The 144,179-nt window shown below is 41.8% G+C and overlaps 1 protein-coding gene and 1 long non-coding RNA gene across 7 annotated transcripts; one reads left to right on the forward strand and one right to left on the reverse strand.

Moving 5' to 3' along the window:
- Positions 1 to 2,326: 2,326 nt before the first annotated feature.
- CENPF (centromere protein F) lies at positions 2,327 to 103,663 on the reverse strand. Of its 4 annotated transcripts, none has more exons than XM_078441331.2 (20): positions 103,545 to 103,663; positions 61,745 to 61,947; positions 60,512 to 60,708; positions 55,458 to 55,579; positions 54,926 to 55,017; positions 52,799 to 53,090; positions 51,467 to 51,669; positions 42,662 to 42,787; positions 41,569 to 41,697; positions 37,897 to 38,019; positions 32,210 to 32,345; positions 25,293 to 28,681; positions 20,940 to 23,792; positions 19,288 to 19,440; positions 16,582 to 16,758; positions 16,077 to 16,238; positions 13,303 to 13,465; positions 11,592 to 12,065; positions 9,893 to 10,071; positions 2,327 to 4,541 (listed from the first exon to the last, which is right to left on the reverse strand). In XM_078441331.2, the coding sequence occupies exons 2-20, from the start codon at positions 61,904 to 61,906 to the stop codon at positions 4,338 to 4,340; spliced, it is 9,336 nt and encodes a 3,111-aa protein (XP_078297457.2). In that variant the 5' UTR covers positions 61,907 to 61,947; positions 103,545 to 103,663; the 3' UTR covers positions 2,327 to 4,337. The 4 variants fall into 4 exon arrangements, with proteins under 4 accessions (XP_078297457.2, XP_060499811.3, XP_060499809.3 ...); XM_060643828.3 differs by lacking the exon at positions 103,545 to 103,663 and adding an exon at positions 64,427 to 64,548 and having other exon boundaries at positions 52,799 to 53,087; XM_060643826.3 differs by lacking the exon at positions 103,545 to 103,663 and adding an exon at positions 64,427 to 64,548.
- LOC132686200 (uncharacterized) lies at positions 64,699 to 99,539 on the forward strand. Of its 3 annotated transcripts, XR_009613504.3 has the most exons (6): positions 64,699 to 64,890; positions 80,042 to 80,106; positions 80,264 to 80,575; positions 95,825 to 95,998; positions 96,532 to 96,637; positions 99,460 to 99,539. It is a non-coding gene; the product is annotated as an uncharacterized LOC132686200 (long non-coding RNA). The 3 variants fall into 3 exon arrangements; XR_013553268.2 differs by lacking the exon at positions 99,460 to 99,539 and having other exon boundaries at positions 96,532 to 96,669; XR_009613505.3 differs by lacking the exon at positions 99,460 to 99,539 and having other exon boundaries at positions 80,264 to 80,562; positions 96,532 to 96,669.
- Positions 103,664 to 144,179: the final 40,516 nt, after the last annotated feature.

Below are 144,179 nucleotides of genomic sequence, written 5' to 3' on the forward strand. Positions count from 1 at the left end.
GAGGTTACATAGTTGAAACAAATGTAATTGCCATTTTAACATACTATGAGCTAAATGGACTCTCTGAGCTTGAACTCAGGCACATTTTGCAATGCTGTTTTTGTAAGGAAATGTATTTCGAGTTCTAAACAATGAATTTGTATATAAACTTCAACACGACTCATTTTTTATTAAAATTGCAGTAAATTGTTTTCTTTGGGTATTTTTCATGAGCCAAAGAAAAATCAAAACCAGTGGATGATTAATTTGAAAGATCAGTAACTGAATGATATGTACAAATCTATAGTGGTTACACTCACTTGCAAAATAAGCATTAGTGATATTGAGAATGGAGAGAATTTTGTATGGGAAAACTTTAACTGACATTAATGTGTAGTGTTGGACAGAGATTTATCTAACAAATTTAAGCTGCAATATTTAAAAAAAATTATCTGTGTAATTATATGTACACAGAATAACCAACATTTTATTATTTGCAAAATCATGCATATAAAAAGTGACTGACTTAATCATCATGGCAATTTCAAGAGGTATTATTGTTATTCCCAATTTTACCAGAGGAAACTGAGGCACAGTGAGTTATTTGCCCAAGGTCACATGAGGTGTCCAGGCATTCTGATACTTTTCACTGTTAATGTTTGCATTATACTAAACTTTTGTATTTAAAGCCTTAAAAATGTCTAGATTTTTCAAGGTTTTCCAAAACAGACTCTCTAAAAGCATTTAATTTTAAATAATGCTCATGCATTATTAATGCATGGTTACAATTTTCTGAAGTTGAAATGGATCTCTAGTCTCATTTTAGTTTGGAAAATGCAGTATGAGGTCACACAAATCAGACATCATCATCCTAGACTTAAGGACATTCTCCACTGCACAGAAAAGATAGAAAAATTACATCTATCTCTTGAATATTTGTGCTATCAGAATTATTCTGGACCAGTCAGCCTCTATAGAAGAGGGCAAGAGATACACAACATACACAACATACACAAGAGATTGGGCTCTGTGGTGACGACACTGGGGCTGAAATACTTCAACTCCCGAAGCCTATTTCGTCTTTTATCCAATGAGGATAATCCCCACTCTTGCAAGATTGTTGTAAGACTCATCATTATTATTATAAACAAGGTCTCCTCGGACTTGGATGTGAGTTCTACCTGTGTCTCTTAATCTCAGCCTATAAAGTGGGGATCCTGATGTCTACCTCACAAAGGTGTTAAGGTTTGAGCCAACATGTAAAAATACTGTAAAATGCATCTAATTTTCCACATGGTGTTTTCAGCAGGTGAGGCATAGCTCAGGTGAGTAGGCATTAGATACACGGTGCCGTCTGAAGGTGGGATACTAGTTTTGGTCCTCAGGCTTTTCCGAGAAGCAGTCCAAATTCTCTTTTTTAATTTGAGAGAGAGAAAGAGAGCACAAAAGCGGGGGAGAGGGGCAGAGGGAGAGGGAGAGACCATCTTTTTTTGTTTGTTTGTTTGTTTATTCATTTTTGAGAGCAAGAACGTGGGAGGGGGAGGAGCAGAGACGGGGACAGAGGATCCCAAGCAGGCTCTGTACTGACAGCAGCAAGCCCGATGAGGGTCTCAAACTCATGAACTGTGAGATCATGACCTGAGCTGAAGTTGGACACACCCGACTGAGCCACCCAGGTGCACCAAGGTAAACAGAATCTTAAGCAGGCTCCACGCTCTGCGTGGAGCCCAATGCAGGGCTTGATCTCATGACCCTGATGTTCAACTGACTGAACCACCCAGGTGCCCCATCAAATTCTCTTCTTCTGTGTGTTCTCTCTACTCAGTGAACCAGCATAAAGCCCTTCCTCTAAAGGGAATTCAACTCAACTACCAGTTGGCAACTACCAATTCCAGGTACTTGGAATCCTCCTAAAGAGGTAATTCCTTTGTCAACCACAAAAGAGAAATATGAAATACATGCCAGTGATTAGTTCAACTTCTGGCTGTGAGGTATTAAACCGATGAATCCGAAGAGTTGATCATAGCTTATTTCCCATTTAAGCTACTTTCATGATGCACTGCCATAACCCAAATGACTTTGGAAGCATTAACTTGGAAATCCCAAGATCAATGTGCTCAGCCACCCTAAGACTAGTTAGAAATTTTTTCCCTGACTCAAATCAGTTGGGCAGTGGAATAAAGTTAGGGGCTGCTGGGAAGAAGTGTCTTGACTTCTTTCCAGGTTCAAAGAAACCTGTGAAAAGTTCGTAGTCCCAACAAAATAGACTGGGGACAAATGAGAAAAACCATGGATAAACCTCAAAGTTAATATGCATGCAGGGGTGCAGGGGTGACTCTTAGGAAATCAGGCTACAATTTAATGTTGGCTTTTAGTCCCTTTTTATTAAAGATGCAGTCCCTTTGGAGTCTTGATTACTCCCAATAAAACAAAGGGCCAACTGAGTTCCTACAGAATATTCAAGATGGAAGCATCATCTCTACCAAGCCCCTCATTGTGCAGATTGAGAATCTGACTCCTGGATCTCTGGAGTTGGTCTGTTTCTCCAGATGATTTGTCAGCTGGGATCTTACTTGTGACTCAACTGGCTTATCAAGTTGGGGCTATGGTGTATTTACTTTTCATCCTATATGCAGCTCAACTCATGGTATAAAGAGTATTGCTAGCCCAAGGAAAAGGATATTTTATGTCTCAGCTGCCCATTTATAGTGACTGAACAGTTCTCTACAATTATGAAAACGGAAGGCATGCCAAGTATCCCCTGTAACAAGGCAGCCATGGTCCACCTAGGAAAAGTTGGAAGATGATCTCAAGGACCCATGGAACCGCCCAGCCAGACCTACTGAGTGGAATCTTCCAACAACTGGAGACAGCCAACAAAGCTGACGGCCTGATCCCAGCGATGTCTACTCCGGGCCATGCCCTTGAACACATGACAGCCCTTGGGTGATTTATGATAAGGATATTGCACCAGACCATAACCCCAAGCAACAGCTGAAGAAACAGGAGGAAAGCCAGGATATCACTTTCGGTAGATGAATACTAAGTGGCTTAATATTACCAAAGCATTATCCAATAACAGAGGCCACCTTCCAAAGGCCAGTTTTAATATATAAATGATAGTGTTCGTCAAGGTTTACACATCAGTTTGAACTGAAAGTCAAGAGCAAATTATCTTTTACTAGTTCATGTCCTTGAAAACTTTTTTACCCTGATTCAAAGACAAAGGGGCTTGTTCCAAAGTTTTTGGATTTGCTATGGCTCATAATGCCTGCATATTTTCAAATGCTATCATCAATAAAGGAGCTGGAAAATACCACATATTTGTACATCCTTGCTGATGCAGTTTGATGGGTGCGCAATGTACCAGGCACTGGCTGGACACATTATTCCTAGAGAAATCCTGTATAATCTTCATGACCCACATTCCAAATCATGTCTTTTAACATAACTGAATGTGTTCGCTAAATGTACTAGTTATCATTTGTTAAGACTCTTTTACTTTTTATAAGAGGCTGCAGAAGTCAGCAAGATACAGCACCAATGTTCATAATGCATTTCTATTTAGAAATCATTTTTACAGAAACCAGGAGTGATTTTTTTTTATTAGGACAAAAAATGCTCTATTTTAATACAAGATCACTATTGATGAGAACATATACTAAAGAAGTGCAACAAATTGGTCTGAAAAAGAAACAGTACAATGACAGAAAACTTTGACATACCGCATCTCGGAGGAGCCCGCGACCAGGCCAACTGGAAATGAACACACGACCCCCGTCACCCCACACACAAGTATGTACAGGTTCTATTGGCAAACATTTAGAAAACACACTGGAAGCTAAGCATGAACACACCCACCTTATGTACATCCACATATGTATATGTGTGCGTGATTTTCCTTCATTTTACTCGGCTAAAAGAAATTCTTGATCTAAAATTATCTCCTGCCTAACTCTATACATAGGACATATCACAAAGCAAAAGTTTACATTTCCCTGGGAGCTGTTCGTTGGAAGTATAAGCTGTATTTTGAATTCCCTTAGGGTAAAATCCACATGCAAACAAAAGTTGTTACAAAGTGCTTGCCGTCTAAGCGTAACAGCACCAAAGAGCTTTATCCAGCACCCTTTACACTACTGAAGAAGAGTATCAATGATGAATTGGTGATCAGTGCTTCCAAACATTTCCAACACTTCTACACGGGAGAGCTAAAGAGTACAATATATTTCGATTCATAAGGAAATGTTTTCTTCCCACAGATAATGTGCTCCCTAACTAAAGAAAAGCCCCTGCAGGGTCACTGCCTTCTACTCAAATACTGCCACCATCCAAGGTCCTGACACACAAGGTCTCTTCTACTGGACCCTGCAGTTCTCGCTGCTCTTGGACTCGGGGATAGCTTCCGGGCTGGGGGCAAGCCGGCCTCGCTTGGCCCTCAGGCCCTCCCTGGGGCTGTCAGCTGAACTCCTCTCAGGAAGGTTACTGACCGAGAGAGATCTCGTGGTGGGTTCTCGGAAGGCGGCGCCTGAATCCACTGGGCTTTGCTGAGCAGCCTTGACCTGTAACAAACAAAGCATCTTTGTTAGAGATTTAAATCATATTCACAATCCTACAACATGAAAATTAAAGTGCTTATGTCACCAAATTTTAAATTCAATCCTTCTTCTTTAGGTGTTATACACGGCTTTAGTATTTCTTCCTCACTGGAAGAAACAAGGAGGATATAGGACATGAACTTGGTTAAGTCACCTTGCGAGCTTTCCTTGACACCTCTGATGGCCAAAGGATCACTCCCAAAGCTAGCATGACCTTCTCAGATCAGAAGGCAAGCTTTTTGAAGGCCAAGCCTGTCCTCCTTGCCATTGTAACCCTAGTGCCCAGAATATGCTTGACTACCTGTCAAACATTCAATATATGCCTGAGTGATGACACAAATCAGCTTGCATTTACCCTGAGCCCCTGCTATCATTCAAGTGACTGTGATTCCAATGAGTAAGACTACCTTCATAGGGAGTAAGCTTTATTTACAACGTGTGTGTGTGTGTGTGTGTGTGTGTGTGTGTGTGTGTGTGTTTGTGAGAGAGAGTGTGTGTGCACGCACACACACACGCGTATGCACATGAACCGGGAAGGGGCAGAAGGAGAGAGAGAATCTTAAGCAGGCTCCACACTCAGCGCCCGGTGCAGGGCTCGATCCCACGACCGTGAGATTATGACCTGAGCCGAAATCAAGACTCAGACACTCAACCGATTGAGCCACCCAGGCACCTCTATTTACAACATTTAAAGGACCTAAAACATGTTTCTCCTATATCATCATTTTAAAATTCTCCTTACGTTTTTGTTTTGTGTCCATATTGAATTTGGATTATAGTAGAATAAATAATAAAGTCCAGAAAGAGTAACTCCCCTTTCTGGTGTCCTGCCTTTTAAGAGAAAGAGCGATGTCAGGAAATGTGAGACTTTTAAGAAACAGATAAGAGGGCAGGGTAGCTGATAGAGTTCAGATTTTTTGAGGTTTATGCAGTTGTGACTAAAGATATGGGGTCAGAAAAGAGAAAGGGGAGCAGGACGGATAGAGCATAGGAAAGCTTCATTTAACCAAAGTTAAAGGCAGGAGTGGAGGACCCAAGTGGAAAGATCTTCACAAGGAAAAGAGGAAGGGCGCTCTTGACAAGGGCGACTCATGTTTGCTCTCCACAGGGAGAAGCTATTGATAGACGGCAATGGACTCCAGTGAGCTCCTTCTGAGGCAGAAAGAAGGAAGAGTGGAAATTATTTCCCCATTTATATTCTTTCCATAGGAAGTATGTGGTTTTAAAAGGCAGCTAAATACTTTTCATTACAGAAAACATAGTAAATCTGGCCAACAGATCAAATCCCTGGAAAGCTTGCCTCTAACTCAGATTAAATGCAGGACACTTAAAAAAGAGCAGCCTCTAAGGAGCAGGACTTAGTGGAAAATTACCATCCATGGAAAGTTGAAGGAAAAAAACAGAGTTTTACTGGTACTTTTTTTTTAATAGAAAGTGATACAAAAGACAGGCATTTCCCTTGAACCCATCTGACGCAGGAAAGTCAGCTCTTCAGATTCACTGTTTAAAACAAAAAGAGACAGAGAGGGATCACTCACATTGGGAAAAGAATATTTGAGTTAATAAAACTTTTTTTTAATATTTATTTATTTTTGAGAGAGAGAGACAGAGACAGACAGAGAGAGAGAGAGAGAGAGAGAGAAAGAGATGAACGGGGGAGGGGCAGAGAGAGAGGGAGACACAGAATCCGAAGCAGGCTCCAGGCGCTGAGCTGTCAGCACAGAGCCCGAAGCAGGGCTCGAACCCACAAACCATGAGATCATGACCTGAGCCGGACACTTAACCAACTGAGCCACCCAGGGGCCCAATAAAACCCTTTCTTAATCCCAATTAAATAGCCCAAGTCTACCCCTTGGGTTCCCCCTCTAGACTCAATTTCTCTGATACTGAGCTGAGGAAATTATAGTCTATGATCAGTTTAAACTGTAAAGTTGATCCTCATGTTGGCGGGTTGGTCTCAGACTTGTCTATGTAAGTAGATGAGGTCTAATTCACCAAGTGTCTAAACTATTAAGTGCACCCCAACCTGGACTGTCTTACAAACTATGTCTGCAGCCACAGCGGCCAGAGGGCGACTATGCAGATGGTGCAGTGAAAGTGAACCTCATTCATAGGAAGGAACGCAGGGCCCCACTATACTCATCACCATCACCCTCTACGATTTAGGGGCAGGTCCTCTGGAACTGACCACCAACCCCGGGTTCAGACCAAGTCCACAATCGTGACTCGCTTATCCCCAGCAAGCGAGGAGCTCCTGGGCTCGTTCAACCCACAGACATAACAGAAAATGATCCTCACCTACTCTGCACTAAACCTGACAGATTTCCCTAAAGGTCCTGACAGATGTCACTAAAGGTCCTGCTGAATGACCTAGGGAACTGTCTGTCTCAGACCTTCAGCCAGTCACTTCAGGCAAGGGCTCATAATCCTGAGTTTCTAAGCAACAGCTTTAGGAAAGGATACCTTGGCTCTATTCATTCAAACTGAATGATGAAATACCCTTAACAGATGAGGCAAGCATTTTTACAAGGCGACTGAGAAAATGCTGAATTAAATTAAAAATCAATAGGCTGCGTTTTGAAGAGTTTGCACCTAACCACGAAGTCTCCTATAACCTCCTCTCAAGAGGAACCACCCCCATTCATTTGCACAAGTGCGCAACATTGCTTAGCGATTCATAACTGCTGGAGCCAACTGCAGCCTGTAGCCGATGCATCGAACACAAATCTGCAGGAAACCATGGTTACTACTCTGTACTCTGCAGACTCAACAGTGGTGTGGAAAGCAGGCCCCCTAGTGTGCAGAGCTCTTGTTCCTAGATAATAAGTCTGAACCCCCATGTAAACTGCTTTTCCATCAATTCCTCATAAAAGAAGGAAAAAAATGACCCATGTGGTGATTTCATGAGATGGTTTCCTAACATACGTCTAAACATCTATTATCATAATCGCTTCAGGACAAGACTAACAGCCCCAGTCATTCAACAAATAATCTGTTCAATGTCAGACATTGTATTAGACATGAGGACACAGGTAAGCTATAATCATAATCAGGGACCTCGCAGTACTGCTCCTGCAACTCAGAAGGCAGATATTTAACAAGTAATTATGATAAAGTGAGCCACCTTAAACCAGTGTAAGTACAGGGTTCTACGTATGTGTCAAGATTTTCTGTTTTAAGGGGGGCGCCTGGGTGGCTCAGTCAGTTAAGCGTCTGACTTCCGCTCAGGTCATGATCTCACGGTTCATGGATTTGAGCCCCGTGTTGGGCTCTGTGCTGACAGCTCAGAGCCCCGGAACCTGCTTCGGATTCTGTGTCTCCCTCCCTCTCTGCCCCTCCCCTGGTCACATTCTGTCTCTCTCTCAAAACTAAATAAACATTAAAAAAAAAAAAAAGATTTTCTGGTTTGAGAGAGCCAGACAGCTAAGTACCTCACTTGATCACCAAAGGTGTGAGACAAGCAGGAATGGACATTAGCATGTACGAGGAGTGAGGACGGGCTCCCACTCAGCCACCCAGTGAGGGAAGTAGCACAGCCTGCCCCAGAGCCTAAACCTGTACTGCAGGTCAGGACTTGTCTTGTGGTTGAAAGCTTTGGTCAAGCTTGGAAGCTTCCCTTTCCATGGGTACTGGTTACTTTATGGAAAAGAAGCTGTTCTTATGGTCACTGGAAAGTCAAGACCTACTCCAGTACCCTCTTCAGTGTTTTGTTGTTCCCAGCATTCAAAAGCTAGATCCCGGGGCACCTGGGTGGCTCAGTCGGTTAAGCGGCCGACTTCGGCTCAGGTCATGATCTTGCGGTCCGTGAGTTCGAGCCCTGCGTCGGGCTCTGTGCTGACAGCTCGGAGCCTGGAGCCTGCTTCAGATTCTGTGTCTCCCTCTCTCTGACCCTCCCCCGTTCATGCTCTGTCTCTCCCTGTGTCAAAAATAAATAAAAACGTTAAAAAAAATTTTTGAAAAAAAAAAAAAAAAAAAAAAAAGCTAGATCCCAAAGTGAATGTGTGAGAAAAAGAAAGAGAGAAGGGCCAGGGGCCGGGGGCCGGGGGTGGGGAGGTACGGATTTGCACAAAATGGTCAATATTTCTAATACAGGTAACAGATGGGCTCATTTTGATGAGTGAAAGAAAATGCTAGACCTTTCTTCCTTACCTCTGAATTAATAAAATTTTATTTAGTATGTAAGTCATGAAAAAACTTAACACCAGGTATACATTCCTTAAGGCTTACAGCTCTTATACATCAACATAACATTTACAAATATGTTCTTGTTTTGATGCACCTAATCACCAATGTCTTTGTATTTTGGTATCTAAAATCCTAATGAGGAGCAGGCCTAGTCACTTAAAGAATTATTACACAGATAGGGGTTCCTACACTTTCAAAGCTTTGTTTGCTGGGTCAAGGTAATCACACTGCATAGTTACTCAAACTCTAACAAGCAAGCAAGTAAAATCACAAAATTTTAGAATTCTTAGAACTATTCCAGCAACGTTCCTGTGACCTCTTGTTTGAGTAACACTGGGGAAAAGAGCAAGACTGTGGAGGTGAGAGACAGTAAGCATTAATTCTGGGCAGGTTAGATCTTTGTGAACCTTACTTTCTTCTTTCTTCTATCATACCACTTACTATGAGTGCAATAAAATGCATATACTTTGCGTACATAAGTGCTAGTATTCCTTATAGAATAATGGAACAAAGATCTGCAAAGTGAATATTCTCGATGCTTTAAATGACATTTACTGGGCCGTTTGCCAAGTGCACAGAGGTCACTAAAATCGTCGTCCCACCCTCAACAATCAAAATAGACAGATGTGTCAACAGAGACCCTTTCTTTAGATGTCTACTGAAATATTTGCTTTTTGTAAAGTAAAGGAGTAAAAAAGAAAGAAGAAAAATAAAAAAGAATTGGCAGCCGGGGCATGGGGCGATGGATTAGAGGGAAAAGTGTGAAATAAGCAATGACCAATGCCTGTGGTCAAAAGAAAGACTACCTTTCAATTCCTTTAACGTACAGCTCGAACCTGGCTTACAAATCCTGTGAGTTCTGATCGACAATTTCTCATTATTTAACATTTTCCGTCAAACTGTAAGGGGCCTGTTGGATCAAGGATGAGACTGCAGCCACAGGATAATGTGATGTTTATCCCCTGGTCCGCTCCCGACCGTCCTCAGGCCTGGCTTACTTCTAGCACGTGGAGAAGAAGGCCAGGCTTTAAAGAGCTCCTGGGTCAGGGGGCGCTGTGTCAGACCCTTGCCCAGAAAACACTGTAACTTCCTGGATTTGGAAGGGTGGAGACGTGTTCGCAGGAGTTTACCTTTTGTGATCTGCTGCCACCAGCTGTTGGTTTGGAGGTCTCGGTATGATTTTCTTTGTTGAGGCTTAGTGGGGATGGTGTTAACTTCTGGGCAGCGAGGCGGGGGCTGGTCCGAGTCGGCATGGTTGTTCTCCGAAGGACGTACGGGCTTGTCTTTCCTGTTGGGATATCAGCGAACCCTACGGGCAAAAAATGCTGACTGTCAACACTGCTAGGTCCAATTCTATCTACAAGGGAAACGATATGTATCAAGCAAAGTTTCAACAAACGTAAGAGTAACTCCAAAAACACTTTCTGCTAGCCACAATGGACAACGGATTAACTTCACGGCTGCCCTGGGAACCCCCAAATCAAATAAGTAGTGGGCAGGTGTTCTCTTCCCAGACACACAGGAAAACACAACGGGAAAAGAAGGGGAAATAACATTAAACAAAAAATGTATTTCCTGCTTCCTCTTCTTCTAATGTGGATGTCTTAACTCATATTCCTCTAAGATCTGAAGAACACACCAGCAAGCCTTCCCATAACATTTGGATTGGAGACAAAAAGGGCGGTAAAATGGAAAGAAAAGGAAAGGAAAAAAAAAGGCCGACTCTTGCTTAAAACAAGAGAAGGTCAAATGGTAAGAGCCACTGCTCCACAGGTGCCCACTCCCATGTAGAGACTGGGTGGGAGGAGACAGCCGACTCGGTAGAAGAGTGATTTCACAGTCTGCTCACATTGTCTCCCTCCATAGTGGCAATGGACGTGACCTGAGGTGAGGAAGAGAAACTCAGTCCCAATGGGCATGGTGCACACCCTCCAGAGCGGCATTAATGGCTGACTAAAGCAACTATTTGCTTTTGTTTTTAACCCTTTCACTACAAATAAAAAACAGGAATGAGGAAGATACAAAGAATTATTTGGGGGCCAGATTTCCTGAGAGCCAGAGTTACTCAGAACGGTGTCCCTCAAATCATCTAGGGCAAAGAATTAGTGTTGATAATTTTTTGAGGGAAAGGCATGGGGGTAATTTCCAACTTGCTGTGGAATGATACTCCTGTATAACCAAGTAAGAATGAGCCAAGGGAGAACTCACATTCACGACATGCCTGCATGTGGCAACAATGTCAAATTGTTATGAACATTTTTAAACTCTTACTATTGATTTCTGAACATTACTTTTTTTTGTCATGGACCAGTAACACACGGTTCCTAGACTGGCCCCAGTCCCTGGCCCACACTCTGAAGATCACTGAGTTTAAACAAAAAAAAAAAACAAAAAACAAAAACAAGTGCTGAGCAGCTCCAGCCAAGAGGCACATCCCCCCAGTTCACCTCCTACCTGGATGAGATGAGGACTAACAGGGAAAAGAAAAAAAGCTTGAAGAGTGCCCTTGATTTGGGGAATTTTCAGCCCAGGAATATCAGATCCCGAACAAGCTTTGAATAGTCATTCTTCAAATTTATTAGCACATTTTGTACTGTAACATGAGTAATTAGATCTTAGTCCTTTCCTCATGCAGGAAAACGAACAAACAAAACAAAACAAAACAAAACACACCTTAGCAATTTAAAGGTGGACTATTGCTTCTGAAGGTCAATTAGTATTGTCATGCAACAAACTAAAACATAAATGCTTCTTCTGTCTTTTCGTATGTGAATTTTTATTTGGAATTTCAAAAGAACACAAATAATTTTGCTTTTAAATGACGCATACCTTTCTTTACAACTTCTGGAAGTCCCTCTGGCTCAAACTCAGTGTGTTTGGCATCCTCGGAGGGGTGAATACCACTTTTGCTGGCTTTCCTACTCTTTTTAGAAAACGTCTCTGGGGTAGAAGGCGCTGCGCCCCCTCCATCTTCTGGAATCCCAATGGACCTTTGCCTTTTGCCCGGGGCTTTATTTTGGCTGGATGATAACTTCTTTTCAGTAGCAGAAGGGGCTGGAGAGGATTCTGGAACAACTGCATTTAGCAAAGGAGAACTCTGGAGATTAAGTTTAGACCGTGAACACAGACAAGCAACTTGTGTCTCCAACATCTCTTTGGCTTTCTCTAACTTCTCATGGCTTATGAGCAGGGAACAATACTTGTCCAAGTATTCATCGGCCTCCTGGCTTTTCTCTTCAAGAGTTTCTTTCAATTCTTTTATCTCAGCCATTAATTCCTCTACATTAGAATCGACAACAGCACCTGTCCAAAGTAAAGGGACACACTGTACATCATGTGACGCTTCTCTAGTTAACACTGGGCATCATAAAGCCGACAACCTCAGAGTTGTTATTTGGTTTTCTTTTAGAGAAGGTGGGGGAAGACATATCTATATGTTCTCGTAGGTCTAACAACTCTTGTTGGGAGGGATCATACCAAGGTACAAGTCTAGTAGATTATAGGACATTCCTTAGGATAGCTTAAATAAAATCTATCAAAATCTCAAATGCGTATTCCAGCCAACCCATCTTGTAGTTCATATGAGATCAGATGAGTTAATCTAGCACATCCCCAATTTTCACCTGCCCATTCTTTCCATCATAAGTGAACAAACAATAAAAATTGGTAAAGAATATGAAGTCTGTTGTAATGGCTTTGGGAACCAGAAGCGGGTCAGTGACAAGACAAGTCCAAAACAGCTTTTTTTTTTTTTTTAAAGCAGTGGAGGTTCTGATGGACCAGTGCTTGGTTCTGATGGGCAAGTGGAGGTTCTGATGGACAAGTGCTTCAGAGGTGGGAATCTTGGTCAATTTGTAGCTGCCATGGTTAGCACTGAATCCACTGGAAAAACTCCCTGGATCTACAATATACTCCAAGTACTCTTCTCAGCAGGGAAGGTCACCCACCCACCCTGTGCAGCTATAGTCCAGAAGGGCCCCTCACCTTATACTATGCTTGCCATCATCTTTCCACACAGTAAGAGCATTCTGCTCTGAAGACAGGAATGCAGAAAAGTCACAAGGACAGTTGCCATTTCTTTTTTATTTTACCTCCACACCCAAACATACAGCCCCTAAGCCTTCCATTTAGTTGACCCACGAGGATGGGCCAAGGACAACCAGAATCAGCTGTTGCTAAATCACCAATGCCAGCTCAGAATGTCAATCTGCCTCTGACGTAGCAACCACATAAATGGACATGCACATGACAAACTCTTTTTGCAATAGCTCATTAGCAAAAAGTGCTGCCAGTTTTTTGTGTTTTATAGAACAGAATATGCAATGATTCTATTTCAATATGCAGACTTCGTTCGGAATCCTATTAACCCTATGACCCCAAGCCAAGCACAAAATTCAGAAACTGGAAAGTGGCAACTGCTGAGAATCAGCACGCGGTGCAGGACAGAGCACTAAAAACGCTTGTATGCCGACACACCACATGTGTGTGACTTCACGAGTGGAAGAGTTTTGGCTGATGGATGTGCCTAGTTAACACCTACCTGTTTTCTGTTTCTCTTGTGTGCCTTCAAGGTGAGACAGCTCTTTCTGTAACATCTCCTTTTCCTCTTCCAGCTGTTTGCAGGATTTGATCAACAACTTTATTTTCCCCTGCGAACGTTCATTTTCCTTCTTCAACTGATTTGTATATTTTACACTGTCCGCCTACAAAACAACACCTTGAATTTAAAACTTTGAATTTCTTCGTGTGAGCATATGGGAAAATAATCATGAGATATCATTAAGAACCATGTATTATAAATTTAAGTATTACGATGTTCAAAATAAAACATCTAAAGATGCATAAAACAATTCATCTTCCCTACTCGGTTTCCTAGGCCTCCCCAGTAGACACTGTGGTTTTGTCACTTTCTGAGTATCAGCAAGCATAAATCTTGGTTCCTAAGATAGTGCCCGAGGAAGGAGCCCATGACAGGGTTTGTCCAATGGGAATCACACCTGGGGGGTTAGGGTGGGAAATAATGGACATATGTTTGGTGGGTCAAAAATTCTTGAGGATAGACTTGTGTTTCCATCTGTAGCCCGTGCTGTTGACAATTTCAATACCCAAGATGGCATTTGTTTTGGTGACGCCAAGTGAAAGCCAAAGAATATTATGGCTCATAATACAAATTTAAATTCTACGGTTGCTCGAACAGAAAGCGAATAGGATGGTAAGAGACTGATGGCATCACACACTTCTCAGGAGTGTAGTTCACACTGTTCCTTAACCACATCTTCAAATTCCAAAAAAAAAAAAAAAGCTCTGACAATGATTTAGAGGAAAATTTTAAGGTACAGAGGTACTTATATATAGTCTTTATTTATCCCACCTTGTGAGAATAGTCATGCATCTTGTTGCAGAAATATGAATCTGATTATGATATATTACCCCAGACCCTGCTGGGATACTCCATAACATGCACTGTATTATGTAATATCTAAAAAATGCAAGACTTCTAAAACAAACTAGCTCCAAGAATTTCCAATAAGAGATCATGATCATACAAAGGCAGACCAAACTATTAAAAAAAAAAAAAACCTGAGCATCAATTTCATGTTGCATGTAGATTTCATTCTTGGTATATTATTTCATCTTGAAATAATGTATTAGCAGTGTTGCAGTAAATCCGCACTTCCAGAATTTTCTATTTCTGATTCCAACCATCAGTGGATTACAGATCCATTTAATTCCAATTCAACAGTGCTCATTAACTGGTACCTCATTAAAATTATATGCATCTGAATAGGCTCAGCTAACAAGAAGCCATTTTGTACATGATGTGTATGCAGAGACATTCTCCACAGAACGGTCAAAGATTAGACAAGCTTTAGAAAGCACACCTGAAACTAATAACTCATCATATATCAATTTTACCTCCATTTTTTTAAAAAAAGGAAGTGAAACTCTTATGTGGATCCTGAGAAACTTAACAGAAGACCATGGGGGAGGGGAAGGAAAAAAAACGTTAGAGAGAGAGAGAGCCAAACCATAAGAGACTCTTAAAAACTGAGAATAAACTGAGGGTTGATGGGGGGTGGGAGGGAGGGTTGGGTAGGTGATGGGCACTGAGGAGGGCACCTGTTGGGATGAGCACTGGGTGTTGTATGGAAACCAATTTGACAATAAATTTCATATTAAATAAATAAATAAATAAATAAAAATAAAAAAGGAAGTGAATAAATAAAAAGTAAATCTGAAGCTCTATTACTAAATATGTCTCATTTCGTAGTAGCAGAACACGATTGACCGTTAATGTTATTGTGACTGTTAATAGTTTGTATTTTGTCAGTACTTCCTTCACCTTGAGAACTGTTTAAGAGCAACAAATGTTAAGTTTACACCTACTTTTCTGTTTGACGATATTCAATATACAGTATCATAATTTTTACAATTTAAACCACCTTTAAGTAAAGACCTTTGTAGATATTTATCTTCCAAGTTCATTATTATACATCCTGGATGGTATTCATCTTATGAAAAATATCTGTAGGAATCAAACAGCCTCTCTTTCCAAGTAGGATTACTGTAGCACCACCTATAATTGAACAATCCCAAGACTACTGGTTCACCTCTTTTTTTGGTAAAGGAACCTTGCGTGGAGATAAAGAGGAGAAAGGACACATACGTGTGTATGGCCAAGTGCTCTGGCACACCTTGATCTCCGCATGAGGCATGGGAAAAGTGGGCTGGTGACGGCAGTAAACTTGGAGACCAGTGAAGCAAGACTTTGGAATTACCCACCAGATTATTATCTATAGCTGGAGAGGCCTGTCCCAATCGGCTATCACCTTGATCTTCATATCCATCTTGAGAAAGTCTTTACCATCCTCTAGTTTGGGAGGATTCACTGAGCGATGTATAAAGTATATCCAAGCTGTGAGACTGCAGACCATCCACTGCCTTTTAAAAATAACTCAGCAGGGAGACTGGGTGGCTCAATCAGTTAAGCGTCCGACTCTTGAGGTTAGCTCAGGTGTTCACAGTTCGTGGGTTCAAGCCCTGCATCAGGCTCTGCGCTGATAGCACGGAGCCTACTTGGGATTCTCTCTCTCCCTCTCCCTCGGTCCCTCACCCACCACTTGTACTTTCTCTCTCAAAATAAGTAAACTTTAAAAAAAATAAAATAAAAATAGCTCAGCAGAAAAATGATGCTTTTATTTTTGACTACAAAAAAATGTTCATAACAGGATGAAAGCATTAATTCCATGCGATGAAAACAACCATTATCCTCACGTATCTTCTAAGTTATGAAGTAATGAGAAATGAACATACCTTGGTTTTCTTCAATTCTTCTAACATCTGAGTAGTAGCTTTCAAAGAATTATTGAGTTCTTCTTTACTGGACTTCAGGAGTTCCATCTCTGCCTTCTGTGAGCACAGACATTCTTCACTGGAAGTCAGCTTCTCTCGGTAAGTCTGGATTTCCATCTCATACTAGGGTAGAAAAACGTCACCTTAGCCAGGAGGCTCAGCTTAAAAAAATTAAAAGGAAAACAAACGAAAAAGAAAATTGCTGTCGCAAGGGCCATTTCAAATAGTCTTTGGGATTCTCCTATTATTCTATTCCAAGACAGAAATAGATTTTAAAAACTCACATTGTAAAATAAGATCTGGACGGTATCTGGAGAAGACAGTGAAGGTAATATGATGGGGACCCTTCATAAGATTGTCTTGTGTAATAATGCACATCAATGGACCTTCTTGCAAAACATGCCTCATTACTATGGCCAACGCACCACTCCCCAGCTCCTCCAGGAACCAAACCCCACGTTTTTACCTGTTTGTTTGTATCCAGAAGCAAAGCCTGGTGTTTCTTTTCAGCTTCCTGAAGCTGTAGCTGATACTCAGCTATTTCTTCTCTCGTTTTCTCCTCTTTTTCCATCTGGTCCTTATGTGCGCAATCCAAATTCTTCTTCAATTCACTGTTTTCTAGCATGAGCTCCCTCAATTGACCCTAATGAGAAAAGTAATAAAATCATGGGAGAGCAATTAGGAACCTGGATATGGAGCTTATATAGATCTTTAGGAAATACTGAGTACTAAAATTAAAAAGAAAAAAAAAAAAAAAAGTTTACAGCTCAGACAAAATCTTTATAGAACAGTGCCACAACCCTTCATGACCTATTCACTTTAAATTGTGACTTTACTTGCAATGACAGTTTCTTCTGCTCCAGACCAACCACGTGCAGGGTCACATCCACAGGGAATACAGAATCCCTGAGAACTCAACTTTAGCTCAAGCACCCTGGTCGGTACCCTCCCAGGTTTCCAGGCTCACTTACTTAAGTGCTTCCATTGCAATAAGCCGTTGACCTCATCCCCAGAACCCTACCATTCCCACCTTGACACTCGAGCCCACCCCCCCCCCCAACTTACATGTTCCTCCTTGACCAGCTTCAATTCCATGTTCTTTCAGCTTCCTTCCAGATGCCCTCCCTATTTTTGCCCCTCTGTCCCTTCACCGTATGACACGCAAAACTCCAGCACTGGAGGAACCGGTGTTCTCCATGCCTGATCCCAAATGACTGTTTGCACACGTGTTTCTACACATGCCGTGCCCATTTCTTCATCTCCATTTACTCCTCAAGCCCTCCAACCTGGGCTTATCCCACCTCCTCTTCAAATCGCTTTTCATGGCCTTGTCAACCTCCATGTTGCAGATCCAAGGAGCACTCTTCACCTCATCTGACCTCTGGGCAGCATGTGATGCTCCCGAGACAGCATCCACTCCTCACTGGCAGGACAGACACTCCCCTGGCCTCATCACGGCTCCTCATCTCTTTGCTGGCCCCTCCTCCTCCATCTTACCTTGAGAGGCCAGGTCTCTGGGCTTGGCGCCAAACTGCCTTCTCTTCTCCAACTGTATTTTCTACAATTCCCATAATTTGGCAATACTACCTGTATTCTGAACTACCAAATTAATGTATCCACCCTACATCTTCCCTTTAAACTCCAGCCTCATGTATTGGGATTTTACCCTGACCTTCTTTTCTCTCTGGTCTTTTTTCATATCATTTTCTATTTCATAATGGCTTCCTTTCAATTTCTAAAAAATACGAAGCTTTTTCTAATCTCAGAATGTAGCCACACTGCTCACTAGACCTAGAAGGTTCCTTCCTCTGTGCTGTTCCTCTCACAGCTGACTCCTCATCAGCAGGTTCTCTGACCTCCCTACCTAAATTAGGTTGATCTCTAGCCCCACACACCCCACTTCCCAACTATTCTTCAGTCAAGAATCTTGTCTGATTCCTTTATAGCACTTGACAGATTACGATTGCCTTATACATCTCCTATTTAGTGATTTATTGTGTGTCTAGACTGTAAGCTCTGTGATGCAGGAACCACAGCCGTTATATTCAACATGCAACCCTCTGACTTTAGGAGCACTTATTAACTACAGAATGCATAAAGCCACTGCAAACGGACACATTCATAGGTACGGACTTGAGGCTAAACACCAAGCTTTTCCTTTTAGTAGAGCCTATAAACTAGGTTCAAATAACACTATAGTTGGGATACTCCCAAGCTGCTTCAGTACCAAAGAAATTCCAGCAGGTGCAGCACTCAAATAGCATTCGTACCAACTCCTTCCACGCAGCATTGCCAGAAAGTTCCATGAGTCAACTCCTGAGATTAAATGCCAAAACTTTTCGATTTGCAATAGATTAAATGTCATATTTAAAGTACGAATTTCTCCAACTCTGTATACAGACTATCACAAACATTCCTTCAACCTTTTCTAATTGTTCAGGGTCATGATCGTAACTTTGTTTTGTTCCACTTTTCTAAGTACTACCTAGGGATGAATATGCACGAGGACGACACGGATATACGAGTGTTTACCGTTTAACTAGGTTTGGCAGGCAGGTGTCACACTGCATCTGCTGGCACTGTGTGCACGGTGGCTGCGACCTAGGACTCGGTGTTAAGAGATTCAGGAGAAATGGAGGGCACCGAATCAGCAATGTCTGCCACGGAAACAGCAGTGGGGAATGGCGACCCAGATGCTATAAATCTGTCACATTAACCCTCCCCTAAAATAACATCCCAAGACTGCTCCAGCTTTACATTTCACTGTGACTTTCCGTTACTTTTTAGTTCTTAGCAGATCAGTGCATCTGTCTCTAGCAACATTCTGGCTCCTAATCCGAGGCAGGCTGGAAAAGCAGATAAACCTGCTGAAAGCTGCATGAAATCTATTTCTGATGTGAGTTAATGTAGTTACAAGGGTCGCCTTCTATGAAAAAATATTTGGGCTCCGTGACGGGCATTTTCATGCGTTCCGAGGACTCCCAGGGCTCGTTCTGGGCTCCTGACAGGGCTGGAGGGTGAAGATGACAGACTTCAAGACTGATCAGGACATCAGTGCCGGCCTGGATTTTTTTAAAAGCTAAAAGAGCTGGGTACGTTGCAGGTCTTACAAAACAAACAAGGAGACTGCGCACACCGAATGATCAGAGCGTCCTGTCACAGAGAAACTTACCTGGTTGCTCTTTATTTCTTCTGACATTACAGTTAACTCTCTAGTCAGCCTATTTTTCTCCCCGATAAATTCTTCTTTCAACTCTGCTGTTTTCTGGGCCATCTCGTGCATTTCCCTCTGCAGCTCAGTTTCCTTCCCGGTCATTGTGTTTACCTGAAATTTCATCTTTCGTTAGGATCTGCTTTGGGTCGTCGGTTTTGCTCAAATTAATCATTCTGATCCAACACATCATAACATTCCGTTTCACCTTCAATAACAAAATGGAACCTGGCTAATCCTCCCTTTACTAATCCACTCAACCACCATCCTTAAAACCTACTGGCAAGCTTACCTTTTCTCGGCCAAGGTTTAATAAAAAGACAGCAATAAGGAGAGCAATGACAAGGAAAGATAATATCACTAAGTCTCACAATCCCTCGTAAGGGTATTAATTTGTATGAAACGTCAACATTAGAGACCACTGTATGAGGTAGCGTCTTATATGTTTTTATCAGTTCTGGGATCTCCACTGATCCTCCGATGCCATACTAATCTTCAAGAAACATGCCTATGATTAGTTAAAACCAGTTAAAGCCCCATCATTTGCACTTGCCCCTTAGCGTTGAAACAGACTGGCAGAATTTGCCAAGTTATCTCTATCATAACTGCCATCTCTTACAAGTTGTATCAAAACTTAAAATTCCTGAAAAATATTACAGAGTCATGATTGATCCCATTTTCCGGACACCCCTCTTTGCTTTTAATAGTTGTCCAATAAAAATTGAATTTGAAGCAACCACTTTCCTAGATCAGTACGTAAGCCCAGAGGGCAAAACCTTAATTTTTCATTAATAATTGAGGCCCCTGATGGCACACTTGCCCCTTAGCCATCAGCTAACAGAACAGTAGGCTGCACAAAGAGAAGATATAAGAAGGCTGAAAGCATAAAATCCCCCAGACCTACCCTGGGAGGCATGAGGGTTCTGTTTATTACAATTATATCAGTACCTTTTTTTTTTTAATTTTTTTAAAATGTTTATTTATTCTTGACAGAGAGAGACCGAGCAATGAGTAGGAGAGGGGCAGAGAAAGAGGGACACACAGAATCTGAAGCAGGCTCCAGGCTCTGAGCTGTCAGCACAGAACCTGACGTAAAACTCAAACTCATGAGCCAAGAGATCATGACCTGAACCGAAGGCAGACGCTTAACTGACTGAGCCACCCAGGCACCCCTCTATCAGTACCTTTAATAGTACCTTCTCATAAAGGCAAAAAGGCAGAGCAGGGGCCTAACTAGTATCGGTTATAGTCTCCTTGGTAGTAGCTCCCAGCTGGGTACTGGGAAACTAGTACTCTGATGTACTTACTCTAAGAAAGGGAACTATGATTAGAACCAGAACTATGCCTAACCCCAAGCTTCTCCCATGTCCAGCTGCCACACGGAAAAGCTGGGCTAATCCACAGACATGCCCCATGTAAATGTGTGCCAAAGCAAAGAGGGACTACAGCTGGAGCCAATTGAGTGTCCCCAAAGTTCAAGGCCCCGCAAACATAAAAACCCTTGCAGAGTCTGGTCCAATACTGTGAACATGTCCAGGAGGAAACATGATCCACACAGCGGTTTCCCTCCCTCATGGCCACATATTCGAACGTAGACAGATTAAGCCACTTACTTTTTCAACAAAGGACATGTTTTCCATTTTTGTCAGCTCGAGCTCTTTCTCCAGAGCCTTGTGAGAATGCTGCAGTGTTTCCAGGGTGTCCTGCAAAGTATCATTTTTGGATTGCAGCATCTGGACCTTCTGCTCCAAGTCTACCATCACATCTTCCAGTTCTCCTTTTTGCTTCTTCCAAAGCTGCTGTTCTCCTTCCACCTGGGAGAGTTTAGAGATGAGCTGCTCTCGGTCCTGAATCTGATTTTTCAGGTTGCTGATTTCTTCATCCTTCTTCTCTAGCTTCCGTTTGCCATCTTCTACCTGTTGAATGAGGCCATTGGCGGAAGACTGCAAACTAACGTAACTGCTCTTGACCTCGTCAAGGCCTTGTAGCAACTGAGCCTTCTCGTGTTCAAGAGCATCTATTTGACGGCTCAGATTCTGTTCCCGGGCCTTCCAGGTGTCTTGGTCACGACACAAGGCTGCCACTTTCTCAGTTAGCTCTTTTAACTGTGTTTGAAGCGTCTCTACGACAATCTTAGAGTCTTCTCTCATCTGTACTTTTTCTTGCTCTTTTTCTTGCAACAGATTTTCAAATGAAGAATTGAGTATTTCTAATTCAGATACCCGTCCTTGCTCTTTCTGTAATTCTTTGGTCACATTTTCTTTTTCTGACCTCATATGGACAAGATCTAATTCCAAATCTCTCAGGTTTTGGGCCATCTCCTCTATTTTTGCTTTGAGGGTCCCTACTTCTGCTTTGGAATTCTCAGCCTCCAGAATCACACGCTCTTGGTCTTGCCCTGATGCCTCTAGTTCTCTTTCAAGGCTCTCCACTCTACTCTTAAGCAGGTCGGTGTGATGTGCACTTTCCTTCAGTTTTCCTAAGACCTGGAGCTGCTCCTTTTTATCGGCTTCGAGGCGGACTTTCAGCTTTTCAATGCTGTTTCTTAGCCGATGGATTTCTTGCGCCGAGGAGTCCAGACTCTGTTCTTTGACCTTCTGGATTTCTTGGTCATTACACAAGACTGTGACTTCCTCATTTAGCTCTTTCAGTTGTGTTTGGAGCATCTCCATTGCAGCTGTGGATTCTTCTTTCACCTCTATTTTTTCTTTCTCCTTTTCTTCCAACAGACCTTTGCACGAAGAGAGTAATGCGTCTAATTCAGATAACTGACCCTGTTCTTCTTGTAGTTGTTTCATCAGATTTTCTTTCTCGAACCTTACCGTGACAAGGTCTAATTCCAAATCTTTCAGGCTTTTGGCCATCAACTCCATTTGTGCCTTTAGGGTCTCCACCTCTGCTTTGGAATTCTCAGCATCAAGAATCACCAGCTCTTGGTTTTCCTCTGACATCTGCAGTTCTCTTTCGAGGTTCTCGACTTTATCCTGAAGTGAGTCGGTCTTACGCTCGCTCGCTCTCAGTTTCTCCAGGACGTGAAGCTGCTTCTTTTCATCAGCTTCAATGCGAACCCTCAGTTTCTCGATGCCTTTTCTTAGCTGGTGCACTTCCTCCTGCGTTGAGCTCAGCCTCACCGCAACCTCACCCTTCTCCATCAGCGCATTCTCCAAGGACTTGGCGACAGCCAGCTTTTCGTGTTCCGATTCATTCAGTCTGGTCTGCAGGCTTTCGGATTCCCTCGCAAGTGATTCTTTCTCTTCATTCAGTTGTTCGATTTGGATTTCCAGCTCACTTTTTAGCAAAGATAGGGCCTGTGAGTCCTTTTCCAAACTCTGCAGCTGCTCCTGGAGACGAGCGTTCTCTTCCAACAGTTCACTTACGTTGGAGGGCAACGTCTGAAGGACCTGTGTTTGATCCTTCACCTCAGCTCCAGCCACGTCAGGGGGCTGTAGACATTCACCTTGATGAGATTCGAGTTCTTGTATTTTCTGCTTCATCTTTTCAGACATCAGATCCAATTCTTTATTTTCTTTTGACAAAGTAGCTAATTCTCCACGAAGCTGGTTTCTCTCACTGGTGACCACAGAGAGTTCTTCTTCAAGACGGGCTATAACTTTCTGCTTATTTTCACTGTCTTGTTCTAAATATAGCTTCTCTGTTTGAACGGTCTCTAAGGCAGCTTCCACAGAGAGGGCGTGATGCTCGATGCTACCTTTCTCAGATTCGATCCTCTTTAGCTCATTTTCCACATCAAGAAATCGCTCTCTCCAGTTGTTCACCTTGGCTACATTATCTTCAATAACTTCATGTGAAAATTTATCTGTGCCTACTTCTAAATTAGAACTGAGGACTTCCAAACTCTCTGCTCTCTGGTGTAACTCCTGGTTGTCACAAGAAAAGGATCCCAGTCTTTCACGTAAATTTGATTTCTCTTTCTTAAGTTCCTCAACTATTTTCTCTAATTCTATACATGCTTCCGTCTTGGTGGTTAGTTGTGCTTCCTGTAAATCGAGTTTTGAGTCTAACTCTTTTATTTCATTTAGCAAACTTTCAACTTTTTTGTCACGTTGCTCTACGACGTGAAGTAACCTCAAATTCTCATTTGATGTCTCTCTAACCTGCAGCTGGAGATTCTGAATGGAGACCTGATTCTCCAGAAAATCCATCGGTACTAGAGCGTTAGGGTCAGAAAATGACAATTGAGAAATGCGTTCTGAACAGCCCGGGGTTTTGTCTTCTACTGGGGTCTCGTAACTGGCTTCTGTAGACTGTTCCCTAGACCATTCTCCTGTGAATTGGGCTGCACCTGTCTCGGCTATTTTCTCCATCTCTAGATTGAGGTCCTGCTGAACACCGTTCTCACAAATCTTGTGAATGTCAAGCTTTGGTGTGTTCTCTTTAGTTTCCAAAGTACATTCTTCCGACTCTTTAATGTCACAGCTGTCATTTCCACCCTGGAGAGCCTGTAGCTGTAATATACAATGAGAATTCATTTTATTTTTCAGGAGGAATATAGAATAAGGAGGCTTAATTATTATAGAAACTGGCGTCTAGCCTCTGCTACACACATTTCTTCAAATGGCATATTTCCCATCCCATTCTCCTCTCTCCATCCAAATATCCAACGCAATTTAACATTTGGTAAGTTTAGCCACAGGCAAGGCACTGGGTAAGGTATTTATCATGAAGATAAGCCCTTCAGATCAGTTATTTGGTCTAAATTGCAACATAATTAAATTTCATAATTTTTTTCTTGCTAGAAATATTCTTGGTAGCCTAAATATAAAATTTATTTTTGTGATTACCAGTGAGCTAACAAATTCCTCATAAAATGTTCAGCTTCCATCTTCAGCATTTACGACACCCTTCACTGAGAGGTTTCATGAACAGCTCCCCAGCCCAAGGACGTAACCACAGAGCCAGCACTCACTATCTATATTCTTGGATAAATCACATGTCTGGACTTCACCATCTTCTCATCTGTAAAATGGGGATCTGCTGCTATGACCACCATGGTGGCCACCACACCACCTGCCCTCCCTACCCTACCGAGGGAATCAGGTGAGCCTTGTCAACCGTACAGCATTACTAGGCTAGCTGGTAGACTAGAAAGGACGAAGTTATGACTAAATGATTTCATATTCCAAAACAAAAGAGATGGCTCTTTAAATGACTGATAACAAATCATACATTTGCATCAGAGAAAATTGTTAAGAAAATTATTCAGTAATGTGTAATAAACTCCTGCATTTAGTTTTATGACTTTAACTCTGTAACATTAAAATAGTCTGAAAAGGGTAAGAAAAAATATAAAATTCCTATCATATTGTCATCCATTAACTCTAATTTAATATTTAAGTGTGGTTTATTACTCACAAAGAGTGAAAACACATACAAGTTCTGAAGATGACTTTCTGACTCTATAATATTAATTTTCTCCAGAAGACTTTTAAAAACAACTTTATTAATTTTCCATATATATGTTTAAGTGGAATCACTACAGAAATTTACATCTTCCCCCCCACCACTGCCATTGCCCCACAATCAGGTTTACTCATTTTCCTAAAGTTGTGCTTTGTTTAAAGAACAAATACAAGAAGCTCCTGGGTGGCTCAGTCAGTTGAGCGTCTGGTCAGGTCAAGATCTCACGGTGAGTTTGAGCCCCGTGTCAGGCTCTGTGCTGACAGCTCAGAACCTGAAGCCTGCTTCAGATTTTATCTCTCTCTCTCTCTCTCTCTCTGTCTGCCCCTCCCTCACTCATGCTCTGTCTGCCTCTGTCTCAAAAATTAGTAAACATTAAAAAATGTTTTTAAAAACAAAAACAAACTTTGGTATATTTTGTTTTTATACCCTGGAGCTCTAAAAATATTTTCAGTTCAATTTAGTGTAGATTTCAATTCCACAAACATTTACTGAGTGCCTACTGGGCATGTAGCTAAAGAAAGGGCATGTAAATCCCATGTACTTACATCTTCTATGTCGGTGCAGAGCAAGGACCGAGAACTTAAGTCCAGACCTTGTAGCTGAAGCCGGGCGACTTCGAGCTCAAGTGACAGGTGTTCGGTCTGTTTCTTTTCTGCTGCCAACTTGGACTCCATCTCCATGGTCACACTTGTCAGCTTCTGTTGCCACTGTTCATTTTCTGACAAATACTGCTTCTTAAGACAGTCGAGCTCTTTCCTTTCAGAACTTAGTAACTGCTCGAGCTCTTCAATTTCCTTATTTTTCATAATCTCCTGACTTTCAATTTTGTCCTCTAGCTTTTTGAGGGATTGCAGGTACATCTGACAGAGGATCTCAAGTTCTTCGACACTCTTCACTGGGGTGGACAGAATCTCTTTCTTGGTCAGATTCTCCTCCTCCAGACTGCAGCAAGATCCTTCTTCTACATTACGCTGGTTTGCTGAAAGATTCCCGACCAAATTATTCAAAAGAGATGTTTCCCCTGTCTGGTCTAAAAGATCTTTGCAAAAAGAGGATTCTCCCAAACTTGTAAGACCAGGGCTGTCAGTCATACGAGAGAAAGACAATGACAGAAAATGCCCTTCCTGGGGTCCTGGCATCTCTTCCTTTACCAAGTCCCCTTGGAAGTTTCTCAGACTTGTGGACAAGACCGAATTTTCAGCTTTTAATGTGTCCACGTAAGACTGCAGGTCTGACATCTTAGAGCTCATTTGACAGTGCTGATCGTGTAAAATTTTGTGTTCGCTTTGTAAAGATGAGAGTTTCTCTTGTAATTCAGCAAAGTGCATTTGAACTTCTTTGTTTGAGAGCGTCAAGTGCTCATAGCAATTACTGTCATTCAAAGGATTTAAGGACGCACTTTTCTGCTCATTTTGTTGTTCACCCAGTTCACCTTCTGCCATTTCTTTCACTAACTCGCCTTGGAGAAGACCGTGTTCATCATTTAGTGTTTTAACTTCATTTACTAGTTTCTCCACCTCTTCTGCCATTTTACTAGCTGCTGTGATACATTCTGATCTTGAGTCGTTCAGCTCAGATATTAGCTCAAGCTTTTCGACCTGCAGTGTTTCGCACATTTTCTCTAGCTCACTCAGCTTGCTCATTGCTGTTTGTAGAGAGCACTGCAGGTGCGCATTGTCATTCTGACTTGAAAACTCATGAAGCCCACAAATGTACTTTCCTTCTGTGTCTACGGTGCAGTCTTCGGGGCCACTAAGTTCTTGGGACTGAGTGTCTTGTTGCACGTTTCCCGTGTCTAATTCTACTCTAATTGTCTGTAGGCATTCCTTCTCCTTCTCACTTTCCTGAAGTTTGAATTCCCTCCTTCTCATCTTAGCTCCTGACTGTACCAACTGTGCATTATAACAGTCTAGAGGGGGATCTTCAACTTGGAGATCCATCAGAAGCTGAACATGGCATTCATTTATGTCACTCTCTCCTTTCATAGAGTCGCTAATTGGTTCTGATTCTAGAATCTGATGCTCTTGTTTCATCTCCGTTAACGTCAGCAGGTGCTCTTTCTCTTGTAATAAGGCATTAAGTTCCTTTTGCATCTTACTCTGTTCTTCCTTTAAGGTCATGATTTCTTGCTTTAAACCATCCGCCTCGCTCTTGGAATTGTTTTGGATATCGGCAATCTCCGATCTCAGATCTTGCTGCACTGCCCCCAACTCTAGTATTAGATTCTGGTTTCTTTCTTCGGCTAACGCTAATTTTGTTACAAATGCTTGGTGTTCCCTTGCAAATGCTTCCTTTAGGTGCTCCAGTTCATGTTCTCTATTTTCACAAGCACTGGTGCATTCACTTAGCAAGCATTCTAACTCAGAGTTCTTTTCTTGAGCTGCTTTATATTTTTCACTAAGATCCTCAAGTGCACGTCCTGTTTCTTCACATCTTTGTAGTAAAATAAGTCTTTCTTGCTGGTACTGATTGGATAACTCTGAAATGCTTTTGTCTCTTTCGTCTATACAGTTTAAAAAACTCTCACTTTTTTGGAGTAAGTTAATCTTCTCTTGACTTAAGGTTGCATTAATTTCCTTGAGGGTCTCATTCTCTTGGGTCAGCTCTTCAATTTCTTTTCTGTTTAGAGAAATGGCAGCACTCATTTCCTTCTTCTCTGAGCTCAGGCTTTCAGACAAAAGCTGTAGCTCCTTTAGAGATTCTTGAAGTAAATGGTTGCTCTTTTTTAATTCTTGAATCTCTGCTTGCTCAGTTTCTAATTTTTCATTCAAAAGTTGGAACTCTCTTTCCTTGTTCTCCAGGGCAACTAAAGTTTCAGCAAATACATTCTGATGAACAGAAGTGTCTTCTTGTAACTTACTAATGCGTTGACTTGTTTCAGCCACAAAACTTTGATGCATCTGCTCTGCTTTGAGGAGATTGTCTTCTATTTCTCCTCTGATTTGCACCAACTCTTCACACTGCTTTTGCAGATCTGAATTCATCTGCTTTTGAGACTCTAATGAAAACTCAAGAGAAATGACTCGATTTTGTAAGCTGGCTGAACTTTTGGGGCTACGGTCTGCTTCTAACTGGCATTTGCTCCTGCCTGAACGTGTGCTTCTTTGTTCTCCAAGAATATTTGCAAAGGAATTATTCATTGCAGACTGCTGTTCAAAGGCCAAAAGACTTCCTTGGTGAGCTTCATTGGTCACCAGAGGAGCATCTTTGGATTTTAGCAGATCCCGGAGGCTCTCATATTCAGCACGCAAGTCCTGGTAACGCTGGTCTCTGTCTGCTACTTCACTCGACACTAACTGAAGTTTGTGCTCTAGATCTTCAACTTGCCTGGTAAGCTGAGATATTTTCAAGCACATGTTTTCTACTTCCTTCTTATGTTTCTGGTCCGAGAGCTCGGCTTTCTGTTGTAGTTCTACGTAAGCTTGTTTATGTGTCTCCACCTCCACGGTCTTGCTGTCTATCATATTGTGAAGGTTTCTGATCTCAACATTCAGATTTTCGCTTTCCATCTCCAGTGTTCTTACTTTCTCATTGTATTCGTGGCTTTTTATTTGTTGTGTCTTGAGACAAGTTTCCAAGTGATGAAGTTTACTCTGCAAGCTTCCCTTCTCTGACTCCAGCTGACTTAGAAGCTGTTCTTTTTCACTTTTCCAACGAGCAAACAGAATTTCCTCTTCTTTCAATTCTTCATATTCTTTCTTTTTTAACTCCAAAGCAATCAGTAAAGCTTCAGACTCTTTCTCCATTTTGCTTAACTTATCATTCAGTTGTTCAATGTGATGCTCCCTTTTCTTCAAAAGGTCTTGAGAACAATCTCGTTGCTTTTCCAGATCAGCCAAGGCAAGCTTCAGTTTCTCTAAAGTCAAGGAATTCTCTTGCTGATTGATTTTTTCTTGAAGATCCCTTAACATGGTTTCCTGAGAGGCATTCTTAGCTATTAAAAAAAAAAAAAAAAAGTTTAAGTTGTCATGTTTTTAATAAATATTCTACAAGAATTCCAAACTATTAAAAAAAAAAAATCCAAACACGGGGTGCCTGAGTGCTCAGTTGGTTAAGTGTCCAACTCTTGATTTTGGCTCAGGTCATGATCTCACCGTTCATGAGATGGATCTCTGCATTGGAATCTGCGCTAACAGCATGGAGCCTGACTGGGATTCTCTTTCTCTCTCAAAAATAAATAAATAAAGGGGCACCTGGGTGGCTCAGTCGGTTAAGTGTCCGACTTCAGCTCAGGTCACGATCTCGCGGTCCGTGAGTTCGAGCCCCGCGTCGGGCTCTGGGCTGATGGCTCGGAGCCTGGAGCCTGCTTCCGATTCTGTGTCTCCCTCTCTCTCTGCCCCTCCCCCATTCATGCTCTGTCTCTCTCTGTCCCAAAAATAAATAAACGTTAAAAAAAAAAAAATTAAAAAATAAATAAATAAATAAATAAACTTAAAAAAAAATCCAAACAAACTAACAGCTTCTCAAGCCCTGTTAAAACTGGCATTATTGTTTGGAAAGTAGATCACCTGATAATTATCTGAGATTGTATAAAGACAGTGAGAAAATGGTCCTTATAAGGATGTAATATGTTTGTTCATCTTCTTTCTAAGCAGCTTAATAAAGTGTTGTTGCATAAAACAGCAAGGGGTTATTTTTTTAATTTAATTTTTTTTAAATTTACATCCAAATTAGTTAGCATATAGTGCAACAATGATTTCAGGAGTAGATGCTTAAGTGCCCCTTACCCATTTAGCCCATCCCCCCCCCACAACCCCTCCAGTAACCCTCTGTTTGTTCTCCATATTTAACAGTCTCTTATGTTTTTGTCCCTCTCCCTGTTTTTATATTATTTTTGTTTCCCTTCCCTTATGTTCATCTGTTTTGTCTCTGAAAGTCCTCATATCAGTGAAGTCATATGATTTTTGTCTCTTTGACTAATTTCGCTTAGCTTAATTAACACCCTCCAGTTCCATCCACGTAGTTGCAAATGGCAAGATTTCATTCTTTTTGATTGCTGAATAATACTCCATTGTGTGTGTGCGTGTGTGTGTGTGTGTGTGTGTGTGTGTGTGTGTATATATACACTACATCTTCTTTATCCATTCATCCATCGATGGAAATCTGGGCTCCTTCCATACTTTGGCTATCGTTGATAGTGCTGCTATAAACATGGGGGTGCATGTGCCCCTTTGAAACAGCACACCTGTATCCCTTGGATAAATGCCTAGTAGTGCAATTGCTGGGTGGTAGGGTAGTTCTATTTTTAGTTTTTTGAGGAACCTCCAATACTGTTTTCCAGAGTGGCTGCACCAGCTTGCATTCCCAGGGGTTATTTTCTTAAGTACTTGAAACTTTTTTTACTTTGTATGTGTTTATGTATATGTGTATTTTTTCCCTTCTGAAATGCTTATTGAAAGAAAGAAAGCTCTGAGAAGAGCAGCACTGAAATGTAAATAGCCTACTTCACTACAGAATAATTCTCATTTTCCAGAAAAGTGAATAACTATTCCACCATTTTAGCCAAAATCCATAGGCTTAGTACAAAAGAATAAATGATGCCATACGCCAGTACTTCTCAAGGCCTCTGCATGAATACTATTGAGAAACAATGTTACCCACATCCCAGCCCCTCACAGTTAAGTGTCTATGAGTGGAAGAATCAAGTGGAAGATTTTCCAGGCTCCAATGCCACCTTCTTTTCTGCCTAGTAACTCACATCTACCCACAGGCCCCTCCTAGTTGGAAACAATGGTAGTGGTTTCATTCAAAGCACTCATTGCAAAGCATTCATGCCAAGTGATGGGAAGGCTTCACGTTCAAGTACACTGAGGGCGAATAAATGTGAGAATCTCAACGGTAGACGATAAAGTTAGCATGTATTATAAACTCAGTTGTTACACTAAAGGGAAAAAAATTCCTAGTTTTAACGTGTTTAATCTCAGTCTACCTGCTGAGAGTTGATGGCTCATGAAGACAGCACCACAAGGGCTCTCACTCCACTTCACTTGTGAGGACCTCAAACAAGGATACTGGTGACCAACACTGAAAAATGCCCTCGCCCTTCCTTTTCTTACAGTTTTCTTTCAAGAAAGATGAAGATTGACATTTTTACCCACTGCTGTGGAATAACTGAAAGCTGTCTGAGGAAAATCAGAATTTAAAAGAGAAAACAGTCAAGGTGCCTGGGTGGCTCAGTCGGTTGGGCATTCAACTCTTGATGTCGTCTCAGGTCATGATCTCACGGTTTGTGACGAGGAGCCCTGTGTTGGGTTCTGCACTGACAATGCAGCACCTTCTTGGGGTTCTCTTCCTCTCTCCCTCCCTCCCTCTCTCAAAATAAGTAAACATTTTTTTCTAATTTTTTTTAATGTTTATTTATTTTTGAGAGAGAGAGAGCGAGCGAGAAAGAGAGCAGAGGAGGGGCAGACAGAGAGGGAGACACAGAATCCGAAACCGGCTCCAGGCTCTGAGCTGTCAACACTGAGCTCGACGCGGGGCTCGTACTCAACAAACCGCGAGATCATGACCTGAGCAAAAGTCAGAAGCTCAACTGGCTGAGCCACCCAGGTGCCCCTAAATAAACATTTTAAATAAATAAATAAATAAATAAATGGGAAAATAGTCACAGAGGAGCGTGACACATATTTCACAGGGGAGGTTGAAAGAAATCCTAGAGGTGCAAATACCCGGCTGAGAAAATTAATGCAAGTAAAAAGACACACGTATGTACAAATAAATGTGAAATGGTGGATGCATGTGGTGTGTGCAGCATAATCCCGTGTCTATACAGAAAGTGAGGAAATAAAATCACTCAGTCAAGTAAGTCATCAAAAAACAATGGTCATTAAGAGCTGGGAAAACACGTATTGAATTTTTCCATCATCTGGGAAATGATATCGAGCGAGAAGATGAGCTGTCTGCATAAAACGAACAAACACACTCGAGACACAAAGAACAGCACTCTGGGGTGAGAGACAACACTGACAATTTACTTTTGTGTGGAGAATATTTACCTTTCTGGTTTCAAAGTGCTGAGAAACCAGGCAGTTTGGGACTCAATGTCTTCCAATAAAACAACGTCCAACTATCACTCTGAAACCAAAAGGTAGGAGGGAGAAAACTTTCTCCACATCAACCACAGACAACTTTCTGGGAGGATATACGGGAAAACTGAAAGACGTTTCTAAAGCCATCCATCCTCCCTCATGGGACATCAGCTTAGAAAAATAACTCCAGGGGCGCCTGGGTGGCTTAATCAATGAAGCATCTGGCTCTTGATTTCGGCTCAGGTCATGACCTCCTGGTTTGCGAAATCAAGCGCCGCATCAGGTTCTGTGCTGACAGTGCGGAGCCTGCTTGGGATTCTCTCTCTCCTCTCTCTGCCCCTCCCCCGGCTCACCCATGTGCTCGCTCTCTCTCTCAAAATAAACAAACAAACTTTTTTAATGGAAATAGAACTCCAAACGCTAAGTGTACTTACCCCTCATTTCTTCTGCGAAGTTCTGGCTCTGACTCAAACTCTGTTTGGCCTTCCTCAGTTCTTCCTCCAGGTGGCAGGCTTCTCTGGCCCGTTGCTCAGACTGACTCTTAAGGAGGCTGTTTTCCTTCTTCGCTTCCTAAAGCACACATTTAATTGGTTATAGTCAAAACCACTCAAGCTAGTTATGACTTCTGCCATATATGGGTCCCAAATGGGACCACTTGTGTACCTCGCTGGGGAGGAATCTCACTTTCCCTTTGTGCACCTAAAGAAGCTAGACATTCTTACTTCAATCAGATGATTTTATGAATAGAACTCAAAAGCACAAAACCCAAAACTGACAATAATCTTTTTCCTTCAAAGAAATAGACCTCTTTGAACTTTCTGGATGTCCCCATGCTGCCTCAAGAGTGACCTCAAAAGGAGAATCCTACTTAGAAGATCCTCGAAGACACAAGCTCCAAGTTCCTATCACACCTGAATGATCCAATACCTCTTTGCAAAGATCTGATATGCTAACGAACCGAAAACTTCACATGACAAATTTCTTACTTTCCATTGGAAAACCATCTTAAGGCTCACCGTAACGAGGATGTCTTTATGAGTATTAAGTGTTTACCAAGAAAATCAGCAGTGTGCAAGATGCTGGGAAGGGTGTCGTCAAAGACACAAATATAAATAAGAGAAGAGTCTTTGGCCCTCAGGGTAGGTCTTCCCCTGGCAGCGGGGGAGAATTTGATACCAATCACTTAGTTCACACCAGGATCCGCTAAGTACTACAAAGAGGTGGAGTATGCTATGGGAAATCAGAGGGCAGGTACACGGAAGGAAGAATGAATTCTAGATGGGGGAATCTGGTTCTCTGGGTACCTGATTAGGTGAAGGAGCCATACAAAAAAGTAGCAGAGACTGATATGCGTGTCCATTTCATGGAGTTGGGCCTATTTTTGAATCTTTTTTTTTAAATATGTATTTTTTTTAACGTTTATTTATTTTTGAGACAGAGAGAGACAGAGCATGAACGGGGGAGGGTCAGAGAGAGAGGGAGACACAGAATCTGAAACAGACTCCAGGCTCTGAGCGGTCAGCACAGAGCCCGACGCGAGGCTTGAACTCACGGACCGTGAGATCATGACCTGAACCGAAGTCGGACGCTTAGCCGACTGAGCCACCCAGGCACCCCCTATTTTTGAATCTTAAAAACAAGCATCGTTTATTTATATGCCAAATAAAACCGCTACTGCTTATCAACCACTTAAGACTTGTGCGTCAACATAATAAATCCTCTGTTCATATTCTTCAATCTGTTTTTCAACCGTCAGTGACTGCATCGCTGGTAAGTATCTCCACCTATATCATATGCCACCCTCTGGACGGCAGGGAATCGGCATAGATTGTTAAAAACCGACGGAATCAAGTGCCTCACATCCTTAGGGGGAAAAACATTTCATAAGGCTACCTTTTTTTTTTTTTTTAAATTGCACTTCAAAAATACCCCTCTGAGAAGAAAGGGGAATTTTTGAATCTTAAAGAAACAATTAAGACCCATCTTCCAAAACCCAACGGCACTGTTAGAAAACAGATGGTCTTGGCAAGGCTGTGTTGGAAAGCTGCCTTCAATTATCAGCCTGGTTACTATCAGCAGATGGGTACCTAGGCAGCAAAGCCAAATGCAAGAAGAGGGAGAATCTGGCTAGTGGAGAGTACTTGAAAACTTGCTGGCAGCTGCTGTGTTCGTGCATATATGTTCATTTCATCTTCAGAACAAGACAGAGCCTGTTGCAGTTACGCTCCTCTGGCTCCCTTGCCCCAATCCTGCCTCCCTTCCATGAGTTAAATGGACGCTCTGTCAAATTAAGAGATCAATCAGGGCTGACGGGAGGCTCCGACTGATCTCAAGACAGAGAGGCTAGCACTTGCACCAGTCAGTGTTAAATTCTGTCAAGAGTGACCATGAAGGTGCACGGGTGGTGAGGACTTGAACGAGCATCGTTAAACTACAGAAATGATCATCGCTTGTTTGCTCTCCAGGCTCAGAATAATCACCACTCAAATGAGATCACAGATGTGACACGAAAACTACCTTAAAGCACTTGAACAAGGGTAATGGAGCATTATTATTAGCATTTCTTCCCCAAATTTGACAGCAGCTAGATCTGCAAGATCCATGCTAAGATTAGCTGAATCAGTTCAACGTAAAAGAGTGACTAGAGTTTTGGGGCGCCTGAGTGGCTCAGTCGGTTAAGCGTCTGACTCGGTTTTGGCTCAGGTCAGGTTCTCATGGTGTGTGAGTTCGAGCCCCACATCGGGCACTGTGTTGACAGCATGGAGCCTGCTTGACGTTCTCTCTCTCTCTCCCTCTCTCTCCCTGCCCCTCCCCCTCTCTGTCTCTCTCTCAAAAATAAACAAACTTTAAAAAATTAAAAAAAAAAAAAAGAGTAACTAGAGTTGCGCCACCTGGGTTGACTTCGCATTTTTATTGGGCAACTTATGAAATATTTGCTTACCCTAAAAAAGTAATCAAGTCGAATGGCATCCGCACCTAGAGGTGGGGCAAGAAAGCTGAGAAGACACTGTGTGCAAAGCTGGGGGCATCCCCAATAGAAGGAAGCAAGGTAAATAGAAGGAGAAAAGAGAAGGAAGGGGGCAACTGGATGTTCATGTATCTGTTGGTCTCTATCTATCTCTGTCCATAACTGGGGGCATTTAAATGAATAGTAAGCTCAATGGAAAGATTAACATGTCTTTCTCTCTTCTGGCATTAGCTCCGTAAATATTTGTTTCTAACAAAATGTTCAGCCAATCCTGGGACCCAGCAGGCTTATAATACTATGGCTATGACCAACCCAAGAATTTCAAAAGGCCCAAATTTGGAAAATGAACATCTGAAAATGGCTCTGTAGGCTGCCATCCATCAGCAATTAGTTTTCTGTGAGGCCACAGCCACTTAAGACTTGATTGGGTAGCTCATTATCAACAATGAGTTCGGCATACAAGGATGTATTCTCCCAGGCATCTCTTATGTCCTCAAATGATTTGCAAAATTGGGCACTAGTCTAGAAAAACACAACACAAATCCCTATAACCACAAGCCAGCATTAGAGCTTAGCAAGCAATTCCACCCAGATCAACTTCAGTTTTAGGAGCAGCAAGGGAAGCATCGTTTCCCAGGGCCAGACAAAACAAATTTCAGTTACTGTGTGGCATTTCATGATCCCATCCATGAATGGAGCTTAACATGTCCCCTGCTGTGGTGAAGTCTATACCATGAACCGAGGATGGATGCAGAGGATGTTCTTTGCCCTTCCCACCTCACCATTCTTGTCTGCCAGACCAAGCTCCTTTGAGAACCGATGTCATACAGATCCCTGTGCTCAGGAAGGTCCCTAGGCAAGTGATCCCTCATCCTGGTTACCGAACGATGCTATTTTATTGCCTCACCCCAATGCTAGCAGGCTGGCCTTGGGGTGTGGGATGAGCAGCTTACCCAAAGCCTCCTTTCACATTGACACTAGATCTGAATTTGACCATTGATCGGGCCATTTAATCACATTTCTCTACTGATATCTTCTCATTGTGAGCAGCATGTCTGTTTACTAAATGCAGACAAGGAAAATTTCAGTACAACTGTCACATTATCTCAGCACCCAAAACCTCTAAGCATGCGAGGTGTGTTTGCACTTACTTAGAGTTCGATACCGAAAAAGCTACCAGAGTGCTAGAGGAACAGGACGGGCAATATGTTTAATGTGAGAAATCTCAAATGCACTGTCCCTTGCTCATCACTTTCTGTGCCTACAGGTGAGAGCAAACAGTGGGCACATCAGACGGTCACAGCCGTTGACCATCTAAGCACTTTCCATCCAAAATTCAATCATTAATACAGCTTGGAAAAGGAAAGGGTATTATTTAGTCCTCCCTATATGCAGATGAGCAAAGTCAGACTCAGAAAGGCTAGGTCACTGTCCTAAGGTCACAGAGCAGGGAAGTGGCAGAAAACGATGCAGTCCCAGATCTTCCTGACTCTAAAGCTATCGTTCTGCTACTAAGTTATAGTGCCGCTCTTACTGGGTAAGTCACTTTTCTAATGCCAATCCCAAAGCAAAGTGCAAGAGATAGCTAAACCCTTTGCATTCTTGGTATCATCCTCAAAAGAAGACACATACCCACAAACATAAATTAAGGCAAATACTCCATGCATCCCCTAGCCCTGTGCTAGGCACTTGCACCGGACAACCAAAATCGAAGAAATCTAGGTGCAACGTGAAATGCATTTAACCGCACAGGCCAGAGTGCACGGTGGACAGCTCTACAGCTGTGGGGGTCTCCACGTGTCTTCTGAAACACCTGCAAGACAATGTCCAGCCCTCCACCGCGCCTTGGCCAAGAGAACAGTGTTTGGACCCTCTTAACCAGACGATTGCTTTTACAAAATGTTTCCACCAGGCAGCCAGTGGAGTCGCGGGAGAGTTTCTGGCTGGAAGGAAAGCTCACAGGGGGAAGGGTTCGGTGCCAGTCTGCCTGTGGAAATGTTAGCAGAAGCATCTGTTGGTTGGTCCCCACTGGCCAAAAGGCAAACATTTGTTTTGCTGAAACAAACACTTCCATTTGAAATCGTTCTCTGATGAAAGCATCATCTGACATCAAGTTTTCTTCCACTTGGGCTGCTGGAGCCGGGGCCTCCTGTCCCCAACAGCATTACCCCTCTGAGGCTGCCTGCTTTAACAATCACCTCTCTGCTACTGACAGATGTTCTGATTTCACAACCATGATACATTCTTCCAAGCTGTGGGGATGAATACATTTAGAGTTTCCTCATCTGCATAAATAAATATCCTTTATGCAGAATTCTTTCTGAAAAAGGGGCTCCTGGGTGGCTCAGTCGGTCAAGCGTTTGTTCGACTTCAGCTTGGGTCACGATCTTGCCGTTCCCGAGTTCGAGCCCTGTGTCAGGCTCTTTGCTGACAGCTCAGAGCCTGGAACCTGTTTCAGATTCTATGTCTCCCTCTCGCTCTGCCCCTCCCCTACTCGCTCTCTCTCTCTCTCTCTGTCAAAAATAAACATCAAAAATATTAATAAAAAAACTCTTTCTAAAAAAAATCTTTAGTCTAAAAAATGATCGCAAAAGATTTAAAGAAGTGGGAAAAATGCTTTCCTGTGACATTATTTGATAGAAAAGAAACTTCTGTTCTGCTATGCTTCTTTGTGCTGATTTATGGCTCTATTCAAGTTGTTTCAATCTATTAACTGTCCCTAAATGGTTCTCAAATGAACCCTTTAAGATAAACTCCAGACCACCAAATAGAAAAGCCAAATTAAAGTCAGTACGAGTAAAATCCCACATCATCAGCGTGCCCTCCTCGTATCCACACCACTGGAGAATCTTCATCCACCATTTCGTGTAACAAGAATGAATTTCCCAAGAAAGACACTGACAGTCTTGCACATGCCCAACGTGACTCTGGAAGTTGGGGCAACAACTGATGATTACTTGTTTTTGGAAGAATTTTAAATCTAGAAGTCCCTCATCTGTCGTTGCTTTTGTTTAAACCTAGGACTTTCCACAAAGTTTTTAATAGGCTCAAAAGCCAACCCTTGGAAAGGGGATCTACATGATCCATCCTATCACCAGTTTTGTTTCTTTCCACTTAGAAAAGTTGATAAATACTCATCTACGCCTCACTTACTTCACTGCTTCTCCTCAGCTCATTTTCCTGCATCTGACTCGCCTGCAATGCCTGTTCGGTTCTGCAGAACTTTTGCTTGAACTCTTCCAAATTTTTTTCTAGCTGGTGCTTTACTGATGTGACCTGTAAAAAGAAGACAAGGTAAGGTTTAATTTTTATGTCCTTTACTTTTTAAATATATTATTTCTTCTTTTTTTAACATTTATTTATTTTTGAGAGAGAGAGAGAGAGAGAGCGCGCGCGAGTGCACATGCAAGGAGGAGAGGGGCAGAAGGAGGGGGACAGGGGATCTGAAGTGGAGCAAGCCCAATGTGGGGCTTGAACTCACGAAACTTGAGATCATGACCTTGGCCAAAGCTGGACACTTATCCAACTGAGCCACCCAGGTGCCTCTAAATTATTTCTTCTTAAGTAAAATGGTCATGGGACATGAGAACTGATGCCATCGATTTTGGGTGAGAAACAATATATGTCACAGCTAAATACAGCATTAAAAGTTTAACTTAAAATACCACCAGAGCACTGTGGGTGACAGCATAGAGGAGATCAAAAAGGGCTAGGTTTGGAGAGAAAGCAGCAGAGAAAAAAAAAATTTAACTACAAAAAAAAAAAAAAAAAAAAAAAAAAAAAAAAAAACCAATGAAATAGTAATAAACAACCAAAAAAAGAAAAGTTGAGATAAGAAACAGACTGGAAGTGGGTGCCTGGGTGGCTCAGTCAGTTAAGCATCAGACTCTTGATTTCGGCTCAGGTCATAATCTAACCGTTTGTGAGTTTGAGCCCCACATCGGGCTCTGAGCTGTTAGTGCAGAGTCTGCTTGGGATTCTTTTTCTTCCTCTCTCTGTGCCCCTCCCCAGCTTGTTTGTTCTCTCTTTCTCTCTCAAAATAAATAAAAACTTAAAAAAAAAAAGAAAGGAAAAGAAACAGACTGGGAGAATGTATTTGCTATGAAATAGACTGGGAGTAAGTATTTGCTATATAACAGATTTAAGATTCTATATCCAGGGGTGCCTCGGTGGCTTAGTCGGTTGAGCATCCAACTTTAACTCAGGTCATGATATCACAGTTCATGAGTTTGAGCCCCCTGTCAGGCTCTCTGCTGTCAGCACCGAGCCTGCTTCAGATACTGTCTCCCTCTCTCTCTCTGCTCCTCCCCCACACTTTCTCTCTCAAAAATAAAAAATAAACATTAAAAAAATGCATTTCCATAATACAACAAATAGAACACATCTTTGGTTCCATTTAGAAAAAGGTAAACCAATTTTTTAAAGGAGTAAATAATAGAAGTAGACAATTTTATGCAAAAAAATACAAACATATCAACTTCTGAAAGAAACATCCTCAGCGGTAATCAAGGAAGAATGAATCGAAACAACGATTAAGATGACTTTTTCACTACTTAGTTGACAAAATTTTTAAAAACAGGATTATCTCCAAGGATGAGAAAAAATAGGACCTCTCACACTGGGTGAGAAGGTAAATTACAATTTTTTGGAGAGCAATTTGTCAGAATCGATTACAAGGGAGAATACATCTTGTCCTTGAGACCACCAATTTCACACGTGGAAAGGTGTCCTACGGAAACATGCATGTTACCGAGTAATGCCATCCCCAGGGATACAACGAACAAGATAACGTTGACAACCTAAACATCCACCTGTAGAATAATTAAACTAGAAAACATCCAATAAAAGCAAGGCTCAGACACTACCAACAGAATGTTGCATTTGAAACAAAAATAAAACTGGTCCTTTCTTATAGACTCATAGACCTCTTCAAAAAACAAAACAAAACAAAACAAAAAACCCCAAAACAGAAAAAAATAATAAAAAATAAAAAGCCTAGCATGGAGCCCAATGTGGGGCTTGAACTCATGACTCTGAGATCAAGACCTGAGCTGAGATCAAGAGTCGGACACTTAACTGACTGAGCCACCCAGGTGCCCCAAAAGGACTTTTTTTTTAAAGGGTCTTGAAGGAAACCTTTTAATAGTTATCCTGGGAAAGGAGGATTTTTATTTTCTACCAACCTTGGATAGCTGGATAGAGAGAGGATTATGAGCACATCAGAGAACCCCTAATTAGTACGTAACACATGACAGTGATGGTTACCTCTCCCCATTCCAGCTGCCTCCCCATCTCTGGCTCCTCTACGAAGAGAGGGCAACTCGTCCCACTTTGTTATATCCTGAACTTGAGAGTTAACCTGTATTTCCCATAAATTGAGACTCTACTTGAATGGTAAACGTTAATTTTAAAAATAAACAAAGAAGCAAGCACTAAGAAAGTAAAGAGATGAATCTCTGACATATTCACAGTAAACTCCACAATGTGTCACCCTGTCAAGCTATATGGGTCAAGTCAAGAAAAGAGCGAAGGACTATAATCCACCTGCCGTGCTGTTTTCAAGCTATGGGATTCAGTGCTTGTGTTTACAGGTAGAGCAGGGAACTAAACAGGCAAAAGCCTGTCCTCATGGAAAGATTTGAGTGATAGAAGGAACACAGCATAAAAAGAAACAAAGAGGGGTTCCTGGGTGGCTCAGTCAGTTAAGCATCCAACTTCGGCTCAGGTCATGATCTCGCGGTTTGTGAGTTCAAGCCCCACGCCGGGCTCTGTGCCAACAGCTCAGAGCCTGGAGCCTGCTTCGGATTCTGTGTCTCCTTCTCTCTCTGCCCCTCCCCCACCTGCACTCTGTCTCTCTCTCTCTCTCTCTCTCTCTCTCTCTAATAAACAAACATTAAAAAAAAACAAAACAACGAAATAGCTGTATTGTACAACAGATGATATGCCCTATGGAGAAAACTTAAGCAAGGTAAAGGAAACAGAAAGTATTTGAGGATAGGGATCTATGTAGTGACCAGGGTAGATGTCATGGATAAAGCGACATGAGAGCAGAAAGCTCAAGCAAGTGAAGGTGCCCTACAGATCCATCTGGACACAGCACATCCCTGAAGATGCTGAGCGTGTTCTACCAATAGCAAAGAGGCCAATAAGCGAGGTGCTGGAAAGGCCACCAGGGTCCTGCAGACCTTTGGAAGGATGAGCTCCTACTATAAGAGAGGTGGGAAGTAGCTGTAGCTGTGAGTAGGGGAGTCCCATAACCTGACTTACACTTTAAAACACTCACTGCTGGGGTGCCCGGGGCGGGTGGGGGGGGGGGCACAGTTGGTTAAGCATCCGACTCTTGATCTCAGCTCAGGTCAGGTCAGGATCTCCCAGTTCATGAGATCAAGCCCCGCACTGGGCTCTGTACTGACAGTGAGGAGCCTGCTTGGGATTCTCTCTCTTTCTCTCTCTCTCTCTCTGCTCCTCCTCTCAAGCTCCCCCCCCCCACCCCCCGCAATAAACAAGTAAGTCAATGGATTATAGTTTTCAGCGCTTTGACTATTTGCAGGACGTGAATCACTCCGGACGGCTCCCACCTGGTGATATGACCCCAATCCACAGGAATATCACACCCCTCCCCAGACCTTCAGATCTGAGGTCCTCACTCACTCCCCTCCTTCTGTAAATGAGGAAGCGCAGACCCAGAAGGATTCAGTTTGCTCTCTTCTTTGATAAGGAAGGCAGCTTTTCTTTGGAAGCATCAGAATGTCAGCCGTGAGACAGAAAACGCGCGAACAAGGAAAAGGGGGAACAAGTGAGGAGAGAGGTAAGCCAGCTCCCTACTTTATCCAGGTCAGCCTGCAGGATATTGTGAGTGTTCTTGGCCTGCTGTAACTCCTGTGTGAGTCTGGCTTTCATCTGCGTGCACTCCTGGTCCAGCGCTTGGCAGGCGCGCTGTTGACGGCCGAGCTCCTGAAACACCAAAGACACGCGCATCAGTCCGACGGACGCCGGTTAACGAGGAGACTCCGGGGTGAGCCGCCAACCTCCTGCAGGCCATGCCACGCTGAAAGAGCAGCGCACAACAGGGAGCCAGGCTGACCACTCACCTCATGATAAACATAACCCATCGAGTGCGGGTCCCGGTGATGGGATGCAGGCCTCGGGGTGGGGGGGGGAAGGGGAAGAAGTCCGCCAGCTGACCGCGTGGAAGCTAGCCGGCTTTCGTCCCATCCCCAATCTTACGTTCCTCATCTCTGTTTCCACAAGCCCAGGGGGCAAAAGAGAGGAGAGCTGAGCTGTCACAGTCACACCTCAGCTAGGAAATCAAAGGCGCTCAAAACTGGGGCTTAAGATCTCAAACACCACAGCATCGCTTGCAATTGAGAACGACAGCAAGGATATGCCACCAGTGAACTCTGATAACCGCGTCAGGATACCAGATTACCATTTCCAGGCGCCCTTACTGAAAGGTTAGAGAGCCTCAGTCCATACGATACGCTCCGCCAGGCGAACTCACTTGCCCCGGCAGTAATACTTCTGGAATTTCTTTCCCCAGTACATCAGCTACCTTTCGAATATATTTGCCAACCCACAGGCTTTAGAAACAGGTGGAGAATAGGATACAACTCCCTTCACAACTGAGGGTGTTTGAAAGAGGAGAGATGGTCCTTTCCTACTTGGTATTAAATCGCAAACAAATCAGAGGAAACGGATGAAAAGGAACATGCTGGTTAGCGAGTCCCTTCTCCCATCGAAAACCGAAAGATGGAAGTGTGAAAGAAAACATGGGAACCTTTTCCTCACAAAGCCGTTCCTCTCTCACGGAACACCCCAAGTGACTACAAACAGCTCCTCTTTTCAGATGATGAAACTGTGAAATGCCCAACAAGAGCCTTCCGGACAAACTCCTCGTGAATCCATTTACCTTACTTACCTCTTGAAACTCCTTTTCTTTCTCCTTGATTTTCTGTTCCAGAGAACACCTGGCACTGTCTGCATTTTGTCGCTGACAGCTCAAATCTTCAGACAATCTCCTCAGTTTTTGTTCCAACGCAGCACACTGACAACAAATAAAAATGGTCACTACACAAGGATCCAAGGCAAGAAGCAAATATTTGGAATTTTAGAAAAGTGAGTCCTGACATCTGGTTCAAGTTCATCTTTGTGTTTTGACATTTTGTGTCATAAAAAGTTGGGATTAAAATGATCAGCAAAGGGGTGCCTGGGTGGCTCGGTTCGTAAAGCGTCCGACTGCTGCTCAGGTCACGATCTCGTGGTTCACTGGTTCAAGTCCCATGTCAGGCTCTGTGCTGACAGCTCGGAGCCTGGAGCCTGCTTCAGATTCCGTGTCTCCCTCTCTCTCTGCCCCACCCCCACTTACACTCTGTCTTTCTTTGTCTCTCAAAAATCAATAAACGTTAAAAATATAATTTAAAAAATAATGAAATGATCAGCAATTACGAAAACCACTATATTTATGTTAGCACACATAATGTTTGTATTTGGGAAATATTAGAGAGGATGTAAAGTATTAGACCATTTAAATAAATACTCCATAATTTGAACTATGAAAGAAGAAATACGTGTGTCTGAATAAAGATTCATCTAACATTGTTGCATGGAAATGAGAGGTTCAAATGCAATGATGTTGACCTGTGTCATTTAGAAGCTGCAAAATAATCAGAGGGTACACATCACCTTCATAGGACAGTCTGTTTCAAGCATAATAAGATTTTGTGGGAAACTTTAAATATTAAAATACTTCTTTCCACAATGCTCTCACTGTGCCATTTTAAATTCTGAAGGTTCACAGCACTCCAGAGAATATCACAACTGTTTTTAACCAAGCTGCCATAAACAACACAAAGAACAGTCTTTTTGCCTTTGTACATAGCCAACTTAGGATGGCTAAATCAAAACTTAGGATGCCCTTCTAAAATTAAACTGGAATAAAATGGTCTTAAATTATCAAGTTTTGTTCCTCTGAATCTTCCCCATGGTGTTCAAATCCTTAAAATGCCCTACAAAACAACTCCAAATTTCCAGGGAAGAATAAGAACACTTCATATGGGTGGGGGAGAACTCCCTGGTCTAAAAGAAATGTGCCAGTATTTGGCAAATATCTCTTCTAAAGTATTTTTCTGAGACTCATTACAGTCTCATCCAGAACTATTAGAAATATTTGGGGCTCCTGGGTGACTCAGTCACTTAAGCATCCGACTTCGGCTCAGGTCATGATCTCCCGAATTGTGGGTTCAAGCCCCACATCAGGCTCTGTGCTGACAGCTCAGAGCCTGGAGCCTGCTTTGGATTCTGTGTCTCCCTCTCACTCTTACCCTCCCCTCCTCTCTCAGAAATTAAAAAAACAAAACAAAAAACAAAACAAAAAAAAACTATTAGAAATATTAGAAATTTTTTTTTTTTATTTTTTAATATATGAAATTTACTGTCAAATTGGTTTCCATACAACACCCAGTGCTCATCCCAAAAGGTGCCCTCCTCAATACCCATCACCCACCCTGCCTAGAAATATTAGAAATTTAACAGAGAAATTGGGAGGAAAAGAAAGCATGACATAATACTTTGCCAGAAGACCAGTCAGACACCAATTATTAACTAACCAAAGATGAAAGGACCAAAGCTGGTCATTAATGACTAAATGATTTTGCAACTATCAGAACTTTAAATTTTTTTTAATGTTTATTTTTGAGAGAGAGAGCGCACAGAGGAGGGGCAGAGAGAGAGGGTGACCCAGAATCCGAAGCAGGCGCCAGGCTCTGAGCTGTCAGCACAGAGCCCGGATGCGGGGCTCGAACTCACGAACCTGTGAGGTCATGACCTGAGCCGAAGTTGGCGCTTAACCGGCTGAGCCACCCAGGCGCCCCTCAACTATCAGAACTTTAAATATACCAAATTCAAAAGAAAAATACTGAACCAGTGGTACAAATTAATCCACTGCCTTAGACATTAAGACACCTTTGTCACTATCTTTACTGTTCTTGAATCTTTAAATCCCCAAGGAAAAAGATTATAGAAAGTATTTATAAAAATAATAAATAAGGGGGTGCCTGGGTGGCTTAGTCGGTAAAGCGTCTGAGCCTTAATTTCAGCTAAGGTCATGATCTCACAGTTCATGGGTTTGAGCCCCGCATTGGGCCACACAGCTGGCAGTGTGAAGCCTGCTTGGCATTCTCTTTCTGCCCTTCCCTGGCTCAAACTATCTCTGTCTCTCTCAAAACAAATAAACTTAAAAAAAAAAATGATGATGATGATAATAAATATGAACCCAACAAATATTTATTGAGAGCCTACTATATGTCAAGCACCCTGCTAGGCACTGAGGATGCAGCAGGAAACAACTCTGATAAACATCATTGCCCAAACGATGGTCCCGATGTTGGTGGTTGACAGTGGCTAGGGAAAAAAACCCATGCAAGACAGAGATGAATGAACCCCTGGTGCCCTCTGCTGGCCCTCCTTCAAACTGCAACACATCCCACTACCCTCTCAGAATCAACAACTCTTACTACAGGAGTAGGTTAAAAAAGAGCATTTAGAAGATACTTAGATCTTATTTAAAATTTTCTAATGACATTCCGATATTGATGACGCATAATCCACGTAATAGTAGCTGACCACTAGGTGTCACGAATGTTCCGTAATATTCTAAAATCGTGCCCAGGGCTGAAATCCTTGAAAATATGCAGTGTGTGACCCTGGGCACTCATTTAAGACCCCGGGGCCTCAGCTTTCATCTGTGAAATGTGAGTGCTGGACTCCAGGTTTGCTGCCAGCCTCAATATTTCCACTTGAGCTCAAACTTTGTACCCCACACAGGTTGCAAATACTTGGAAAAGAAGTGTACTAGACACAGCATAGGTTCAAAGAACATGGTATTGATTTTGATTGAATTAGCTCCATTTTACTTACTGGGTAATTCTAATGGTAGACCAGGGAAGAGCAAAAACCAAGCATAATTTGACGAGCAACACATTTGACTAGGTTATGCAATGCTAATAGGCAAGAGGGAGAAAGGTACACTGAATTTTCAGCTAGGTGGATTTGTAGCTCACTGGAAAAAAAGGAAGCCAGAAAGCATCGAATGAATGGGTCTTAAGAACCTGGAGGAAATTTTCTAATAGAAAGCCAGAGCTAAGTTCTGAGCACTGTCCTAGTCAAAAGTTTTAATTCACGATCTGGTAAGAAGAAACCCTACCAAATACGTGAGATAGAACAAAGATTCAGTGATCCTGTCATACCAAAACCAGTAAGACAAAGTGTAATAGAGTAGGTATAATTCTGATATATAGGAAAGCCTGAGTTGGCAGATAGGCAACTGAAAAGAAGCTTAACTGACAAGGAACTCCATGTAATAATAATATGTTATTATAAACTCACCATGTGCCATGCACTAGGCTAAGCCTTTATAAAAATTATCTCATTCTTTTTTTAAAAATTTTTTATGTTTATTTATTTTTGAGAGCGAGAGAGGGAGAGAGAGAGAGAGTGAGCACGAGCAGGGGAGGGGCAGAGAGAGAGGGAGACACAGAATCTGAAGTAGGCTCCAGGCTCCAAGCTGTCAGCACAGAGCCCGACACAGGGCTTGAACCCACGAACTGGGAGATCATGATCTGAGCCTAAGTCGGAGGCTTAACTGACTGAACCACCCAGGCTCTCCTAAAAATTATCTCATTCTTTACAACAATCCTATGACACAGGCATTATTAACACCATTTTATTGATTAGACAGCGGAGGCTCAGAACTCAAAAGCAAAACAACTGGGATGTGGCAGAGTCAGGGCTCAAATCCAAGTCTTTGAGACAAAGACTATAAACTCAGATTGCACAAAGTGAATAAATATATGGGTCAAGGTAGGTCATGATCCCATTGACCCTCTACTGCATCCTCACGCACTGAATCAATATTTATCAACAGTATCTCTGCAAAGCACTGCACTAGGAGAATGTCTAAAAATGAACCTGGACTACCACTTCCAGTAAGAATAGAGGTACATTTCCCTATTCCTCCCGTTGAGAACAATTCAAAACCCTGGACAAATGAAAGAAAGCTCTAAGAGGAGAGAAGATTGTGCAACTAGGGACTTTAGGACCCAAGGGAAAAACATGATGGTGCTGAAAGAAAAGAACTGTCAACCCAGAATCCGTATATCCTGAAGAAATAACTTCCAGGATGCAGTAACAAAAAGAAAAACTAGAATATGTGGCCTAAAAGCATGGTTAAAAGAAGTTCTCTAAACAAAAAGGAAATGATGAAAGAAGGAAACTTGAAAGGAATTGGGTAAGAAGGAAAAACAAGGTAAGCAACAACATTGGTATAAATAATAGGCTTTCTTTCTCTTCTCCAGTTTTCTAAGTTATGTTTGACAGTTAAAGCAAAAAATATAGCACTGTCTGATGTGGTTCTATATGTAGGTAAACACTTAGGAAAATTGTGTTATAAATGGGCAAAGGTAAAAGGATAAAAAGAGCAGTAAATTTTCTGTAATCCATTAGAGCTGCTTAAATGACAACACCAATAGGCTGATAAATTGTGTGTATATATAATGTAATATCTGGAACAGTCACTATAGCTCTACAAAGAAATACATCCAAAAGTATCAGAAATTATATAATATGTTCAAGTAACCCACAGGAAAACAGGCAAAAAGGAAACAACAGAATGAAAAAGAAATAGAAAACAAAAAATAAGATATCAGTTTTAAGCCATAATACATCAATGGTTACATTAAATGTAAATGGTTTAAATATGCTAATTAAAACACAGATGTGGGAAGAGTGGATTTAAACAAATATACCCAACTATACGCTGTCTTTGCAAAACTCACTTCAAATATAATAATAAAAAGATAGGCTGAAAGTAAAAAGAAATACATCATGCAAACATTAAAGGAAAGGCAGAGTGCTACGTTAATATCAGAAAGAGTAGACTTCAGAATAAAGAAAATTACCAGAGACAATGAGGGCTATTCTATAATGGTAAGGGTCAGTCCACAAAGACATAGCAATCCTAAATGTGCATGCGCCAAACAACAGAGCTATAAGATATGTGAAGCAAAAACTGATAGAACTGACAGGAGAAATAGATAAATCAACAATTACGGAAGACTTTCACCATCCTTCTTTCAACAATTGATAGACAGGAAACCAACAAAAATATGGAAGAATTCAACAACACCATCAACCAACAGATGATTTGGGGCTAAGGATAATTTTAGAACACTCCACCCAACAACAGAATATATGTATTTTTCCCCCAACTGCATGAAACATACACCAAAATAGACCACTGTCTTAGGCCATAAAACAAGCCTCAACAAACTTAGAACTGAAATCATAGAGTATCTTCTCTGAACACAATGGAATCAAATTAGAAATCAGTAACAAAAAGAAAAAAAATCTCTAACCACTTGGAAGCTGAACAAGGTATTTCTCAGTAATCCATGAAGCAAAGAGGAAGTGTCAAGGAAAATGTTTTAAAAATACGTTGAATTGTGGGGCGCCTTGGTGGCTCAGTCAGTTAAGCGTCTGACTTCAGCTCAGGTCAGGATCTCACGGTTCATGGGTTTGAGCTCCACATTGGGCTCTGTGCTGACAGCTCGGAGCTGGAGCCTTCTTCAGATTCTGTGTCTCCCTCTCTCTCTGCCCCTCCCCCCTCAAAAAATAAACATAAAAACACTTAAAAAAATTTTTTTTAAATACAAAATAAAAATACGTTGTAATTAAATACAAATTAAAATACAATACCTCAAAATTTGTAGGACACAGTTGAGGTAGTATGGAGGGAAATTTATAGCATTAAATGCCTGCACTGGAAAAGAAAAGCCTCATATCAATAATCTAAGCTCCTTACTTCAACAACCTAGAAAAATAAGAGCAAAATAAACCTAAAGCAAGCAGAGGGAAATACCAGAGTAAAAATGAATACAGTTGAAAAAAGAAAAATAATAGAGAAAATAAATGAACCAAAGAGCTGATTCTTTGGAAAGATCAATAAAAGATCAACAAACTGACAAATTTTATTGTTGTTACTGACAGAATTGACATATCTCTAGCAAAACTGACAAAGAGAAAACAAGAGAAGACACCACTATCAGAAACAGAGAACATCAGGGGTGCCTGGGTGGCTCAGTTGGTTGAGCGTCCGACTTTGCTCAGGTTGCGATCTCACACTCGTGTGTTTGAGCCCCGTAGCAGGCTCTGCGCTGATGGCTCAGAGCCTGGAGCCTACTTCAGATTCTGTCTCCCTCTCTGTCCCTCCCCCACTTGCATTCTGTGTGTGTGTGTCTCTCTCTCAAAATAAATAAACATAATAATAATAAAAAAATTAAAAACAAAAAAAGAATCAGAGAATATCACCTGACCTACCAACATCAAAAGGATAAGAAAATACTACAAATAACTACATTTATAAGTTTAAAAATTTGGATAAAATGAACCATTTCCTCTAAAAACACAAACTACCCCAACTCATCAAATATGAAATAAATAATTTTAATAGCTATATAACTATTTTTAAAATTAAATTTGTAATTTTAAAACTCCTCCCCAAAAATCTCCAGGCCCAGATGGTTTCATGGAGAACTCTACCAAACATATAAAGAAAGAAATAACACCAATTCTTTCTTTTTTTTGCAAGTCATGGATATCTTAAGAGAAAGAAATAACACCGATTCTACATATCTCTTCCAAAAAATAGGAGGGAACACTTCCCAATTCATTTTATGAAGCTAGTATGATCTCTGATACAAATACCAGAGAAAGACAGAACAAAAATAGAAAACAGCTGACCAATATCCCTCATGAATATAAATACTAAAATCCTCACAAATTATTAGCAAGTAAAATCCAGAAATGTATAAAAAGAATTATACACCACGGCTATGTAGGGTTTATTCCAAGGATACAAGGTTCGTTCAAATATTTGAAAAGTGATCAATGTAACTCGCCTTATTAACAAGCTACTATTCTATATGAGCACATGTGAATCTATAATTACCTTTAAATAATTTTGAAAGAAAGAAATAAAAAAGAAAAGAAAGAGAAAAGAAGAAAAGAAAAGAAAAGAAAAGAAAAGAAAAGAAAAGAAAAGAAAAGAAAAGAAAAAAGAAAAGACGAATGAACCTGCCTTCAGGAGACCAACAGAAGATGTAAGTCTACCTACAACAGAGGTTCTTACCTACTGCCTTAGAAATATCTAGAGAGTTTATTAAAAGTAAATTCTTTGGGCCCACATCAGACATGGGTCTAACAGGATTAATTCTGCAAGTTTCTCTGTCATTCTGACAATTAGCCAAGTGTGGGAACCCAAAGGGCTAGGACACAGGTAACGACAATAAAAGGGTGTTAAGGGGGATGCCAGGAGAAAAGATCTCACTGCATTAAAAGATGAAGGAAGTTGCATACGGGCTGAGGAACATGTCAAGAGTATTCCAAGAGGAGAGTGTGCCAGGCAGAAAGGCAAATGTGAGCAAAACGCTGGACCCAGATAAAGACTGGGCTCAGGAAGCACCAAATAATCAGTTGGTCCTAGAAGAGAATTCATTTTTCTCTACACTTGTCACCATTCACCATATTATCTATGTGACTCTATATTTATGTTACATCCAACATTAGGATGAAGCTTCCCAAACGCAGTGCTTTCTGTCTATTTTCTCACTGCTTCATCCCCAGGTCCAGAACAGTGTCTGACATACAACAAGCAGTCAACAACAAATCAAATGAATCCGTGAATGAACGAATTTAATAAATAAATAAATAAATAAATAAATAAATAAATAGATAAAACACTATTGATAGACTGGGGACAAAGCAACAACCATAACAACAAAACACCCTCAAACACGCTAAGAAAGTTGGCCTTAGGTGGAACCTTGAGACTCAATGGCAGGAGTATGTATGTTGGATCCAAAAGTAGATCAATTAGGGGCACCTAGGTGGCTCAGTCAGTGAAACATCTGGCTCTTGATTTCAGCTCAGGTCATGATCTCAAGGTTGGACTCTGCACGGATGATGGGGCAGAGCCTACTTGGGATTCTCTCTCTCCCTCTCTTTCTCTGCCCCTCCCCTACTCACGTTCTCTCTCTCTCTCAAAAAAACATTTAAAAAAAAAAAAGTATATCAATTAAATTCTTTTTTTTTTAATTTTTTAAAAAAGTTTATTTATTTTGAGAGAAAGAGTGAGAGAGCAAGCAGAGAAGGGGCAGAGAGAGAGAGAGAGGGAGAGAGAGAATCCCAAGCAGGCTCCACACTGTCAGCACAGAGCCCAATGTGGTATTTGAACTCACGAACTGGAAGATCATGACCTGAGTCGAAACCAAGAGTTGGATGCTAACTGACTGAGCCACCCAGGAGGGCGCCCCAGATCAATTAAATTCTATTGTACCTCCTAAACCTCTTTAAAGCTCCATTACTTAGTTGCCTCTTGTATGTGTCAGGTGTTGTATATACATAACCGTTATTCTCCTGCACCCTCTGAGATGGAAAAGAAATCAGCAACTAGCCCAAGCCACTTTGCTGGGAAATCGTGCATCTAGACTGGACCCCACACTTACCCAGCTCTAAAAAGAACTTACTAGTTCAATTGCACCAATACTGCCTAGTATGTATTAATGAGGCTCATTACTAACATTTATTTCAGAAATTTAAGTGTATGAAAAATATTTCCGAAGAATTATATGACAAAGTGTAGGTTTTCAAGAACTCATGAAAAGTCCAGTACCTTGGTTGATGCCTGGTCGTACTGTGCTGTCATTCTCACTAGTTCATCCCTATTTTTATTCAAAACTTTCTCTTTTTCCATTAATTCCACTTTTGCTTTCTCCAGTTGGAGTTGGAGTTCTTGACATTTACTCGCGTAGCCTTTTGTTTCTTTTTCTTGTCCTTGCAGACGTAGTTCCAAATCACTAATCTTGCTCCTTAGCTCTTAAACCACAAACAAAGTCCACACTTTAATTAATATATATTTTTCACCAAAAATTTACATCTAAATTCAGACGGTGTCATTTATGTTATTACTCTGCTCTGAAACCTTTGGTGGGACAAATATCAATCGATTCACGTTACACATGGAAGCTACTTTAACTGGATTTAATTTTAATGGTTAGTCTCTATTGTCATTCGTATTCTAATATCCCATAGGAAGCAGGGGAAACAAATTTTCTGCTGTTTTCAGAGAAACTTGGGAAAGAAAATGGTTTTCTAAAAATCGTGAAAAGTACCTAACTGAGGCTGCAAAAAGTGCATCCCATATAATACCCTACGTTAAAACTACCACTTGATTTTATATACTGGCAAACTAATATTTGTTTTGTGCTCATATCATCTGCAAATGAGTGCTAAGCAGTAAAAAAATCACACTCCCAAATTCTCTGGTAGCTTTACCTCCAGTGAAGATCAAGACAGTATGAACCTCCTATACTGCCAAAATTAACAATAATTTTTTTTTTTCATTTTTTTCCCTACATACACACAATATTGGCTCCAAAGACACTGGCAGTGGGACAATTCTCACCAGCAAACATTGACGGTGATTTTCAATATATCATAGCACTGGAAATTATCAGAGTCTGCAGAGTAGACTCCAAAACACCACCTGGTACCCTTGGCTGTCAGCTGTAGCGTGGAGCCATGGCCAAGGTTACAGGTTTGCTCCCATATGGACTACCTGGCAGAGCAGAGCACACGCCTCACCTCTGCCCAAAGCCGGGCCGACCACAGGCTTGTTCCAGGGGCCACAAAACAAAGTCAGATGAGAAGCCTGGGGAGGGTCAACTGAAATCGACCTACTGACCCTACTTCTGGAAAGACAAAGCCACTCAGCCTACTTTTGAAGGCTTCGAGGCACCAGCTTTTTAGTACAAATAAAAGTATATTCGAAAATTGTGGTATCTTTTAACCCAAAATAGTATTTCCTATCACCAGACTGAGGTGCTTACTTCCAACGTGTCCAACGAAATACATGAGCGCTTCTTAGGACTAGAAACATCTGGAATCACCTCTGAAATGATCTTAGGAAAATTTCCTTTCAACTTAATTTAGCTGAAAAAGTTACCTTGATTCTGGGCTTTTAATTGATCCAAAAGATGAGAATTGCTAGAATTATCACAGAAACTGTTACTCGCATCTCTTTTCCCTGTTTGCAAAGTTGATCTACTTGGAGTCATCTCTTGTTCCCCAAAAAAAGGAGATGCAGAGAAATCTCTCCTAATTGGAGTTTTCAGTGCACCCGACGGAAGCCGACTAGGGGTCTTTTCTTGTTGCCATGAGAACACGGATGATGAAGTCTGATGCCGTGCGATGTCCCGGTGGTTCATTGTACTTTGAGGAATAGCCTGACTCACCTTCTGTAAAGATAGAAACTCTTTAGAGCCCTTTAGACTTCTCAATATTCAATGCTATTCATTTTCAGATAGAACATAAAGACAAAATACCAAGAAGTTAACACTTCCACTGTGTACCAACAAAGAATGTTCATCGAGTCAAGGGAACCATTAAGTGCCAATATCCAGTGAGGGAACTTTCTAATGGTTAGACTTTAGCATTAAAGGGTTAAGACACTACCATGTGAGTTCCAATCTATTAAGATGGGTTCCGTTTTTATATTTATTTTGCATCCCTCATATACTCCATTAAATACAAGTGAGTATTCACTACCATTTGAATTCTGAAATTTGGTTTTCCTATGCCTGTCCTTGGTCGCTTCCCCCTGTAGCTTTGCACAAAGAGAATCAAAATTAAATATTAATCTAAAGAACTCTTTCAAGAATCTCACTTTCTACCATACCACTCCAAAAAAATGACATATCAGGTGTTTTATATTACATATTACACATTTGTGGATTTGCTACTGCTTTGAATTTTTTTTAATTCAAGAATACAGTGTTTTATTAGTTTCAGGTGTACAATGATTCAACGATTCTATATATTCCTTAGTGTTCCTCAAACAAATGTACTCTTAATTCCCTTTATCTACTTCTTTTGTTCTTCTCTCTGCCTCTGTTCTGACAAATATCAAGACATGGCCATAGATGCTGCATTAAATTCTTTATAACAAAAGCTTTTCTTGCCACAGGGAGAGGTTTCCTGTTTATAGAGACTCGAATTCTTCCATCAAAAAAACTCTGGGCATCAATGTCAGAAGAATGGGTACCAATGACTGGACTGGACCGGATAACAAAGCACATGATATTTCTAAGACAAACCAGAAAATTACTGTTGAATTTTTATTCATCTTGAGAAGCAATACCTTTGCTATATATCAGAATCCTAATGACCTCCAAAAAAGGCTTAGAGGCAGGAAAATAATTAAAATTGTTAAAGCTCTAACAGGTACCTTTTGGCCCTCAACATTTAAGGTATCTACTTATAAATTCACCCTTAAACTCTTTGCTGAATTGTCCCATCTCACGGAGTTCTTATGTTTAGCAGAAACATAAGTTTGCAACATGAGGTGCAAAACTGGAATTTTGTTGTTGTTGTTGTTTTTCTTTTTTTCTTTTTTTTAGCAAATAACATCACACAAACAGAGACAGTAAAGTTAGTTCTACAGATACCAGGTATTTTGGGGGTCAGTCCCTAAGCTAAAAGCAGGGGTTTCTAATACCTGTATTTTGTTTCTCTTGTTGACATTAAATCTCTTTGCCCACCTGTTTATTTACCCAAATGGAATTTAATACCCTGGTCAGCAACTTATTTAACAGGAATGGGGAGATTACCTTAATAACATTCTCCTCGAAATAAACACTTCATAAATAATGGCCTTCAAACCCCACGTCCCCTGTGGCAATCCCCACATTCCGTAAGGAATGAATATGAAGCAATGGCCTCCAGGTGATAAAGCCAGACAGTGAGCGTCTGGAATGACTCTGCTCCTACCCGCTCCTTACCATTAGATCTTAACAGGGAAATAATTATATGGTTACAGTTTCTATAGAATTTGATGAACATCTGATGTCTAGGGATAAACTGATCTCCCCACTCTATTTTTTCACTGCTACTTGTTTTTAAAACCGAACAGTGATTACAACTAACGTAATGAGCCAGTACTTTATCTTATCAGTGTAAGAAAAATGTGTCGGGCTCTACGTACACCAGATTTTTCTCTAACCTCGTATTTCTGTATGTCAAAGTACTATTTCTTCAACCACATACTCTATCGTGAGGCCCATAATTAACTTACCTTAGCCTGCAAGGCTTTAACCTCTGCCTCTAATCTTTTTCGTTCTTCAACTTCTTTATTATATTTTTCTTTTAGATCTTCGTATTTGGAGCCTAAACAAAGACAATGAGAAACAGTTTGACTTCGGCCACTGATTTCACAAAGGAATTCACAGATGAACGATCATCACAATAGTCTAGAAGTGAATATCTTGCCTGGTACACGAAGTAAACAGAACATTTGGGTTTGGACAACAGACGCTGATCAAATTACTCAAGTATCAAATTATAGAGACATAGGTGCTTTGAATATTCTCAACCTGAATTACTTTTAAAACACACTGCAGGATAATAAAATGAAAAGTTTGAAGGCTTACCTGGTGGCTCAATATGGCTCAACAGATACACAAATGGATATATTGCCCATGCAATGCCCAAATTAAAAAGTTTTTTTTTTAATGCTCATATTAAAGTTGAATTCAAAGATGAATTAATTGATTTCTTTGACCAAATTAAAATCCCAATAAAAGAGCTATGAAGGAAAAAATCCTTACCACTGTAATGTTGACTTGGTGTTAGTGGAGTTGCAAAAATTTTTTGTGGTGTAGTGCATGGATGCAGAGAGGCATCTGCAGACTGTGCGGCTTGGTGGCTTCTTTCAAGTTCAGATTTACACCTGTTCGAAAAGGACCCAAGAGGATGCCACATCAGAGCAAATGCTACAGAATGCCAGCACTACGCTCCCAGAGAGTAATAAACTTACAAAAAACCCATCCCTCTAAGAATTCTTCAGCACTTCATGTACCCAACAGACATTTAATAAGAACTAACTCATGTGACAGACTCAGCCCCCCGTCATCAAAGGCACTCAGTGTGGTCAGGGAAACAGAAATATGAACCAAGAATTACAGTGGTATAAAGGCTATAATGAAGATCTGTAAAAACCACTATGGTAACAGAGTTGGGAGGCTGGGGATATATTCTGAGCAAATTTTGTATTCTAAGCCAAAGAAAGACATAGGAATATTAAAACAAACAAACCAACCCCCAAAACACCCCAGAACTTCAGAAACATCGAAAGAAACTGGTGTCGCCGAAGCATGAGCTCAAATCATGAAACCGAATGACGTCACTTGTGATGTGAAATCATTACAAAAACCTTACACATACCTGCCATGAATTTTATGACACTTTAAAAACATAGACACAAAAATCCAGTTAACGTAGTGCATCTAGAGAAGACAGGGCTGGAAACCGTCACAAAGAAATAGGAAGCTATACACTGTATAGGTTCTGAACACCTTTCAGATCAGACAGCCTAAGGGAATAGAAGACTCAAATCTTGCAAATCTGTAACATTTGTGATTTCAGCTCAACACAAGAAATGAAATGAACACCGTATAGAATGGCTAGTATAGAGTGGCTATTGACGTGCACGCGACAGTCTCTTGTGGACTGTTGGCTACATATAAGGTGTGAAGAAAGCAGTAAAGAAAGTGCCCCAGTGCCCTGGCTCCACCCAGTTCCAAACTCAATCTGAGAAGGAAGAAACAATGTCTGGACTGAAAAGGACTACTCAGCAAATCAAATCATCACATTTGAGCTTATGGTAGGTAACAGCACCATCCAGTAGAAAAGGTTCTACTAACATGAAAAGAGCAATAAGAAAAAATGAATTTAGTCTTAGTTTTATATTTAACTCAGTATTTTCAACATACTATCACTTCAACTTATAGTCAATACTAATTATTGACTAATACAAAATACTATTATTTTACATTTCCTTGTACCAAACCTTCAGAATTTGGTGTGCATTGTATACTTATAGCACTACTCAATTTGTAACAGTCACATTTCAAGTGCTTAATAGCCACCTGTAGCTAGCCACTACCACAAGGAATAGTCCAGATCTATAGACTACCAAAGGTGTAACAAGTTTGGCAATTCTAGAGATGAATTTAAGAAAAAAAATTTTTTAGTTTATTTTTTTGAGAAAGAGAGAGGGAATCCCAAACTAGCTCTACACCATCAGTGCAGAGCCTGATGTGGGCCTTGAACCCACAAACAGTAAGATCATGACCCAAGCTTAAATCAAGAGTTGACACGTAACTAACTGAGCCACCCAGGCACCCCAGAGATGCATTTTAAAGAATCTTGTAAAATCGGGTGTTTCTTTCCCCCTCAAATTCACGTTTCATCCCCCTTTCCCTATGTTCATTTTTTAAAAGAGTATATTTATTATAAATAGTAAATAAAAGTATGCCCTTCTACTATTTCTATAAACCTTTACTCCTATTTCCTATGGAAAAAAAAAAACAAAACACAAATTGCCGCCAAAAAAAAAGCACTAAATTAAACGATTTTCTGTATGAGATCATCAATACTCAACAGTTTTTGACCAACATTTCAAATGGTTCAAACCTAACGCGTTTGAGACCTTCCTGAAACCTAATCAGTGGCCACTGATGGAAAAAATAAGTTTCTGTCCTGTACTTGAAGGTTACCAATGAGAATTTGAAAATACATTCAAGAGTTTTTGTAGTTTATAGTTGTCACATTATAGACAATTGTACTCTTCATAGTTTTCATAGTCTCAAGGTTAGTTTATAAACATTTATAAACATCTATACCTATGTCATAGATAATAAGAATACTTTTTTTTAAAGTTTATTTATTTTGAGACAGAGACAGAGAGAGAGAGAGAGAGAGAGAGAGAGAGAGAGAGAGAGAGAGAGGGGCCGAGGAGGGGCAGAGAGAGGAGAGAGAGAATCCCAAGCAGGCTCTGAGCTGTCAGCACAGAGCTCAATGCGGGGCACAAACTCATGAACTGCTAGATCATGACCTGAGCTGAAATCAAGAGTCAAGACACTCAATCCACTGAGCCACCCAGGCATCCCATAATAAGAATACTCTTAAACTAAATGTGCTGTCCTAATCCCACAATGGTGACAATGGCGACTGTGACAACTAATGATAATGTTGACATTTACCAGGGTGCTAGGTGTCACGCACAACTCTGAGCACTTTATATCTGCAAGTACCGCTATCAAATGTCACTTTGCAATAAAATAGAGAAATGTATACAAAAGTATGTTTATCTAAAATATTAGAAATATAAACATTTCTGTCTAAATTATGAAAACCAGTATTTCTAAAACCAGCAGCCAAAACGTGCTTTCAAAGAAAACTATTCTGGCCTTCTGAACTCAACTTCCAACTTCTCTAGCACCTGTTTTTCAAAAGCAACTGCCTATCTTTCATTCATTTATTCATTTGACAAATATTTGAGGGCCTACCACTGCCAGGTGCATGGGGCACAGTGATAAGATCGACAAGGTCCCTGTTCTCATGGAGGTTGGTACAGCAGACAACAAACAAGAAAACAAAAAACTCAGTGACATAGAAACGACTTATCATTCTAACATGCAACTTCTAGGTATGGATAGGAAACAAAATCATAAAAAGATTTCTGTGCACCTAAGTTCTCTTCACAGGAAGACAAATCAGAGTCATTGCAAAATGTTTGAACTTTCAAAAATATGTTTGAGAGGTAGGTAGGATTAAGATTATTGCAGTTATGTTAGGAAAAAAAAATTCCTTGGTGGCAAGATATTTATTAATTACAAAGGGGAAAACAGTAACTTCCCAGTTACTATTCTGGGTTCCCAGAAACCCAGACAACACCTTAGCCAGGTAATCAGAGTAAAAGTCATGTTAAATCATGTTACCCTGATAGTATACGCTGAAACAGACACATCATCACTTCTGTGGTATTCTCACCCAAAATTCATAACCTCAATCGGACCCAGTGGTTCTCAATCCAGGATGATTTTGTCCTCCCAAAAGACATTTAGCAATGCCTAACGACATTTCTGATTGTCAAAACTTGCAGATGGGATAGGTGCTACCGGAATCTAGTAGGTAGAGGCCAGGGATGCTATTAAGGACACTACAGTGCCCAGGACAGCCTTCCACATCTAGTCCAAAAGAACCATCTAGCCCAAAATATGAACCATGCCACTCCTGAAAACCCTGATCTAATCAGTGAGAAGAACAACAGAGAGACCCAAATTGAGGACTATTCTACAGAAGAGCTGACGAGTTAACCTGTCAACAGCTGCAAGGACACAAAAGGCAAGAAACTGTCACAGCTTAGAAAGAGACTCAGACAACATCAACTAAATGTAATGTGGGATCCTGGATCAGATCCTGGAACGGAGAAAGGACATTACCGGAAAAACTAGTGAAATGCTAATAAGGCCTATAGTTTAGTTAATAGCACTGAACCAATGTTGATTTCTGGTTCAGTCATTATGCTTTGGTTATATTGGATGTTAACTACTGTTTCTGTAAACCTAAAGTTATTTCAAGAGCACCTGGTGGCTTAGTCAGTTGAGCTCTTGATCTTGGCTCAGGTCACGATCTCATGGTTCCTGGGACTGAGCCCCATGTAGGCTCTGCGCTGACAGTGTGGAGCCTGCTTGGGATTCTTGGTTTCCCTCTCTCTCTGCCCCTCCCCCGCGGGCACACTGTCTCGGGCTCTCTCTCTCAAAAATACATAAATAAACTTAAAAAAAAAAGTTATTTCAAATAAAAAAAACATTTTAAAAAAAGTTTCTGGGTGTGTATTAGCAGAATCAACAATGGGGCAATCTACTAAAGTCCATTTTGCTTCCAGTCTGTATTACTCCTTGCTATTTTGACCAAATTCCACTATTAAAACAAAAAGGTATCATTTATAAGCTAGCATTTAGGTCCCACTAGATTTATTTTGACTGATGTCTCAAGTTGTTTGAGGATTTCTTTTTAATGGTAAAGAAGTCAAAAGCACCATTTTTTACTGCTTAAATATGGCACTGAAACTGGCAAATCGGTTATGTAACGCTTCAGATGGAAGATGGGGATCTCAGGAGGAAGCTCTTCTTGAGTTTGCTCCCTTCCCTCTCCAGCCTAGATTCCGTGGCACAGGATTTTAACCACTCTCTTCGCAGCAGCCTCAATTATCCATTGTCTCCTATCCCATGACCCTGGCTGAAAACAACCCTAAGTCAAACCTCCCATTCGCATTCTTAGCATTTACATCGCAGATGCTGACGGGGAAATAAAAAGTGTACAACTCTATAGATGGGCCCCACTGTCAACTCCTAGACTCCAATCTCAGCTAGACCCTGAGTGTTCCCAGGTCCTTCTAAAACCCCCTACTTCTCTCTCTTATTCTCGCAACAGCTTTTCTACTCAGAGGAAACAGAAGCCATCAGTATTAGCCATGCTTTCACTCCCCTCCGCCTTTTCAGTACTCACTGTCGAGAGATTTGGCGTTATTTATTATACCACCCAGTAACAAACACAGTGTCTTGCACATGAGACAGCTTAATAAACATATCCTGAACAAAGAAATGAATAAGCAAAAAGCCACTTAACGAATTTATATAGTACTAAGCCATGTGACGATAGGAAGTACAGAAGAATTACTTTTCCTCAAATCATTGTTTATTCCACTGGGGGAAAAAACTGCAATTCATAATTATATCATTAAAGGAAAAGATAAAAATGCATCTGACGAACACATATAAATGACATCCATAAAAACACCATTCAAAAAAATTACCTTTTCAGTTCCTGTTCCAGTTTTTCTATTTGTTTTTTGCTGGAGTTCAGTTGTCCTTCTTGGAAATTCACTTGTGACTCCTTGACTTGAAGTTCATGAGAAATTTTCTGCTTGGTCTTCTCCAGATTCTCACATACTTCCATCAAGCTCTGGTTCTCCCTTTTTAGGTTTGCACCCTCAGTTTTTTCATGCTCAACCTAATGGAGATTGTGCAGAAAGAAACGGGTCTCTTACTTTGTGATTCTACCAAGCATTATTTGTAAATCTGAGCTCAACACTGACAACTAATGTTTCTCAGATGTGGTTGCTACAATGCACATGTCAGTGCTTCACGAAGAACACAGAAATTTTAAATGACCCCACTTGGTAGCCTATAGACATTAAAGTTCTACAAAGTCATGGATTACATTATCTTTGGTCAGGGCTACACACGTACCTTTCCTAGAAAGGGAGGCTTTAATGTCCTTTCAAGATAACAAAATCAAAAATAAACCCTATAAACCTCCCTTAGCAATTCATTTCAAAGTCTGGCTGCTAAACTCACTTATTGTAAAAATTCTCCCACTAGTGAAGACGTTTTAGAAGCAGTGACTATACCACTACCTTGTTGGCTCATGCAGAGGTAAGGAAGAAGCACTGTTTAAATTTTCATTTTCTATTTTGTTTTAAGTTTATTTATTTATTTTGAGAGAAAGAGAGCACGAGGGAAGGGCAGAGAGAGAGGGAGAGAGAAAATCCCAAGCAGGCTCCGAGCTCCTACGTGGGGCTCGATCCCATGAACCATGAGATCACAACCTGAGCGGAAATGCTTAACCGACTGAGCCACCCAGGCACCTCTAAGTTTTCATTTTCTAGCCCAGAAGAGAAGAGGACTGGGAATACCAAGTGAAAAGCCCACTATCAGAAAGTGATATCCATTTGGACTGCAAAGGGCTCTAATACTAGCCCCTAAATTCGGAGCTGGAGAATTCTGGCCATGTGGGTACAGAGTACAAAAGTAATTTCCAATGTGTGGTCCCAAACGGAGTTAAAATGGAACTCAGCAGCTCTGAATCTTAGCAGGTAAGCAGAAATGAGGACAGAGGATGAAGAAAATGAGGCAATTAAAATACAAATGACTGAAAAAAGGAGAGGGGCGGAATACAACCTGAAGACAGCATGATCTTTTTTCTCGAAATTTCAGACCAAGCTCAAATAAGTGACAAGGTTTAAATACCAGCGTTTCACTGATACCTTCTGTTTCTGCTTCTGCAGCGCAGCCTCCAGAGTCTCAAGCTGAAACTGCCGTTGCTGCCTTTCCTTCTTCAATTTGTCCAGCTGTCCTTCCAGCTCTTGAATTTTCTGGAGCGCTCTTGTAGGCAGGCCCTCTTTCCATTCTTCCAAAGCCCAGCTCATTTTGCTCTCCTTTCTTTACTATTCACGCATTTATAAGTAAACTGAAAAGAGTAAGCAAACTGTTGGGCTTAATACAGTAAAAGGAAACTTACAAGTCTCAGAGACTAGGGAGTCTCTAAGGAGTTTCAAAACTTCGCATTTCAAAAGATAAGGAAGTATAACATCTATCTTCTCCATCCCCTGAAAGGTGACCACCAATAACTCTGATGGTGAAGTACAGAAGATGCTTGTTCGGTTTCCCTGGCTTTGTTTTTCCTATTTCTCAAATTTCATTTCTGACCTACCTTCTTTCTGCCACTCCATTTGTTTTTATTACACAAAACATGAGTATTTTGCTATGAGGTCTCAGGTGAAATAGATCCTATAAACAAATAAAACTCATGATAAGTTATTTTGCAAATGCTCTTCTTTCCCTCTTCACATCATTGCCACTTATACTTTGTCCCTCTTCCTCTGGGAAGCCTTCCCTGGGGAGATACATAACCTGGTCATATCTCCTGGTCATAGTCTCTCATGACACAGCTACCCTGTCTCTCCTTCCAAGCAGTTATGTGTTGAGCTAATGCATGAATGAACAAAGAGCGAGTGTAGTATTAGTGCTAGAGTCATTGCACAATGCAGTAAAGACATGCTCCAGAGAGACCTTGATGAGGAAACCAGTATATAGACTCAGTGATTCAAATCCCAGCCCAGCTGTGTGTGACCTTGGGCATGTTATTTAACTGCTCTGTGCCTTGGTTTCTTCATCGGTAAAATATGGATAATAATGGTGGTGACTTCCCAAAGGCTTACAACAGTACTATATTTCCTGATGAGTGTTCTACACCTGTTAGCTATTATATTTATTGTCAAAAACACTTCATTTGTATATTTCAGCCTGTGGTACCAAGAGAGAAGTGGCCTACCTCCTTCTCGGCCACATCTTAGGATATTTAAATCATCTGGAAGAAAAGTATGGTAATTGTTCTTTATTCGTTTGCCTCTAGAACTTAAATGAAAGAAAAGCATTCATTTTCCAGTTATTTGGGCAACAAGGGGAGAATCTCTTTTACTAAATGAAATCCACAAACATTGTAGTGTCTTGCTTCAATTGACTTCACCCATGAAACTTTTTATCAGAACAACTAATAAACAGTTGGTAAAAGAACTAGGAATGATTTAAAAAAAAAGACATTCAAAAAAATTAAAAAACAGAAGCAAAGTTCTTGGAAAGCTGTGCTTTCTCCGCCAGCTTTTTTTTTTTTTCTTTTTGCAGATCTCAATTCTTTGAACGCAGCATCTTAAACTCCACTCCTATTTGCCCAAAAACTGCTGAAAGAAATCTCATGCCTCTCCACCAACAAAGGACAATTTACACTGCCACAATAGGCTTCTCCTTCAGTTCAATCTAGCTTGCTCATTCAGGGATGGGAGTACAATACCCCAGAGGCACACAATGATATCTGTCCTAAACAGTTATGCTAGCCACTGAACTCATTACATCAGATGCCATCACCAAAAAAATATTAAAAGGAGCAATTTAGAAAGATGACAGAGATGAGGAAAATAAACAGAAGGAAAACTGGCAAGTTGAATGCTTTTGCATTTCCAAATCTAAGATACTGCTATAAAGAAGTGGTTAAAACAATCATCAGACCCAAGCTACTTTTGATTACAGCATACTTTGACAGATGAGGGCATCAATCACCAACAATCATTACCCAAGCACTGGGCAAATGACAAAAAATTGTAAATCTCCAGATTAAGATGTAAGAAGCAACAGGTGTAAAGGAGGGTGGGTAGTTGAAGAAAAGCCCTAGATGTCAAGGTTCCTGTAAGGAGGATTTTGCAGAAAATGCTCTATCTTAAATATGTGGAAGGCACTCTTTATGCCCGAATCAAAACACGCACTGTAGGCCCATTTTCACGCTTTCCCTTTATCAGAATCTCCCAACTCCAACAAGAAAGCGGAGTCCCCGCCTACAGAGCAACGGCTAGGCCTAAGAGTTAAAACTCAGCCTGGTCCTCTAGACCAGGCTCAAGGATAGGACTCAGGTCGTTTATTTCTGGGTCCTCATAACATAACAGAGCCAGGCACCCAAGCGTGCCCAAATAAAAGTGGAAGGCAGGAGAAATGCTCTCGCAAGAGGCAGCAGGCACACCAACCCACCGGGCAAATGAAAACCCAAGAAGCCACTGGCTGGGGACGTAGACGGCTGCGAGGAAAATACCTGCTGGTCCCCAATTCATTTACCTTATAATTCATTTATCACGAGGAAACCGATCCCCCAGAGTGCGAGCTCGTGAGCGAGCTGGGTCTGCGGACAGTGGTGCGAGCACAGCTTTCCCAGGAGCAGAGCGGCCCTAAGAACCTCACCCCGGCCAGGCTGATCCTCCGGTCCCGTCAGGTGGGAGGGGGTGGACCGCTACATCCCCTGGGCCACGGAGCGCGGATGCCTGTGGGATCGCGGGTCCTCGGACAGAAAGTCAGCCGCTCCCCCAGGCCTGCAGCCGAAGCCACGACCCACGCAGGACACTCACCTTGCTGGCGGGGAGAGAAAGACGATCCGTGGGAGAGTCGGGTTCCGGCGCAGCCTCCGCGGGTTTCAGCCCAGGTTGCAATTCAAACTGCCCGCGGTCGCCACCCGTTTTCGATTCGCCCCCTTCCGGGACCGACGGAACTTACTTCCACGCCTATTGGTTGCCATAAGTAGCTACAAACCAATCGGCTTCCGCGCACTCGGACGGTCGCTCTGATTGGTTCTTTCGGACGGATTTAAAAATCAAGCCCTCACCACCCAACCTGCCGGCACCAGAGTTACAGTGTTTTTTTGTTGTTGTGGGGAGGCGGAGCCCACGTGCTCTTGCAGAGTCGGAAGGCCTTTTGGAACCGCTATTTCCGCAGGAGAGTAGGAACCGGCCCGGCTGATTAGGAGGGTGTGGTCTATCACCTACAGCCGGCGGAATTGTGCGGGCTGGCGAACATTCTTAATGTTGCGCACTAGGTATCTACTTATTTTTAAATATGTAATTTAGGACATAGATGTGAAGTACTATGCTTGCCATGCATTCTTCTTCCAGTGTCATTCTTAACAATTCTTTGAGGAAAGTGTTTCCATTTTATTTAAAAGGTAATTGAGGCACATAGAAGCTCCCTAATTTGAAATTGAATCTAGAGTATACAGGATGTCACTCTTAACTGCTGTTGTCCCGTTGATCGTATTCTAAAGAGGTGATTCTGAACACTTATTAGCTGGATTCAGGGGAGGACATTGCAGCCAGAAGAATCTCCAAAAGTAGATGTTATCTCTCCTTTATATGAAGCCCACTAGTTTTGTGTATGTTTGTGTACTTGTTTTATTTCCCTAGTCAACAAAAAATAAGATTCTGAAGACAGGAGCAAAAGAATGAATTGTTAAATTAATGTATCTCTGATGCTGTTGCCCTCCTCGATACATTACAAACTTTCTGTAACCCTCTCTCTACCTTTCATTAGATGGTTACTGCATTTTAGATGGCCCTTTACCTTTTCTGCTCATCTTTCAGTACCCAATTCAAATGCCACTTCCTTCATAAAAACTCCCTATTTTCACCCAGCTCTTAGAAATAACTATTTCCATGGGCCCTTGGGTGGCCCAGTTGGTTAAGCATCCCACTCTTGATTTCAGCTCAAATCATGATCTCATGGTTTTTGAATTCCAGTCTCAATGTGGGGCAGTGCAGAGCCTGCTTGGAATTTTCTCTGTCCCTTTTTCTCTGCCTCTGCCCCACTCGAATTCTCTCTCTAGCGCTCTCTCGCTTTCTCAAAAATAAACCAACATTTAAAAAAATAACGATTTTCTATGTCTTTCTTAGAAATTGGTGTATACATTATATTTATGTCTGTCTCCCCTATCAGTCTCGAAAATTCCTGTGGAGTAAAATCTGTTTTAATTCATTTTTATATCTCTTAACTTCCCAGTAACTTTGCACATAAAAATTAAGACCATCTTGGGATGTAAAACCACCATCTGGACAAAGACCTTGTTCTCCACTACCCTTGAATCCCCCCACAAAGGGAGGGAGCCGGTAGGTAAGGAGAACTTTTACTAGACACTGCCATGATCAGTCTAGCATCTGGTTGTTCTGGGATTTGAACCCAATTCTGATTCCAGCACCAATCACAATTCCATTGCTTCCCTGGGTAATTATTCAACTATTAGCTACCTAAGGAACCAGAAAGACATGTAATAGAGGATTTTCAAGGATGACATTTACTATTTATTTATTCATTACTTGGTAGATAACTATTGGGTGGTCACTGTATAGCCAAACCTTGTACTACATTCATCTATAATAATCAGTAAAGAGATACATTGACTTCTTGAACAGAGGAACCGTGTGATGGAGACTATTCTGTGATTTCAATTATGGTTTCCTTCCCCTGCTATTTTTCCCCATTTTTTAAGGGGGTGAATCCCATCCAACCAAACGTAGATGTCTTATGAGAGTTATTTTCAACTCCCTCACTTTTCTTTTTTTTCTATTTAATTTTATTTTTTATTTTTAAAAATTTACATCACAGTTAGCATATAGTGCAACAACGATTTCAGGAGTAGATTCCTTAGTGCCCCTTACCCATTTAGCCCATCCCCCCTCCCACAATGCCTCCAGTTACCCTCAGTTTGTTCTCCATATTTATGAGTCTCTTCTGTTTTGTCCCCCTCCCTGTTTTTATATTATTTTTGTTTCCCTTCCCTTATGTTCATCTGTTTTGTCTCTTAAAGTCCTCATATGAGTGAAGTCATATGATTTTTGTCTTTCTCTAATTTCACTTAGCATAATGCACCCCCATGTTTATAGCAGCACTATCAACAATAGCCAAAGTATGGAAAGAGCCCAAATGTCCACTGATGGATAAATGGATAAAGAAGATGTACACACACACACACACACACACACGCACGCACGCGCGCGCGCGCACACACTGGAGTATTACTTGGCAATCAAAAAGAATGAAATCTTGCCATTTGCAACTATGTGGATGGATCTGGAGGGTATTATGCTGAGTGAAATTAGTCCCTCACTTCTCTTTTTAAAGCTGCTCCCTCACTGAGCCAGTCTACTCTCTGGACTAATTTATTCGTCCACCATCTCTACTTTCTGCCAATCAATCAGTGCTCTTGAGTCTATCTTTTCCTCTCCAGCTTAGATTGCAGGGTCCATCACTTAAACTACTCCTTTTACTAGTATCCACTCTCTTACCCCTTGTTCTCTTTGTCTCCCCAAACTTATATGCATGCACCTGTCCAGACCCTTCCCAAGAGTCCTATTGCTACACAATGGGGCTGGAGAAAAATCCTAGGATTGTGCAGATAGGAACCACTTTAAATGTATGACCTCTAACCGGGACAACCCTTTGTCCCAAGTCCAGAATTTCTCTAATCTCCTCCAACTACCATCTCCACTCTGGCTCTCAGAAGATGACCTTATCTCCCAGTTCACAGAAAATGAAAGACATCTGACAGGAACACCTTCAACTGCCTGTCACTGACATCTACAACCTTGCCCAAATCAACAACCATTTTTCTCTCCGTTTTTCCTGCTACAACCACAGGAAGCATATTTCTGACTCAAAGGCTGAATGACCACTCTGTGTTTGGAGCCCCTTGCATTTCAGAAACTTGACTCTCAATAATGCCCTTGTAAACTGGAATCATCCACTGCTCCTACTTTCCTGAATCTTCCTCATAGCACTTAACACTGCTCAAATATTTCCCTTTAATAAATACTTTCTCAAGCTACATTCCCTCCAGCAAGCATCACATCTCTCTCATAACATTCCATTTCCTTTTCAGGTTTGATTAAATAAGTTGTCATCCTCCTTTTAATCAATTATTCCCCACCCCTCAAAAAAAAAAAAACAACAACAACAACCATAAAAGTTCTTTCTCTAAATAAAAGCTCTCTGAATGCTGAAGACAATATAACCTATTATTTTAAGCAGCAATTTGTTTTTTATTATTTCATAATGATGTTTCAGCTCTAGGGAGACTTAAGACATTTTAGTTTTACAGGTATGTATCTGATCTTGAGATTGCCTCCCTCACTACAATATAAGTTCTATGAGGCAGGAACGATATCGGTGGTGATGCTGGTGCTGGTGGTTGTTATTTTGGTTTGGTTTGGTTGTTATTTTTTATTTTTGAGAGAGAGAGAGAGAGAGAGAGAGAGAGAGAGAGCAGGGATGGGGCAGAGAGAGAGGGAGAAAGAGAATCTTCCACAGGCTCCACACTGGGTGGAGCCTCAATCTCACAACCTCAAGATCATGACCTGAGCCAAAATCAAGAGTTGGACGCTTAACCAACTGAGTCACGCAGGCGCCCCTATTCTTTCACCTTCTTATTTGCGACAATTCTGTGTCTACATGCTTTAGATGCTTCTCCTGGAGGCAGCACATGATTTTATTTTGTTTTTATCTGTTTTGAAAATCTATATCTTATATTCAAATTTTTATTGAGATGTAGTTCACATAAAATACACTCATTTTAGGTGTATCGTGCAACGGATTTTGAAGAATACATGCACCTTTGTAGGCAACATCAAAATCAACATTTAAATAATCCTTCACACCAGAAGGTTTCCTTGTGCCCCTTTCCAGGTATCTACCCCCCAAAGTCCAAGATACACTCCAACCACTGATCTGTTTTCCATCACTATACATTAAATTTGTGGGGTTTTTTTAGAGCTTCATATAACTGGAATTACATTATGTAATTCCATTACTCTTTTGTGTCTGGCTTTTTTGGCTCAGCATAATATTTTTGAGACTCCTCCTCATTTATTTTTTTGAACTTCTTAATAATATTTCCTTGAATGGATATGCAATCAGGTTATCCTATTGATTGACATTTGTGTTGTTCCCTATTTGGAATTATGAATAAAGCTTCTATATTTTTGCATACGAGCTTTGTGAATGAATGTGGGTTTTCATTTCTCTTGTAAAATACATGTGAGTGAAATTACTGCATCAAATAGTAAGTGAATGCTTAACTTTTTAAGAAATGCCCAAAATCTTTCCCAAAGTGCTTGTATGTTTTACAGTGTATGAGGGTTCGATCTGATGCACATCCTCACCAGTACCTGGTACTGGTAGTCATTAATTTATGCCATTCTGCTCAGTGTGTATGTTAGCTCACAGTGGATTTAATTTGCATTTCTCTGATGACTAATATGTTGACCATCTTTTGATGTACCTATTAGCTAGCTGTATGTCTTCTTTTGTGAAGTATCTCTTAAAATATTTTGCCTATATTTTTATTGAGTTGCTGGTCTTCTCCCTATGATGTATCATATATTCTGAACACAAAGCCTTTGTCAGATACACGGTTTGCAAACATTTGCTCCAAATGTGTTTGATGTCTTTCAAAAAGCAGAAATTTGATTTTGATAGAGTCAATTCAATCTTCTCTTTCATGGGTCATGATTTTTTGAGTTGGATCTGAGAAATTTACACATATCTCAAGTTTTCAAAGACTGTCCTGTATTTTCTTCTGGAAATTTTATAATTTGAGTTTTTACATGTAAGTCTCTGATCCATTTTGAGTTTTGTTTTTTGTATGGCATGATATAAAGGTCAAAGTTTACATTTTTCCATATAGTGATCCAGTTGTTCTAATACCATATCCTTTTTCTATTATTACCTTAGTGCATTTATTGAAAATTAAATGAACACACAAACAGGGACATTATTTCTGCCTCCTTATACTGTTCTACTGACCTGTATTGTCTATCTTTACAACTGTATCATACTGTTTTGATTACTGTAGATTTATAATTAAGTCGTTAAATTAAGTACTATAAGCTCTCTAACTATGATCTTTTTAAATTGTTTTAGGACCTTTTTAAATTGTCTAGGACCTTTATTTTCCATAAACATTTTAGAATAAGAATCCTAACTTTTCCAAAAGCCTCCTGGAATTTTGATTGGGATTGCATTGAATCTGTAGATCAATTTGAAGGATCTAAGAGTATTGTATCTTCTGGTTCATTAACACGGTATATGTCTTCAATTATTTCGGTCTTCTAAATAATACTTCTCTTAGCAGTGTTTTATAATTTTCAGGGTACATACATATATTGTTATATTCATCCACAAGTATTTCCTTTTCTGCATGCTATTGTAAGCAGACTAAAAATTTTTAGTTTCTCGTATTTTGTTGCTTGTATAAAGAAATCAATTTGTTTTTGTAAAATGACTTTGTATCTTGCAAACTTGCTAACCTGTCTTATATTAATCAGCTAGGATACAAACATTCAGTCCATAACAGGGCCCAACCTGATGACCTCATTTTAACTCTGTAAAGACCCTGTATCCAAGTAAAGTCACATTCTGATGTACTAGGAATTAGGATTTCAACATGTAAATTGGGGGGGTGGGGTGCAATTCAACTCATAACATCTCTTAATAGTTCTAGTAGCTGTTTTGTAGATTACTATATTCTACAGGTTATCTGCAACTCAACATGGTTTTACTTCCTTGTTTCCAATCTATATGTTTTCTATTTATTTTTCTTCCCTTCCTTATTTCATTGGTTAGGACCTCAAGTATAATGTTGAATAGTATAATGAGAGTGGACATCTTTTTTGTCTTTCTGATCTTAGGGAAAAACATTCAGTCTTTCATCACGAAGTATGATGATAGCTATAAATTGTTATAGATGCCCTTTATCAGCTTAAGGAAGTTTCTTTCTGCTTCAGTTTGTTGACCATTTTTATCATGGTGTTAGGTTATTAGATTTTATCAAACTCTTTTGCTGAACTTATTGAGAAGATCACATGGTAGTTCTCCTTTATTCGGGTATCATGGGGATTGCACTGCTTGATCTTCAACTGTTAACAACCTTGAATTACTGTTATGTATGCCGCTTGGTGTGGTATATTATCCTTTTTTTATATGTTGATGAATTCGACTTGCTAATATTTCTTGAAGATTTCTGCAACTATGTATAGGAGAGATATTGGGTCATAGTTTTCCATCTTGTTGTATCATTAAGTATGGTTAAAACTGGCCTGGTTTTGGTGTCAGATTAAATCTGGCCTCATAAAATTAGTTGAGAAGCATTTCGTCCTTATGTCTTTCAGGAAGAGTTTACATAGAACTGGTATCATTTATTCTTTAATGCTTAGGCCTGGAGTTTTCTCTATGCAGGTTTTTTATTAGGAATTAAAATTTTTAATTGAAAAGAGGTCATTAAAGTGGTCTATTTTTACTTTATTCAGTTTCAGTAGTTTGTGTCTTTCAAGGAATGTTTCTACTTCATCTGCGTTGCCAAAATTATTGGAACAGTTTTTCAAAATCTTCTATTACTATCCTTTTAGTGGCCTTATCAGATGAATTATCTTTTCCCTTTCATTTCTTTTTTTTTTTAATGTTTATTTATTTTGAAAGAGAGACAGAGCATGAGTGGGGGAGGAGCAGAGAGAGAGGGAGACACAGAATCTGAAGCAGGCTCCAGACTCTGAGCCTTCAGCACAGAGCCCGACACGGGGCTTGAACCCATGAACCATGAGATCATGACCCGAGCCGAAGTCAGACGCTTAGCGGACTGAGCCACCCAGGCACTCCTCCCTTTCATTTCTGATGCTAATAATGTGTGTTCTTTCCTCCACCCTGTCTCTCATCAATCCAGCTTGAATTTTATTAACATTATTGATCTTTTCAAAGAACAAGCTTTTGATTTTATTGATTTTTTTCTCTAATATTTTTCCATTTTCAATTTCATTGATTTCTACTCTTATCTTTATACTTAGTTTAAGTTTAATTTTTTTATTAGCTCCTTAAAGTGGAAGTTTAGATAACTGATTTTAGATCTTTATTCTATTGCTAACATAAGCGTTTCAAGTTTATATTAACTTTACCTGGTGACAGCAATTTTATTTGTTGACTTTTCATTTTCATTCAGCTCAAGTATTTTTTTTTAACCTTTATTTATTTTTGAGAGACAGAGAGACACAGAGCATGAGCGAGGGAAGGGCACAGAAAGAAAGGGAGACACAGGATCTGAAGCAGGCTCCAGGCTCTAAGCTGTCAGCACAGAACCCAACGTGGGGCTTGAACTCATGAACCATGAGATCATGCATGACCTGAGCCGAAGTCGGATGGTTAATCAACTGAGCCACCCAGGTGCCCCTAGAAACATACTGTTTATTAAATATTTGCAGATTTTCTAGATATCTTTCCAGCATAGATACAGAAACAACCAGCTTCTGGGTGGCAAGTCAGTTTTGCACTAGATCTCCCCCACTTCCACTCTGCAGGAATCAATACCTACTCCAGAGGTGGGTTTATCTTTTCTTTTTACAGAGCCTCTACCAGCCATGGAATCTTACATAAAATTGCCTTCAACCAGGGGACCTACTGAGAAATGTGTATGTGACCATAGGATTGCTCGTACTACCATATCCTGCCTATTTCCTGGAAGTAGCTGGTCTGCTACTGTTATGGGTTGAATAGTGCCCCCATAATTTCACATGTGAAAGTCCTAATCCCTAGCACCTCAGCATGTGACCTCGATTGAAAAGAGGGTTATTTCAGATGTAATCAGTTAATATGAGGTTGTTAGGGTGAGTCCTAATCCAGTAGGACAATGTCCTTATAAACAGGAGATATTTGGACACAGATACAGAGACATGGGGAGAATGCCAAGAAAAGGATGGAGTTGCTACAAGCCGAGGGACACCAAGGAGTGCTGGCCAACTACTGGAAGCCAGGAGAAGGGCATAAAGCAGATTCTCCCTCACAGCCCTCAGAAGGAACCACTCATGCCAACACTGTCATCTCAGATTCTAGCTCCAGAGCTGCGAGACAATAAATGTCTATTGTTTGAAGCCACTTGGTTTTTGGTACTATGAAACTAATCGAGATACCACATTGGAGCGGCCTATTAAGGTGCTAGTTTAGGCATAGCATCCTGTAGAGTTAGGGAAACATCCTCCATAATGCACTATCTGTATTGAGCCGATAAAGCAAGTTGTGTCTTCAACAGCTAGAATACCCAGGTCCAGATTCCAAGGAAAGGAACACAAATTAGCCCTTCGCACTATCATTCCCAATAACCCATGTGTGCCTCCCCTTCTACTTTGGGCTCTACTGGGTAAAGTGGGAAGTGGGGTTCACTACTCCTGTGACACAAAAGGGTCCACAAACCCTGAAGCTACAACTGATCTTTGTTTTGTTTGTTTGGTTGGCTGGTTGGTTTTTTGTTTTTGTTTATGTTATTAACACAATTGGACCAGCAGGCAAAGAAAGGACTTATAATACTGGTGAGGTTAATCAACCCACATTACCATGAGAAACTAGGCTTACTGTTACAAAAAAGGGGAAGGAAGAATATGTCTGAAACTCAGAGGAATCACTGGGGATACTCCTATGTGTCTTTATGTCTGCTAATAAGAGTGAACAAGTAATTGCAGCCACCACAGTCCAAGGAGGGCAAGGCAACCCAAGGCCTGACCACTCTGAGAGGAAGTTCTGGAATCCCCCCACCAGGCAAATAAATTAGATCAGCTGATGCTGGCCTAGGATGGAGAAACCTAGAATGGATGGTAGAGCAGAAAGTTGATGAATATCAGTCGTGGCCTTGGGACCAGCTATAATAGCAGGAACCACCATAGCGTGATCCACAAATTTTTCTGTACAAAGTCTTTAGAGATTGTGGCCAGCGCTTTGAAGATACAATGACAGAATTAACTTAATTTGGGGACAAGCGGGTCTGAGCAGGATAAGGTGTGGTCATAGAAAGTATTTCTGGGATATCCCCTTGGCCCACCTGTGATTTTAGCCACCACTCTAGTAGACGTTTCTGTGTGGGCTCAGACTCTTTCCACCACAAGTGCAAGCCATGGGTTACTCCACTTCTCTGATCCAGGGATTTCTCTGGAGCTAAGGGAGCCTGCTAAACTACCACACAAGCACAGCCTAGAAATATAGGGATAAGTATAGTTTCCAGGGACAATCGTAATGAATGTGGTCAGGAGCCAGAGAATACATGGCTCAACATTCCACCTTTCACATGTGCAATTCTGAGAGATCACAGAAGAATCAAGCCCTTGGCACCTGCTGACGTTATTGGGAAATAACACCCTTCCCCTGACTCTTCCTCTTTCCATGTCTCACTTTCCCTGTCCCCCCACTTTGATTCCTGGAATTATCTCCTCCCAAAACTACTTCCGTCTGAGTCTTTATCTGAGGAAAACCCAAAGTAAGTGGAAGGGGTCATATACATATGATTATTTTTGACAAATGAAAAATCCATCTTGGTTTCTCAGATGTTTCAAAAGCCTCTGTAAAGTAGATGGAATGTCAGCTACCTCATCTGTGAAATTAAAAGTGTAATCGTAATAGATTTGCCTGGTTCTGATTAGACCACGCATTTCTGGTAGATAAAGGTCATGCTTTCATGCTTGTTTTGTGCATATCTAGACTTCTTCTGACTACAGAACCATGAATTTAACACATTCTTTGGGACAAGAATTAATTTTCAAACTTAGTATTAGGGGATTTTTGATCCCTCTAGGAAAGAAAGGCTTGAGGATAGTATTACATATTCGACATATTAGTATGATTTTAAAAGTTGATTACAAAAAATAAATATTCAACATCTTGCTATATTTTAAATACATTGATTACAAACCATATGGACACTATTCAGTGATCTGAACTGAATTAAAGCACAGGAAACCAAATCCTAAACTTTCAAAAAGCATTTTCTGTTTCCACCACTAGGTGATTCCCTATACCTTAGAAAATCTTTAAAAATAACTACTGTCCCATAGATCCTGACTCTACATTTGCTTTTCTATCTCCCTCAGTCCATTCCCTCGATCTATCTAATGTTCTTGTTTACTCCCTTTTTAAGCTAACATTTGCTTCTTTAAAGTAGAGGAAAATAACTGAAAAATAATGGCCCATACTTATTAATAAAATAATATAGAATACACGTACATGATAAGAAATTCCAAACATTCAAAATAGATGTGAAAGATGAATTTAAGAAACTGGAATGAAGATTGGACATCCACTAGACTAAAATCCTCATTTTGTAGCTGAAGACAGTGAGATCAAGATAGTTCTAAAAATTCATAGAAGTTACTGGCAAAAAAAGTACGCAAATACAGAAAATCGTCTAAACAAATATAACCTCATCATGCTGGAATCAATTCCCTTAAAGAAATTAGAAACACATTCTCAGGACTCTTGCAATAGAAATTATAATGAATGAAATGAAATAATTTACAGATTTAAAATTTTTCAGTAGTATTTCATTTTTTAAAAATGCTTACCTGGTACCTATTTCTTCCAAACTATTAAAATTAACGTTCACTGGGGTACCTGGGTGGCTCAGTTGGTTAAGCGTCTGACTTTGGCTCAGGTCATGATCTCCTGGTTTGTGGGTTCAAGCCCCACGTCGGGCTCTGTACTGACAGCTCAGAGCCTGGAGCTGCTTCAGATTCGGTGTCTCCTTCTCTCTTGGCCCCTCCCCCACTCCCACTTGGTCTCTCTCTCTTTCAAAAATAAGTAAACATTAAAAAAAAATCAATGTTCAGTATATTTTTTATTCTTTGGTTGGAAACCTGATCCTCAAAAGAAAGAACGTGTCTGTTATCACAGGTCCAAGTTGCAAAAAAAAAAAAAAAAAAAAGATACAGCCAAAAATAAATCTCACAGCTTACAAGTTTGCCAAAGGAAATGACAGTATTTATCATCATGTGACTGAATTTAAGTTCAATTTGTCTCTAGCTCACTTTCAATAACAGTTTTGATCCAGGTGTTAGGTAAACCATGGAGTAAAGTGTGTGATACTCCTGATCTCTGTAAACAGCAGGTTTGACACCTTGAAATAAGAGGTGAAGGAATTTTCCAAACCAGGAATAAATCTTTAGTGTCCCTAAGAATATCATGGAAAGCCTTTCAAAAATGCAAATGTTGAGGCTATATCTAGTTCTGATTTCATAGGTTGAAGAGGGAGAACAGAAAGTCATTTTATGAAGCACTCCTGTGGTCAATAGACAAAGTGAATATACTTCCTGGCCTCTCCCTGATTTAACATGTGTCCCAGAGTTGTTCTTATGGTTGTTGCTTTTAACAAGATATTATTATTTCTTGTGGTATTAGAATAAGCCAGGATGGGTTTAGTAGATCACTTTGTACTTCCATATTCTACCATGGTCTTCTCTAGTAGTGTGTGAGGTACATGGGCAATAAACAGGGTTCAACAGGTAACAAGAGGTTAAATCTGAACTATCAATGATAACGCCTCTCACTTTTTTGAAAACTTTCTTGACACAGTTAACCGACTCCACCCCTTTATCAGGATGCTGGCTGATAAAGAGTGGTTGCATCCAGGTGGCATTGGACAATTTCTGGTCCCGGGATTGGGAGAAGTGTTTGTTGCTGCTGCCCCTGGTGGCCATCTGGTGTATGAATCAGTCGTGCCTTGGTCCCTGGTGGTGCCTGGGAGATGATGAAGTCGTTAGGCCAGTGGGTGGGATCACTGTGAAATGTGAGAAATGAGAAATTTGGTGAATGTGAAATGTATGTGGGAAGTGGGGGTTCAGCATGCCTGCCAAAGCACTTATACAAGTGGTATGAACAATCCTGCTAAAATGGTTTTGCCATTTACTAGACAATGGAAATCTACAAGTATTTATTTACTTTTATTTACTTTATTGTTTGGTAATGCTTTTTAAAGATTTTGCAATGAACCCTCTCAGCAGCCATGAACTCAAGAAACAAAACAAACGTGGGCTTAGCGAAAAAATTAAGTACAGAATTTTCATTTCTCAGTGACGTTGATGACGAATATATAATGTACCTAAAATGTTTACCAGTTTACTATCCACCAGGAGACCTGTAGTAAGAAAAACTGGAAAAAATAAAGATGCTGTAGAGGCTCCAGGATTTACTTCAAACCTTAGACATTATTTTAAGATTTTCTTGGACCTGTATGAAATAGGAAGCAACAACTGTTGATGTCTTTAGTTTCATTAATGGAAGAATTTAGCTGTGGACAGCTAAATGACCCCTTTTTTTATGTTTCAACAGATGCTTCAAATTACAAATTGATCAATTTCAGTAAGTGTTCAATTTTTTTCATGAAATTCATGGAATCAAAGTGAAAAAGTTCATCTGGCCATATTGTAAATACTACTGCGAATTCAATTAAAAAGTTGAACTTTGAAGATAAAATTATTTGTTTTGTGAGGACCATATGAATACAAATTCTGCATACATTCTATCTTTTGTCAATAAATTTCTTGCTAAATAAGATGTTTATGGAGCAGAAATGTTCCATGAAGCATTGAGAGAATGGTAGTTATTAAAAACAAAATTTGGAAACAACGAGATGTTGAACTTTATCCTATAAAAGCAAGGAAAGAATTGAATAAATTAAACAATGAGGGCTTAATCAATTTATAAAATTTAATTTTGAAATTCTACAACTGCACCTTGGAATATACAAACTTGTGGAATAATTTTTTAGTGGAGCTCCTTGATTTATTTCATAAATGTATATTCTGTCCTAGAATGGCATGGAATCCTAAAAGCTAACAATTTTGAAGCATCTACATTATACAAAATATTTTTAAGTATAAATAGACACAACTTATGACAAGTTTTGCCTGACAAAAGTATTTGTTAAAGAAATCTACTCTGAAAAGAAGCAAACAGAAATCATGTGTGAAAATACATTGACTGAAATACTTACACATTTCAAAATAAAAAGGATAGAATTGAGAATTTCCTCTACTTAGGAGAATTTATTCTGAGCTTACTATGAGCCTTGCCACCTGAAGAGTAATTTTTCAGTTGAAAATACTGTGGACTACAGAGAGGAATCAACTGATAGGGAGTGTGACAAATTTATTTTAAAAATACATATATAGTAAGACCACAGTGAAAAAATACATTCTTCAGAAATATCTCAATAACAGATTATAATCAAATGATAAAGCAAGAAAATGGATAAAGTATATGAATATATACCAACAACAATTATTCCACTTAGACTATTTTTAATATTCAGATAATCAACATAAATGTTTCAAACTTTTTTATTTTAATATACGTGAATATATAGGTTTTTAAGAAACAATTCTTTTTTTGAAAATGGGTTTTACTAAAACTGTTTTATAGATCCAACAACATAAAACAACCAATTTGTTGATAAATAGATTTTTTTAAGTTTATTTATTTTGAGAGAGCAAGAGAGCAAGAGCAGGGGAGAGGCAGAGAGAGAGGGAGAGAGAGAGTCCCAAGCAGGGAACTCGGGTGTGGGGTTCGAACTCACGAACTGTGAGATCATGACCCGAGCCAAAATCAAGAGTCGAATGCTTAACCGACCTAGCCACCCAGGCGCCACAGTAAATAAATATGCTAAAAGTTATACTTTTTAAATCATTTTAGTCCCCCTTTTATTCTCAAAAATATCTTAATTTGGCAGCTAAATTGTATAGTCACTCTATTTGAAGTCCATATTGGAGAAATAGTTACATCATTTGTGCCCTAAATTGGTGAGAATAGTTCTGGAGTATTTTTAAATGGATTTGGATGGAGGCTCTTTTGTTTTTATTTTAAGGTATAGGACACTGAAAAAAAAAATAACTGAGAATATAACATTTTAAAACTGTCTTACTTGACTCTCAGCAAAATATTACCCTACATACTTTGAAGGTTGCGTAAGTTCAGCTTGCTGAATTTCAAGGAAGCAGTTAGGAGGACCAATGTGACCAAATGCCCTGGAGGAAGGGGTCGCAGAGACATGGGACTTTCAGTGCTAACACGTGACAGTCTCCGACAAGCCTACCTTGTGGGGGGAGGGAGGGGTCTCCCTACAACTATTACATGAATTCGGCTCCTAGTGTACTTAGATGGGGCCTGGTTGACATGGAGAGAAGGGACATCATAAATACTGAGCCTCTGAGCCATGGTTTCAGAAAAGGTACGCTGTACCTCTGTATATCACAGAATAAATAGCCAGCAACTTCCGTGGCCCCCTTATATTCCAGTCCTCCCTTCTCCAACCAGAAAAACCCTAGACAAATATCTTATGATGATTCCCTTCCTTTCACTTTCTCCCCAGGGGAGCCCTGACTTCTCCACACTGCTAACCCTTCCTAATTCCTAACTGTCTCCTCACCTCACAACCCTAAAACCACTACTGTTTTGGAGAGTTAATGCAATATTTGAACAGCATCTGAGGCCTGCTGGACTTTACCAGAATCCAGTTCCCTAGGTATCCACCAAAGAAGCTGAGTCTTGAACCCTTACTGCCCACTTCATTGCCAGGTGCATAGTAAATTTTCAATAAATAATAATATGTAGAATTTGTGAATGAGAGATCCGAGGGCCCCTATTCGAATAGTGCAAATTTATCAAACTGTACCCTCCCAGCTACCTGGTGAAAGAAAGACATCAGGAGAGGAGGGGAGAGAATAACCACTTTGTTTTTCCTCATCTAAAAGCTTACTGGAAGAGGCAGAGAGCAAATGAGCCACAAATAAATTGAGTAAAACTGTTCCTGTCTCCTTTGCCTCCTGGAAGTCGGAGGAGTAGCCACTGAGGGAACCTAACTTTTCCCTCTTGGCTAGTATCAGCTAGTCAGATACTTGAGAGAGAAAGCATATCTAAAATTACTCACATTGGGTCTCCTGGGTGGCTTAGTCGGTTAAGTGTCCTACTCTTGGTTTCACCTCAGGTCATGATCTCACAATTCGTGGGTTCAAGCCCTGCATAGGGCTCCGTGCCAACAACAAGGAGACTGCCTGGGACTCTCTCTTACTCCCTCTCTCTCCGCGCCTCCCCAACTCACTCTCTCAAAAATACATAAGCTTAATTTTTTTTAATGTTTATTTTTGAGAGAGAGAGAGAGAGAGAGAGAGAGAAAGAGAGAGAGCTTGAGTAGAGAAGGGGCAGAGAGAGAGGGAGACATAAAATCCAAAGCAGGCTCCAGGCTGTGAGCTGTCAGCACAGAGCCCGATGATGTGGGGCTCGAACTCAAGAACCAAAAGATCATGAGCTGGGCTGAAGTTGGACACTTAACCAACTGAGCCACCCAGGCGCCCCTAAATAAACTTTAAAAAACATTAAAATTACCCTTATAATTTCCCTTCCAGGAGAATTCACTTCTGAGGTCTTCAAACCAGAAAACAAGAACACTTGACTGTTTAAAAAAACACAGGTAACCAGCACTTTTCAGGTTTGCATGGGGCTCTTTGATTCCCAGGAGGAAAGGTATTATTTCATGCAGAAGTCGAATTTGATAGACTACACATTCCGGGCATATAAAGGTGATCTGCTGACCGCAGCAACTAAGGGGTGTGTTCCTCGTCCTCTAGGTGCCTGTGCCATGTGATAACCAGGAGATACAGCCCAGGGCGGGGGAGTACGTGTCCAACCAAAGCAGCCTCCTACCCGGCACCACCACTACTGGCTGAGAGGCACTGGGCAAACTAGTCTCTTCACCCATATCCACCTACTAGGGTGGTTACGAGAACGAAGTGAGATCATCCGTGTAAAGCTCTCAGCGACATGCCATGCGGTATTCAAAGGACGGCTGCTTCCTGTTCTGCCTTGGTTGTCACCTAATCATCTGCGATTTCTACCGGAACAATGAAGGTGATGTTTCCACCTCAAAGTAAGCTTATAAGGTATTTGAATCGGAGGGTTACCTGCGGTATGGCTCTTAAGCCAGGAAATACACATTAAAATTAAGTCAGAGGCTTTTATCCCCAAGCCCACAGGAGTGAAAACATTAAAAAACCCAGGACACCAAAATTCTTTGGTTGAATTTAACAGACACTGTATGCTTGTGGACGGCCACGCCAGATCAGGGCTCATTACTTCCCTTGGCCAGAAGTGTAGGTGTCAGGGAAGGTCGCACAGCAGAAGATGCATTTGATGTGAATCTTGAGGACTAGGAACACCCAAGGTGGTCTTCCTACTGAGACCAGCTAATCTTAAGAATTGCTTTAATAGGCTTCTCAGTTGCTAATGATCACACAGTCCTAATCAGCGGTCAAGGAACACTTATTTAATCAACCCAAAGTCCCCGGGCAGCGTGCTCTAACAAGAAAGGTGAATTGCCTGTGTCGTTACCACTAAGTGGCATTCCTTTAACAAAACTGGCAGGCCTTCACTTTCCCAGTGTTCCCCTTGGTGCAAGAAACTGGGTGCTGGCTTAATAACCTTCGGCCATAAAGTACTGTAACATGTTAGCTCATGCTGGATGGCAACAGGTTTGTTTTTCATGATTATGTAATCTACATTCCTTTTCCAAGAAAGGATTTGGAAATGAGCTATTAAATTGGATTGCCAGCAAGAATACAGTCTAAATGCACATACATGTTAAACATGGCAAACTCAGATCCTTCTCAAACTGCCCCCTCACCCCATCCAAATCTGTGAACTATAAATCAAGGGTGACCCATGAGAAAGTTTGTCCAATAGCTAGCTGAGGTTTCCAAAAAGCATTAAAATGCCTACTAAGGATTTTTAGGGAGGGTATTTGATCTGCTCAGTCTTAAATAGAAACCTAATCATGCAGGCAATCTGGGTACTTGGTACACAAGTACCCATATTAAATTTTCCTTAAAGACTAATGTGGTGCTGAAATATCGTGTAAAGAGTGCATACTAGAGTAGGTTCAAAGACTTTAGGTGCTAGGTGGGTATTTATTGGCTAGAATGTTATTTAGAAGAGCATTCACAGTGTTCTTAACTTCCAGGACAAAGCTTAAAACCACAGCAAGTAACTGCTTGGGGTTTTGCATTCCACAGTCTTGGACTCACAGCAAGCTTCCTGTTCCCTCTTGGCTGGCAGACCTGAAGGGCAGACGATGAATGGTTTGATTCTTATAGTTAGAGAATCTGCTCTGGCTTTCAGCCCTTAAGATTCTGAGTGCCAGACCAGGTGCTGTTATTTTTTTTAAGCTCCTCCTAGAGATTTGGATTTCACTTGAAGATAATAGCCAGAAAACAGACTGAGCTAGGCATCTGGGCAAAGACCATATCCAATAAAGATCCAGACATCCGTGTATATCCCAAAAAGGAGTATTTTGGAATAACCAAGAACCAAACTTGCAAACTATATGCATTCCCTGGGATCTTCTTGGTAGGTTTCAAGAATTAAGAGGAAAAAAAGAGGAAGGAGAAGGAGAAGGAGGAGAACAATACAAGATTCCTAGGCCAACATTTTTTTTTTTTCCTGAAGGAAATGGCCAATTTTTATTTCAAGTGGTATGGTAATTGTGTGCTTTCTTACACAACTTGTATATACAGCTGTATGTTTATGATGAGCTGAAAGTCAAATGCTAAGATTTCCTCTACTGCCTTCACCATTTAAAAGGTGAAGGGCACCAGGTCAGAACCTACCGAAACTGAATGAGGGGAGTAAGTTGTAACTCTGGAAATGTGTGTGTGTGTGTGTGTGTGTGTGTGTGTGTGTGTAATTACATAATTCATCTATAGAGGTGACAGATAGAAAATTCTAGATCTTGTCCTTGTATGGAGTAGTTATGAATCTGCTTTGAATTTCAAGTGGAAAACAAATTAAGAGAATACTAGAATACTAGTTATTCAAATAGCATGCCCAAATTAATTGCTTACGGAAAACAGTTAACCTTTTCTTCTCTGCCCCATTATTCCAGCAATTTTAAAGGTCTCATGGCCAGAAGACAGGATCTTGAAGGAGTGGGATTGGAGGAGGAGGTTGAATTTTAACTAGGCTGAATTGGGGACTAATTTCCTTGGCAGTTCAGAAGCTCTTAATGGAGGCTTTCTGCCAGACAGAACCAGCACAGGCCACTACTCAGTCACACCGAGACTGTCCCTGACCCTTCTTCCTCAAAGAAGAGGCTTACATCCTTCTCCTGTGAGGCAGCCCTTCCCTTAGGCAGACGACCTTCCTCAGCGCCCACCCCTCTCCCCACCACCACCATCACTGTGCTCATTCTGACCATTGTGCCCTGTCAGATTCTGACTGGAATTCTCTCTCCTCACTTCTCTTTAATCCAGACTTTACCTACTTGCAGGCCCACTCCACGTCCTGAAAAAAGACCAAAACAAAGGACCTCAAACCAATGAGATTCCCTTTCTTGTAAGCCATCATCAAGTGGCTGCAGTTTTCACTATTTCTGGTAGGATCTTTGAGCTAGCTGGTCAACCAGAGACAAAAACCTTCTCTTTTCTTCCCTAGCTATACTCTTTCTTTTCCTTTAAAAAAGTATTAACTTTATGATCTCTCTGCCTGGTGCATCATTGTTTACTATACCCATGGAGATAGAACATAATTGAATTTTCACTGCTATGGCATGTGGGCATTATGTTATTTTACCTTCTCAATCCACTGCACATCAAGCCCATATCTGGTTTTTGCAGAAGTTCTCTGACGTTAGAACTTAAAAGCAGTCTTGAAGAATGAAAGCTATTTCTACAACAAGGGCAGGAGAAACTGAGGAAGAAAGTAGTACATAGAGGGTGTATTATGTTACTTACACTCTGGGGACCACAGGCAGAGAAGTGACACGGAGAAGCTTTTTAGAAATATGGTCCAAAGACACTAGGGAAAACCCTTTCTCTATTGACAAAAATGTCTTCAAGGCTTTTGACAACAAATGAAAAGTAAAAATGTTGTTCTACTTAGGCCTCATTAAGTTTTTTAAGTCTCACTTTAAAATAATAGAGGTAGATACAGGGAATAGAGCTCCCATGAAAGAGAAGTAATTCTTTCTCATGAGTCTAGACTTCTCTACCTAGGGAAGCCTAAAGGAAATTGAGTGCGGTCAACCAGCAAGGGTGAGCAGAGATAATTGAAATGCACTGATAATTCAGAATCTCATTTCCACCTCATTAATTTCAACCTCTGTTCCCTTCTCTTGGTACTTCTAAAGAAAAGCAAGGTAGACCAAATTGAAGATAATATCCTGTCCCCACTCCTGCCTTCCCCCCCACCCCCTGAGGTGCTCAGTGGGTTGGTAGAAGATCATTATCACAAGAAGGAGGCAAAGCAAGTGGCCCACATGATTCACCATCCAGCTAGCCTCCCCCCGCCCCCACTGCCCATCGCTTATTTGTGCAAAGATTGCAGGTGGGGGTCACTTGATATGTTTCCCATTTGCAAGTACCCTAGATTTTTCCAAGTTTGGGAATCTTAGGATAATTATGGCTAAAGAAGTTACTTGACTACAGTTAGTAAACCCTGTATTTTTACTCTCCCTCCCATTCTTTGGGAAAGGGTGGCGATTTTGCATTGTTTTCAGTAGGATGTGCCTCTTAATTAATTACTGGAAAATGATCAAGGCTCTGTCTTTCCCAAAAATTTTCCCCTGTCATTTTATAATGTGCACTCTCCCTGTTATGGTATAAGGAGAAAGGTGCTTTACTGTTATGTCATTATAAAAAAAAGAAAGAAGAAGAAAGATACCTATTTTCTTGCAAGGAAAACTTCAGGATTCTCAAATACTAAGTAACACAGCTGGGTGCTAATCTGGGAAACACCAGACATTAATTAAGTATTCTGGAATAATCAGGTTCAAGTACAAAAAAAAAAAAAAAGAATATTCAGAGTCATAGAAAGCCACGGTTTAGAGAGAGGAGGAAATCAAGGCAAAGATGTACACAGTAGGGACTAAATGGAAAAGGGATTGGAGAAGGTAGTTTCCTCTGAGGGTAAGAGTGAGCCTTACTCAAAACTGTGCCATAGACAGACCCTTTCCCTTTCTTTACCAAGACCAGTTTAGAATGTCCAATAACAAGGTAACTATTATTACTACTTGTAGAGTTTATATTTTGACAATGTTTGTGACAATTTAGTATCCTCTCTAAGTGGCAAAATTCTTGACTGGAAAAATACAAGTGAGGGGGAATTTATGGAGGCAATTCCCTAGCCTACAAATTCTATTGCCCCGTCAAGCATGCCTCAGTCCAGCCTTGGGAATAGTAATGAGGAAAAAAATCTAGGCCCTTATCAAGGTACCTGGCGTGAGGAAATAAGATGCATATGCCAATGGCATAGAAATGAAGATTGAAAGGAGTCAAATCCTTCTAGCAGGATATGACAGTTTTATGTGTCAATTTGATGAGGCTCTGGTATCCAGTTTTTCAGTCAAATACTAAGCTAGGTGTTGCTGTGAAGATATTTTGTATATGTAGTTAATATCCAAAATCAGTTGACTTTAAATAAAGGAGACAATTCTAGATAATGAGAGTGGGCCTCATCCAATGAGCTGAACTTTAAGAGCAAAACAGATTTCTTTGAGGAAGATAAGGAATAAGCCTAATGACTATAGCATCAGCTTCTGAGAGTTTCCAGCCTGCTGGACTGACCCACAGATTTCAGACTTGCTACCCCAACAATATATGTATGTATGTATGTATGTATGTATGAATCTATCTATCTATCTATCTATCTATCTATCTACCTATCTATCTTATTGGCTCTGTTTCTCTGGAGGACCTTGATACAGAGAATAATGAGTGAAGACCTGGGGAGGGAAGGGATCTTTGAACTAAGCCTCAATGAATCAGGAGCCAACTACATGGAAAGTAGAGGTTAATTATGTTCCTTGCAGAGGAACGAGCATAACCAAAGGTCCTGATAGGAAGGAGCTTGGCATAAATAAGGAAGTTAAAAGAAAATCAGGATGTCTTAGGTACAGTGAGAAAAAGAGAAATGGCCCAATATGGGATTGGAGAGGCTTGCAAAGGTCAGATCATGCAGAACTCTTAGTAAAATAGTTGGACTTTTTTTTTTTTTCCAAATCACAGTAGGAGGCCATTGAAGGTTTTTAACCTGGAGAAAAATGGCTGCCTCACAGAGAAGGGAATGTAGGCAAACTCTTAGAAGATTACTGTAGTGGTCCAGGTGGGAAATGTTGATAGCTTGGCCCAGAGTGCTGGCAGAGGCAATGAGAAGATGTGGGCTGATTCAAGGTTGTTAAGATGGCATGGATGAAGAAGGTGAGAAGTTATGACATCGAGGATGCTCCTAAGTTTCTGGCTGGTATAGCTGTATAGATGGTAGTGCTACTAAGCACATTAGGGTAGACTGAAAGAGGAACAGGATTAAAAAACATGTGAATTAAGAATTTAGTTTTGGGGTGCCTGGCTGGCTCAGTTGGTAGAACATGCGACTCTTGATCTCCAAGTCGTGAGTTTGAGTCCCATGTTGGGCATAGAGCTTACTTTAAAAAAAAAAAAAAAAGTATTTAGCTCTAACATGGAGCTCAGAAGAGAGATTTCAGCATGAGATGTACATTGGGGAGTCAGCGTTTACAGGTGACATTTGAAGCCATGTGAATGGACATGATTAATCAAGGAGAGAAGGAGATTAATCAAGGACGGAGAGTACCCAGGACTGAACCCTGAGTAATTCCAACATTTAGAGATAGGGTAGAGAATAGGTAGCTAGAGAAATGGGGCAGAGCATGCCAAGGGGGGTTATGTTTCAAGAAAGAGGTAGTAGTCAACTGTGTGAAATGCTGCCAAGAAGCCAAGGAAAATGAGGACAGAAAAATGAACATAGGGTTTGGGACCTGGCCTACCACCCTGAGTTCTGACGTCTAGTGTGTCTGCTTAGTTACTTCATGCTTTCTCACGTAACATTCACAACACGTTTATATCAGGTAGACCACCTATCATGGCTAATTTCAAGGAGAGTACTGGACTTCCTAGGTATTGTTTTTCATAATTGGATGTATATGGAGACCTGTTTGTTTGCTCTGAAGGAGGAGGAAGGAAAGGTGTTGGTACGTGGGCACTTGGGGACAAGGAAGGAAAAGAGAGATAGGGAAAGGAGAGGCAGGATGTTCTGCATTCCCCGGCCTGCTGTTAGATATCATATCTGATCTTTAGGAAGCACCTCATATTAAAGAAAACTTGTTTTAAATATTCAAGTATCCCAAATTCTCGGCTGGGAGACCTATTCTTTCTCTTAATATTGTTTTCTTTTCCTTCATTACATTTAGCAAGACTTGTAATTATGAATATATTTGGTATAATCATTTATTTAACATTTAGGTCTGTGTTAGCTGTAGCTTTCATGACACAAAGAGCCTATGTGGCTGTAACCTCTTGTGTCTACTGTCTAGCACAAGACCTGACACACGGCAAGAGTTCAAGATACAGTGGTTGAATTAATAAATGATGATAGCTTATGTAGGAATGGGAAATTACAGCCCTAAGTTTCTAGGCATAAATAAATTAGTGGACTAAAAATCAGTGGTCTTCTATGTTTTTTCGGATGTATTAATTAGCTGCCTGTTCATACCGTTCTCCTGCTTTAATAGACAAGTGGTGGCGGGCACTGTAAATTTAAGAAATGATATGGGAAAAGCACAAGAAATTGAGGAAAGTTTATGTACTAACTTACTTTGGGGGGGATTTTAGAAATATTTTGTATTCATAAACCGTTTTTTGTATTTTACCCATAGAATACCTCAGTACTTACGTAGACTTCTGTACTGGTGTTTGAGGATTGAAAGGTGATTTATGACTGATATGTCCATAAAAAGCCAGATGCACAGTAACCGTGGTTCTAGAACCACAAGAAGTCTACTTGTTTGGTTCCTAGAGCATTGGTCCCAACCACTATTCTTCAAAATAGGCTTGCAGAAAGGGGCATGTGATGGAACCAGAAACTTCTAAAGCCACTGATGTAGCAACAGACTTGTCTCAGGAAAATCAAAGAATCGTACAATTTTAGAGTTAAAAGAGACTTTAGGCCAATTCCCCTTAATGTATAGTCTGGAAAACAAGGACCTATAAGTGAATTCTAGAGTCATAAGCCCAGTTTATAACTTGTAATAATGTCACTCATGCCTGACCTCAAGCTCAGATCCTAAATTAGGTGTAAATTTGTGTAAATATTTTTTAAATTCTTATTTATTTTGACAGAGAGAGAGTACACGCACACGCACAAGCAGGGGAGGGGCAGAGCGGTGGTGGGAGGGAGAGAATCTCAAGCAGGTTCCATGCTGTCAGCGCAGAGCCTGGCACAGGGATCGATATCATGAACCGTAAGATCATGACCTGAGCCGAAATCAAGAGTCAGACGCTTAACCAATTGAGCCACCTAGGCACCCCTAAATCTGTGTAAATATCAAACTCATATTACAATCAATACTGATGCACATAATATAAAATGAGTCAATGGTTATAGCCTTGGTGATTTACCTTGAATAAGAAACAATCCCCAAATATATTTATTTCACGAGTTTGGAGTTTTTTATATTAGGTTTTCTCCAAAGTGAATCCCTGCTGAACTACTCCAATGAAATCCCACTTTAGTACAAAAATATGTCACTTTTGGGGCGCCTGGGTGGTTCAGTCGGTTAAGCGTCTGACTTTGGCTCAGGTCGTGATCTCGCGGTCTGTGAGTTCGAGACCCGCGTCGGGCTCTGTGCTGACCACTCAGAGCCTGGAGCCTGTTTCAGATTCTGTGTCTCCCTCTCTCTGACCCTCCCCCGTTCATGCTCTGTCTCTCTCTGTCTCAAAAATAAATAAACGTTAAAAAAACAAAACAAAAAAACCCCCCAAAAACTAACTAACTAACTAAATAAATAAATAAACGTTAAAAAACAAAAAAATGTCACTTGCTCCCGTTACAAACTCTTGCTGAGACCTTGGTGAGCTCACCATGTGTCACATGGTGAGACCAGAGCCATGTTTTCCAACAGCCCAGGCACAGCTATCAATAGCTGGAGTGGAGGGTCTCTTGTACCTGAATCGTAAATCCCTATCCTGCCAATTTTTTGCAACTCACCTGTTTCTGTGTACTTTTGAGGAAATTGATAGTTTTATGTGGCCATATACTAATATTTACTTTCTTGATAACAGAATTTGGTTAAGAAATGGCTAATTCTCCATGAGTATAGAGAGTTTTCTCAAATTATTTTTCTAGAGTACTTGCTTCCTACAATAAAATTGGGAGCAATGGCTTCACTGGCTGCAAATCGATAAAAGTGAGTATCAGTCGTATGTAAAAGACACATACAGATGTAACTAACTTTACAGAGCAGCTCTTTACATAGATTAAAATGTTTTGTTCCTTATTATAGTACTGGTGTTTTCCCTTTGTATGATTTTCAGATCCTAGGAAGTTTGAAGTTAGAATCCTTCTGTGGCCTTCATTCACAGTTTGTAGAGTGAAGTGCTATTTTAGCCAGAAATGATATTTTCATGTGCCTACTAAGGCTTGTTTTCTTAAATCGCAATCCTGTTTTCATGATTTGATTATGCCATAACAGTTTTTGAGGCTTTATGCCAACTATCATTTAGTTTGAATGATTCTTTTTTAAATGAAAGAATACAGGAAAATGTGGTAATAATGTTCTTTCAAGAAAGCAAGTTACTGAACATTCTCCCCATATTCTAGTATTTAAAAAACTACACCACCCATCTTTATCAAAGAGCATGTATTCATCCAAAATGCTGTTGTTAGAGGAAGGTATTGAAAGATGGCAACAAAGACCTATTTTGGTCTAAATATGGAAGGTGTCTTCCTCAACCGTGTATTCTCAGCACTTAGCAAACAATAGGGGATTATTAAATACTTTTGGGATAATGTTAAGATCAACTATGTGCACAGGAAATAATTAACATTAATTCATCTGCCTATAGTCTATAATAAATAGATTGGATTTAACACAAATGCAATCATATAAGTGTTCATAAGGAGTTTGTAGAAAAACTGGGTAGAAAAGATGCTCTCTTTAATTGGAAAAATATCATAAAAATATTCCGTTGACTTGATAGAACATATGGAGCTGGCTGGGCAGATGGGTGGGAGTAGGTGGTTCCTGGCATGTGGAAGGGCCCCACAAGTCCATCTGCCTGCTCCTTGTCAGAAGAGAAATAATGATATACACACTAAGTGTTTCTCTCTGTTTTTAAATAAGGTTCATCTAGTTATGATACTTGGTCTCTATGTTTTTATGCTTTCTGAGCTTTCTGTTCTCCTCTTTCCTGGACAAGTCTACTGTGATGAACTTATCAACTATTTTAATGGAATACTTCTGGCTGACACAAATGGTGTAAAAAAACTGAATTGATAGGATTGATCAGTTCTTTTGCTGCCCTCTCCAGGGCTTACCTCAAGATTTGGGTCTCCTGATGTCCAATCCAGATCATGGACCATGGGGTGTGTGCATGTGTAGGCATTTAAAAAGCTCCATATAAATTTAATAAAAGTTTAAAAATTAAAATCAACAGTCCTGTTCACATTTTAAAGGAGCCTTTGGTTATAGTTACTTGTTTTTAGTGAAGATTCCTTCCACCCAATCTAGAACAAATTTGTTTCCTAAATGTGAGATTTTTATATTATATTGTCTCCAAAGTGAGGTACCTTTGAACTTACTTTGCTGAGTCCAAATCTCAAATTTAGTGCAGGTGAAAATGTCATTTTCTCCCCTATGTCGTTAACTATTTGGCATATGTACTTCCAGACTTAAAAAAAAAATCTTGTGTATGTGTTGCCCCAAATGTAGGATGGCTCACAGTCAGCATTTTGTAGCAACTAATGCTTAATCTTGGCTTTTTCTTGCACTTAAGGGGAAAACAAAATTCAAAACCCACAAAACTTTTGTCTGCATCAGTACAGAATTAAAGTGATTATCTCTGGGGAGTGTTAAAATGCAAGTGGGAGGATGTGAAAACAGATGATCCTCCTTTTAATCAAATACTTCGATATTGTTTGAAATGAGAACAGATGATTTTTGTAATATATACATTTTTAAACTTTTAATTATTATTCGCTTTTCCACCTCGTTATTTCGTATTCATACGAAATTAACCAGGACAGTGTGACAAACTCCCGTATACCCGTGGCTCAGCCTCAATAACCGTCAACTCGCTGACAATCTTGTTTTATGCACATTCCATTTCCCACCTCTGTGTTACGGGAAACAAAATCAGACATTACATTTCAACCACAGATATTTCTTTATTTTTTAATTTTTATTTATTTTAGAGACCGAGAGCGTACGAGTCGGGGAGAGGGGCAGAGGGAGAGAGACAGAATCCCAAGCAGGCTCCACACTCAGCACGGAGCTTGACCCCAGGTGGGATCTCATAACCCTGGGATCATGACCTGAGCCAAAGTCAAGAGTTGGACACGCAACTGACTGAGCCACCCAGGTGCCCCTATAGATATTTCAATATATGTTTCTAAAAGAACAGGACGCTTGGGGCGCCTGGGTGCCTCAGTCGGTCGAGCTTCTGCCTCCGGCCTCAGGTCATGATCTCGCGGTTCGTGGGTTTGAGCCCCACGTCGGGATCTGTGCTGAGGGCTCAGAGCCTGGAGCCTGCTTCTGATTCTGTGTCTCCCTCTCTCTCTGCCCCTCCCCTGCTTGCTCTCTGTCTCTTTCTCAAATAATAAACATTTTTTAAAAATGTAAGAGGAGAGGACTCTTTATTTTTAACATAGACACAATACCAGTTATCATATCTAAAATATTTTACAATAATTCCTTAATGTCTAATCAGTGTTCAAATGTCTTCATAAATGGCATAAACAGCTTTTTGTTTGAGTTTACTTAAATCAGGATACAAATAAGGTCACATGTTGTGATAGTTGATACATCTTTTAAGTCTTTTTTAATCTGTAAACTTACCCCTATTTCATTCCCTTATCGTTGAAATGTATTTGTTTTTAACAAAAAATTTCATCTAGAGTTTTCCATACCTTACATTTTGCTGACTGCTTCTCTTGAGGTCTGTTTGAGCATATTCCTGGGCTCTTGTATTTTTTTTATAATTGATAGCTGGTAGCTTAATCTATCCTAGCAGTTTGTTCAGATTCAGGTTATCTCTTTCAAAGCAAGATAGTGATAGTTTAGTGTCTCTTTCTGTGATGTTAGCAACCACTGAAGCTCATGCCTTGATCCTAGTTTATCCAAGGTGGCAAAATGATGGTATTCTAATTTTATCATCCCTTCTATTTGTTATCTAGGATATTTCTATAATGAAAAAAACCTCCTCATCTGCTACTTGATTTTCAGTGGTATAATTTCTTAGCGAAAACAAGACGGTTTCTTTCCGTCCCTCTGTTTATCATTGTTCAAAATAATGAGTTGGTTTTAGTGGTGACTAATTATTTTTCTCATATCATTTGACAAGCAGTTGAAATGTTACAACTAATTGCCATTATCATCCTTCTAGATGCTAAAATGGACCCATCTTTAGCCACTGAGAGTCTCTTCAAGGTGGTTCCTGAATCCTTTGATGATGACTCTAGTGTTCTTTTGATAGCTTTCTTGTATATTTCTTTCCTCAGACCTGGAGTCCACCATTTCCCTAAGGAGCCAGATTCCATTTAGTGGAAAATACCTGGAATGAAATAATTTTTTTAGTTGGATGTATACTTCGACCCAATCATCTGTCAGCAAACCCTGAGTGTTGGGATTAAAACACAGATTTGGAGTTAAAAAAAAAAAAAAAAAAAAAAAAAAAAAAAAGACTAGGGTTTGAATCCCTTCACTTACCAGCTTGGTGATCTTAGAAAATTTACAGGGCTGTAATGTGCAGCAACACAGCAAAGCAGCAGAGGCTAGAAGCATGGCGGCCCCAGTATTCTCTCCTGCACAGATGCCATAGGAAAGGATGGACCTGACAGCTGTTCTCAGCAATGAGTCCCAGAAACTCCTGAGGTGGATAGATGTTGATTCTGTCCACGGGCAGGGAAAGTAGCCAGGGGTGGGGAAGGCCTAGGGTCACAAATAGGGACCAGGTTTGGGGGACAATGTTTTAGTTCTGCCCTTTCATCATCCCTGTATTGCCCTAGGCAGATTTCCCCCTTCCTTTTGGTGATGATTGCAGGGGCAGGGTATCAGGGGACAGGCCAGAAGCAGTGGGTAACCACAAGGCAGAGCTCTGACCTGGTAGGGTGATGAGCAGATGGCAAGGAGTATAGCTGGTCTGACCAGTCCCCAAGAACTCCCCTCCACACACACACACACCCCTGCTCTCACCCTCCTGTGGGCATCTGCTTGTAATACAGAGTGGCTGCCTCCAATAAAAGATTATTCAGAGGTTCTTTGGAGACCAGCTGAGCACAGTACCATGTGTCTCCCACAAAGGCACACGGCAGCCAGCACACACACCGATTCACCTGGAGAAGCACAATCTTGCTAGATGTCTGCCCCTCTCCATGGGTGCATTTTCCTAATCAAGGCAGCTCGATGTCCGGAAGGGGCAAGGATGGGCTCAGAGGGCAGATTCTGAGAGCTGCAAGTTGGGAGAACAACAAATGGAATAACTTATACCGGAGAAGGCAGAACTCATGAAAAAACAGGAAAAGAAGTAAAAGCCAGAGTAATAAATATGCTTAAAGAAATGAGAGAATTTACTGGGAACAGGAAGTGAGAATAAGCAGTTGAGTAAAAGAATTAGAAATATTAAGAATTAGTTCTGCCAGACAGAGGCAAAGAGTACTGTATGATATCATTTATATGTGGACTCTATAAAGAAAGAGAAAGAAAGAAAGAAAAAGAAAGAAAGAAAGAAAAGAAAGAAAGAGAAAAAGAGAAAAAGTTAAACTCAAGGAAACAAAGGGTAGAATAGTGGTTGCCAGGGGCCAGGGGCTGGGGAAAATAGGGAGAGGTTGTAAAAGAGTACAAACTTCCAGGGCTCATGGGTGGCTCAGTCAGTTAAGCGTCCGACTTTGGCTCAGGTCATGATTTTGTGGTTCATGGGTTCGAACCCTGCGTCGGGTTCTGTGCTGACAGCTCAAAGCCCGGAGCCTGGTTTGGATTCTGTGTCTCCCTCTCTCTCAGCCCCTCCCCCACTCACGCTCTGTCTCTCTCTCTCTCAAAAATAAACACTAAAAAAAAATTTAAAAAACGCTCAAAAAATAATAGTAATAGGTAGTAAATATGTGAGCTAGAAGATTAGGCCAAGGAGTTTTGCCTGGAGGCATTGCAAAAGGACAGGGTAAAGAATGGAAAAGAAATTTGGAGAATCAGACATGTGTCCAAGTCCATTTGGTAGGGACACCAGAAGAACAAAAGGAAATGGAAGGAGGCCAATAGTTCAAGCAATAATGACCAAGAATTTCCTAATGTCACACGGCGAGTGAGTGGCAAAGCCAGGAGGTCAGGCCAGGCAAGCTAGCTGGAGTACATACTCTGGACGACTATTTACTGCCGTGGGTCTACTCTATCAGCTGCCAGTCTGGAGGAGGAGGAGAATGAAGTTGGGCATAGGACATAAAGAGGGGACAAATACAAAGTAAGCATAAGAGAGCCTGTGCGTGAACTGAGGGAGATGGTGTGGCAGGAGCTGGGGAGAAGTCTGGATGCCTCAACTCAATGCCACTGAGGTCTTTAAAAACAAGCATCGAAACCCCCCCCAAAACACAGAAACCACAATATAAAAATAACAACAAAAACAGACAAGTCACTTCCTCTCTCTAATCCTCAATTTCTTCATCTATAGATGGCAGACAGTAACTCCCACGTCATAGGGCTGTTGTAAAGATGAAATCATAGAATATAGGTAGGATTCTGAGCACAGAAAACAATGGCGTATACTGACATAAAATAATACAATTTCTTATTTAACAATTCAATAAATACTTGTTGAAGATCTATGCTCCAGGCAGTGGAATACAAAACAGACAAAAATCTTTGAAGCTATGGAATTTCTGGGGTAGAAGGTGGGGTGGGGGGAAGGAAAAAGGCAATACACGTAAATAGATAACAATGTGAGGCACTGTGAGTGCTAATAACGAAATTAGAGCAGGGTAAAGGAATAGAAAATGGTGTTGTGAAGAGGTACTATTTTGGCAGGATGGCTGGGAAAGGTCTATGGAAGGAATAAGGTGAGTGAACGAGGCAGGAAACATCTGGAGGAGTGGAGTTCTTGGTGGCGGTAACAGCAAGTGCAAAGGTCCTGAGGTCGGAGAGTACTCGGCACATTCAAGGAATGGCAGAATGCGGATACCCTGCTTGGGAGCAGAGTGAGCCAGGGAACAGCAGTTGGGAATTAGGTCAGAGAGGTAGCCAGTGGCCAGATCATTTGGGTCTTCATCCATCACTAACAATTCAGCTTCTCTTTCATTATTTGAAAACTTTGTCTTTGCATACTCCACTAAATCGGAGGTGCCGACCGTGGAAGGAAGCCCAGCATGGGCCTTCTTATTTAGCAAATTCTTTCCAGCCTCTATGATTTAGTATGGTGGAAGACACCTCCGCCTTCTAGTTGAGCAGAAGACACCTCAAAATTGAGCTTCCTGGGCAATTGCCTTCTCCCTGCTGGCCACAGGAAGTATCTTTTGATCCACAGTGGTCATTCCAAACCAGTCCTCTAATTGCCCTTGTCCAGGTCTGTGGGAATTACTCAGAAATGTTTGAAGTCCCAGAGCCAGGCACACTCTGAGTCACCCCTTAGTCTAGGGGAGGTGGCCAGGAAACAGCCAGGATTAGGACAGGTTTTGATTTAGTGCCGTTGGATTCTCTTACACAGCCCTGCCCATACCCGAGGGTAACCCTATCTCACCCCTGCAGGCTGAGGTGCCCATGTGCTTTAGAAAGGCATCCTAAACATGACCCGATCCTTCCCTCCCCCAGCGAAGGTTGTTCCTTTTCACTAATCACAGCAGAAGATTCCTTTCATCTCCCATACCTCTCAGAGCACGGGTGTCCTGGCCACAGCTGCCCATGTCAGAAACCAATGCACCCTGTTCTTGCTTTCCTTTCCAGTCATCTCTGGATTTGTAATCCGTCTGGAAGGCTGTCCATTTCTCACCTCCATAAATCTGGTAGCGCAGTTTGCATTATCACTTGCCGACTTCTTCTAGGTGTTTAGATTGTATTTAAAAAAGCAAGCCCAGAACTAAGGAGATGGAGGAAAAATAAACAAATGAATTGCTGCCTATGTGGGGTTATATTTAAATTTGTCATCTAGGACTTCTGGAAGGAGAAGAGTCAGCGGCCCATAAGATGGTAACCGAGCTTTCTTACGTTGCACACTGTTCCAGAGGTTCGGTGCAGCTATCAACGTTAACAAACACAGACGGTGTCAGGAAGACAGCCATATCTGGACTGGCCCCTTGATTCTGAACACCATAATTATGAGAAGGTAAATACAGACCCTTTAGCTCCAAAGATTTTTTTTCTGAGGTTGGTGGAAAGGACTCAAAAATGTACATCGTGAAGATGGGAATCTGTTGACCTTTTTTACTCAGAAATGTGGGGCTGGCTTGACTTAGTGTAATAATGTGCCTCACCATCACTCTCCTTATCTCTTGTGAACAATAATTTCAAGATTTCACTCAGAATTTCTCTATCCCAGTAATTCTTAGCAACCTGGCACTTATTCCCACTAGCATGCCACAAAATGGCCTCAGGCAGACATTCTGGAGAAGCTTAGACGGGGATAATTATAGCTTCGTGTACCTGCCCTCATGCAGCTCAGTGGAGGTGTTGATGGCTCCTTGGCCAGCCATGACAAATTCTATAGCTGGGTACCTCCCTAAGAGCTGGGCCAGGTAGGAATAGAAGCGGGAAGAAAAACAGTGTAGCTCAGTTCATGGAGGAGAGAATCACAACTAACTATTCTGAGAAATCAGTGTATTGGTATTTCTGACCTTCTGAGATGGCTGTCATGAACAGAAATGACTCGACACTCCCAGAAGGTGTGACTTCGTGCCAGTCCAAAGCAACCTCTTGTGTGCCGGAGGAACCATGGGCCTGACTTGCCACTTCTGACTCCACGCAGGTGAGAACATCAACTCATGGGCGTCTCGGGGACTAATGAAATAAGCAGTAGCAAGGTATTAAAGTTCTTCGAAAGGATTTGCTGTCTGATCTTATAGCAGCAGCATCCATTTCCTCTTTTGCTGGGAACACTCAGATAAACGTGGGAAAGGAAGGACTTGAAATAACTGGAGATGTAAACTCTGGATATGTGTCTTCTCGTTAGCACAATTTATTATTGGCCAAGTAGGGCTGTCCCCCGGGGAACCACTGTAAGGGGGGGAGTTTAGAACACACTCTATCCTGCCGATGTTTTTATTTCCCCTGTTTTTACCATCCCATCTAATTTCGGCCACCTGACTCACAGTGGTACTGAAAAAACTCTGCAGCAACATAATAGAATAAAATGAACGTGAACTTCAGAAGTAGAGATGAGGAGGCCTGAATCTTGGTTCTACCATTCACTTAGGTACTCGATGTTTTAGTACATGTCTAAGTACAAGGTACTTAATGTCTTGAGGTCTCAGTTTATTTCTCTGGGAGACAAGAAGAAACACTAACCTGAATGTGTTAGTCTGCCCAGGCTGCCATAACAAAATACTACGGACTGTGTGGCTTAAACAACAGAAATTGATTTTCTCACAGTGCTGGAGGCTGGAAGTCCAAGGTTAAGGTGCTGTCAGGGTTAATTTCTGGCGAGGCCTCTCTCCTTCTTTCTTGCTATGTCCTCATGTGGCCTTTCCTCTGTGCATGCACAGAAAGAAGGGCTCTGGTATCTATTCCTCCTGTTAGAAGGATACCAGTCCTACTGGATAAGGGTCTCACCCTTATGACCACATTTAACCTTTAAAAAAAATTTTTTTAATGTTTATTTAATGTTTATTTTTGAGAGAGAGAGAGAGAGAGAGAGAGAGAGAGAGAGAGACAGATCCGAAGCAGGCTCCAGGCTCTGAGCTGTCAGCACAGAGCCTGACACGGGGCTCGAACCCATAACCATATCATGACCTGAGCCGAAGTTGGACGCTCAGCTGACTTAACCTTAATTATCTCCACAAAGGCCTGATTTTCAAATACGATCATATTGGGGGTTAGGACTTCAACATATGAATTTTGGAGGAACACAGTTCAGTTCATGACACTCAAACACTGTCACAAGGATTATTTCAGATTATATATACACAGGACCTAGCCTTGTTCCTACAGCATAGTAAGTGCTCAATGGATATTGATTCCCTTACCTTCCACCCTGTGTCACTTACCTCCCTAGTGGGTTGCTTTCTTCTCTACACATGAGAAGCTGGATTTGGCCCTTTGCATAGACGGAATAGATAGTTACAGAGTGAACAGAGGCATTCCCATTCTGGGAACTGTCCTTTCCACACGAAGGGCTGGGTCCGGTCACAGCAGCCTGTTCCTTCTCCAACACCCTGGTTTGACATCTCAAGCCACGTTCTTTCTCCTGAGAATTTGGATATGAGATTCAGTCCCTGCTGAAGGACAGAAACCAGCCTGCAGATACAGAATGAGGTTGATGATAATGTTGATAGGCACCATAATTGAGAGCTCAGTGTGTGTCAGGTACCGTTCTAAGAGTTTTTCACATGTTGACTAATTTAATCATCACCACAACTCTACGAAGTAGATATGTTCATCATTTCCCCCTTTTTACATCACTTCCCTTTTTGAGGAAATTCAGGTGTGAGAGTATTTGCCCAGGGTCACATAGCTATTAAGTCTGGACACAGGCAAGAGTAGAGGATCTTACCTCCAGACAGAAAAGCAGAGTGTCCTCATGGTTCTTTGGTCTTGCCCTTCTTTCTCACGGATTCCATGACATGTTTCAGGATCTTGCCAATGAATTCCTTTTTTGCTTTAACAGTCTGAAGTGGGGTTTTGTTCTTAAACCAAGGGAACTTATGTTAAGACGGTGGCCCTGGCCTATTAGATCTGTTGCACTCAACATTAGAGGATGTTTTTGAGATTAACAACCATAGATAAGTGACTATGGAAAACGGTTTGTTAATGATTCAATTCCATTACAAAGTTTAAAATTGGTTAAATCACAATGAAGAAGGTCTCCTAGAAGAGATTACAGGAGCAGTAAAAGCCTCCTTTTCCAGAAAACACGATTTTAAGCAGTAACGATGGGGTAAGCTCATCACTAGCAGTGTGCCCTACAGAGGACGTGGTGATTTGATGTGTGTGTGCATATGCCAGTGTGTTGGGAGAGAGGTTGTGTGTTTTCTATCAAGCCTGGAAAAGCTGGAAGGCAATGTTGGGGCTGACGGAGGTGAGGAAAGGTGAGCCAGGTGAATACGATCGGAGAGCTTGTGCCTTTAAGGTATGATTCAAAGGGTGTTTGCAACCCAAGGTGAAATTAGTACAGAAGGATAATGAATACATTGAAATTGGTGAGATACTTAATACTGCCTAGGTTTTATTTCCTTTAAATCTTGCTGAAAGTACCAATTATGCAGCTGCATTACTCTTTCTAGAGTGTTCTTGATTAATACATACTGCTAGTGCATAGACTCTTTAAAGAGTAACCAACTGGCTGAATCATGTACATTTTCATTGGAAAAACTAGTGATGTGCCTAGAGTGAGTCTGCCTGATGTCCAGATAGCTAGCTGATCTCATTGCCCAGTGGTCAACTGTAGCTGCCAGAAGAGCTGGCAAAGCGTCTCAGGACACTGATTCGCCTTTCTCCTCCCAGCCTGAAAAAAATACAACCTCAAAATGTTTGTGTTTGACATTCCTTCCAGAAGGAAGTAACAAGGAAATAATTCACTTGTGGCTTAGGTTGACTGGCATGGAAACGGGGGCTCTTTCTCCTTTGGCTCAGGTCAGGGAGTAGTCAGTCCCTGTGGGAGGCAGAGCGCCTTCTGCTGAAGAATGGGCAAAGGAAAGAGAAATGAAATGGAGAGGAAATGGCCAGAGAGGAGGATGCGTCAGGAGCGGGAGAGTTGAAACATTAGGACACATGACGAAATGGAGACACTGTGTGACATGAAAGGATGCAGGTAATGCCAAACCTCCAGACTACAGAGCAAACCCAAAGAAACAGTGTACTCTTTCATCTAATCTGTGCCTCCGTAAGTCTCTCATCATTTTCCCAATATTTGAGAAGAATGTGACTTCCTGGCTTAGTCAACCTTGGGAAAGGCTGGGATGGGGGCCCTTCTCTTACTCAAACGAAAAGCCTCAGAGATGCAACCAGGAGGGAAGAAGGGCTCAGTCTTCTGCGTCAGAAATGATTCTTCCAAAGCAGGTACCACGAAACTATCTCTAAAGGGAGGATGCATAGTGCCCTGGTCACCACATTGCACAACTCCAGAGAATGCCATTCACACTCCAGACTATTTTAGCTCATGGAGTGGCATTGGGTACTATACTCGTGGCTGTACACAACTCTGCAGAATATGTAGCTTTAAAAAAAAATCACCAGATAACAAGAAGTTCATATTGTAGTCAATTCGCTAATTTGTTTTCATTAATAAGGAGCTCTAAATGCACACAACGATTAAAGCACTCTTAAATTTCATCCTTCCAAAGTGTTCTCTTTCTTCCCTTCTCATGCTTAACATGTTTTTGTGTTAATAATCTAGACTTATTTTGTTATATCTGTGCTGTTAAGTCAGTGGTTCTGAATTAAAGGGGGGTGGTATAACAGAATCACTTCGGAAATGTTTTCAAAAACATCAACAGGAGAATGGATAAGCAAGGTGATATGTACACACACATATACACACACACACAGTGTAATTCCAGTCATATGAAGTTTGAGAACTAGCAAAACTACTCTATAGTGACAGAAGTTAGCCTGGAGAGGTGATACAGACTGAGAGGTCACACAAGGGAAATTTTTGTGGTGATGGACATTTTCTGTAGCTTGATCTGGACGGTGGTCCCATGGATGCATCCACATAAAAAAAATCGTCAAACTGTACATACAATGAAGGTCGTGCTTTTTATTGAATGTGAAAATGTTCTCAATAAAATACTGTCTAAAAATATGACAGTTACACACATACACCGACCCAAGCCTCCACCCTGAACTCAGGGACTAAGATGAATGAAATGTGGGGAGCAGGGGATACAGACCAGCATTATGTATTTTTAAAAAGCTCTCCATCATTATATCCCACCATTACTATCAGCTTCCAAATATTCTTTTAGAAAAAAACAAACACATGATTAATATATAGAACTTTATTTAACATTTGTGGAAGAACGCTGGAGATCATAAGCATTTTCCCGCAAAAGTTTGCTTACTTTCCTGTTCGCTTTGACTGAGGAACTTGTTTTGTTTTGCTTTGAGTGATTTCAATGTTTCTGAAGGTGTACAATTAATAAATTAATGGGAGGAAAAGTTGGAGATAGGAAGAATCATGAGGGCCCATGAGATTCTGCCTGTATTTAGAATTTGAATCAGGTTTAGAACAAGTTGAAATATTTGGGGGGATATTTAATATTGACAAGTTCCTAAAATTGCAAAGTTTTCAACTAAACCTGTCACGATGTATTTGGGACCTGTGCTATCAACTATCCTGTTCATTCTGATGCATATTAAGGAGATTTGAGTGTGATGCAGATTTAGGAAGTGTTTTTTTTTTTTTTCTTTTTTGAAAGTAGCTTGTGACTAGCTTTTATATAGTTATTCAAAGAATGAAAGGCTTTTTTTCACTTCACATTGGACTTTCTATTTAAAAAATATTCTGGGGTGCCTGGGTGGCTCAGTGGGTTGAGCGTCTGGTTTCAGCTCAGGTTATGATCTCACAGTTCATGAGTTTGAGCCCCGTGGAGGGCTCTGTGCTGAAAGCTCAGATCCTGGCATCTACTTCAGATCCTGTCTCCCTCTCTCTGCCCCTTCCCCACTCACGCTCTCTCTCTCTCTCTCTCTCTCAAAAATAAACATTAAAAAAATATTCTTACTTGTGTATTGCTTTTCTGTGATCTATTCTAAAGACAGAAATAATGGCTGGTCGGATGTACTTCATGGGTTTCTAAAATAATAATATATTTTTTTAATTTTTAGAAGTAAAATTATTCAAATGGAGTCTGCAGGCTTAGTGCTAAATCTTAGTGTGTGGGGTGTGTGTGTGTGTGTGTATGTGTGTATTTTGCCTGTGAACACCCTGCAACACCCCCCACATTCATTCTGATTCCGAAGGCAGTGTGAAAACAGTTCTCTCCCTGAGACATCCTGGCTTTATCACTTAGCTTCCTCCATAGGCATGTGGTCTGCCTGGAGGACCATACATTCATTCAAGGTCAGAACCGGGAAAGACCTCAGAGATGAAGTAATTCAACCAAACTCTGACCTCCATGTCACACTCCACTTAAAAAATAAACTTAGGCCTCGGGGTGAAGTGGCTTGTTCAGGGTCACCTGGCTGGTCAGAGGCAGAACCAGAATCGTATGTCTACATGCAACCTTTGTGCCTCCATACCACCGCTGTCTCAGCATTCTGTTCTCAGTTTGGTATCACAGAGGGGCAATACACAAATGCCATTTCCTTTCCTCCAAGACTCCAAGAGGCCTCTCCTCTGTATCACTTTGAGAGCCTGCAGGGATTTACTTATTTTTAATGTGAATCCTATGTTGGTGAAATTTTTAAGAGTTTAAGAGCTTGCAATTTTGGGGCCAGACAAGGGTCCATTATCCTAGTTCACTAGCTGTTGTAAGCCTTGGTGAGACAGGTGATTTCTTCACTCCTCGCTTTTCTCATCTAGGAAATGGGGTAATCACACGGGGGCACATACAGTGCTTTCCATACTTCCTGGAGCACAGCAAAGCATTCGGAAATTTTCTTTGGAAATCCAGCAAGTCCATACTGAAGCCATCCAGCTATCTCCTTGAAAGTTTGAGAAAGTGACTTCAATTTTCTTCAGCCTTTTCCTTCTGCCCCTGTGTGGGGGCTTCTTGACTTCACTGTTCCGGCGGTTGGCAAATACTCAGAGAAGTCAAGTCACCACAAATTTGTACATGATGAGCACAGTAGGTTTTGCTTTTTAGTTCCCAGTTCTCTTCCCTGAGAGCTCCGGATTTTTGTATGAGATGTGGGACACTGAAGCAATCTGGGACATCTTCTATGACAACGACTCCAAGGACCCTTTTCAACCTAAGAAAGGGCTAAAGGATTGGGTTCTGAGTCCTGGTAAGAGAACAGACCCCTAAGACATATTTTTGGTAACGCAAAGGACCACGGAAAAGTAGACGATACTAAGAAAACGATTTTTACAGCTACAAAAGCCAAGGCTTTCAGGAGCTGGGAGGCTCCGTCACCCCTTGGGTCAAGAGCAGGGCTGGTCCTAAACCCAGATTCCCTCGCCAGGCTGGGTGCTTTTACCATCACGGCCGCTGCGTCGCATTAACCCCACCTCTGAAAGTGCTAAGGAAGTTCCCTCCCAGTGCCCACCCAGGCGGGGAGGGGCGAGGCTGGGGCACGGAAAGAACCGGGGAAACGACGTATTCCAGCTCCCAGCACACACAAAACTGCTTGCGCGATTCGGCGCGTGGGGAGAAGCGGGGGGGGGGGGGGGGGGGGAGTTAGACGCCAGATCCAGGACGCAGACTCCCGGTGCGCTGGGGAGAGACCTGGAGATTGCATGCTCGGGAAGCCACCTTCCTTTCCCCTGGTCTGTCTCCTCCTGTGCAGTGGCTGCCTGGGGACGGCCCCGCTCGGAGGGTTTCTCCCAGATGAGACGTCCAGTCCCTGCCCACGGTCGGAGCCCGCGAGTGGCCGCCTCTGCCCCGCCCCTGCGGTTTCCGAAGGTCTAAGGGGGATTTTTTTCCCCCCTTACCGCCCCCGTCCCTGCCTCCGCCAGGAGCGGCGCTAGGTCGTGCCGGCTGCGGTCGCTTTTCCTTCTCCACTCCCACGTCTCTGACTCCAGGGAGTTTCACCCGTCCTCCCTCCTCAGCCCTCACCTTTAAACAGTTCCCCAAGCCACCGCTCCAAAAGTGCGCGACTGCTCCCGGGCCTGCACACGGAGCTCCTGCCGCCCGGCATTCCTCGGATTCCAGCGCTGTGACGTCCCCGAGGCCGGCTCGCCTCCAGCCCGGGAGCTCGGGCTCCAAGTTTCGGCGCTCCCCCGCGCGGACGCCCCTCCGCCCCCCCCGCCGCCGCCCCGCCGCGCGCGCCTCCCGGGCGCATTCCTCCCCGCCCCCGGCCGCGCGCCCCGCGCTCCCTCCGCCTCCGGCCCCCTGCGCCGCCGCCCGGCCCGGGGGTGGGGGAGCCACGGCCGCCGGCGCCTGCTCCGTCCCCTCCCATCGCACGGCCCCTTCCTCCCTCCTCTCCCGGCCGCTCGCATTTCCTGCCGCCCGGGCTCTCGCGGCCCCGGAAAGTTCTGCCCAACTTTTTCTCCCCCCCGCCCCGAGCGAGCGGGCGCAGCCGGCGCAGTCCGGGGGCAGGTTGCCGCGCTCCTCCTCGCTCCGCTGCCCGCCCTCCCGGCTCCGGTCCTCGGGGAGCCGCAGACACCCGGTGGTCGCGGTCTGTCCCTCCCCTCCCACCTCACCCATCCTCCGCGGCCTCCTGGCCCCGGCCCCCCTCCCGCGGGACAATCCCGTGCCTAGGTGGCTCTCCTTTTCTCCTTGTCGGTGCGCCGGGATCGCGGCGGAAACCTCCCTCCCCTTTCGCCTCCTCTGGCTCCTTCCCTCCGCCCCTCCTCCGCCAGCCACTGGAATCAATTCCTTAGGGAATTGGGGCTCCGCCGCCGCCGCCACCGCCGGGACGACAGCCTTTCCGCGCGGGACTCCGGGGCACCGACGGGGCCATGTAAGCAGGTAAGCGCCGTCTGCGGCGCGGGGAGTCGGGCCCGAGGTTGGGGGCCGCCAGGGCGCTCCGGGCGCCCGGCCGACGGCGGGGACCAACGCCGGCAGCGCCAGCTCGCGATCGGCGGCCCGGGACGCTGGCAGAGCGGTGGGGGGCGCGAGGTGGCCGGGCCGCAGGCGTTTTCTGTCCCGGTGGGAGCTGCCCGACCTGAGGCGCACGTCTGGTCTGGGCAGTGAAGGTGGAAGGTGAGCGCTGTCTGGAGAGAGTTTGCGGTTAAACCCACACCGTCGCCCCCCTCCTCCCCGTTCCCTCCTGCTTTTTGGGAACCGAGAGAGGGCCTGGAAAGGGCAGCTGGAGAGACCCGAGGGGTGGGAGCCGGAAGATGAGAGAAGAACGACGTCGCTCTGGCTCCGGCGGGAGAGGAACGCTGCTCCCCGGCCCCACTCCGCTCCCCGCCTGCCCAGGGGAGACGGGATCTTGGGAGGCAGAGGAGTTTTTATGCGCTCCCACTAGGCCCCAGCCTTGCCACCAAACTCCTGGCCTTCTTGGCCCCTACTCGGGTGGCAGGGCTGGCTCGTAGGGACAAAACCTGGGGCCACATAATTTCAGAACAGGTCTGCACCTCAAACTTTCAAAGTTCTGAGTATGAACAAGTTCTGAGGGTGTTGTTCATAAGTCTCTCCTCTCTCCCGGGCATGACCCCTAAATCTGGGTTTTGAATACTTGTTAGTTTTACACCTTTCTGAGGGAGTAGGGAGGTAGTGGTCCCCCTACCTAGCATTCCCTAACACTTCCTTCTGTTCCTGTCCCTCCACCCCCCAACCCCACCTACAAATCAAGGAGATTGTGGGGTTTGGGCTTCAGTCTGTCCAGGAACTGGCCGTTGCAGGCTCTTTGTGAAGGCGAGGAATCTCTAGACTGCAGGCTGAATATAGGGTTACAGGGTTTCCACCAATGAGTTAATTTCTTAAAATGGCTTAGTTCACCCATTCATTCAACAAACCTAGCATTGAGCTTCTAGACTGTGCTAGGGAAACAGGATACAAAGGTAGTTCAGCAAGCTGTAACTGCAGCCTCCTGGAGGAAACCCACAGGCTGATAAGAATTATAGTGTAGTGAGGGAGAGGTGCTTTGAGAGTCAGAGAAGGCTTGGTTCTGTTGATGAGGGGGTGAGGTGTGCCCCGAGTTTACAGGGTTGAAGTGGTGCTTACCTGTAGGAGTGATGAGGGGGATGCATTCCAGGGAGAAGCAGCAGCTTGTGCAAAGTGAGAGTCATCCAGAAAAGGAGTTCAAAAAGCTGGCTATTTGAACTAGAGATCATAGCCCCAGCTCTTTGGGGTGTGATAGATAGATAGATTGATAGATAGATATCAGAAATTAAACTAGAAGCATGTTACCCTCTTATGAGTCTCTCTTTTTGGACACCCTTCCATGCCTTGCTGTTTCCACAAGCAGCAGTTGTGCGACCATCAACATTTTAATTGGCACTAATTGGCCTGTGCCTGTTTTCATTAGAATGGTACTTGATTCCCTTTTAAAGAGCCACTTGACAGCAGTAGGTGATAATACTGCAACTTTACAGAACCTTGCATTAAAGCCGCTTATCTTTTGGTGACGGGGTTAAAAGCTTGTGCCACGGAAATGATAGCCTTAATGAGTGGGGGCTGAGCGACATGATGCTCTTCTGCCTGATCTAAACGGGTGGCCGCGAGGTGCAGAAGGAGTCCATGTACATGTCATGTGTGTGTTACAGTTTTTCTCTCCATTGAAACGCCATTATTGCTTTAGCACAGTTGTAAGGATTAGTTTTTCTTTCTCGGAAACTTCACAAGAACAGGAGTATCTTCGGGCAAGTTGGGGTATAGCCTGATGGTCCAGGATTCAGCAGATCCTGCCTAGAGGGTTCCTCACTGTACCGTAGCACTCCGTACGTGGGTTGCCTTTCAAGGGTGCCTCTTCCCTGGGCTGAAGTGGGACCGTACCAGTTTTCAGAGTGGCTGAGTCCTGGCTGACGTGGCAGAGCTGAGAGAGTACAGTTTGGAGTGTTTATCCAAGCCCCTCCACAAACACCTTCTCTTATCTCAAGAACAGCCCCTTGACAGGAGTTTTACTGGAGGTGTGGGACCTGCACCACAGACATGGCTGAGGGGAAGCCCTTTCTTGCCAATCTCCGTACTTGCCCGCCTTCCGTCATTGGTTTAAACACAGTTATTATTCACACTTTAGTTATTCAGGGGTGTGTACCCTGTGTGGGCTGGACAGCTCGAATGGAAAGAGAACAGTTAGACGGTTTTACTACGGAAGAACCTAAATAATTCAGAGAAAAATCAGAATTTTTAGGAGGGTTGCTGTCTGTCCTGAATGGATGGGCCAGGGGTCAAGAACTATGGAGATTTTTTTTTTTTTTTTTTTTCTCCAGAGAAGCAAACATAAACCCTTTGATTGTACAGTGTAGCCCACCTGGGTTCCATATTCTTGTTCTTTTTCACCTGCTATGCTGCATTTGGATTTCTTAGTCACCAGTGGTTGTGTATGTAGGATTGGAACCCATTCTATGCCTCAGCTCTGTGCTGTGCACTTTGTTAGAGATAAGGCAAGGGAAAGAGATAACATGAAATACTTAATTAGCCAATTAAATCATTACTGCTTGGGCTGATTAAAAAAGAACGAGGGAAAACAAGTTTTGGTAATGAGGAGACTGAAACCGATGTTTGAAATAAGACCTCCCCTTACTGATTTACTTTGTGATCTCCCCTTACTGATTTAATTTACCCTGCCCTGTCTGAACCCCCTGGAGTGCTGCTGCTTCTTTCTTCTTTTTTTTTTTTTTTTTAAGTATTTATTTATTTAGAGAGAGCATGGTGGGGAGGGGGTCGGGCGGCAGAGAGAGGAAGAGAGAGAATCCCAAGCAGGCTCTGCACTGTCTGCACAGAGCCCGATGCGGGGTTCAATCTCATGAACCATGAGATCATGACCTGAACAGAAATCAAGATGACTGAGCCACACAGGCCCCCCCCCCCGCCCCCCAGTGCTTCCTGAGCAGTCCAAGGGGTGTGTACCAAGTTCTACAGCTTTCCTGTCTATCAGTGTGCTGGATGGAGTAGGGGATCCAGCTTTGGGAGTTTGAAATGTAGCTAGGTTTGAATTCCAGCTCCGCCTCTTTTCAGCTGTGTAACATTGGCCAAACTCTGCAGCCCTTTGGAGTGCCGTTCTTTCATCTACAAGGTGGGGCTAGTGGTACCTGACTTGCCAGGGTATTTGTGAATTCATTGCGATGCTCTATGTTCCCTTCCTGATGTAGTGACTTGCACAGAGTAGGTGTTGGGTCAAGGATGGCTATTTATATGTTTGAGGAGTTATATGTGGCCATGAATGTGCTCTTTGTGTGTGTCATTTTTTTTTCCAGCAGCCTGAGTTCACATGCCTGCCAACATACACATAAAGCTTTGTCTTTGACCTTTTATTTTCTTTCTTTCTTTCTTTCTTTTTTTTTTTTTTTTTTGGTCTGTTGGCTCAAAGCAAATGTGTTGGCTGGCAGCTTTCATGTGGCCCCTTATATAGGAGGAGGTTGAGAATTGCATGATCAGACAGTAGGGAAGCTTGGGAAGGAAAAGCCACTTAGAGAAGGGCAGGGAAAAGAATCCTAAGGGCAGGGAAAAGAATCCTTTTCCCTGTATACCACTTATGAAAACAAGGGTCCGGTGTTAATATAAAGATCCTTGTATTTCTAATGTTGGGGTCCAGTTAATTAAAGAATGTTGAGAACAAATCTGCCTGCCTTTATTTTAGCAAGAATGCAGAAGCTAGCCAATCTTCACAAAGGAGTGTCTTTGCAGCCTTGATTTCTTTCCTTCTTTGAAGCCCAAATACAGAGTCAACTGCAACACCTCTGGTGTAATGCCAGCTCAGGTCTCTTGAACTTTAATGTTGCCTTTCATCTGAGAAGCCTAAAGTATTTGACAAACATTAACTCATTGATCTTCATATCAACCTCCCAACAGGAGGGACTGTTAGAAGAAAGGAACAGCTTGGAAAACATCAGTAGAGCAGGTTTGTAGCGTGTAATACGTGGTCCTGAAGCAGAATGGGTTGTTATAGCCAAGAGTTGGTTAAATCCCCACTGTGGATGGATTGCATGTAGGCCAGAAGGTCATGAGAGTGAGTACCCCATTGAGAGGTCAGGGGGAGAAAGCCCAGGAAAAATGCAGGTCTGGCTGGGATTTTTGCGCCAGGAGGGGAGAGGAAGTCCACATTCCCCAGACCAGCCATGCCTTTGCCATGCATTACATGCACATTGATTATAAAAATAATCTCTGATTTATTTATAATTCTGAATGAAAGGTTATGAGGCAATGCTTGTAGATGAGGGTTTAGAGCATCTCTGGATAAAAGGTAATAGTGAGTCCTTGTGGGCTAGGGGTGGTTATACGTCTTAGTTGGATTATAAATGGCAATTGACATTGTTTTAATTTCCTTTCCCTTTTTCTTGTTGGTTCTGTATTTCTTGGCTTGGTTTTGTTTTTGTCTGACCTGTTTCAATGTCCTTGCTTCCGGACAAAAACGTACTGTGGCCATTGTTAGATCAATTTTGTGCGGAAAGTTTGATACGTGGGTAATTTAGCTTAGTTCCTTAGAGGACTAAATTAGGTCCTGCTCAAAGGTTTCGTCCTGAGCCTGGTTGGTTAGCTTGACCCAGAGGGCTATTGCATATCCAGAGATCCTGTAACCCTAGGTGGCCATCCCATAAATGCTTGATGTTGGGAGGCGTCTGATGAGAAAACGAGAAAGAGATCGGCTGATGATGTGGCATCCTCTGACGAGCAGAATATCTTCTTCACATTTGTGATGTTTGAAATTTTAGTACTGAACCACATTACTAAATTAGGAAGCTTTATTGTGTGGGCCACTTGCTTTGATCTAATTTGCCTTACAAACTTTTAGCTCACAGGGAAAACTCCCTCGGTGTTGGAAATTAGCACAAGTTCCTAATGCTTTATCCTTTACTTACACTTAATTTCCTCAAGTCTTTAGAAATCTATTTCCTGGGAATTCTTTTTTTCACACTCCTTTCCACTCAAGTAATTGGGGCATTAGCTAAGGCAGTAGTAGATCTGAAACTCCAGTGGGCACCAGAATCACCCGGAGGGCTTGTTAAAACACAGATGGCTATTCTCCATGCCCACTCCAGCTTCTAGAAGAGGCAGTAGGTCTGGGGTGGGGTTTAAGAATTTGTGTTTCTAAGGAACTCCCATGATGCTAACAGCCCTGGTCCTTGACCAGCTGCATTTTGAGAATCATAGAGCTAAGGAGTCTGTCCAGCCCTGTCCTCAGGCTCATAGTCACTTAAGATTTTTACCATACTGGTTTGAGTGGTCCTGTTGCTGGTAGTCTGTGGGCTCTGGAGAGGCCTGGAGTCACTTAACGACCACTTAGCCCCAGTCCGGCCCAGGAGAGCATGAACGACATGTTTCCATTTCGGTGGATCTGCTTGGTTCTCATCGCCAATCCAGACCCCCCTTTGCTTGGTTTTCATCAGTTTGGTTTACTTGGTGCTTCTATGTCTCTGGGCATCCAAATTCCACCTGTGTCAAACTGAACAGCGTCTGTGACCCTGCCATCTGTTGAGTTAGCTGCCGAAAGCCGGTGTTTGGAGTTCTCTTCAACACCACGCTCTTAGCACCCCTCAACTTCTGCTTGTAAACCCCAATAATGAACCTTATCTGTCCTTTGACCCTTAGAATTTGCATCTCCAAAATATCTTCACTTTGCTCCCGTCCCTCCATCCCCACTGCCTCTTGGGATCATGCAAGAGCTTCAGAGGTTGCCTTTCATAAATCCTTCATCTACTCTTTCCTCTCCCAAAGAGGTTTTTTTTTTTTTTTTTAAACAAAACAAAAGAAAACAAGTATTTAAATTCTCTTGATTCTCATTACCTGTGTGATGAGGCTTCTTTACCCCATGACTACCTTCCCATTCCCATCTGCCGTGCCTTCTCTCTGTGCTAGCGACCTGAGACTTGGTGACGGTTAATTCCCCTCTTCTTTGTCATACTCTCACCCGACTGACCTCTCCCCTTTCCTACCTGTGTGGCCCCTATGCATTCCACTAGAGCGTCACCTTCCCTGACATTCCTTCCCACCACCGGTTAGGCATTCCTTTCTTTATAGTCCTAACGCACTTTGCACTTACCTGTGTTGGCAAGTTGTGTCTCATCATATTATATGTGTTTATCTCCTTGTCTCCTCTACTGAGTTACAAGCTTCTCCACCAGGAACCCCATTTAGTTGGTTCAGAACCAGAATCTCCACCCTATGTGGATGTAGGACACCAGTAGCCATGGCTTACCTGTATTGCTGCTGATTCTATCCCAGCATTCATAGCACTTGAAATGATTGTTTTAAATTTTTCAGTGACCCTGTGAAGTGGGTACAATTATTCTTTCTATTGTTCAGAGGATGGGATGAGGTTTTATTACTTACTCTCTGATAGGACGTTCAGTGCTCTGGGAAAGTGACGTCATGTTAATGACTATATGTGATTTTAAAAATTAAACAGGCATCAGTTCATACACATGATATACATCAGTATCTACACATTATACACATCTTACTTGTTACTTAAGGAGATGAATCACATCCCTAAGCTGTTTCCTGAAGTTATTGATGCTCTGGTTCTTAAGAACCTGGTTATTTTGCTTTACTTGGAAACTTTTGAAGATGTGATCATTTTTTCCCCTCATTTTTCAAACCCAGGGATGAAGGGAGTGTACATATCACACAAGTGGGAACATGGGGAGGTTAAGGCATAAAACAAAATTGTTTTTGCAGGTTTAGGTACATTTATTAGAATATGCTTCACTTCCTTGCTACGCATTTTGTACCTGATATTAAAGAGGAAGAGGCAGGATTACTCATTATTCAACCTCTGAGTTTGTAGTTTTTATTTTTATTTATTTATTTATTTATTTATTTAAAAAAAATTTTTTTTTAACGTGTATTTATTTTTGAGACAGAGAGAGACAGAGCATGAACGGGGGAGGGGCAGAGAGAGGGAGGCACAGAATCTGAAACAGGCTCCAGGCTCTGAGCTGTCAGCACAGAGCCCGACGCGGGGCTTGAACTCATGGACCGCGAGATCATGACCTGAGCCGAAGTCGGCCGCTCAACCGACTGAGCCATCCAGGCGCCCCTGAGTTTGTAGTTTTTAAAATGCGAGAGAGATGCTCCGACACTGTCACAGCAGAATTGCCAGCCTGCCTGCCTTTAGCCAAGACAGTCTGTCCTGCTTATAGAACTGTCGTAAGTAGCAATGGTATCTTTGATATTATCCCCCAAATCACAGGATTGGCTGTTGCCATCATGTCAGTTCCCGAGTAAGAGGGATTAAGGCAGATTTCATGGTCGTGAAAGTGAAATTGATTATGAATTACGTGTACACACGATACACACGTCATCTTGATATTTGAGGTTCTCCATGAATAATCCCCCAAATGGTCTTCTGATTTCTTCAGATTTATGTCCCACTGTTCGCCGGGGTTCTGTCGAGCTGCAGCTGCTTCCTGAACAGGCCCAATAATTTCTTCCACCTATGGTTATGCTGTTGCCCTGCCCAGGAATCCTCACACTCAGCATTGCCTGTCAAAACCATCCCTTGAGACTCGCCGCCCTGGGCAGCCTACCCGCAGCTCATTCCCGGGTCAGGTCCTCCTACCCCAGTGCTCCTGGCACTTACCAGGTTGTGCTTTGTGGCCTGGCTGATCTGCCTCATTCCCCTCCTTGGTGTTAGCCAGAGCCAGACACCTGCCCCACTCCTCCCCACATCCTGCCTAGGGCTCAGCGCAGACTGTGGCCTTTCTTCTGCTGGTTCATTCGGGTCTGCTTCCTCCTTGCCCCAGGAATGGCCTCCAAGGCTGAGGCTGCCCCTCCTCTCTTCATTATGACAGCCCTTCAGCGACGACAGCTATCTCGATACCTTTCTGTCGCCTGCCCCACTGCTGCCAGCTGTGGAGGCCGGTCCACCCCCTGCATTACAAGAGGCTTGTTTTGAATGCGTCTGATATTTTCTCTCCCCTGCTTGGAATCTGTCTTGCCACTTTATATTGTTTAGAGATACTTGTGTATCTGTAGTAAAAGTATAAGGAAACACCAGAAGGATAAACACTAAATACAGGGGGTGGGGCATGGGGCGTGGGGTGGAGGTGAGGGCTGAGATGTGATGTGCTATTGTTTTTTTTCCCAAGCTGGGTGGTGGGAACATGTATGTTTACTCTATTCTCCTGTAGGTCTAAAATACCTAGTTTATGGGGCACCTGGGTGGCTCAGCTGGTTAAGCGTCTGACTTCAGCTCAGGTCATGATCTCACGGTTCGTGAGTTCGAGCCCTGCATCGGGCTCTGTGCTGACAGCTAGAGCCTGGAGCCTGCTTCAGATCCTGTGTCTCCCTCTCTCTGCTCCTCCCCTGCTTGTGCTCTGTCTCTCTCCCTTTCTCAAAAATAAATAGACATTAAAAAAAAATTTTTTTTAAATACCTGGTTTAAAAAACACACAAAATTGCCCATGGTTAAATGCAGACTCCCTAGCAGAGCATTCAAGACTCAAACGCTTGGGGCCCCTGGGTGGCTCAGTTGGTTAAGTGTCTGACTCTTGGTTTCAGCTCAGGTCATGATCTCCTGGTTTGTGAGATCGAGCCCCATGTCGGGCTCTGTGCTGACAGCTTGGAGCCTGCTTGGAATTCTCTTTCCCTCTCTCTCTGCCCGTCCCCCACTCGTGCTCTATCTTGCTCTCTCTCAAAATAAATAAACATTTAAAAAAACAAAAAAGACACATGCTCTTGTTTCCATCTAACCTGACTTTATTTAGCCTCTGCCGTTCTTGGTTCCCTGTCATCTTTCTGCAAACATTTCTCACATTTGAAACCTTGCGGCTTTGACTCCTACTGTTATCGCAACTGTTCCCTTGAATTCTCTGTCACACCTGGTCACATAATAATCTCCTCTGTTTTTTAATGTCTAGTATGATTCTTTTGTTTTCGGAGATGTTTTGCATGACATTCCCTTTTTATCATCAGGAGAGTGCATTGCCACTTTGAGCTGTCTTCCTATCATGCGTCACACGTTCTTTCCTGATACGTATTACATTGTGTTATGGTCATTTGCTCATCCCTCTCCCCAAAGTCGTGAGCGCTTCAAGGATATGTTTTGTGATTTACTTCTCTTTGGGGTCTTAGCACCTGCTGCAGAGTTACAGGTTGGGGGAATTGTTGAGTAGAAGAAGTAAGATTAATGTGTTCAATTGAAGTGTGTGTGTGTGTGTGTGTGTGTGTGTGTGTGTGTGTGTGTGTTTAAGTATTTCCAAAAAAACTTCAAAGCACATTGAAGGGACAATCTCTTGGGCTCAATATCTGAACCATAGGCTGTCAATTGAATGGGTTTACATGTGGAATTCCTAAATCAAACTCAGGTTTTTTTTTAAAAAAAATAATTTCTTCTACTTTTCCTATTTGCCTTATGGTGTTGGGTGGCGATTTGCTTCTTTTGGCTTTTTCCTGTTTTTTAGCCCTGTGCCCTCTACCGCATGGCCATGGAGCATGCTGGTGGTTTCTGTAGTAGGGCCCCAGGGTGGGTGTGAGTCTGGGTTTGGGAGTAGATCTGGGCTGTGAAGTGGTACCACTTGTTGTAAGGGTGATTTCTGCCATCAACGCTTACTTACTCTGGGATGGAGAAGTGACACATGCATTTAGAGAAGAGGCAGCAGAGTTTATTTTTGTGGCAGACGTGTCCCACTGCAGAGCTATAATAACCGTAATGAAGGAGGATTATGCTGCATTAGGTTTATGAAGGGTGTACTAGTCTGTTACCAGGGTCAGTGGTGGCAGCTCCAGCCAGCAATTAGGTTTCATTAAAGACTCCAGCAGGCAATTAGCATTCTCTTCTGCCAATGAAATCCTGTGATCTATTAAGCATATTCTTTTTTGTTATACCTTTTGTAAAATGTGCATTAGATGATGAAGGTACGTATTTTTTTTTTTTTTAAGACATACGCAAGTCTCCAAGTTATCATTTAAAAAAACGGGGCTGATTTTTTGACGCTCTGTGTTTAAATGAAATCCATGGGTTACACTAACATTCTGTGTAGATTGTACTGTTTTAAAATTTGCCCATTTACAAAAGGTCCTATCAGTTCTTTTATTCAAAGGCAAGGAATTTGTTATGGAATATTAGATAATTATGTGATTTATGAGGGAAACGTGGGACTGATATGAAACGAATTAAAACTTTAATATAATGAGATGGCATCTACGGATCTTAATGATCTTCTTTAGAAAATTATTGTTTTGCTTAAGAGGCATCTAAAAATAAAGTCTGGAAAGGATGAATTGCGCTGGCTTCTGTGGAGCAGCTGTTTGGTTGTTTTCAAAATGAGGCTTATTTTCCAAGTACTAGGTTAGGTACAAGTGTGTATTTCATGTCCCTTCATCTTGATGAAAGTGTTTAGGCATTTAGCTTTGCTGTGAATATGAAGTGATGTTTACACTAAGTTATTCAAAGGAGTTTCCCCCCTCCTTCCTTCTTCCTCTCTCTGCTCCCTTCTCTTCCTTTCTTTCTCCCTCCCTTTCTAATAAATTGTCTTCATTTGGAGGCTCCTGATGGGTTAATTACTATATATGTATTCAAGATTGATATTTATCAGGGATGATAAAAGGGAGAAATGCACAGCACAGCAGCACGTCAAGCCAGAAGTTCAGTGCAAAGATCTGTAAAGGATGTCTATTTCCATGGGATAATTAGGCTCTCTCCCTATCATTTGATTCTCAATTCATATTATTATTTTTCTCTTTTGTAGGCGGGTAAAATGGTAATAGTGGATGAGCATAGCACTTTGAAATCTGTGTATGTGAATTTGTTAAAGACTCCCAAGAAGTCTTGCAGTAAACAAAAGTGTGTCAAAGCTGAATTCATTTTAGTAAGGACCTATTTTTTTTTTTAATTTGCTTTTATGAGACACATGTAATCTCGAGGGACACTGATTATTTCTCTCTAGAGGAAGTTTGGTTTAGAAGGTCCCTGGAATAGAGAAGTCCTGACTGTTATCTCTAAGAAACTCAACATAAATTAGAGTATAGTGACTTAGATTATTAAGATGGATAAATCTAAAATCCTCATCAGCCGACCAGACCTAACTTTTTAAAAACTTTAATTAATTGGATTTTTATTTGGAGGGATGGGAGCACAGGAGAAGAGCAGGTTTAGAACAAAATATCAGGAATCTGTTCACAAAACTACCTTTCAGGAAAGCTTCAGGAACAGTAAACATCTCGTCTAGTTTTATGTATTGATGCAGCCGAGAGTAATATTCAGATTACATTCACGGCACTATAGGAACCACATCCTTCAAGGAGAGATTTAGGTGTAGTCAGTGGTCCCGTCTAATTGAGGCCAGAAGCTGGCACTACTGAAAAATCTTGGTTTTTCCCAATTCTGGCAATCAGCCCTCCTCCCCTCCTCCCTTCCTCCCCTCCTCCCCTCCTCCCCCTGTTCCCCCCTTGCTTGTGATCCTGCCAAGAAGAAAGCAGGCAGGCTAACGAGGTATAAACCATTGAGGGCTTCAGAAAAGTCATTGCAATCGTTTTATTAATAGCTGCCACTGTTTAAGTTGTTTTGTGTAACGGGACATTTTTAACAAAGGCGTTGTGGCTATAACATGATCAGTTTTTCCTCCACCATGGCCCCTTTATTACCTCAAGGTGATGTGCTCTGTATCCCCGTCATCATTTGTTTCCTGTCCCCATTTGCGACCTTTTTACAAAGCAGAGCTTTATGTATGGAAACTCCTTTCCCTCTACAACCTTTAAACTCATAACAATCTTATGAAAGAGATGTTATTTTTATCCATAGCTTGTCCCCGAGAAATACGGGAGGTGAAGAGGTTATTTGTGAAAGTCTTGCGGCTAGTTTGTGGAAGAAGTAAGATTTGAACCCGTTCTCTCTGGCCCCATAGATCAAGCTCCTAAGCATGACATTAGGCCCACAGGTCTGTGCAGGTCAGGAACATCTGTTTTTTCTCCCTTCCTCTCTCTTTCTTTCCTTTCTTCCATCCATCAGTTTGTTCAGTAAATGGCTTTTGATGTTTTTCAAGGAAGGGATGTCTTTCTGTGGTTATAATCTTTCAAATAATAAGCAAACTAATAATGTCACTACTGGCCCCATTTGACTGGCATTTGAAATGTGTCTCATTTGAGTTCAGGCAGACGTAAGTCTCCAATACATACCAGAGTTTGTAGACTTAGTACAAAAAAAAAAAAAAAAAAAAAAAAGGGAAGAAGAAGGAGAAGAATGTAAAAACAACGTAAGATTTTAAAATTGATTACATGTTGAAATAATATTTTGGATATATTGAGTTGAATAAAGTCTATTAGAATTAATTTCTTGTGTGTTGCTTTTTAAATGTGACGACTGGAAACTTAAAAATAACCTGTGTGGCTTGCATCCGTGGTCCACATTACATTTCTTTTGGATAGCACTGCTGTCGATAGGAATCGGATTATTCCTGGGAGGCCTCGTTTGGAGTGGTGCCTTAGAGGACCCGGGGCCAGTGGCTGGAGAAATTAGCAGTAGTTATTGGTGATGGTAAGGAGCAAGCCTGATGACACCTTAGATGACCACCAGACGGAGACTAGTATTAGCTGGCATTTATTTACCACTTATGGTGCGCAAGTACTTTGTCAAGCACTTACGTGGATTATCTTTCTGATCCTTACAACAACTCTGAAGTAAGCGCCCTCACAGACTTATTTTGTAGATGAGAAAACCAGGGCTTAGAGAGGCTAAAGGACAGGATCCCACAACTAGTAAGTACTAGTTTTCTGTGTCACACCGTTGGCATGCAAATACTAGTCAGTGGTGGAGCTGAGAGGCAAATCTGGGCCTGAACCCAGAGCTTGTACTTGTAACCATTCTGCATCACTGCCTCCCAAAGGCAAGAGAGACGACATTACTTAGAATGGATCCAGAGCAGTTCTTTATTGGTTGAGGGTCTGTGGAGGGCATACATTCTCCTCCCCAGTACTGGCAGAGATCGATCATCTTGGACTTAGGGAATATACACAGTTGATGTTCCTGAGAATGATCTCACGTAATCAAGAAATGCTGACGTTATGTTTGATACGCTTCGTTTACTAGTCCAAGGTTGCCTTACTGAGGAAGATACTTATCAGAACTTGATTTTAGAACCTTGAAGCTCACTTCTGATGGCTTTTTAACTGAGAGACATTGATGTATTTCATAGCAAGTACAGATTTTGTAAATATAAGCATTAAATCTCTGCTCTGAGATAACTACAACGGTAAAAAAAAAAAAATTAAAACTCTACCTACAAGTCTATTTCTAGCTATTTAAAATTTTTTCATATTTTTCATATTTTAGTCTTTGCTCACAAATGGATATATTTTTATAGTTGTAGTTAAGTTTCTTTCTTTCTTTCTTTCTTTCTTTCTTTCTTTCTTTCTTTCTTTCTGAGAGAATGAGAGCTTGAGCACAGGAGAGAGAGAGAGAGACAGAGAGACAGAGAGAGACAGAGAGAGAGAGACAGAGAGAGAGAAAATCCCAAGCAGGCTCTGCACTGTCTGCATAGATCCGGACATGGGGCTTGAATTCAGGAACTGTGAGCTCATAACCTGAGCTGAAATCAAGAGTTGGATGCTTCAAATGCTTAACCGACTGAGCCACCCAGGTGCCCCCTTTTATTATTTTTTTTATTGCTGAAAATACACACATTTAAATTTCTTGCTATCCCATAGAAGATGATAGGGAGGATCTTCACATTAATAGCTTATTTTCATTGAATTTATTTTATGGCAAATGTCTATCAGATTGTTTCTTATGATGAACATTTTTTGAGATTCTTGAATCCTGCAAGTGGAATTTTAAACATAGGTCATGAAGGCAAATTGAAAGGTAACACTTTATTATCAAATGCTGATATTCTTTCAGATCTTGCTTTCTGCCTAGGAAGTAGATTATCCCAGCAAGTAAGTCTTGCTTTTGTCTTTTGTTGTTATTGTTGTTGTTTCTTATAGTTCCCTTTCTTATAGTCTGACAAAAGAATTGGATGAGCTCTAAATTGATACTTTCAAAGACTGAATAATAATCCTCACAGTAGGTTCACTTTTGATGCAAGTGTTCACTAGTCTTTACATCATTTAATACAGAAAAAGGTGCGTTTGAATTATTGCTATCACGAATATGATACGAATAGAATTATTGAAGATATGTTTACATAAAGGTAGCATTTGAAAGGAAATTAGGGGTGCCTGGTTGGCTCAGTCTGTTGAGCGTTGGACTCTTGATTTCAGCTCTCAGGTCATGATCCCAGGGTCATGGGATTGAGCCCGCGTCTCATTGAGCCCACGACTCTGCATTGAGTGTGAAGTCTGCTTAAGATTCTGTCTCTCTCCCTCTCCCCTGTGCTCTCTCTAAGATAAAAAAATAAAAGAGACTTAAAGATCTATATGAGTACATATTTCATTGATAGAAAGTAACACAGTACAACCTTGGATTGTGAGTAACTTGTTCTGTGAGTGTTCTGCAAGGCCAGCCAACATTTCTAATAAATTTTAACTTGATAAAGAGCGATGTTGTGCAGTATGAGTAGCATGTGCCCTCAAATGTCACATGATCACAACTGAGCCAGTGGTTTTTGAAATTCGCCTCGATATACGAGTGCTTTGGATTGCAAGCTTGTTTCCGGAAAGAATTATGCTTGCAAACCAAGGTTTTGCTGTAATTAAAAACTATTACATCCTTCTAAGTTAACTTTGTGCCTTATTTTTATCTCGATGTCATTGGTATCTGCTTTTTATTGTCTTCTACGTTTTCACAAGCTTATTTCAAATATATGTTTTCCTATAACTTGCTGTATTTTGAGGACTATTGTATTTTCATAGTTCTTGCTATGGTTATGAAAAGGGTTCCAACATCTTAGTGGCTTAAAACAGCAAACGTTTGCTCCTCGTCCATGTTAGGCGAGTGCTGTGCATGTGTCGCAGCTCTTGGTGGCTTGACTGGGCTTGGTGCTGCTCCTTTGTCTTCTCACTCAGAAACCCAGGCTAAAGGACAGCCCCCATCCGGGATATTCTGTTCTCGAGGCTGGTCACAGGAATATGGTGAGAAGCATGCAGTCCCACTTAGAACTGTTGTCTGGAGGTGGCAAATATGTTGTCTCCTCATGTCCAGTTTATCCAAAGTATATCACGTGGCCAAGCCAAAGACCCAATGAGTCAGGGGCCTACACTCACCCCACAGGATTCCCAGGCAAGTTGCCGGGACGTAGAGGGGGACATTACAGGAAGGGACCAAAGGGTAGGGATCGGTGATCCATTTTTTATACCATCATTGACGTAACTGTTCCCTAATGTTTGGTATTTGGATTGTTTCCAGTTTTCACCATTGTAAATAGCATTGTTACAAACATCGTGGAACAAATTACATTTATTTACTTGGAGAATATTTTCTTGGGCTATGGTTTCCAAAGTAGGCTGTCTGAGTCAGAGAGCATGAATTGCTTGTAGATCTTGTTACAGGTGGCCAGATTGCTCTCTAGAAAGACTATCAGTTTATAGTACCGTCATTAATATTTAAGTATCCAGTGTTCCTCCTATTCTGCTAGTGCTGGGTTTTGAAATCTTCATTTTGTTGGTTTCATAATTGTTTACAGTTTGATTTTTGTAATTACTAATGATGGTATTTTAAGACAGAAACTTTCAGAACATATTGTTATTTACCTCTTCAGTTGAATAAAACAAAGGCCATCTATCATTTTCTTTCCTGGTTTCTGAAAGCCATTGTAAACAAAAAGAAAGGTCATTTTCATCCTTTCTTTGTTTCCTTGGTCTCATATTTTTCTTACTATACTGTATCTTACTGAAATACATCTTTACCCTTATGTGAAAACAAAACAGTGACAAAAATAAAATGAAAACTGATACGAGGTTTTATAATTTTTATCTTGGAGTCAAATCATAAGTAATAATTACTATGGAACTGGGTAAACGGCCAAATCTAAATTGCTGAATTTTGTTACAAATTTTAAGTCTTAGGAGGGCGGATGTATTGATTATCCTGTTGCCTAACATTGGATAACTTTAATTCCATGGTTTTCAGATTCTCCTCTGGCCGTATGGCTTAGATAGCAGAAAATACCCACTGAAACCTAAGAAGCAGATTTTCCTATAGCTTTCCCCCTCAAACTGTAAACTAAAACTTTTTATTACCAACCGTATCCTCTCACTTGGTTTACTTTGCAAGTGTCATGTTGCCTGCTGGGTATACTTGTCTTTGGCTTCTGTTTAGAAATAGCGGTATCTAGACCTTCCCATAAATAACCTTGGTTACATTTCTTCATATGAAGCTCTGAGACATCCCGGCAAAGGCAAGGTAGACTTGCAGAGCAGATAAGAGAAATCTGTAGGCCACCGAATCCAGAGCTCCTAGAGACACAGAGAGAGACAGAGACAGAGAGACAGAGAGAGTGTTGGGATGGGAAGTGGTGCTGAGATTTGGGAGCGACAGCTGGATTTTGCAACTACCACTGCAATGCAAATGCCTCCCACCTCATTTAGCAGAGGAATGTCAAAAATCCTCTGAACTGAGAAACCCATTCTCTCTGTTTTGAGACACAGCCTGGTAAAGCTTGTAAGAAATATTACAGCTCGGTGGGAAGCAAGTCCAAGTGGGGGAGAAGCAAGATGATGTGTGAACCAGACATCCGTGTGTGAAGCCGAGTTTATTTGAACAGTAGTAGTTGCTGACTGCAGGATGTTCAGAGCAGGACTATTTAGAATGTTAATTGTGTGAATATCAAGACTCAGGTTACTTTTGAAGACATAGGACTTTGGATAGATTTGCCGGGAAGGTCTCTGGGGTTTTGTTCCTGAAATATTTTCCTATTTCAATTTAATTGCATTTTGTGTTCGTCTTCTGGGAATTCTTTGCAAATTTCTTTGGAAGGTGAGGACTCATTGGTTTATGACGTTTTGCTTATTTGTTTATTTATTTTTAATGTTTATTCTTGAGAGAGAGACAGAGCACGAGCAGGAGAGGGGCAGAGAGAGAGAGAGGGAGACCCAGAATCCGAAGCAGGCTCCAGGATCCGAGCTGTCAGCACAAAGCCCGACGCGGGGCTTGAACCCACAAACCCCAAGATCATGACTTGAGCCAAAGTCGGTCACTTAACTCCCTGAGCCACCCGGGTGCCCCTGAAGTTTTGCTTTCATAACAGGTAAATCATTTGGGGAAACTGGATTCTGAGGCTCAAAGTAGGTAAGGGTAAGGATGTTAATACAGAAGAAACCAAGTAATTTCAGAAACTTAAAAAAAAATCAGCGCAGTAAGATAGGATGCTGGTTTATACTGAATCATTACATATCTAGGTTGTATTTATAAAAAGGTTACTCCTGAGCTCTTCTCAAAGGTTGTCCTGCTCATTGTAAATGGTTTCTTAAGCTGCTTATAGTTTTAAAGACAAAAGAAGCACTTACACTTGCTGTGTGTTCTGCTTCACTGGATTGTGGGAGAGTCGAGGCAAAGGGTGTGAATGTATTACATGTGTACATAGTGTTTGGCTCTGGCTTGATGGTCCCACCTATGGGACCCTGTACGATGGTACCCTGTTTCCAGTCCTTTCTTCCTTTTTCTTCCATTTTCCTTTCCTCCAAGCCTGAATGTTGGCCTACCATTGGAATCCACTGATGTGGTGCTATGGTCAGAATGTGGCACCCCAACCACCGCCCCCCCCCCCCCCCGAAATTCATATGTGACTTTTGGAAGGTGATTAGGTCACAAGGGTGGGGCTCTCATGAATGGGATTAGTGCTCTTTTATTTTTTATTTTTTTTTTTCAACGTTTTTTATTTATTTTTGGGACAGAGAGAGACAGAGCATGAACGGGGGAGGGGCAGAGAGAGAGGGAGACACAGAATCGGAAACAGGCTCCAGGCTCCGAGCCATCAGCCCAGAGCCTGACGCGGGGCTCGAACTCACGGACCGTGAGATCGTGACCTGGCTGAAGTCGGACGCTTAACCGACTGTGCCACCCAGGCGCCCGATTAGTGCTCTTTTAAAGTAGACCTCATAGGGGCACCCGGGTGGCTCGGTCGGTTAAGTGTCCGACTTCGGCTCAGGTCATGATCTCACGGATCGTGAGTTCGAGCCCTGCGTCGGGCTCTGTGCTGACAGATCAGAGCCTGGAACCTGCTTCAGATTCTGTGTCTCCCTCTCTCTCTGACCCTCCCCTGCTCGTGCTCTGTCTCTCTCTGTCTCTCAACAATAAATAAACGTTAAAAAAATTCTTCTTAAAAGAGACCTCATAGAGCTCCCTGGTCCCTCCTGCCATTTGAGGATGCAGTGAGAAGTTTGTGATCTGGAAGAGTGCCCTCGCCGGACCATGCTGGTACCCTAATTTCAGACTTCCAGCCACCGGATCTATGAGCAATACATTTCTGTTGTTTATACACTACCCAGCCTGTGGCATTTTAATGTATCAGCCCAAAGAGACGAAGATACATGACTTAACTTGATGGGTGATTGTCAGACAAAACATGGTAGTTGTTTACTTAAGGAGGCCTGTGACTACCAGACTGTTGTAACATACCTGCATCCATCTGTCTTTCACCAACATTGAATGTTGAACGCAACCCACGGCTTTTGTAGACATAGGACAAATTTGCGGTTCTTACAATCCAGTGTGTTGATCCTATAGTAATTAGTACGTGTTTGCCGATGTCCATGAGTTGCTTCAGGTTGTTTATAAAGAGGGTAGGAGCAAAAACCCACTTAATTTCCCGCATGTCTTTGCTGCAGATCCCCAAGGAAAGTGTAGGCAACACACTCTGATTTGCTTGTGTGCTCAGTTACCAAATACAAGTACATTTTTTCACAAGTACATTTGTGAATGACCCATCGTCTTCTCTTCTTTGCCATTTTGAGGACATTGGTCTCACAAACGCATACTTGGCTTGTGATGAGGTATCCGTGACATATGGATGAGGACCCATAATTCTTGACTCTTACGACTGTGGGTATCACACTGAAGCCCATTTTTTAAAACAACCATAATTTGGTTTTTAAAATGCATCACGAATCTTGACAGCAGTTGTTCTACCATGATAGCATAGCCACTGCCTTTTATATTCTTTCTAAATTTTCTGTTAACTGTGCAACTATAAACATGCTCTTTGTATAGAATAATGCTCATACAATAATACAGTGCGAGAACACTTTTTATTCTGCTCTTTTCCCCACATATACCACTAGGTATAGTTTTCCTGTTTCTAGAGTCTTCATGAATGTATAAATTTAACAGATGTGTATATTTTTTTAATGTTTATTTTTGAGAGACAGACAGAGCATGAACGGGGGAGGGGCAGAGAGAGAGGGAGACCCAGAATCCGAAGCAGGCTCCGGGCTCTGAGCTGTCAGCACAGAGCCCTATGTGGGGCTTGAACTCATGAGCAGTGAGATCATGACCTGAGCCGAAGTCAGACGCTCACTGGACTGAGCCACCCAGGCGCCCTTAACAGATGTGTAACTAATCCACTGAATTAATAATACATTATATTAGCATTTTCCATTTGTTGATTATGTGGGTTGTTTCCAGGGCTTTTGCTTATTATAAATAAAATGCCATTAATATCTTTGTCAGGTAGCATCTTTCATCTTTGGACTGTTCCTTTGGGTTGAATTCCCAGGAGAAAGATTAATGCATCATGGCAAATAATGTACACATTTTTATGTTTTTTTTTTTGTTGGCAAAACCACCTAAGAATTTTGCCATCTGCTACCAGATTTTATAACTGATATGGTTTATATTTAGCCATTGTTTTGTTTTATAGATTAATATTAAATATTTATTAATTAATTGAGCTTTAGGGAAAAGTGCTTATCTGTGTTAGCATTTTCAATGTTGTAACCATTCACCATTATGTGCACTTTATTGATTTTTAGATGTTGTTTACAGAGGTTTTTCTGGGGGAAAAAAAACACTATGCAGAGGAAAAAAATTAAAAACCACAAACTGCAGTTGGCCCAAAGATTTGCAAGCTCTGCTTAACTGCTTTTCCCATCTACCTTTTAGATTTTTCCACTTGACTGACTGTGATTGGTTAGGTATGTCTCAGCCCGCATTTCTGGGCTACTATAAAATCCAGTCCATTTTTGAAATACATGACTATTCAGAATCATGGACATACCCGCTAGAAAGAAATATTGTTGTACCGCTAGGAGTGTGTGGCAGTGACAAGGAATACTAAAAAAGAAGAGTTAAAAATGTAGTTAATGTTTAAAGGCCACCCTGAACAGGCAGCTGAAGCATCAGTGTGTGAACAGGCTAGTCTTGTCTTGTTATAGTAGGTCGAGTGATTTAATCCCCTCTCTTCAGAATTTCTGAGTATTAAACCGATTTGCCCAGACATTAGACCTTTTGGGTTGAGAATGAGCTGAGTCCCATTGACAGTTAGACTTCTCGGTATAGTTTTTCAGTTGGCATTGGTCGGTCCTGATTGAACTCAGAAAATCAAGTTCTTTAATGGGCAAAGCAAAAGACCAGCCCTGATATAGACAGAAGCCGCTGTTTGCACCCACACGGAAATCTCCAGATACCCTAAACCATCTAGTCTGATTCTTATGTCTTGACTAAACTCTCTTCTGCTGATGGCATGTGCTTTCCCACTACCCTCTTGGATAAAGTGTACCATTTTGCCTTCCCCTTAACATCACCTGTTCTCTCTGCCGCTTCATTACTTCCTTTTCTTCTGATGTTCTGTCTTATTCTGCAACCCCCTTTCTGTCACCTGTCATGTCTTTCCCTATCCCAGGCCTAAAAGGAAGAAAAGCTCCTTGGATTTTCTAACGTTCTGCCAATCAGAATTCTCCTTCTTTGCTGCGTCTGGGTCAGTCAGCATTGGGGTATAATCTTGGGTCCTTTCATTGCTGTATTTTGTTTCTCGGAGCAGTGCTCAAAGAACTTCTCTACTAAAGCTAGTGGTCTTTATATATATTTTTTTGTTTTAATGTCTGGGGACCTCAGGTCCTTACTAAACAGATTCTAAAGGTAGTCTCCTTATTGTGCCTATTGTACTGGTAATTGGATCCATTAAAAACATCCATTCTATGGATATTTTTTCCATAAATTACTGTTTGACCCAGAAAGCCAGTGACTTCTTTCAATGGTATTTGGATTACTGTTGGTATGTGTACACTTTAATTCCAACTTGATTTTAATCAGTTTGATCACACATGTCTTAAAAAAAAAAAAGCCACTACCATTAAAAAAGGCAGCACCACTACGAAGTGACTCTAGCTTGTTACATGAGAGTCCTTAGGCCATGTAAGATGAAACCACTCTGGGCAGATGTGTAATGGGCCACGTCCATTTTGAGTTTTTGCAAACTCTCCAACCATCCCCCGTCGTCCTCCACGTGGTATAGTGGAAAGGGCACTCCTGTGGAATTTCAGAAACCTGAGTCCCTAGCTCTGCTACTAATTAGCTATTTTGGTTTTAGGCAAGTTACTTAGTGACTCATGACTCAGTTTCCTTGTCTTCATCAGGAATTAGTCGGTCTAATAGAGTGTGATTCTTTAGGCTCCTAACTCCACACTTCTTTGAAAACTTAGTAGTTCTAGAAAACGTTTTGTTTCATCCCTGCGGTTGAATTTGTGGTCAGAGCAAAGAAGGAAACCTCTGTGCTGTTACCCTTCTCAGAAGAAACTACTAGTTGTCTGATTCATTTTTGTCCAGGAACAGATTCAAGTTGCATATTTAAATCTTAAATTTCAAATTTTTTTGTAGTGATAGTTCATTTTATTTCCATGATTCTGTGGCATTTACCTCTGATCATTCCTATGAAAAATGGGGTTAAGGGGCGCCTGGGTGGCTCAGTTGGTTAAGCGTGGGTGTGGCTCAGGTCACGATCTCACAGTTCATGAGTTCGAGCCCCACGTCGGGCTCTGAGCCAACAGCTCAGAACCTGGAGCCTGCTTCGGACTCTGTGTCTCCCTCTCTCTGCCCCCCTCTCCCACTCGTGCTCCATCTCTCTGTCTCCCAAAAGTAAACAAACATTAAAAAAAAAAACTTTTAAAGATGGGGTTAAAATGTATGTAATATACTTGATATTACATTCATTTAAATTAATGTTGATTTTGTTTGGATATATGTCCAGAGCTTCACTGTGGTTGTTGAGGTGATTCTATATAGTATTAAAGGTTGCCCTGTCAAAGACTGGAAATCGCTGGGGTGAGGTGATGAGTGGAATTAGCAGAAGTCTCTCTGTCCTGTGGAAAAGGATACATATTCTCCTGTCTGTCCATTGCCTTCTGCAAAACGTTACCTTTCATGACAGTGTGGCATGACTCTCAGGTCTCTTGGCAGAGATTTAACGGTATTGCTGTTACTGTGTTCGTCTTCAAAGTGTTTGAAGTTGCTGGGTGTCACATATGTGCCTCTTTGGCTCCTCCTGAGCTGTGATTTGTTTCCTTTTGGGAATTGCAACATCATCTCCAGGGTTTGAGGTTTCCTGACACCCTACACTGCCGATTTCTTTATAGAACATGCTTATTACATTGATCTGTTTTGAGAATTTCATAACTCATTTTGAAATAACCGGAGACACTCAGGGCTGTTTCACATTCTAGGCTGAAAATGTGTAGTCTGGAAAGCAGTACGTGATGGACAAGAGAGAAGAGAGAAGATGATTGTGAGGTGGGTCATTGAATCCAAGCAGAGGCGATGGTAGCTTTTATGTAGGGGTTGCTGGACGGGAGCATATAGCAGTCCTCCTTTACCCGCGATTCGGCTTCCGCAGGTTTCAGTTACCCGTGGTCACGGTCACACGGTCCAGAAGCAGAGGACCCTCCTTCTGACCTACCCTCAGAAGGTCAGTAGTAGCCTACCCCTATGTCACAATGCCTGTGTCACTCACCTCACTTCATCTCAGCCGTTTTGTCGTCTCACATCATCACAAGACAACGGGTGTGCACTGTACAATAGGATATTTGTACAATAGGATATTCGAGAGAGAGAGAGACCACAGTCACATAACAGGATATTGTTATAATTGTTCTGTTTTCTTATTATCGTGTTAATCTCTTACTGCTCCTAATCTAGAAATTAACTTTTATCATAGATATGTATGTATAAGAAAAAAAACATGGTGTATATAGGGTTCAGTTCTCTCTGGAGGTTTCAGGAATCTGCTGGGGGTCCTCATTGTATCCCCCACAATGGGGGAGGGGCTATTGTTGTCTGAAAAAATAGATTTTGCAGTATATATATGGTATTTCTCCTTTATCCTATTATATCGTGAGTCCTTTCATACTTTTAAAAGCGTACCTTAAGTTGCTTACTTTCCACTTTAACTGGGTTTTAATTTAACCAAAAATATTTATTTATTTATTTATTTATTTATTTATTTATTTATTTATTTATTTCATTCTAGACACAGACACACACACAGACAGACACAGGTGAACACAGACACGCAGACACAGAGTTTGTTTTTCATTGCTACAAATTACTCTTTTTGGCCTTTACTCCCTTGAAACATGGTGTTTCCACTTCTGGTGGCACTTTATCAAAGAGTGTTCCAGAAGTTTGTGAATCAATTAGCCTGAAACCAAGAATTGATTTCCCTATGGAAACTGCTTACGTTCTCAGCTAGCTGGTGAAAGCCCATTATCTCTTATGTAGCGTACTCTAGAATGAAGGCACTCTTTTAAATACTATTTCAGTGCAAAAAGAGATCTGTAGCTGTACGTTCAGTGACAGAAGTTTGAGGCAGGAGCCCCAGCAGGAGGAAGGGCTCCAGGCTTTGGAGTGGTGGCCAGTGTTCCTGGGACCAGCTGCCTGGGAAATGCCATGAGACACCAGGGCTCCCATTCCCCCCGGGAGGCTGCACAGAAACTGCCCACAGAGCCCTCAGTTGTCAAATCCATGGGGCCAGTTAATAGTGATTACTCTGGGTTCATACTTGGTTAGGAAAGACTACCAATAAGGGTTGTGTAAGGAAAATGGGAAGATGGTGGGGAGCGGGGGAAGCAGATGTGTTCTTGTGAGAGATTATGTTGACCTTTGGATGCAAGGTCCAAGGTCACTGCCTCTATGAAAATGGATCGTGCCTGTCTCCGTAGATCCTGTAGTGTGAAAATGTCAGAATCACCCAAGGATTAATATTTGATTAGTCTCCTAGATGCATAGATGCCTCATAAGTATGATTGAGTCTTAAAAGGCAGAGTAAGTTTCATTATTTTTGAACACAGTTGGCCCCGATCACCATTGCAATTTAAAAATATCTTGAGTTGGTGTTTCTCTGCTTCTTAATAGGCCTAGGGGCTGTCTCCTTTTTCTTCTCCGTCTTGTCTTGGCAACATTTTAAATATAATTGACATCACGTGCAATTTTATTAAGTGTTAAACATAAAGTTGCACAAGAAATCACTAAAAATGCCATGACGTTTCATTTCACAATTGGTTATTGTGGTTTACAAGTACAATTTTTGCAGCTTTTTTATCATCCTTCTCCCTCCCCCTCCTTCCCCTCCCCCTCCTTCCCTTCTTCCCTCTCCCTCTCCTTCTTGTCTTCATGTACACTTTTCATGTTCTTTATTTAAAATAGCCTAGAGTGTGCTAACCACACTTCTGGGCAACTTCTTCCATAGCACTCTTTGGTATAAACTCAAGGAATCTTACTTGTTCGTTTGTTTGTTTGTTTGTTTGTTTGTTTGTATTTTTATATGCTTGTTTGAGATACATGTAATTAGGAAAGGGAGTCTGTTTCAGACCTGGGTATAAAGCATGTGTTGCCTATGCATTCTTCAGTTACATTCTACTGGTCTGGATCTTTATATTCTTCTTCTTTTTTTTAATGTTTATTTTTGAGACAGAGAAACAGAGTATTAGCAGGGTAGGGGCAGAGAGGGAAGGAGACACAGAATCTGAAGCAGGCTCCAGGCTCCGAGCTGCCAGCACAGAGCCTGATACTGGGCTCGAATCCACGGACCATGAGCCAAAAGTTGGACACTCAACCGACTGAGTCAGCCAGGTGCCCCTGGATGTTTATATTCTGCACATAGGTTATTATTCGAGTCCATTGAATTAGCTGTTGGTCAGTCATTTTGCAGACTATATCCTTCTTGAAAGGGAGACATGCCTTTGGTCTAAAGCTTGCCTTAGCAATGATCATACCACCCCCCAAATTGTTCATTCCATATTTAATTAAAGCTAGTTTTGGATCTTTAAGTTGCTATATGTGAAGTTGAGAGATGTGAAATCTCTCAAACTGGTGAGAAAAAAAATGATCCCCAAAGCTTTTGATTTCTGTGTTTTTGAACTTAGATATAAACAAAACACACAAGTGTCACGAAGCATGGTTTTAGGTGCCTCTGACACACAGGGGAACACATGTAGGCTCAATGTCGCCGACGCTTTTGCTGACTGCCTCCTTTTTCTTTTTTTTTTTTTTTTAAATTTTTTTTTTCAACGTTTTTTATTTATTTTTGGGACAGAGAGAGACAGAGCATGAACGGGGGAGGGGCAGAGAGAGAGGGAGACACAGAATCGGAAACAGGCTCCAGGCTCCGAGCCATCAGCCCAGAGCCTGACGCGGGGCTCGAACTCACGGACCACGAGATCGTGACCTGGATGAAGTCGGACGCTTAACCGACTGCGCCACCCAGGCGCCCCTGACTGCCTCCTTTTTCACCTTTAAGAGATTTTTCCCGTTAACTCTTCTTGTTCTTTTTTGTTTCTATGTATTGATACTGTCATTAAGTTAGTATTTAAACGTGCCTTTCACACAAGGGAGGGATCTACTGTTTTCAGGGTATTTGTTGTCTTTCCAAAAAGCTCTTTTCTGTGGCAGAGCTCAAGTAGGTAGCTAAGAAGTCCTTTTTGCCACTAATTAAGGGCTTGCCAAATAGTTTATGAAAACAGCTTACATGTGTGCGCATTTATAGGAGAGGTCTTTTTATTGATGCTATTTAACATGCCATGTATACCATGAACCTTGTACTGATTAATGCCTTTTCAAGAAAATGAGTTTTTAGATTGCATCTGGCTGCCTTTTTGGTTTTTTGTTTGTTTGTTTGTTCTGTTTTTGTTTAACTGCCACTTCCAAAGATAAACTTCATTCTCAAGTTAGGAAAACAGATGACTCTTTACCCCTAAAATTCCTTCTGTGAAATGACATGTGGCCCTGGCAGTCGTTGTGAATCTGCTTTATTTTCCCCCTGTGTTACACAAAACAAGGCAGGCATTTGAGCTCCTTTAAGGAGACACTAGCCTGGGGTAAATAACAATTTCGTCCAGGTGGGTGGAAAAGAATGCTTATGACATTCTTTTCATCAGCTCCATGTGTAACCTCCAAGCAGGAGGTCAGGCAATAAAACATTTGAGTGAACTGGTGAAATGTTTTGTATTTATTTACAAGCCTCTTAATCACAAGACCGATCCCAATAAACTCAACAAGTCAAAGTGATGGAGGAGAGTATATGAGGCATGCAGAACAGTAAAAGTGGGGACTGGAAGGGGCCTTTAGAGTGCATTTCGCCTGCTCTTCGGTTCCCACTGTGGAAAGATGGCCATCGGGATCTCCAGTGCAGTGGTCATGGTGGACACGAGGAATGCCATTGTCCTCATTCTCTTCGCACCTGCTGCGGAACCACCTGCCATCCTGCTTTAGATTCCAGCCGTCTTGAAGTCTTAGAATTTTGTTTTGCTGGACTTTCTCAGTTCTGTTTCTTGAACCTCCTCTACCCAAAACTTCTCTGTCATCATTCTTAACGCATTCTGTATTTTCTCTTGTGCTGGAGTTGATGACTCAATATCCTTGCTTACCACAGTTGGATTTAAAGGAAAAGCATTCTAAAACCTTCTTAAGTTTTCTCATTTTTATTGTTACCGTACTTTAAAAAATGATTTAGGTGTAGCTTGTAGAGAATTTTTAAAAAGGGGAGAAGACAGTGCCTCTAGATAAGAAGGCCATGATGTTTTCTACCCAGAAGGCCTGACGCGTGATAAGCACGGGGGTCTGTAGACTTCTCCCTCATTTCCTTCCCTGAAGCCTGGCTGTTCATCTTCCTCTTCCGTCTCCACCAAATAATGGGCAGAGTTTTAACTCCTCCCTGACAGCCCTGCCTTTTTATATCTCAAATAAACGATGTCTTGGGGTAAGAGGGTTAAACTCTTTGTATGAATATGAATAATCCAGATTAATTTGAAAGAACTTTCCTTTTATATGCTACTAGAAAAAGAGTTTCTACAAGCAGTTATCTCCATGATCTAGCAGAAGCCTAGGCAGGGTAGATTCAGTGAGTAAGAATTAGTCATATGCACCAAATTAATATTATTCTAAATAAGAAATTATTATATATAATAAACAACTGTCATATACAATAATGGTAAATAATAATTATATACACTAATAAATTATTATATACAATAATAATAAATTATTATTCTAAATAATAATTTGGTGTTAGCCTGTTACACAAATAAGAATGCTCTAGTATCTAAGATTTTCATATTATTTGGGCATTTCTCTTTTTCAGACTGTCACTGGACACTGTTAAAATATATGAGGAGGTTACTTCTGTTTATTATGGATCAGCAAGCATTATTGAGAACTTACTGTACTGCGAGGGGAAGTGGCAGTGGTAGGTTAGGAGTTATGAGAAGATACCAAAGCAGGGTTCCTTCTTTTAAAGGAGTTTTTTTCAATGTTTATTTATTTTGAGGGAGAGAGAGACAGGGAGCAAGCAGGAGCAGGGCAGAGAGAGAGGGAGACTCAGAATCCAAAGCAGGCTCCAGGCTCTGAACTGTCAGCACAGAGCCTGACGCAGGGCTTGAGCTCATGAACCGCGAGATCATGACCTGAGCTGAAGTCGGACACTCAACCGACTGAGCCACCCAGGTGCCCCTTTAAAGGATTTTATTATAAATTCTTTGTATTTTAAGTCCCTCTTTTAGAGGACTTGATTACAAACTTAATATGTTTTAAGTCTTTTCTTTCCTGCCCTCCTCTTCCCGCTTCCATTTTTTTCCCCCTTCCATTTCATCTCAGAAGAAAGATATGTTTTGCCTTGCTGTTGTGTTCTCCCCTGTTCTCATTTATGGCTCCTGGTGAGTGCTGTGATAGGATTTTTGGGTGTGGGTGGTTAAGTGATATTTCTTTAGCTATTTTAACTATGTTATCCCCATTCAGTTTGGTGAAGCTGCTTCTTTAAATGCAATGGATGGACTGACTTTGTCTTTAGTCTTAACCTTGATGGGCCAGCGTTCTGATGAGATATCCTTGAGAAAGCGCTTGCCCTTCTCTGTTTAGGTTCCTTAAGTTTTAGCACAATAATGATTTCAGAAAGGAAGAAATATGGTGCATTCTTTAATGCATACGTGAAGTTTGCTTTTTGGGAAAACAATGATGTGCACCTGCCGTGCTTGCATAGAAATGGAGATGGGAGCGCTACTGAGGCAGAAGGAAGTAGATATGCGGGGTTGACGATTGCTCTATAAACAGTTTGAGTAAAATATTGCAAAGGCAGGACTGATTGCATTTGCCTGGGTGGTATGAGACAACCTTAGCTGAAAAGGAAGGAGCTGAGTCTGAAAGGCTGAATGGGACCTCCAGGAAGGAAAAAGAGCAAGAATGTCGCCAGAAAGAGAGAGGTAACATGGGCTTTGAGAGTCGTAGAGCATGGACACCTACATGCAGGGCCTGCGAGGAAGCTGGGAGCCCAGTATGCCTGGTGCTTGGGGTGAGCGGGGCAGTGGTGGCTGAAGGGTGTGGATGGTGGTAAAGAATGGGAATTGCTTTTAAGCTGGGATGTGATGGCAACAAAGGAACGTGTGTGACTTTTCTATTCGGAAAGATTAGAAATTTTCTAGGTGGGGTCCTTCTACCTTTGTGTCACATTGAGGTTTTTTTTTTTTTTTTAACCTTGTATCAAAGTTAACCTAGTGTTCTCAAACATACACTGCTTTTCCATTAACATTTGATTCTATCCCCAAAGGAAATAAATATGTATAGGCCTGGTAGCAATATGGATCAGCTGGAGAGGCATTTAGTAACATGGGTAACTTCAAACACACTTTACCAAACCGTGTTTTGTATTTGTTCTGCTCTGGTGCTTATATGGCAAGAATGGTGTCCAGCAGGAAAGTCAACATATCTTTTTCTTTTTTTTAAGTTTTTTTTTTTTTAATGTTTATTTATTATTTTTGAGAGACAGAGTACAAGCAGGAGAGGGTCAGAGAGAGAGGGAGACACAGAATCTGAAGCAGGCTCCAGGCTCCAAGCTGTCAGCACAGAGCCCAACGTGGGGCTCGAACTCAACGAACCGCGAGATCATGACCTGAGCTGAAGTCGAACGCTCAACCGACTGAGCCACGCGGGCACCCCTCGAAAGGCAACACATCTTAATAAACCATTTGTTTTATAGAAATGCTGGGGTTTTGGCCAATATATTATCTGCCTGGCATACATTTGGCAGTGATGACCCTTTTAAACTTGTTCCAATGGGGACAGCAACATATTTCACTGGTCACTGTTACCCTGGTAAACAGTAATCTGACATGCTGTGGATTACTTTCCGATTTGTATACTCACCTCGGCCTCTTAGACTGTCCCTGCGAAAAACAAAAACAAAACAAAACAAAACAAAACAAACATCATAGAGAAGTTGTTTCCACTGGTTTAGTGCCATGGCTTTAACTCAGAAGTGGATGGGAAGGGCGAGGTACCTGGAGAGGCAAATGGTCTGTCCCCATTCTGTGACTGGGCTTGTTGGCTCACTCGTGCGCCAATACAGCGAGACTTTTCTTGAGAACCTGGGGGTGGGAGTGGAGTGGGTGGGGTAAGTCTAGCTTCTCTGGGGAGAGAGGTGCAGGTGTACTTCCTCCTTTTATGATCTGTGCGGTTTTGGCTAGCCGACTGGTCAAAAGGCGTTGATTGCAAAGCTGCCATTCCCTGGGCCATGTGTCCGTTTTACTATGTTAGAAGAGATACTGGGAAGAAGAACTTCTTTTCTTGCAGCTAGTTCTGCTCCTGGGTCATTGCCACGGATGGTGGCGGGAGGCAGGCGCCTGTTTAGTGTGACGGCAGAGGGAAGGGCACCGCCAGACACTGAGCGGGGCTGAGGGCTTCTGCTGCGTACATCCTCACTGGTACGCTAGTGCCTTGAGAGCCTGTTCTGGTGCTCATGCTGAGTTTAGGGGTGCTCACATCCTCTGATATACGAGGGTCCTGAGGGCACACAGCACATCTGTTTTGGAGTCTTAAGTGTGTGAGATGTTACACATAGCACAGCACCAGGCAGCAGTTGGTTTGAGCTGGGGTGACGGGGGAAAGGTTGGATCTGATGAAAGAGGAAGAGGTGCGGGTACACTTTGGCATCTCAGAGCAGCCCCAGCTCTGCCCGCCAGGGCGCTCGTTAAAAGTAGGTCCCTGGGGCGCCTGGGTGGCTCAGGCAGTTAAGTGTCCGACTTCAGCTCAGGTCATGATCTCCTGGTCTGTAAGTTTGAGTCTCGTGTCAGGCTCTGGGCTGACAGCTCAGAGCCTGGAGCCTGCTTCGGATTCTCCCTCTCTCTCTGCCCCTCCCCTGCTTGTACTCTGCCTCTCTCTCTCTCTCTCTCTCTCTCTCTCTCTCAAAAATAAACAAACATTAAAAAAAAATAAAGGTTCCTGCAAGGGACCCCAGACGGGGAATCACACTCTCTAGTGATAGACTTGAGGTCGGCATTTTAATTTTTTTTTTTTAATGTTTATTTATCTTTGAGAGAGAGACAGAGTGCAAGCAGGGGAGGGGTAGAGAGAGAGAAAGAGAGAGAGAGGGAGACAGAGAATATGAAGCAGGCTCTGAGCTGTCAGCACAGAGTCCGATGCGGGGCTCAAACCCGTGAACTGTGAGATCGTGACCTGAGCCAAAGTCGGCCACTTAACCAACTGAGCCACCCAGGCGCCCCGGAGTCTGCATTTTAACAAATTCCCTGGGGAACTTTTCAGTTGCAAAACCACTGGTTCATGCTTTCCTATCTGCAGACGACTTCTCTCAGCCCATTTTGCAGTTTTGGAAAACTTTTCTGCATACAGTCTGTGGGCTGGTGGCTGAGGAGCCCAGAGTTTCTCATGTACTAGGAGGGCTCCTGTAGGCAGCACGCCATCCATAAGTTCATGGTCCCTTTCATGATATATTTGCAGAGAGCTTGAGAGACTATATCAAGCACTAGGCTTGTGGCTTTCTAAAATGGGGGCGTTTTATTCTGTTTAAGGACAATCTCAGATTATTAATTTTGCTCCCAGAGGTTGTATGCTGGATATGCTTGCTGCACTGGAGTTTGTGGCTGGGGGAACATTCAGGAGGTAATAGACTCTCAGAATTATCCTGTATGAAAAAAAAGACAGGAAAGAAAAACTGCTGGGGGCAGGGATGGTACAGGGAGGGAGTCTTTCACAATTGGAATTCCTTCCGTATTTTTTTTTTTTTTTTGTTCTAATTAAAAAAGGATTTTTTTTTTTACATTTATTTTTGAGAGACAGAGTGAGAGACAAAGCACAAGCAGGGGAGGGGCACAGAGAGGGAGACGCAGAATCCGAAGCAGGCTCCAGGCTCCGAGCTGTCAGCACTGAGCCCGACATGGGGCTCGAACCCACGCACTGCAAGATCGTGTCCTGAGCGGAAGTCGGATGCTTAACCGACTGAGCCACCCAGGTGCCCCAGAATTCCTTCTGTATTTTAATTGTTTCTCTTGCAGTCATACTAATAATTATGATGGTGAAGATAAGAGTCAAAACAAACACAACCAGTTATAAGAAAAGCAAGGATTTAATGAGGACTTGCTTGGTGCTAAGCGCTGTGCTAAACCCTTTGCATACATCGCCTCGTTTAATTTTTGTGACAACCCTATGAAATAGGTGCCATTGTTATTATACCCCATTTTGCAGATGAGGAAACTGAGGAAGGCATCTTCGCTTCAGCCAAATAGCTAGTCACGGCAAGTGCAGATTTCAGACTCTGAAGCCTGACTTGGAACCTGAGCACAAAATTCGGCGCCGATCAAAGATTCAAATACTTACAAGGCTAGGTCGGAAGCATAAGTGAATGGAGCATGCATGTAGTCACGTGGGGAGTGGAGGAGACTGCGGCCAAACCAGAGAGGGCTCCCCCGTCAGTGGGCAGTCACTTTCGATCCCGGCTCCTTGCTGCTAGGCTGAAATTTGGGCCAATGCAGTCAGATCTTCTTTTCAAGAGCAACTGGGGGCACCTGGGCGGCTTGGTTGGTTAAGTGTCGACTCTCGGTTTCAGCTCAGGTCATGATCTCACAGTTCGTGTTCTTGAGTTCCAGCCCCATGTTGGGCCGATGGTGCAGAGCCTGCTTCTCTCTCTCTCTCTCTCTCTCTCTCTCTCTCTCTCTCGTTGCCCCTCCTCGGCTCTCTCCCTCTCTCTCGCTGTCTCTCAAAATAAATAAACTTAAAAAAGAGCAAATTGAAATCTGTATTTTTGTGTGAAACATCTTGATTTTTAAATAAGGACATCATTTTCAAAGTTTAAAACTATCTGGGCCACACAAAACATCAGAATGTAAGCAAGATTTTTCTTCTGTTCTGTTTACTGCTATATGCCCAGCACCTAAAATAGCCCTTGGCGTGTGGCCGGTGCTTAGTGGATGCTCGTTGAACAGATAAATGAATGAATATGGGGCCACATTACACTCTTAGGCAGCCAGTTTTCAACCTCCGCTCTGTGGCTTTCCCCAGCTCCCTTTTAGGTTTTTCTGCTGCTTCCTATCCCAGACCAGATCACTTTTTAGCTAAGTATATTTATCAGATCTACTTAAAAGGTTAAAAATCCCTTTAGTGTGAGTTGGTTTTCAGACCAGCATTCCTAGTATTTTTGTTTTTGTTTGTTTTAAAAATTCTTTTTCAAAAATTGCAGTAAAAAAAATCTTTAAGAAAAATTGTGGTTTTACCATGTTAACCATTTTGCAGGATACAATTCAGTAGCGTCAGGGTACATGCACTATTCTAGCTACTTGTGCAGCATGAAGGGCCCGCTTTTCATCCTAAGAGCACTTTTCTGTGGAATCTGATTAAGCCTTTTGTGGCTAGGTTGTGGAGGGTAAGGGAGGTGGAGAAGGAGAGTTAGGAGGGGCCTGGGTGGCTCAGTCGCTTGAGCATCTGACTCTTGGCTTCAGCTCAGGTCATGATCTCATGGTTTGTGAGTTTGAGCCCTGCATTGGGGTCTGTGCTGGCAGTGCAGAGCCTGCTTGGGATTCTCTGTCTCCCACTCCATCTCTCTCTCTCCAAAGTAAATAAATATTAAAAAAAAAAACAGTAAAGTAAATAAATGGTCTTTCCTCCCACTCTGCCATTAGCTGGTGCTGCTTAGAACAAAAGAAAGTCGGTCATAATCCATCCGGTGAAAATAATGCTAATGTCTAGACCCCCAAAATCTTGAAGACGGGTAAATTTAACTCCGTGACAGCTCATTTGTAGTTTTAGGGTTAAAAGGTGTTATATACACCTCTTGAAGATTTCATTCTAGAATTTAATATTCTAGGGTGAACCCCTACTAACTCAGGGTTAATTGAAAAAAGGTACATACGCTGAGGTCTTGACTTCTGAGATGTCCTTTACTGATAGGGCATTGATGTGGGATTAACCGTATCTGCAGCCTTAGAAACAGGAGGCATTCCTGCCTTGCCAATGTCTGCTTTGCAGACCTGGAGGGCGGGGAAGGATTGGGGGAGGGGGCTGTTGTTGGCCAGTAGATTCATGGTTAACTCCTGCAACCTGCCAGACACAACACCTAATCTTTGCTGAGACCCGCTGCTCAGAATGAATAACGGTTAAAACCATTCCTTTGACTAAGACCATGTACCTTCCATAGTTCTCTTAGATATGTGACACCGTGAAGGTTTTTAATTTTCCCTTTGCAAATAAAATTTACACAGCACAGAAGTTTCGTGACTCATTTCTTGCAAAGAAAGCAGGTGGTATCCATGAATAGTGTGTCCCTTTTTAGGGATAACTAGAGTGATGGCTGCTGAATCTTCATTTAACTCCATCACAGTTGTGTAGAGACCAGGATGAAATGGCCCTTTCTTTGGTGTTAAAACAACCACAATAAGTAGTGCCCCTGCTAGCTCACAGGTTCTTTTAGTCGGCTGTGCTGCACATGGCTGTGAGCTTTTCTTATTTGGGGGGACCGGTCATCTGGCCTGGGAAAAGGTAAAATGTTTGTAAAAGGGGGAGCAAGGGGCGCCTGGGCAGTCGGTTAAGTGTCCGACTTGATTTCGGCTCAGGTCACAATCTCACAGTTCATGAGTTCGAGCCCCATGTTGGGCTTTGTGCTAATAGCTACGGAGCCTGCTTGGGATCCTGTCTCCCTCTCTCTCTGCCCTCCCACCCCCCCCCTTTAAAAATAAATAAACATTTAAAAAAAATAAGAAAGCCGTGGGGGGGGGGGGTGCCTGGGTGGCTCAGTAGGGTAAACGACTGACTTCAGCGCAGGTCATGATCTCACGGTTTGTGGGTTTGAGCCCCACGTCGGGTTCTGTGCTGACAGCTCAGAGCCTGGAGCCTATTTCAGATTCTGTGTATCCCTCTCTCTCTACCCCTCCCCTGCTCACACTCTGTGTCTCTCTGTCTCACAATAATAAATAAATGTTAAAGAAAGAAAATTAAAAAAAAAAGAAAGGGGGAGCAAAGAGAAATGGGAGGTCTCCCTCCCCTCAGTGGGGTTGCTTCAGGCTGGGTGCATGTCAGTCTCCAAGAAGTCAGTCCCCTCATTCCTAGTTAATGAGTGGCAGTCACCTGGTAGAATACCACCACCACAAAGATGTAGTTTCCGGTTTTCCATTTGTTATGTCCACCTGAAGCTTTTGGTGCTCTTGCCTATTTAAGACCATTCTATAAACATTAGAAATAGCCTTTATGTTTAAAAAAAAAAAAAAAGCTTGGCTGAGGATTTTGTGCTTCTGTATTAATGATTCCAAACCCATTATTAGGGTCCTAGTTGTGTTGTTTTTTTTTTTCCTCCTTAGAAGCCTCTGTGAGAATGCTCTTAGTTTCCTTTCTTCACAGTCATCTGTCTGCTGTCTCCTATCTAAGGATGCATGGCGGACATGGCCAGTGTCTCTCTGGCTTACATTTACAAATCTCTGAGAATTCATTGTAAATCTGTTCGGAACTGACAGTTTGGTCCGTGTTGGAATATTTCTTGCTTATTATAAACTCTTTAAATTAAACAAATGAAAAAAGACTGGTCTCTTTCCCTTGTAGCTAAGATTTTTGAGACTGTTCCGAGGCCTGGCTGCGTCTCCTGTTCAGGCTTGGGCTCCATGTACTTGGACGCTGTGTTGGCAGTCGGGCCAGACATCTCCCGATGGCCACAGTGCATATTTCTCAGCTTGCATCTCATTTGACTTTCCTTTGGAGTTTGACATTGACCACAGCCTCCGCTTTGAAGCATTACTCTGTTGGGTCCCACTGACGTTCCTTTTCCTACCCCGGGTATTCTCTCTCACTGTCCTTTGAAGGTTCTGCTCCACTGATCACCCGTTGGATGTAGGTGTAATCGGGATCTATTTTCACAGCCATCTTCAAGACTACTCCCGTGAGCTGCCCGGTAACTCTTTGGGGCCCCCCCATTCCACCTGCCTACTGGATTATCCATATAGATTGACTGCCGATATCTTCAACGCAGAATGGCGCAAACAGAATTCATTGGCTTTCTCCTCAAACTTGTTCCCTTTTCCTGCGTTTCTTACTTCGGTGATGGCATCACCTCCTATTGAGTTAAACAGAGCGCTTGAGTCAACCTAGGATCCTCACTCTCCTTCACCCTCTATGTGCCGTAATCACCAAAAGCTTTTCCTTACCCTGCCGTAGCTACTTTTTTCCCCTAACCCAAGGTACTCCTGCTGTCCTTCAGATTCAGTATGTACCTTAACCTCCTGCAGAAAGAGTCCCCAAATTCCAGACCAGTCCCTTATTTTGGGGTATGCTTTACCCGTTTACCTGTTGGTCTTTTTGTGATTGGGTTTGGCCTTAGCTGGGGCCATGCCTCATTCACGATCGTTTCCCAGTCACCAAGACAGAGTGGTACCTTGGAAATAGGTGATGTAGTGGAAATGCTTGAGTACTGTTCCATGGCTGATGGGTGTCCTACCCTTTACGTTAACAGGTGGGGCCGGAACATCAGTCTGTGGACTTTCTGGTCCTGAAAGTCCTGTTTCTGTGATGCCTGTCCTTTGTCTGCTTGCTTCAAGTTGGATGTGACCTCCATGGGAAGGTGATGGGGGGCACGGGTTGGTTTTGGTGCATGGAGAAGAACACAGACCTCCCGCACTTGGCTGTAAGGATTAGGGAAGAATAATGCCTCGGAAGCCCCTGATGAGTAGCTGGTTCTCGATAATGGTATGTTTGAGGCAGCAACGCATTGCTGGAGGTTGGGCTAGTGCATCGATGCAGCGGTGACAGAAAGTCTCCCTGTCTGGCTACACGGCGATTGAGTGAGGTCACCGTCCTCGTGTATTTTCTGGCCCCTTGACCTCAGTGTGAAGGTCTTCTCAGGGGTGGGGATCAGGGGGAGGCAGTGGCAATTGCTTTACAGTTACAATGTAAGTTGCAAGACTTTTCTTTAGTCTCAGGTTGATTTGCCCACATTCTATAACGCGTGGGGAGGAGCTGGGAAGTGGTGACGTCATTGGCAGTGTCTACTGGTCGTTTCCTAATCCTGCAGTTTGGTGAAGGTACTCATCTCCCAACTATTTCTCAGACTTCTCAATAACGAGAAAGCTCTGTGATCAGAGTGGTTGGAGTCCCAGGAACCTTGCTTGTCCTTACTATGGAAGCTCAGAGAACCACCTGTGAACTAAAATAAATGAGTAAAAAGGCACGGGGCAAACCTTATTGGAGTAGGTGAAGTCAGGTATGTTTGCTGCTCAACAGATAGAAATATTTTATGTGCAGATGAAATAGAATGACTCCTAATAGTTGTTGACATAAGTCTGTTCTTCCCACAGCTCAGAATATCATATGAATTTCCCTAATTGCCCCACCAGTTTGTTCATAGGCCAGCATTACAAAAGTGGGATCACAAGACGCTTACCACCGTGCTTTGCTTTGCGGAAACGTAACAGTCCTGAACCGAGATTTGAAGTGAGATTGGAGTGCTGGTTTTGATTTTTCTGTTTCTTAACCTCTATTTTTTTTTTTTTTTTAAGTTTTATCTTGTCCCGCAAATACACACCTGCATACCAGAGACAAGAATGGCAGAGGGGCAGCTGCTGATAAATTTACGGCTGTGTTTAAATAAGGTCCAGTCCTAATGATTACTGAGCTGTGTCCAAGATGCCAGGTCTAAAATGTCTTTCCGGGGCGCCTGGGTGGCTCAGTCGGTTGAGCGTCTGACTCATGATTTCAGCTGAGGTCATGATCCTGGGGTCTTGGGATCACGCCCCGCGTCGGGCTCCATGTGGGGCCTGCTTGGATTTCTCTTTTCCTTGCCCTCTGCCCCTCCTCCACTCATGGTCTCTCCTTCTCTCTCTCTCAAAAATAAAATAAGATAAGATGAAATAAAATAAAATGTCTTTCCATGTCTTTCCCCACCCCAACCACAATACTCAACATGTGTTCAGGTAAGATTACTACCTCTACTATGTCACTGGAGATTATTTTGAAGTTTTAATGAGTTTGTTCTTATAGAGTACTTAGGACAGTGTCTGTCATAATGAACACCAAATAGTGCTTGCTTTTTTACTGTTGTTACTACTTATTTTTAACAAAGTTGTATTTAAATTTTACCTTTAGTGATATGTTTCTCTAAATATAAACTAACAGTGTGATTTTCACAGTTTGAATTTAAAGTTCAGGATCCCTCCCTTCATGACTTTTGTCTTTTTGATTGGAATTTTCTTTTGAGATTCTTGGTCTACTTTTGTAGGGTTAAGCTGCTGCTATTTATTTTTATCAGTAAACTATACTGATAACTTTTTTTTTTTAATGTTTATTTATGTTTGAGAGACAGAGAGAGATGGAGCACGAGCAGGGGAGGGGCAGAGAGAGGGAGACACAGAATCGGAAGCAGGCTCCAGGCTCCGAGTTGTCAGCACAGAGCCTGACGCGGGGCTCTAACCCAAGGACCGTGAGATCATGACTTGAGCCAAAGTTGAATGCTTAACCGACTGAGCCACCAGGTGCCCCGATAAGCCTTTAAATTACAAATTTCAACAACTTCTTACTTCACTTTTCTGTCTTGTTAAAAAAACTTGGAGGGAAATCTGGTTATATCCTATGCAAATAATTGGTACAAGAAGGATGGGACTGTTCCATTCGTATTTTCCACAGAGATATTTTCTGTGATATTGTCATTTCAAACTCTGTTTCATTAGGGAACTATTTTACATAACATAATAACTCTGACTTTGTTTTTGATAATTCCTTCTCATTCCTTCACAGATGCTGCATTTCCTCCAAAAGTTAAATTACACTGCCTAGCATTTTAACTTAGCTTTTAAATTATAAAAATGTTTAATATTACAGATATTTTTCAGGGTCTGTGATGTACTGGGCAATATTTGCATATATTTTTTGTGTTTAACTCTTACCACTCTTTGAGCTGTGTTTCATGAAAATGAGGCATATTTTTGCCCCTGGGAGAACAGACTTAAAAATCATATCACTTGCTGGGCTACTAAGGGATTGAACTTAGATCTCTCTCTCTCTAAAGCCCAGACTCTTAACTACGACAATAAAAAATTGGGGGGGCACCTGGGTGGCTTAGTTAGTGAAGCGTCCAACTCTTGATTTTGGCTCAGGTCATGATCTCAAGGTTGTGGGATCGAGCCCCATGTCAGGCTGTGCACTGACAGCAAGGAACCTGCTTTGAATTCCGAGTCTCCCTCTCTCTCTGCCCCTACCCTGCTCAAACTTGCTCATTCTCTCTTTCAAAATAGATAAATGAAAAGTAAACAATTTTTTTTTCAAAATAATCACTCCTGGAATCGATTGAGTGTATGGCACAAAAGATGGGTGTAAGTCAATTTTTGTCTGTATCGCACATGGTGATCCCAATTCATTTCCTTAGCAATTATTTTTGGCTCTTACCGTGTTCCAAGTACAGTGTTGGGTAGCAATTCAACAGGTGTAAGATAGGCATAGGGTCACTCCTTAAAAACACGATAGCTGCTCATTCATAGAATTCTTATGGTTTCATTGATTAAGGTTTTGTGTTTAACCTGCTCTCATATGGCTTCTGAGACTGTAATATTGTTATAGTCACACTGTAATATTACTAAAATATTAATAGATGAATTTGGCATTTTTGCCCAGTTCTGCCAGAATGAATTTCACTATTTGCTGTATTTTTCTTTGACCTTTGGTGCTGACTTCAAACTGCACAGCGTAGCAGTCAGAATACATTTTTATCTTCATTTACTTTTCTCAAATTTACTATTGAGCATGGCGAATCCTTTATGGTGAGTGTTTTAATAGTAATGAATAATCACCAACTTCCAGATTTTTTTTTTTTTTTTAATCTTTCCTCTAGTGCCCACAACCGCCCTCTGGAACGAGTCTGCGTTTTCCTCATATTATTGATGTAGAGACCCGAGGCAGCACATGCCCTATGGATGCAGGTCCAGAGCAGTCCTCTGCTGGCTTCAGGCTTCTTTCAGTCTGTCTTACGAAGACCACAGATGGGCTGTAACAACTTATCCCCGTATCCCCTTCTGGGATAGCTAAGGTTCATATGT

The sequence above is a fragment of the Panthera onca genome, chromosome F1 (assembly GCF_046562875.1).
Source record: "Panthera onca isolate mPanOnc1 chromosome F1, mPanOnc1 haplotype 2, whole genome shotgun sequence".
Classification (NCBI taxonomy): Eukaryota; Metazoa; Chordata; class Mammalia; order Carnivora; family Felidae; genus Panthera; species Panthera onca.

Coding starts and splice junctions, on each gene's coding strand:
- CENPF (XM_078441331.2), bottom strand. CDS start 61,906: ATGAGCTGGGCTTTGGAAGAATGGAAAGAGGGCCTGCCTACAAGAGCG. Junction 51,670..52,798: donor ATTAAAAGCCCAGAATCAAG/GTAACTTTTTCA, acceptor TTGTGGTTTAAG/AGCTAAGGAGCAAGATTAGT. Junction 13,466..16,076: donor AAGAATTGAAGAAAACCAAG/GTATGTTCATTT, acceptor GTTGTTTTGTAG/GCGGACAGTGTAAAATATAC.